General features: G+C 36.8%; 5 protein-coding genes, 1 non-coding gene and 2 pseudogenes across 9 annotated transcripts; 4 read left to right on the top strand and 4 right to left on the bottom strand.

The window, feature by feature from the left end:
- The first annotated feature begins 16,268 nt into the window (after window positions 1-16,268).
- On the top strand, window positions 16,269-32,733 carry LOC121253603 (annotated as a pseudogene).
- Window positions 32,734-32,782: 49 nt separating this feature from the next.
- Window positions 32,783-39,822, top strand: LOC121253604 (annotated as a pseudogene).
- On the bottom strand, window positions 34,936-35,042 carry LOC121253759. Its single transcript, XR_005938478.1, has one exon. It is a non-coding gene; the product is annotated as a small nucleolar RNA R71 (small nucleolar RNA).
- Window positions 39,823-46,173: 6,351 nt separating the features above from the next.
- LOC121251752 (protein NOI4) lies at window positions 46,174-49,299 on the top strand. Of its 2 annotated transcripts, none has more exons than XM_041151094.1 (3): window positions 46,174-46,427; window positions 47,601-47,783; window positions 48,997-49,299. In XM_041151094.1, exons 1-3 carry the CDS (start codon window positions 46,422-46,424, stop codon window positions 49,042-49,044), a joined length of 237 nt encoding a protein of 78 aa, XP_041007028.1. In that variant the 5' UTR covers window positions 46,174-46,421; the 3' UTR covers window positions 49,045-49,299. The 2 variants fall into 2 exon arrangements, with proteins under 2 accessions (XP_041007028.1, XP_041007029.1); XM_041151095.1 differs by having other exon boundaries at window positions 49,000-49,299.
- A 10,399-nt stretch (window positions 49,300-59,698) lies between these two features.
- LOC121253605 lies at window positions 59,699-60,787 on the bottom strand. Its single transcript, XM_041153591.1, has 2 exons — window positions 60,425-60,787; window positions 59,699-60,328 (listed from the first exon to the last, which is right to left on the bottom strand). The coding sequence occupies exons 1-2, from the start codon at window positions 60,785-60,787 to the stop codon at window positions 59,699-59,701; spliced, it is 993 nt and encodes a 330-aa protein (XP_041009525.1).
- Window positions 60,788-78,711: 17,924 nt separating this feature from the next.
- LOC121251754 lies at window positions 78,712-83,179 on the bottom strand. 3 transcript variants are annotated; one of them, XM_041151098.1, is made up of 6 exons: window positions 82,735-83,179; window positions 81,250-81,534; window positions 80,955-80,997; window positions 80,046-80,151; window positions 79,785-79,866; window positions 78,712-79,241 (listed from the first exon to the last, which is right to left on the bottom strand). In XM_041151098.1, exons 1-6 carry the CDS (start codon window positions 83,065-83,067, stop codon window positions 79,053-79,055), a joined length of 1,038 nt encoding a protein of 345 aa, XP_041007032.1. In that variant the 5' UTR covers window positions 83,068-83,179; the 3' UTR covers window positions 78,712-79,052. The 3 variants fall into 3 exon arrangements, with proteins under 3 accessions (XP_041007032.1, XP_041007031.1, XP_041007030.1); XM_041151097.1 differs by having other exon boundaries at window positions 80,046-80,316; XM_041151096.1 differs by having other exon boundaries at window positions 80,046-80,337.
- Window positions 83,180-97,766: 14,587 nt separating this feature from the next.
- LOC121253606 lies at window positions 97,767-98,153 on the bottom strand. The gene has a single exon (XM_041153592.1). It carries the CDS (start codon window positions 98,151-98,153, stop codon window positions 97,767-97,769), a length of 387 nt encoding a protein of 128 aa, XP_041009526.1.
- Window positions 98,154-109,056: 10,903 nt separating this feature from the next.
- On the top strand, window positions 109,057-114,827 carry LOC121253607 (oligopeptide transporter 5-like). The gene is made up of 6 exons (XM_041153593.1): window positions 109,057-109,378; window positions 112,739-113,231; window positions 113,376-113,385; window positions 113,530-113,637; window positions 113,857-114,039; window positions 114,219-114,827. Exons 1-6 carry the CDS (start codon window positions 109,057-109,059, stop codon window positions 114,825-114,827), a joined length of 1,725 nt encoding a protein of 574 aa, XP_041009527.1.
- Window positions 114,828-137,988: the final 23,161 nt, after the last annotated feature.

Raw genomic sequence — 137,988 nt, forward strand, 5'->3', positions numbered from 1 at the left:
ATTGCCCCACAGATCTATCTACATGAGTCTTAATTTTGTATACCTACTTGCATTCTACTGTAAATTTTCCAAGAGGTGAATCAACTAGGTCCCAAGTACGAGTTCTGGATAATGCATCTAATTTATCATACATGGCTTTTTGCTAAAGACTATCATAACTAATTTCATGATAAGTACAAAGTTCATGAAAAGTAGCAAGAGCATAAAAACATTGATAATTTTGTAGATGTATAGGAGGTGCTCTTACTAGACTAGAGTGGTGAGGTTCAAATACTTGGGAGAACACTAGGACATGTGATGAAATTAGAGGATTATTAGTCTAATCAGGCATATCAAGAGGGGCTGTAGAGAGACTATTTGAGTAGTTGGAAGGCTCTGCAATGAAGTCAGGGACTAAATCGATGGGAATATTAGTGAACATAGAAATACTGCGAAGGTGAAGAAGAGAAACGAGAAATATTGGTAAACATTTTTATGTTCCAAGAACGTCACATGACGAGAAACACGAAGATGTCTAGTAATGAGATCATAACAATGATAGCCTTTTTGTGAAATCCCATTACCAAGGAAAAACATAACTGAGAATGATGTTCAAGTTTGGTGCGTTTATTTGGAGTAAAAGTGACAAAACAAGTACATCCAAAAATATGGAATAGAGAGTAATCAAGAATTCTACCGTAAAGAATCTCAAAAAGTGTTTCATTGTGAATAGTTTGTGAGAGAACCCGATTGATAGTGTATACAGTGAGATCATCTTCACCTCACAATCATTCAAGAATAGAGGCAGAATCAAGAAGAGTACGTACAATGTCTAATATGTGTCTATGTTTTCTTTTGACACGTCCATTATGCTGAGAAGTATAAGGACAAGTGGCTTGGGAAATGGTCTCTTGTTGGGATAAATAGTCAAGAAAAGATTTTTCATTATATAACTAGTCAAGTTATTTACATTATCGTTAATCAAATTCAAACGTACATTATAAGTTGGTACGTACTCATTTTCTCGGTATCCACATGATGGCTTTAATTAACGCTTTATTAATCAGCTAGCTAGCTGTGGTTGACCATTCCTACCAAAAGAAAGGTAAACTTTATACCAATTTTAGTGACAGTAAAATTAACGATATATACAATGTTATTTCCAAAACAAAAAAATTAATGAACCAATTCTATGCACGATTAATGCAATTTTGGAATACTGATGAGTGTATGAAACTGCACTCTAAATACCTTATTATTGGACTAAAATTTTAAAATATGCATAGAAATTATAGGAATTAATGTGTATTCTTGAATTGAATTTCTATTTATTTTAGGATACTCTTAAGCAGATTTTTATGTTTAATTTCAAGGTCTATAAAAGAGCAAATCAAAACCTAGTCAAATTCAAAGGACTTTCAAGTGGGTAAGACGTTGGTGCAATTTATGAACTTTCAACGAGTGTATGACTCTTCAAATAAGGATAATGATGGGGTTTGAGAGTAATTCGGATCAAGAGAAAAAGTCGGAGTCCAAAATACGCTAGGAGACAGCCTGGATATACTTTAATATTTTAATCGTAACATTCCAATCATATATCGGATTGATGCGATTATTGATGCGTTGAAAAGCTATCTGAAAGGGCTACAAATTTGTCTCTATTAGGGATTTCTAAATTCAAAATTCTTAAGTACATACATGGCTTTCAAGATGAGTTTTAAAATTTAGGCGATTTTTTATGCAGGAATCATGCAGACATTAGGGTTTCTTTCATACTCTATATAAACATATCATTAGCACGAAATTTGAGTTTTTAAAGGGGAGACAGCTCATTTCTAAAGATAGGAGAAAAATACTATTTTTATTTATTTTTAGTTCTTCCATGGAGAACTAAATCTTGAGTAAAGCTTAAGGCAGAAATTGATCGGTGAAAATGCTTTGACTTTATTTCAATTCATAGATTAAGCTTTATTGTTCAAGATTTTAGGATTCAATTCTCTATTTATTTTGGATATTATAAGTTTGAGACAATTATATTAAATCTTGCTATGGTTTGATTTTGTTGAGCTATAGAATTATGAATATATGGTTGACTTAAACAAACTTTTCATGTCATTGATGTGATCTTTTGCTGATTATTGTTTGTGAACATAGAGTTGTCTCTAGATCTGATATTCATTTTTATATGAAAATCGTGGTTTGTAAAAGGAGAATAGATTTTAGAATTAAATTTGAGAAAGTAGATAAATATAATGTCATATCTTCCAATTAGGAATTTGGCACTATAATTCTTAATTGTGTATATATCGTTTGGATTGAAAAAGTCAAAGTATTGGATCCGGTTGATGGAAGCCTAAAGCTTTACTTGCCTTCTTCTATGTGCCCTAATCTCATTTTAATTATGTGCTTTAGGTAGAATTTTCAGATTCTTATTATATTATAATTTGATATTTTCTTTTCAGCTTGCGTTTTGTTGTGTTTCTTCCGACTCCTTATGGATCGACACATTGAACTATATTATAATACTGCGTACTAATTTGGGCGTAATCAAATTTTACCACCGTTGCCAGAGAGATGGTGGAATAATTTATACAAGGCATAATTTATTTCAATAGTTTGTAAAGGTGGTAGCTTTGTTCATTCATTTAGCTTGCTGCATTATTTTTCTTCTTCTTTCTTTTCATAGTATTTTGTTACCTTGCATGCACAGATTTAGAGACACCTTAGGTAGATTTGCTTGTGGCCTGTGCTAGAGTCAGAATCAAACTTTTCAAATCTTTTATTTGACAATCCATCTAGTCTCAAAGAAATGAGTGAACACAAAGATCAACCTACTAGAACTCTTCAGGATTACCTTAACCCTACACGCATAGCCACACCATAATGCATCATGTTTCTAGCCAACACTCGTCAACTTAATTTTAAAACAGGAATGATACAACTACTTCCGACCTTTCATGATTTAGAGAATGAAAATCGTTGTTTGCACATTAGGGAGTTTGAGGAAGTAGTTGCAACTTTTCATAGTCATAGCGTTACAGATGATGTTGTGAGACTTAAGTTCTTTCTTTTCTCTTTGAATGATAGAGCTAAGAGTTGGCTATACTCGCTGAGATCATGATCTATTGGGTCCTGGAATGAGATGACTTAGATATTCTTTAATAAATACTTTCTCCAACATAAGACCAACACTTTAAGAAGGTAAATCTCCACCTTTGTACAAAAGGACAGTGAGACATTGTATCAGTCTTGTGAGAGATTTAAAGAGTTATTAAGTATATATCCTCACCATGGGTATGAGAATTGGCGCTAGTTAGTTATTTTTATGAGAGACTTACACCTAGAGAGTGTCAATTCATATAGATGATGTGTAATGGTGAATTTTTGCATAAAAATCCAGATGAAGGTATAGAATATCTCAACGAGTTTGCTGAAAAAACTCACTTGGATAGGACCTAGTGCTACTAAGAGTACAAACAGGTCATGCCCTGCTGGAAATCGAAATGTTGGTGGAATTTACCATCTTAGGGAAGATGATAACCTAAAAGCTAAAGTTGAGATGCTTACTAGGGAGTTAGAGGTGTTAAAGACTTAAGGATTTAAAGCCAACACACATGGCCACTCGTGTAGAGTCCTTTGGACCATGTTTTGTGTGTGGTGGGGTAGATCACCTAGCTCAAGAGTTCTTCACATTTGCTGAAATGAAGGGAATGTATGAGGGACAATGTAATGCCTTAGGTTTGTACAAAAAGCCTTTTGCACCATTATCAGATACCTACAATCTGTGATGGTGTAATCATCCAAATTTTACCTGGAAATCTGAAAACCAGCAACCTGCACAGCCACTTAAAGCTTACCATGCACCGTGTCATCGTCTTCTTCTTTTAGCAACCTCTTAAAAGACACTTTACATGCTTTTATTGAGGCACAAGATAAAATTAATCAAAAGTTTGAATATTTGATTATGCAGGTTATTGAAGAAAATAAGGACATAAAAAGCCATGTATCCAAGTTGATGAGCTCTTTGAGCTTGAATGAGCGTGGCAAGTGGTCAACATATGGCTCAAGGAAATCTGAAGGAGGTCACTGCTATTGTTACACAAAGTAGTAAGTCCTTACACATCCCAACAACTGATAACCTAGAGGATGTTGAAGAGGAACAAAGTAATGATAGTGCCGAGTTGTCCAAGAAAGCCGAGGTAATTAAGAGGCCAGTTAAGTTACCATTTCCTCAAATTTTAAAATCTGGTATGCGAACTTTGGATTTAGCAATGAAATCTTAAAAAACCTCAGGCAGGTAAAAATCAATTTTCCTCTTTTGCATGTTATTAAACAAGTTCTTAGTTATGCAAAAGTTCTCAAAGATTTGTGTACAGTTAAAAGGAAGCACCATGTTAAGAAGACAACATTTCTGACAGAGCAAGTTAGTGCTCTAATTGAGTAATGAATTCCTCCTAAATACAAGGATCCTGATTGTCCAACCATTGCATATAATATTGAGAATCATGAATTTGGGTAAGTGTTGCTAGATTTAGGAGCTAGTGTAATTTTGATGCCTTATTCCATTTATTTGCAACTTGGTTTAGGTGAAATTAAGCCAACTTCTGTTGTACTTCAATTGGCTGACTGTTTTGTTAAGAAACCGAAAGGAATAGTTGAGGATATTTTGATCCAAATTGACAAGTTTTACTACCCTGTTGATTTCTTACTCCTTGATACTAGTTTTGTTGTTGACTATAATTCTAAAATTCTCTTAATTTTAGGTAGACATTTCCTCGCTACTGCTAATGCTTTTATTAATTGTAGGAATGGTCTAATGAAGCTCTCTTTTGGGAATATGACTCTTGAGGTGAATATTTTCCATATTGAAAAATGGTTAATAGATGATGACGAGTGCTACCAAACATACATGATTGACACACTCATAAACAAAGGAGTTCACACAACTCATGATTCTGATTCCCTTAAATATTTTCTTGTTAATTCTCTGTTTGATACTATGAATGATTCATCTGATGTTGTTGATGTTTGTACTATTTTTTATGAACATCAGGATTATGCCCACATATTTGACAACCAAAATTTGAGGAGCTGTCTAAGAAAAGTGAAAAACAGATTCCTTCAAGCGTAGATAATCTCAAATTGAAATTGAAGCCACTGCCTTTAAGTCTTAAGCATGCATTTCTCGGCGATGTGACATTTTTCCTATTAGTATTTTGAATGCTGGTAACTTTAGGAAATTTCAATTGACCAAGTTGGAGGAGTTGATAAATGATGCTTATAAGAACTCTAAAATCTATAAAGCTAAAACGAAAGCATTTCATAATAAAAATATTGGTAGGAATACGTTTAAGGCTAATGACCTAGTATACATATATGATTCTAAACATCACAAGCACCTAGGAAAACTTCGCTCTAGGTGGATGGGTGCCTTTGTAGTGAAGGATGTTTTTGAAAACAAGACGGTAGAAATAGAGCATCGTAAGGATGGTTGAATCTTTAAAGTAAATAATCAACGCCTTAAAGTATTAATTGATAGGCAAGTTTCGGAAGGGAAAGACATTCCACTTGTGGATCTGGTCTATTAACCTTGACCACACCACGCATGTATGTTTTTCTTTATTTGTTTTGTTTTATTTTTATTTTCCCTTATTTTCTTTCTTTTCCTTTTTGTTTGCTATTGTTTTCTTTGTTTTTGTTTGTAGGTTAGTTTCATTTTATCATTTCAGGTTACCATCTTTGGTGTTTAGCGAGCTATCCACATCATTCATCAGGTGTATTCTACCATTTTTAGTTACTCCTCATTCAAATTTGATTATTAAACATTGATGACAATATTTCATTTAAGTTAGGGGGTGGTGGAGCAAATTCAGTATTTAAAATATTCGTTGGAACTCTGTGGCATATTTTCATGTGTCAAATTTTTTTAATTTGCATCACACGTGCATCTTTTTCACATGTGTTCTCATTCCCATGCATCGCCATCTTAATGAATTCAACAAACCCATCTTGATGATTATGTTGAGGATTAAGAGCCAATACATGCTGAAAAATGTGATAAGCGTTTATTATTTTTTTGAATTTGGCACTTCTTTTGAGAATATGATTGTATGGTTTGTGGTAAGATGGTAGATATACTTGTGATATGATGAATGTAACCCCCGCTCCTCTCTTTTTACATAAGCTTCTCTCTTTCTTACGTAAGACTTCTCCTTTCCGACGTAAGCAAATTTCGATGACAGAATTATGCAACAGTCTGCCATTCTTTCTGGCGACTGCGAGCATCGCCATGTGTGCCGAACCATGACGACGTGCCTCTCGAGATATTAGGTGACTTCTAAGGCACGCTCAGTGTTTTAAATGTACTGAAAATATTTATATGAGGTATTTTCAGTATCATTGAGTTAAACTTGTTTTTAAATGAGACAATTATAATATTTTGAAGAGCTCCAAAATATTATAATTGTCGGAGATCATTTTAATATTAATTATTAATATGATTCCAGTTATTTGAAATATTAAGGGATTTAAATTATGTTGAAAGTTTTAATTAATTTAATGGTTTTATTCTCTTAAATATATTAAATGAGACTTCATCATTAATAAAATGATGAAGAAATATTATTTTATAAACTAAAGTTAGTTTAAAATAATATTTACCTTAATTCCTCTAAGTACTTTTAATTAAGTTAACGTTTACGCATTTTCAAATCAGTGTTTTAATATCTCAACATTAGATCATTTTGAGGACCTCCAAGACGAAGGGACTGGATTAAATACCCAGACCCCCTCTCTCTTTCCCTCACTTTTCCCTCCCCTCTCTCTCTCCTCCCTCTCCCCTTCGGCATACGCAGCACGCTGCTTCTCCATGCCGAACTGCTCCATGCCTCAGCCCAGCGCCGCCGTGCACCGTTAGCTCTCACAGCTGGCACCATCGCGCTCTTCTCCCTCCGGTGAGTCCATCCACGGCAGCCCCTCCCTCTCACGCTCTCTCTTCCTCTCCGCTGGAAGTGCAAAGCCCGAATGGGCTTGATGCATGTAGCGCCGCCCAATGGCGCCATCAATCCCACGGCAGCTTCTCCTCCTGCCGGCCATCATCCTCCACCGAAGCTAGCCCCTGTTACGCAGCCCTCCCTCTCCTTCCACGGCAAGAACCCGAAATGGGTCTTTAACCCATTTCCTCACCGTGCGCCGCCGTGCGCGGCACCCACGGCCACCAGTCGCCACCATGGACCTCTCCTCCCCTTCCCCTTCCTCCTCCCTTGGACCCGAGGCCCATAGCCTCTCCTCCATGTATGGGTTTCTCCCTCACGCACACACTGGTTGCACTCCCTCCACCGCCGTGCACCACCACCCACAGTGGGTAACCACCCTCTCCGGCACCCTCCGGCCACCATCAAGCTATATCAACCACCCACGGCCCCGATCTGTCACCCATGCACCCACATTCTCTCTCACTCTCCCACGGCCTCTCACCCACTGTGCAGCCAGATTCGCCGCCGTGAGCCACCGTGGCGCCACCTCGACGCCACCACGAGATCCACTGTATTTCCCTTAGCCAAGCCCTAGGTCCAAACCACCACTTTACGTGGTGGGTAATCACTGCACGTGATGGACAGACAGTCACTGCGCGTGACTGACTGCCACTGTACACGGTTAGGTACACTGTATACCGCCCTTCATGGCCACCATCACGAGCCCTTCCAAGACCACACTTAGCTATCCAAATGCCCAAACAGTCAACGTACATGGGTTAGCTGCCACGTACGACCCTTCCAACTTCATCGACCGTGATGGTCAACGGGCAACGCACGGGTTATCCCATCAATGGTATAACTCTCTATCCCTTTTAATTATGTTAGATGTTAATTAGTGGACTAGGTTATAGACTGTGCTGTTAGTATTAGGAGAATGACTGGGTTGTATTGAGATGCGCTATGTAGTGCGCTGCGAAGTGTTGGGCATATCTGTGTAGTGTGGTGATATGATATGCTGTGTATGTGAAGTGTTGGGCATATTGTGTAGTGCTGTGTATGTGAAGTGTTGGGCGTATGTGTGAAGTGTTGTGGACTATGCTGTGTAATGTAGTTGTAGAGTTGTGCTGTAATGATGTCGTGGTTGTTCTGTGCAGTGTCATGGCATGTGGAGTGGGAACAGTACACGCTAAGTGTACTTTGTGTGTGGCATAGTGTGGGATAAGGAGAGTATATGTAGAATATACTTTCCTGGCATATGTGGAGTGGGAATAGTATACGCTAAGTGTACTCTGTGCGTGGTGTAGTGTGAGATAAGGAGAGTATATGTAAAATATACCCTCCTGGCATATTGTGAAACGGGATGAGTACACGTGGAGTGTACTTTATGTAATGGAGTGACGCACTATACGGCGGGTATGCCGTTATGGTGATGTAGAGTAACGTGTGGAAAAAGGAGTACACGCAGGTTGTACTCTATGTGGTGGAGTGATGCATTGTATGACGGGTATGCTATATTGATGATGGGTTGTAGCGGGTATGAAAGGAGTACATGTGGAATGTACTCCATATGGTGGAGTGATGCATCATGTGACGGATATGCCATTATGGCTATGTGGTGTGATGGGTATGAATGGAGTACTTGTGGAATGTACTCAATATGGTGGATTGATGCACCATATGGCGAGTATGTCATAAGGGTGATGTGGTGTAGTGCTTGTAAATGGAGTATGTGAAGGGAGTTGTACTCCATATGGTAGAGTGATGCACCATAAGGCGGGTATGCCATAGTGGTGATATGGCATATGCGAAGGGAGTATACGTGGAGTGTACTCCATGAGGCAGCGACACTCGGTGTGGCGTGTCGCAGAGATAAGGATGGTTGTACAGTTGATGGGCGTAGAACGTGGTAAATAGTATCAGAAATTGTGGAACAATGTTCCGAAGTAGTTATGGCGTAGCCTGTAGTGACAAGTGTCACTGTAATTGACTTACGGCTAGAAGTATGGGTGTAGTAGCAGAATAAGTGTAAGAGTGCGCAGCGGAAGCATGACTGGGCAACGTCACGAAGTGACGTGGTTACTGACAGTCGTGCTTACGATGGATAAGGAGTTAGCTTTGGAATGGCGTAACGGAAACGTGACGAGATGTCACGATGTGATGGGAGTACGTGAGGAACCGTACTCGTGACGAGTTAGAAGTTGGCGTAGAAGTGACGTAACAAGATATCAGGTGACGTGACGAGGTCACAGTGTAGCTTGGGAGTAGTCTTGGGCTATATGACGTGACATAAGACGTAATGGTGAATGGAGCCTTGTCGCGTTAAGTGTTGGGATGAACTGTAAGAAGGGACGGATAGCATTAAGAGTCATGTTAACCGAGTTAAGAGAATGTTGGTATCAGAATATGGCCCTCATCCCTACGAGCAGATGATCAACATGTTATATGTTGACCTTAGGTGATAAAGGGGTAAGGTACATGTGTAATCTGGTGAGACACGTGTACCAGACGAATTCACCATATGCAATGGGTAGTCTGTCTTGAGCATAGTTGCACAGTGCTTAAGCCTCAAAGTTGGCTTGGAGCCGTGTGGCTTGTATGGATGAGAATGAGGATTTAGTATGGGCTAGAATGTATGGAGGTAGTGACGGGTGTACTGTCTAAGGAAGGGATGCGTGATTTAGTTGGTCTGAGTCATGCGTCAGAATGTGGTTAATGAGAAGAATGAGACAGAGGTCTTAGTGTCTTAATCCTAAGGTGAATCATAGGTTCACTTTAGTGAATGAGCACTCGAGACAAGATGTTGAGTTGGAAGATGTGGTGACCGTAAGTGGTCTCCGAAGGTTTTAACGTAGTGAAAGGCACGTAAGTGCACGTGATAGAAGGAGAGTGTTTCAAGTATAGTGTAGTTCTATTTCTAGTTCAGTTGCTTATGCATTAGATAGAGAATGACGTTAAGGTGATGTATGCATGTAGGTTGCCAGCTGACACGCGCATGAATGGACTGCATGGTATGAAAGTAGCATGAAGTCCAGGTAAGTATTACGTTCATGCCCTTCTGGAGTTTTCTAGAAATTACAAAACGAAAAGGAAAAGCTTTTATCTTTAAGAAAATGTTCACGAAAGAAGATGCCATGCTTTCAAACGTATATGTACATACGGCCCCTCCATGAAAGCCCATTTTTACGCACCCAAAGTTATTAATTGTACGCATGCGAATGGATGATTATAACATGTATCTATTGTACGTATTTTCAAAGAAACGAACTGATGTAAATGCACGAAAGACGAGCTTGAGCCGACGCCTTCGTGGATCCCACAGACCGACGATGTCGCGAGCGCTGCGAGGTGATGCTTGCGAATGCCACGAAAGGCGAAGTTTGAGCCCGTGTTTTATGTTTTATGGATGGTGCGAACTAACACTTTTATAAATGCTGCGAGGTGATGCTCGTAGATGTCATGAAAGAGGACGTTCGAGCCCATGCTCACGAAATGATGTTTTCTCACAAAAAGAAATGTTTTCTCATGTTAAATGAAATAAAGAACTGAATGAAAGCTCCAGCTCTTTAGAGCTGGCATGAATGAATGAAGCTCTAGCTCTTCAGAGCTAGCATGAATGCATGAATGAAAGAATGAATGAAAGTATGAAATGTATGAAGATACGTAACGGCCACATGAATGAATGAAAGGGTACCAATGAATGGGCAGATTGCAAAGCTGGGTAAGTAGTACTGGTAGTGCACCCAGTGCTGCCCTCTATGAAATGGGATTCCCAACCTGTGGCCACGGGCAGAATCCAGGTCAAAGGGCCGCTAACCCTAACACATGGAGCGTAACAGTGTGTACCGGCCTATGAAAGTGAAAAGAAAGAATGTATGTATGTACGCATGCATTTAAGAAATGAAGGCACTGACGGGTGAAACATTTTACGGAAAGAAAGGAAAAACCCGTCCAGTGACATTTTCAAACGAACGCACGTATGCATGTAACTATAGTATGTATGAATGATGAATGCATGAATGAAAACTTACGTTGTTATATTTTAACTGCATGAAGTAATGCTTACGAGTCTTCGACTCATTTTAGTTTTTATGCATGTCTCTCCCCCTCACAGGGAAGGAAATGAAGTACGCATCGAGACGAACACGGCCCATGGGGAAGAGCACGGAAGTCTAGGCACGAGCATTTAAATGTAAAAGAGGCATTTTTATTATTAAAAATGATGTTTTCCGCTATAAACCTCTTTTATTGTAAAAGCACATTTTTATTTTATAAACGTAGAGTCTTGCACCCTGGGAAGAAGCAAAAAGTTTTAAATTGGACGGTAATTCCCGTCGTCCTTTCTCAAAATATTTTATAAAAAGACCCACCACAAGGACGGGCGTTACAATGAAGGTCAATTTAGGATTAACGTTTGAGCTTTTCATGCCAACCCTTTGAATTATAGATCCTTAGTAGCCAACTTTGAACCAAGAAACACATATAGTTTTTTTTTTCTTCATATACCTACATTATCCATAGCTCTCAATATTGGAATTTAATCTATGCACTGATTTTCCTACCCTTGTTACTTTCAAGTATGTACTAGATGTGTAATTCTTCTATTTTTGCACGGAATACAAAAAGAGAGAGAGAAGGGAAGAACATGAGTTACAAGGTATTTAAGTGAGTGAGTTTCAAAGGCAAATTACCAAGACTAGGTAGAAATAACAAAATATCAGGGTGACATAATTGTTCACCAAATTATAAAAAAAAAATGAAAAAAAAGAACAAAAAAGAGAGTCATTATTCGATGATTTGAAAGGTTGAAGAGTACATTAAGTGAGAAATGTGGTTTATTAAGATGTTTAATAAGATTCCTTAAATATGTACTTGGACGTTTTTGAATCCTTTTCCTTTTCTTGTCATATAGTCTAACCTCAGACACATTACAACTTTTTGTTTTGACCGTTCTAATCCCAAGTAAGCCTGTGAAAAAAATAATTGAATTTTCATTTGTTAGTATTCCTATTATGAGATCAATATTTGCTTGTTGCTTGTTCATAATTACCCAAATCTCTATGTGATTGTGTGTACACCACTTCTCAACTCTATAGAAAGAGCCCTTACACAAAACACTAATATACCTGTGATTTATGGAGTTGAACAATCTGCTTGAGACGTTCTTGATGCTGCATGTGTTAAGGCTTGTGGTAAGATGGTTATGACTTGAAGAATATACACACTTTTTGAATTGCTATAGGTATATTGATTTTGATGAGTTATAGGATTGCTTAAATTGTTTTAATATGTGAATCTGGAAAATGTGAATTGATGGGCTATTTTAATATTTTCTTTAGTCTCTTTCATCTCTTTTGCATAGAAATTGCTAGGGATTAGCAATAAGCAAGTTGGAGGGGTGTGATGAGTGTACGAAAGTGCATTCTAAATATCCTATTATTGGACTAAAAATTATAGGAATTAATGTATATTCTTGAATTGAGTTTTTATTTACTTTGAAATACTCCTAAGCAGGTTTTTATATTTAATTTTAGGGTCTATAAAAGAGCAAGTCAAAACCCAGTCAAATTCAAAGGACTTTCAAGTGGGCAAGATGTTGGAACAATCTATAAACTTTCAATGAGTGTAGAACTCTTCAAAAAAAGATAATAATGTGTTTGAGAGTAATTCGAATCAAGAGAAAAAGTCTGAGTTCAAAATGCGCAAGGAGACTGCCTGTACATACTTTAGTATTTTAAGCTTAACTTTTCACTCACATATCATATTGATGTGATTCTTAATGCATTAGAAAACTATCTTAAAGGGCTACAAATGTATCTCTAATATAAAATTTTAAGTTCCAACTCCTGAAGCGCATACATAACTGCCAAGATGAGTCCTAAAATTTAGGCGATTTTTTATGCAGGAATCATGAAGACCTTAGGGCTTCTTTCATATACTATATTCTTTCATACACTATATAAGCATATAATTAATATGAAATTTGAGAGTTTTTAAAGGGGAGGTGGCCCAGTTATAAAGAGAGGAGAAAAATACTATTTTTATTTATTTTTAGTTGTTCCATGGATAACTAAATCTTGGATAAAGCCTAGGGTTAAAATTGATCGGTGAAAATATTTTGATTTTATTTCAATTCATAGATTAAACTTTATTGTTTAAGATTTTAGGATTCAATTCTCTATTTATTTTTGATATTATAATTTTGAGACAATTATATTAAGTGTTGCTATGGTTTAATTTTGTTGAGCTATAAGATTATGAATATATGATTGTGACTTAAACAAGCTTTTCATGCCATTGATGTGATCTTTTGTTGCATTATTGTTTGTGAACATTGTGTTGTCTCTAGATCTGATATTCATTTTTATATGAAAACCGTGGTTTGTAAAAGGAGAATAGATTTTAGAATTAAATTTGAGAAAGTAGATAAATATAATGTCATATCTTCAAATTAGAAATTTGGTTCTATAATTTTTAATTGTGTATATCGTTTGGATTGAAAAAGTCAGAGTATTGGATCGGGTTGATAGGAACCCAAAGCTTTATTTGCCTTCGTATCCGTACTCTAATCTCATTTTAATTACGTGTTTTAGGTATAATTTTTAGATTATTGTCATATTATAATTTGATTTTTTTTAAGCTTGGGTGTTGTTGTGTTTCTTCTGACTCCCTGTGGATCAACATCTTGAACTATATTATAGCACTACGTACTAGTTTGAGTGTAATCAGATATCAATGTCGACTTAGAAAGATTCTAGATAGACAACATGCAGTTATAAATAAATCTTCATATTTAATTATTAGACTATAACATAAACTCAACAAAAGAAATCATGTCATGTTTGCAGTCGGTCGGCCACCTTAAGACTTTCATCCATCTTTCTAAACTTGGCTTAACTATATCGATCGGCTCTATATTAATTTCATGCATGCAGTCATTGTTTTGATGACTTTTGAGGAAAATAAGTATAAATGGAATTTGGAAGAGATTTCTATATTTTCAGAATGAATGTTATATATGTACAGTGAGAGGGCTTATTTATACATAAAGAAGTCAAGTAAAATAAGAAAGTAAATAAATACAATATCTCCTAATCTAGGTAGTATTCTAATCAAAGTAATATACATCAACACCCCTGAAATTCTAGATGGTAGAACCAATTTAGGTTTGGAAACAAGATCACGAAGTTGACTGGATGGATGAGATTTCGTAAAAATGTCAGCAAATTGTCTTCAAAGTTGATGGAGCAAAGAAGCAAGATGTCTTACTGAAGATGATGCCTAATGAAGTGACAATCAATCTTGATATGTTTGGTACACTCATGGAAAATATCATTATGAGTATTTTGTATGGCACTTCAATTGTCACAATAAATGGAAAAGCAAGTAGTTTGATTGGCACCCATATCTGCCAAAAGCTAGTGTAACCATAAAAGCTCATGAGATGTAGTGTGAGCAAAAGCGCGATACTCAGATTCTATACTAGAGTGAGCAACAACAAATTGCTTCTTATTACGCCAAGAAAGCAGATGAGTCCTTAGTAAGAAGCAATAACTGGTGGTAGATCGATGATCAGTGCAATCTCTAGTCCAGTTAGCATCAGGATAAGCTCGAAACTCAAGGGATGAGTGTGAGGAAAAATACAATCCAGAACGACAACATAGTGGGTAGATTGAGGAGCACTCATAAACTGGCTAACAAAATGTATCGCATAAGAAATATCTAGTCGTGTGATGGTAAGATAAATAAGACTATCAACCAACTACCTATAGAAAGTAGTATCAGAAAAAGGCTCTCCATCAGTAGCAAGAAGATTGACATTGGTCTCAAAACACATGACTATTGACAGTCTTGCTATCAGTCAAACCAGCCTGAGAAAGCAAAATAGAAGCATATTTAGATTGAGAGAGGTAATAACCATCTGTGCCATAAGTAACCTCAAGTCCAAAAAATTAGTTGAGTTTGTCTAAGTCCATCTTAAAATTTTGACTCGAAAATATTTAAAGATTTTGTATCCCAAAAATGTCATTCCCAGTGATAATCATACTGTCAACATTAAAAGATAGTTCCAATTTTTTTTTCAAGAACATTTAAGGAAACCCAACAATGATGATATTACTAGATTACTCGTAGTTGGTGAGAAACGTGGGTTTTCATATATGTTAGGGAGCATTGATTGTATGCACTAGATGCAAAAAAAAACCATCCAACTTCTTGGTATGGTATGTATTCTAGTCATATCCACGAACCAACAATTATTTTAGAAGTTGTGGTTTCTTATGATATATAGATTTGACACGTATTTTTTGGGTTACTTAGGTCTCATAATGATATAAATGTTACTTCAAGCACGATTTGCTATAGTTCATGGATCTGCACAATTTTTTTACAATGAAACACTAAACAATATTATGGTGGCATACATAATTTTACATAATATAATAATTGAAGATAAACAGATTGACAATGAATTTGAAATGTTTGAATATGAATAGTTCAATGAAAGACCACACGAGCAAATGTCATCCAAAACTACAACTGAATTTAGTGAGTTTATTCAACTCCATCATGATATTAGAGATGAGAAACCCATTGTCAACTCCAAGTAGATCTTGTTGACCAATTATGGAAACTATATAATGAATCATAGGATTTTTTTCATGAATGATTGTATTAATATTTTATTTTTTCTACGCAATATCATTTACTTTTGTCTTTTTTAGAAGAATGTGTAACCATACCTCTTATGCAAAAGAATGTAGTATGACTTTTTTCTTTTTTGCTCAAATCATGCAATGGCCAATGGCTTGTGGCGTAATTGGCATAACCTCCAGCCTCTAAAATAGTGGTCTGGAGTTTGAAATCCCCATCTAACTCAAAAAATAAAAAAATAAAAAAAAATTGTGCAATGACCTTTTAATGAATATTAAAAATGGGTGCTAGTGCCAAATAAGGAAGGAGTCGTATAAGGAAGGAATCGTGCAAGACAATTACGACTAGAGTATATTTATTTTCACTATGCAATATTGTCTTAGTATGGAAGACTATCTTTATCTTTAATTTTAAGTATCTTGCTATTTTGAATAAAGGAAGGGACCTATAAGTATGTATTCTGCTATCAATAAAATCATCTAGAATATTATTTCCAAACTTTGGTTTGAAAGAGGCCGGTTCCTCCTAAACCCACATTTTCGTTCTTCTTCTTTGATCATCATATGGAAGGCACATTAGTACGATCCCTCAGCCTTTCCTATAGATTCCCCTATTATTCACTCAGTTTCTCAGGCTTGTATCAATTTGGCATTAGAGCAAGTCATGGCAGATGCTGAAGTAAAGCGCTTAGAACAACAGATGACAAACTTCAAAAGTATCAATGAACACCTCATGAAAAAGTTTAAGACCAATGCAAAAGTAGATTCTCTTGCCAACAAGAGTTCGGGTGAAGGAGAAGGGTCGAGCTGGAGAAATAGAAACGAAAGAAATCATGGTGGGGTGCATAACTCGAAATTACCCAAACTGGCCAAATTGGATTTCCCTAAATACAACGGTCTGGACGATCCAACAAGTTGGATCTACCGGGTGGAATAGTTATTTGAATACCAAAAAACTAAGGAAGGCGAGCGACTGCCATTGGCATCATATCACTTGGAGGGTGAAGTGTAGATGTGGTACCAACTATTCAAAGACAATGAAGAAATTGCATCTTGGGAAGCTTTAAAAAGAGGTCTTCGAGTGCAATACAGACCAACTATGTTCGATGATCATCTGGGTATGTTGAGCAAGCTACGACAAACTGAATTAGTATGAGAATATGAGTTGTAGTTTGAACAACTTCTAAGTCGATTCGGGGTCTGGCACCCAACCATCAACTGGGATGTGTTATCAGCAGCCTCAAGGAACGTATATGTACAGATGTACAGGCGGCTCGTCCTACATCCATCACGGATGCAATCAGATTGTCCCAATTATATGAAACAAGACAAACGAAGAAGCCAATACCAATGGAGACTAAACGACAAGTGCCGATTGAACCAATGCCATCTTTTCTACCATCAGCCAATCTATCAAGAACAAAAACACTACCCATCTGACGCCTCAACCCTAGTGAATTACAAGAACGACGGAAGAAGGAACTGTGTTTTAATTGTGATGAGAGTTTTGTGCCAGGTCATTGCTGTAAGAAATTATTCATGATTGAAGGAAAATAAACAGGAGGAGGAGAAACTGATGGTGAGAGTGATGAAGGGGAGCAAGCAAACTGATTGAACAAACCTGTGATTTCAATACACATAATAGTTAAGACAACGATGCCATAAACCATGAGGATTCGATGAGTGTTACAAGGCCACGGGATCATTGTTCTGCTTGGATGCTTGAATGCTTCTTTTGTCGATAAGATGGGGCTGGGATCGCAACGAACACATGGAATGAAGGTGATGGTTGCAAACAGGAAGAAGCTTGACTGCAAAGGACGTTGTGAAGGGGTTAGTATATTTTTCCAAGGCACTCGATTCACTATTATTTTTTTCCTATTGGCATTAGAAAGTTGTGATGCTATTCTCGGAACACAATGGTAGCGCACACTAGACTTGATATAGTGGGATTTTTCTAAGTTAATAATGTGCTTTGAGTACAAAGGGGGTCGGAAGGAGTTGAAAGGGATTAAGGTGCCTATACACCGGGTGGTTGAAGACAAGATAGTTACGAGAGAATTATGTAGGAAGAAATCTGATTTCCTTTGTCAGTTGCTACCTATTGCCCCAGAAGGTCTAAAAAACTTGGTCTCAATTTTTTCCATTAATCTGGGCACTGATCTTGTAGGGCCTACGTCAATGCTAGCTCAACTAGAACAATTGTTACAGGATTATTAAAGAAATTTTTCCTGAGCCAGCTGGGCTTCCTCCTAACAGGTCCTATAACCATTAGATTCCCTTGAAATCAGGTTTGAGACCTATTAACATTAGGCCATATCATAATCCACATTATTATAAGGGAGAAATTGAGAAGTTGATATCTAGCTTGTTGCAATCTGAGGTGGTAAGACTAAGTACGAGTCCCTACTCCTCGTCGGTTTTGTTGGTTAAAAAGAGAGATGGCTCTTGGCACCTTTGCGTGGACTACAGGGCCCTCTACCAAATCATAGTAAATGACAAGTTTCCGATATCCATTATTAATGAATTGTTGGACGTGTTAAATAGGGCAAATAGTTTTTCAAAATTGGATCTTCACTCGAGCTACCATCAAATATGGATGCAAGCCAAATATGTGGAAAAAACGACATTTCGAACGCACCATGTGCATTACGAGTTCCTCGTGATTCCGTTCGAGCTTACCAATGCCCCTTTAACGTTTCAGTCCCTTATGAACAATATCTTTAAGTCCATGTTACGAAGGTACATGTTGGTATTTTTTGATGATATATTGATTTATAGCCAATCATGGGAGGATCATTTATCACACCTTGAGGTTGTTCTAGACATGTTACGATCTAACTAGCTGTATACGAAAATAGATAAGTTTCAGTTTGGGCAGCTCTCTTATTTCAAAACATGGAGTCTCAATGGATCCAGAGAAGGTGTCTGCACTGACAACATGGCCCAAGCCAGTCTCCATTAAGGCTTTACGTAGGTTCCTGGGATTGACTAGTTACTGCCGAAAATTCATCCGCAACTGTGGCCAAATTGTGAATCCACTTACACAGTTATTAAAAAAGGATACATTCGGTTGGAATGAGAGAGCTGAAGCCACATTTAATCAACTAAAGCAAGCCGTGACTACTAGGCTTGTTCTAGCAGTACCTGATTTCACCAAATAGTTTGTGGTGGAGTGCAATGCACCTGGCTTCGGCTTGGGCGCATTCTCATGCAAGACGGAAGGCCCATCGCTTATTTTAGCCAAGCACTTCAAGGACTGGCGTTAGTTACTGCCATTCAAAAGTGGTGGTCGTACTTGCTCGGAAATAAGTTTATGATTCGGATTGATCAAAGAAGTTTATGATACTTGTGGGATCAAACCATTGTTATGGAGGCTCAACAAAAATAGCTGGTCAAATTAATGGGCTACGATTTCGTAATTGAGTAAAAAACAGCGGTGCGAGAATTCTACCGCTGACAGCCTCTCTAGGCGCGAGGAGGACCGTCTAGGTGATTCATAATTTTATGCCCTTAGCATGCCACTCCCGCTTTGGACAGAGCCCATAGGTGAAGAAGTGTTGAATGATACTGAATTGAGAACTTTTGCTAAAAATACCCAAACGGGCGAGGCTATTGAACCTTGGAGTTTTAGAGAGGGACTTATCTTCTATAAGGACCAAATTTATTTGTTAGCAAATTCTCCACTGACTCAACCCACGAAGGGTTTCATAAAATGTGGCAGCGACTCAAGGTAGCCTTTTATTGGCGTGGAGTGAGATCTCAAATTAAGGCCTTTATTTGTGATTGTGACGTCTGGCAGCGACACAAAAGCGAGCACACTGAGCCAGAAGGCCTTCTTCAACCGTTGCCCATTCTTATCTCCATATGGACGGACGTCTCCATAGACTTTATCACTAGACTACCTAGCTCGCAAGGAAACGATGTAATTTATGTGGTGATGGAAAGGTTATTGAAGTTTGCTCACTTTGTGCCTCTCAAGCATCCGTTCTTGGTAGCAACAGTGGCTCAAGTTTTTTTTTTTTTTTGACAATGTATTTAAATTGAATGGACTACCAACCTCTATTGTTTGTGGCCAAGACCCCACCTTCACTAGCAATTTTTGGTAGGAGCTCTTCGAACTACAGGGCATCAAATTCAACTTCACCTCCTCTTATCACCATTAAATGGACGGGCAAACCAAAGTGGTAAATTGCACTCTAGAGATGTATTTGCGTTGTTTCACTAGCGACACACCTTCTGCGTGGGTCAAATAGCTTCCTTGAATTGAGTATGTTTACAACTTCGGCATTTATTCAAGCACAGGTCGAACTCCATATGAAGTGGTGTATGGGCGAGGCCCATTGACATTACTCGCCAACGTGCCAGGGACAACAAGAGTTGAAGTTGTAGTTCAAACATTGTCAAATTGTGATCAACTTCTTAAGGAAGTGCGCTTCAAACTACAGCAAGCACAAAATCGTATCAAGCAGTAGTATGATTGCAGACATTAAGAAAAAAAGCTTCCAACTAGGGGACTTGGTATATGTTTGCCCATAACAAGATAGACAACAAACGGTGGAGAGAAGGGCCAATATGAAGCTTGCTGCTCGTTACTATGGTCCATTCTGAGTTCTAGAACGCATTGGATAGGTCAAATACCACCTTGATCTTCCTGCGAGTCCATCCAGTCTTCCATGTGTCTCTCTTAAAAGAAAATTGAGCAATAACGACGCGACAAGAACAAAAATTCCAAAAGCTACGCAAATGCATCCACTAGTTCAACCTCAAGTTGTTTTAGCTTATCGAGGCAAGGAAAACAAGGTTGAAGTTCTCCTCTACTGGAGCAACAATAACCTGGCTGAAGCTACGCGGGAAAGTGTCGCCACCATCAAATTACGCTTTCCATAATCCGCCCTTTAGGACAAGGGACATTTTGATGGGGGGAGGAGTGTTACGAGTGCTAGTGCCAAATAAGAAAGGAGTCGTATAAGGAAGGAATCATGCACGACAACTACAACCAGAGCATATTTATTTTGACTATGCAATATTGTTTTACTATAAAAGTCTATCTCTAGTCTTTGATATTACGTATTTTGCTATTTTGAATAAAGGAGGTGAACTATAAGTATGTATTCTGCTATCAATAAAATCATCCAGAATATTATTTCCAAACTTTGGTTTGACAGAGACGGGTTCCTCCCAAACCCATATTTATGTTCTTCTTCTTTGATCATTATAAGGAGGGCACGTAAGTACGATCTCTCAACCTTTCTTCTAGATCCCCTTATTACTCGCTAAGTCTCTTGGACTCATAACAGCTAGCTTCAGCATGCATCCTTTAGCTAGGATGCTCGATCATCTGCATTATTGTATTTACCTTTAATTTGTTTCATTAAATTTTGAAATATATGCACACTACATTTATAGGATCGATCATATGGTCAACATAATCAAATCATGTACTAGACATACCTTGTGATCGATCACTCTACGTATAAGTAGGACGTAGTTAATTAGGTTGATATTTTGACAATATCGAAACATTAAAAAGGGGGTAAATTAAGAACCTTTATAAATGAATGCATGCATGCATGTGTGTACGAATCAAATATAAGGTACTGAAGGCTAGCTAGTTGCTCGTGCATCTCCACCTCCTATCCTTTCATGTTTTATGCCCTCTTCATTTTTTTCCTATGCCTTTTTTTTCCACAATTTTATCACATGCATTTGATCAATATTCCCAAGCTAGCTGCATGCACAAGTTAATAGAGTATGTTTTGGCTAATTAGGTCCGTTTAGATTAAAAGTTGATTTCAACTCATCTCAACTAATCATTATAATTTTTTTAAATTTTCACACAAAATATAATAAACAATTCAATTTTTTCAAATTTTAAAACAATAATAATATTAAAAAATAATATTCTAATAATATTTTATTCAACTTTCAACTTTCATTTCAATTGACTATTGAAACCTCACTTGACTCTCACACTGGCTAATTAAGAGCAATATGACTTTTGCTCAAGGAAGAACTAGTTAGGGTTATTAATAAGAGTAATGTTAGGTATAAATCTTAAATAAATAAATTTTGGATAATTAGTCATTTGTTAAAAAAGTGAGTCCCACTAAAAAATAAAACAACCTTTTTATAATTTTTTAAAATAGAATCTATTTTTTTACAAAGATGAAATCATTTCTCCAATAATAAGCCAAAACCAAGCAAAAAAACTTTTTCTAAGCAAAAAGTTTTTTTTTCTCTATTTTCTCTCTAGCCAAGACTCCATATCACCTCACCTAGAAAGCTTTTCCATTCACCGGGGGGAGGGGGGTTGGTGCTTCGGCTCCACCCACCTCCCCTCCTCGCCGGCCATGACTTGGTCTATTTCGGTTGGTTTTCTAGTTTTTTTCCATTAGCACCGTCACTTGTTGATCTGCTGCTTTCCGACGATATAGGGTTGACACACGCCCCTTCATCAGCTTCTCCAGGTGCCGATCGTCCAGATGGGGAAAAAATCTGCTCATATGTGCGGCGTGTACGTCTCACGCACGGCTTATGCCACTCGTGAGATTCATGCGCCATCGCACCTCAGAGAGCTCTTTGCCGCCACAGGCAGTAGTTTCAGGATCGGGGGCATCAAATCTTTCAAATCTGACTGTTCTCTTCACTTTAGATGTTGCACGTGGCTTGCATGCGCCGCCACCACCAATAACTGCCCCTTGCTAGTGATTCGTCATAGTTTTCGATTGTTACGCTATGTTCTCGCTTATCCTAACTAAGGACCAAGTGAAAGTGGACGTGAAAGTTTCTTCCAGCCAGTCTTGACCAACAAGTTGCAGTACACAACTCTTTATTGTGGCTTCTAGTAGCAGTTCTATAATCTGTTTATCAAACTATATAAAAACCGTCATCAAACGGTCTCACTTTATGGAAAATGGGTGAGAGCCATATACTTTTGGCTCAATATCTCTCTTTTTCTTTTTTGTGTTATAATATGTTGGTTTTGGAAAGATTGTAGGGGACTCTCACCCCATTACATCTTGTATTTTGTAACCGCTAATTTATCTATGAATGTTTTACTTTGTTGAGAAGAAGAAGAAGAAGAAGAAAAAAGGCCAAAACCAATCAAGCCAACTTTATTTGGGTACTTAAGTTTCAATAAAAGTAAAGAAGTAAGGATAGAATCGCCAATAAATGCAAACTTCGTGGGGTTTTCAGTAAATCCAGCACCCCGCAGCGTATAAAGTTCGACTTTCTTCCATTTCATTTCTAGCTGTACGGAGCTGACCAGCAAACCCTCTCTCTCTCTCTCTCTCTCTCTCAGTTGTGATTCTTACTTCAATTAACAACTCCAAAGAAAATTCAGGTACCCTCCCTATCTCTCTCTGTTTCTCACTACTCCTAATCTATCTGTCTTAAATTTTCTCTTCTTAATAAATACTTCACGATTTTCCTGGCATTTCTCTTCATTTTTTTCTGTCCACTTAAGCCTACCAACGTTTTGCTCATGTTGATGATTCCTACTGTGTTATATTAGATCTGTTTAATCAAGGAAATAACAAAGTGGAATTACCAGACTATTTTGCCGTCTATATGAAACTTTGTTTTGAACTTGGCGGCCGAAAATATAAAAAATCAGGCTTGCTGATTCATTCAATCTTACTGGTTTTATTTTGTGCAGATGCATGCATTGTTGGTGTTGCACGTACACCAATGGGTGGACTTCTTGGATCTCTATCATCTTTATCTGCCACCAAGCTTGGATCTATAGCTATTGAAGGTAAGAGTAGAACCTTTTTTTTCTTCGACTTCAATCTCTGTTTTTTTAATGGTTTCTTGAATTCTTTTTCATGTTCTTTATAGCTGCTCTTAAAAGAGCAAATGTTGACCCATCATTTGTACAAGACGTTTTCTTTGGGAACGTCCTGAGTGCAAATTTAGGGCAGGCTCCGGCCAGACAAGCTGCATTGGGTGTAGGAATACCTAATTCAGTGGTCAGTACCACTGGTAACAAAGTTTGCGCATCAGGGATGAAAGGTAGATGCTGTATCATCTTGAAATGTTTTTATATGTTTTCCATGGACTTTTTTTTTTTTTTTTTTTAACATGAGAATTGATAATTAATTGTTTAATCTATTATCTAATGAGTTTGGTTACTGCAGCAACAATGCTTGCAGCACAAAGTATCCAGTTGGGCATCAACGATGTTGTTGTGGCTGGTGGCATGGAAAGCATGTCCAATGCGCCAAAGTACCTTGCTGAAGCAAGGTTAATATGCAAATTCCATTCAAGTTTCTCTTAGTTTTGAGCTCAATTTCGAATATTCTGATTGTATACTTAAATGCAGGAAGGGATCTCGCTTTGGGCCTGATTCTCTTGTTGATGGAATGCTGAAAGATGGTTTATGGGACGTCTATAATGACTGTGCCATGGGATCATGTGCTGAATTATGTGCAGATAAACATGTGGTAACTAGGCAGGAGCAGGTAGTGTTCAAAAACCACTTTCTTATGACATATAGGTCTATCAAATTTGACAGAATAGAATTTGTTTTTCTTTGTGATTCCTGCAGGACGACTTTGCCATCCATAGCTTTGAGCGTGGTATTGCTGCCAAAGACGCGGGTGCCTTTGCATGGGAAATTGTTCCAGTAGGTCATTTATCAATAACTTGGATGATGTAACCCTAGCACTTTGTAGCGTCCTGTTCTCGCAGGGATCGAAGAGTTACTCTCTATAACTTAAAACTCACAATTCATCAATATATTTATAGACTCTAAAATATAACGTCATCAGAATACTACAAAATCTCTTAATAAAATCTGTCACTTCTCAGAAATCTTCTATGAGTAATCTACTATGCTTAAATAATTATCTCACCGATGATCCATAATCTTGATCCTTAGCCGGACTATTCAAAAATTATCTGAAAAATAATTGGAGATAAGGGGTGAGTTATCAACAACTCAGTAAGCAGAGGACATATACTAGTGTGTAAACATGAGCATTTTCATATAGTTCAGAATGCATAAATAAAACACTTCAGTATCAATATGCAAATCTCAAAAATACATATTATCAGAAAATCAGAATGACTTTTCAAACATTTCATATTCAGAAACCAACTTTTCATATTCAAAGACTCATTTGGCACAACATGACTGAACATTTTCATCTTATCATATCATATCAAAACAGAGATCATGTTTAACCCCCGTGGTAGGGTTGTGCATTCTGCAGAAAACCAAACAGAACATAAATCACCATGTTATCAAAGCGATTGCACTCAGAATAGAAAACCATTATTATATCCTGTGGCGGGCCAGAGGTCACTATTATATCCGTAACAGGGCCAGAGGTCACTATTATATCCCGTGACAGGGCTAGAGGTCACTATTATCTCCCGTGACAGGGCCAGAGGTCACTATTATATTCCGTGACAGGGCCAGAGGTCACTATTGTATCCTGTGACAGGGCCACATATCAGAGCAAAATAGAATCAGAATCACCATATCAGAATCAGAATCAGAGTCAAAATAGAATCAGGAAGTCATGCTAAAGGTTTTTCATAAATCACAACATATCAGAGTACTGAACATCTTTAGAACAGAACAAAATCAGACACAAAATATAATTTATGCACAAAATTTCATATTCGCTCTCTTTTCCAAAGTTCAGAAACAGAATGTAAAAAATAAGCTCATGTATTCACCAGTCATGACAGAAAATACTTTCTTCTTAAACAGAATCTCATGAGTAATGCAGAACAAATATCTGAGGTTGTTTTCAGATTTCTTTTCATAATAAAACATGCACATTTTCCAAAAAGGACCTCAGTTCATTTTATTTTATGCTAAGTCTAGTATAGGAACTCCGCTTATCTGAACTTCTTAGCTTATTCAGAAATTCTCTATAACAGTACTGAACAATTGTCACTCGTCACCTATAAAAATTCATGTAACTTAAATAAATCTCCAGTGAACAAATAAATCTCATATTACACTTGAAGTACCTATTTTTAATTCTTCAATACTTAAAATTCTCTTAACTCTCAATATCATCACTTTCTAATTTCATCAATATCCACTAAAACGAATCCATACCGAAGAGAGTAATCGAATAAATATTATGATAAAAGAATACCGGTGTTTTTTTTTTTAAATACTAAAATACCCATAACGTATTATAGATTAATAGAATACTACGGCTACTTAAAAAAATCCCATAAAATAAGGCCAACTTAAAAATGAGTTCAATTGAAAACTAAATAATTCAAATTAACAATATAATCATTTTTTTTTCTTATGTATAATAAAATCCAAGCCCAATCATTAAATCATAACCAATTAAACCAAGCCCATTAAAACATAAACCCATTAAAACTAAAACCACGAAACCACATATCAGAAAACTGCATCATACTAAGGGGTAAAACTGTAATAAAAACTCAAAATTCTTCTTCTTCCTACGTAATGATTTACGGGTGAAAACTATCCTAGTTTGAAAGCTTACCGTGAGGGAAGGGAGACGTGCGGCGGATCCTTGCTCACCAGAGGGAAGCTCGCGATAGCGGGTTGGGGAGGTACTGGGTGGTCGGCGACGTGAAATAACACTGAGAGAGAGAGAGAGAGAGAGAGAGAGAGAGAGAGAGAGAGAGATGAGACGGAGAGGGACGGAAAGGAGGGCTGAGTTTGAGGGTGGCTTACCGAGAGGAGAGTGACGAACTTAGAATGGAGTGCAGCGCCCAACGATACTCTCTGTGCGGTGGCAATGACGTGGAAGAGGTTGGCGGCGGCGTCGCTCGGCTGGTTTGCGTCGAACAGCGGCAAGCAGAAAAGAAAATTTGCTCTGTTTTCGGGGGCTAAAACAGAGGTTTCTTTAGTGTTTGTCTGACCGTGGATGAGGCAGGGGCTGGGCAATGGGAGTTGTAGCACGATGGCTGAGAAGGGGTGCAACGGTGGTGGTGCAAGGACGACGCTAAGTGGGGTCGTAATGCAGAGGCAGCGACGGGGCTACGTGAGGTTCACAGTTTGCCAACGGTTGGGCGGTGGGGCTATCACACGATGACTTGACTTACGGTTTCTGCAAGGGTGCACCCTCCATGGCTGGGTTGTTGAAAGGAGAGGGTGGCGCACGGTGGTTTTGAGCCTAGGTGGTGGCCGCTTACGGTAGAAGGATGGGCGTCGGTTTTTACGTGGAGAAAGGAGTTTGGCGTCGAACTAGGAGGGCTGGGTGGTTCTGCACAGTGGTTCAACGACGGCACAGGGTAATTCTCAAGGTATAAGATGAAAGTGTATCATTATATGGGTGATAAGAAAACCCTAGAGAAAGAGAAGAGATAGACGTGCATGGGTAGTGCCGTGCATGGGAAAATAAAATTGGAAAAATAAAATAATACTAATTATAGTGCAACCATAAAATTATACCTTAAAGCAAAGAGTAATTTAAATGCAAATACTAATTAATTTCAAGAAAGCCCATCAAAGTAAATTTTAACAACCTAAAAATTATAAAATAAATTTAACGAGAAATCTGATAAATTTTAAATAAAAAAAAATAATATTTAAAATTACTTAAAATAATCTTTTACTAAAAAATAAATATACTATAAATACGAGGTATTACACACTTTGTTTTATATATTATTTACCTCAATGTAGTAACATGCAGGTTGAAGTTTCTGGAGGAAGGGGAAAACCATCAACAATTGTGGACAAGGATGAAGGCCTGGGGAAGGTAAGAGAATTTACCTATAGGAAACTAACTTATTCTCCTTGGCTGCCCTCTGATGAGTAGTTTTCCCTATTTCATATAAGTGCTAAACAGAAAGGAAAGTGGAAGAGGGAATGATTACGAACTTTCTTCAAATTGATTATTCAAATAAGATAAATGCTTTAGCCACAAAGAGATCTCACGTCATAGCTTAATATGCTATGTTAGATTGTAAAGATATTTTTATTGTAAAGTAGATCTAATGTATCATATGAAGTCATATCAATTTATAGATTTACTTTTGTGAAATTTTTTTTGTGATTGTAGCACTTCTCGATTTATGTTTCCCACGGTTCCTAATTCCATTCATCTGAAATTTTTATATCAAAATTTTTTCTATTAAGTAGGAGTTAACATGCATTTCTGATAGCAGAGAGTCACCCAATTTGCATAGGTAATATCTTTAAATGTTTCATTTTTCATTTCGTCAGTTTGATGCTGCCAAATTAAGGAAGCTCCGGCCTAGTTTCAAGGAGAATGGAGGTTCTGTTATGCTGGCAATGCTTCGAGTATAAGGTTTATTGATTTATATTCATTTCTGTTCCTCTTTATACTTTATCTTCTTCATCTACTTATCTTTTAGGCCAGGACCTCTATGTTTCCTCTGAATCGCACTCTGTCCCAGGTCAGTAACTGGTTTTCCATGAGACTCTTACCAATTATACCCAGAAAACGTACGCACTGAATACGGATATGAAGTTGACCATTATTCTGTCCAGAAAAACTTAGGATCGCTCTGCTAGATGTAGACCCACCCCTTGATTGAAATTCTTCTGCAAGAATCTTAATAATTTGGTAAAAAGTAGTCTAACATCTGGTATTTGAAGGATTATTCTTTTTTTAATTTAAAAATTTATTCTCTTATTTTAAAATTATCCAATATTTTAAATGGTTTATTTTATGACTTTTAAATTATAAAAATTAATTTGTTATGCTTTCTTAATATTTATTATTGTGATGCATTTAAATTTCTTTTCATATTAAATTAACTTGTTGTAGGATTTAATTATTTATTTTCATTTTAATTACTACGTTTGAATTATTTTATTTTACTTGTTATTTTTAAATCGTTTCCGTTGGATCATTTTTGTGACTCAAGATATGAAGATTGGACCTCATTTCTTTCCCTTATTTTTTCTTTTCCTCTTTTTCTTTTCTTCCTCTTTTCTTTTCTTCCTCTTTTTCTTTTCCCTCGCTTTCTCGCGCGACGCCAACCTCTCTCTCTCTCTCTCTCTCTCTCTCTCTCTCTCTCTCTCTCCCATGCGTTGCTTCTCCTCCACTCAATCCGCCGTCGTGTGCCACCGTTTGGCGACACCGCCCAGCCCATGACCTTCCACACCCACCGGCGACCTCCCCCTCTGGTTTTCAGCTCCTCACTTGCCACCATCTTCCTCCACGCACGGCTTGAAGCCGCGGCATTCTCTTCGCTCCAGCGTCGCCGTCGCGCCGCCGTGGCCGGCACCACCTAGCCCATCGTCTTCCCCTCCCTCCGGCAACCACTTCCCTTCAGTTGCAGCCTCCCTCGCGCCGCCATTAGCCACCACGAGCTCTTCAAAGCCGCGACATTCCTTGCGCTGTTACGCCGCCGCCGTGCCACCATTTCTTCACCACATCATCCTCAACCTCCTAGCAACCCAAAACACCCATCTTTAGCTCTGATCCACCACCAGTGAAGCACATTCATCAACATTTCCGTTTTAGACTTTTTGGCCTAAAACCGCCTCCTACACTGCCACCCACGGCAAACCACCTTCACCACTAGTTTCAACGACATCCCTAAGTCCTACCCTGTCAATTTTGGGTCTTGGTTTGTCTCCGTTCAAAAGTGAGTTTTTGAGACCCACAGCCACAGTATATTTTGCACTATTACGTTACTGTGCCTCCACTTCTAGCACCTCCGTGATCTTTCAAAAATTATATTATAGCATTGTAACTATTTTCTTAAAGAACTTTTGAGATTTAAATGTATTTTGCGCTAACTCATATTTACTGTGAATTGGTTAGTTGTGCCGGACTGAGTCCGAGGAGTAAGGGGGTCGGTTGGATTGGATTATGGAGTTGTTTGTATGATTGATTTATGATGTGAGATTTATTGGCGGTTTCAGGTTTAAATTTTGGTATTTTGAGTTTGACGTTGGTTACGGTGGATATTGATGATTTTAGAAAGTGGTGATATATTTTGAAATTATGAAGGTTTTAAGTTTTGAGGAATTAAAATAGGTTATTTAGAAGTTTAGGCATAAATATCAAATATGTGATTGATTGGAAACTTACAGAAATTACGTGATTATTTTATAGGTGACGATTTATAGTCGACTCGACTTTTTGAGGAAAATTCTGAAAAAGCTAAGAATTCCAAGTAAGCGGGATTCTTATGCTAGGTTTTATACGAATTATTGAGATTGAGGTTGACCTTCTAAAAACTTGGCATATTTTGTGAAGAAATGAAAATTTGAGAAAAATCAGCCTCAGTCGTTTATTTGCATCACTCATGAAATCTGTACGGAAAAGAGAAAATATTTTTTTGACATGCATTGTCTAGACATGAGCAATATTTGACATGTTTCTGAAATATGCAAAAGAGCAAATATGATATCATTGAGATATTTTTATACATGTGATATGAAATGACTTGGATTTGTTTTTTTATTAAATGGAAATGATATGAATATGTTTCGCACGTGTTTTGATATGATATGAATATGATAAACCTTTGGCATACTTATCTGTTCTGAATTTGATTCTGAATATGGTTATGATATGATGATACTGGTTCACGTGATATAGTTGGTACCAACATGATATGATATGATATGAGTGCACCCACTTTGGAAACAAAGTGGTCTTTTTACGTGTTCTTTCCTGTATGCATACTCGGGACTCCGAGATTGAAAAAGGGGAAGTTCACCATATGATACTGCCTGGTTTGGCCACCGAGGATAGCACAACCCTACCACGGGGGTTAAACATGGTATATGATACGATACGATATGACATGATACGATACGATGAAGAGGTTCAGTTATGTTATGCCAAAGCGATTTTGAAGATAAAAATGATATTTAATATGTACAGTTGGTTTTCGAATATGAAAATAGTTTTTGAATGCCGAAAAGGTCTTTGATTATGAAACGGATCTTTGAATATGAACAGTTGGATGTTGAATATGAAAATGGTCTTTGAATATGAAAATGGTCTTTGAATATGGAAAGTGTCTTTAAATATGAATAGTTAATTTTTGAGTCTAAAAAGTCTGAAAAGTCGCTCTGATTTTCTGATAACATGTTTATGAGATCTGCATACAAAAATATAATATTTTGTTTCTGCATACTGAACTTTCTGAAAAGGCTCATTCTTGCACGCTAGTATATGTTCTCTGCTTACTGAGTTGTTGATAACTCACCCCCTCTTATCTTCAATATTTTCAAATGATTTGAATATTTCCAGTTGAGGATCAAGAATATGGAGCATAGGTAAGAGGAGTTAAGAATAGTGGTTTAAGCATAGGAGGTTTGCATGAGTATTGAGGATTTTGTTATTCAGTAAGTTTGTTGCGTTCTGATGATATGAATTGTTGGGAGGTTGATGTTTTTATTTTTAGCGACATGAGTTAACTCTCTGGACCCTCGGGACGGAGCGTTACAAGTTGTATCTTATTATCACATCACCATGTTCTAGATCAAGATGCTGAGAGTGGGTTAAGTAATATGTTGAAGTGTTGTTCGTTTTTTATTATGAAAGTCTTACAAAGACATGAACTGGAGATTTTACCCATTGGAGGATGAGTTGTCCTTCATTTTTGGTTATGAAAGTCTTAAAAGACTTGAACCAAAAGGTTTTACTGAAAATTGAAATTCTTCTCGTTGACAGTGATGGTGCTGCCGCTTTAGTTTTTAGTCAGTGGAGAGACAGCACTGAATCTTGGGCTGCAGGTGATTGCAAAGATTTCTGGTTATGCTGATGCTGCGCAGGTAATACGCAATTTTGGTAAATTTTAGCTAGCTTTCAGAGCCACTGCTAATATCACAAGTAGAAACTGTTGTCTTGTTAATAATACTTCTCAAAAGTAAGTTTTGGATGTCATACTTGAGCAGGAACCAGAGTTCTTTACAACAGCCCCATCTCTCGCAATTCCAAAAGCTATATCAAATGCTGGCTTGGAGGCCTCTCAAATTGATTTCTATGAAATAAACGAAGCCTTTGCTGTAAGCTGTTATGTCACAATTTTAGCATAATCAGCTTATTAGTCTATGAGGTTACCAATCATATTGTTATCACGTCATCTGTGCAGGTTGTGGCTCTTGCAAATCAGAAACTGCTAGGACTCAATCCAGTGAGTGTCTCTCTCTCTCTCTCTCCCCCCTTCTCCACACACATGCTTGTTAATGCTTTGTGTATGTGCATGTGTCACATCGTTGTCTGTGTGTCCATTTGTGTGTGCCTATGCATATCTGCATCACTGCGAGCATTTGCATCTGTTTGTAAGCCCTCGCATGAACTTTTCTGAATTTGGATGCTATGGCGTGTATGTAGCTTCGATGTGTAAATGCAGCTCTCATTGCCTTAACTCCTTTTTTTTTTTTTGAAAAATAAAATATTTTCTTTCCACTCACAATCTTTCTCTGTCTCTCTTTGTTATATTGCTTTTCCATTATTGATCAAATACCTTTCTTGTTTTATTTGCAGGAAAAAAGTGAATGTACATGGCGGAGCTGTAGCCTTGGGACATCCTCTAGGTTGTAGTGGAGCACGTATCTTGGTCACACTTTTGGGGGTATAACTATGCCAATTGGCTTTTTGCTATTATTTATCTTCCTGAATAGCTACTTTCATGTGAATATATCTCTCTCACTCTCTCTCTCTCTCATCAATGGTTGTTGACCTGTTAGTTTTCTGTGATAAAAGAGTACTCTTTTTTTTTCCGTTCTCACAAGTCATTATGGTGTTGTAGGTACTGAGGCAGAGAAATGGGAAATATGGTGTCGGTGGTGTTTGTAACGGAGGAGGTGATAAAGTGTTAAAAATTACATGATTAAGTTGCTAAAATGAATGATTTGTTTAATCAAAAAATGAATTAAGCACTTAATTATATAGTGAAATTTAATACTTAACTCAATATTAAATTCTGTTTAATGTCCCAAATTTTATTCTGATATTTTACTAATGTTGCAGGGCATTAAGGGAAAGATATTAAAAATATATGGGTATTATTGGAAGTGCCCAATTAGCATGGCAGTAACAGCACAGCAGCTAGGGATTGGAATAAAAAAAAAAATAAAAGAAGAAAAGAAAGAAATTGAGGAAGGCAGCAGCTGGTCTCAAGCCGTGCAACAGCACACTCACGCACGCGGAACTGCAGGGAGTTTCAGGGACTGAAGCTTAGCGCAACAGCAGAGCTCACGCGGGCAAGCAATCGGCTCAAGAGATGCACTGCTTGGGGAGGAAAGCGCAAGACGCGCACTGCAGGACCTGGACGCGAACTGCAGAAACGGGAACAAGCGCACTGCAGAGGCGAGACCCACTCACCGCGAACGCAGGGGCTGGAGACGAGCTCACGCTGAACCGCTCACGCACTCACAGCACGGACTCAAAACGCGAGGCTGCAGACATGGAACGCGGATCTGTGCTGGGCAGACATGGACAGCAGCACGCATGCACGAAGTGGAACGCGGGGGCAGAGACGAAACGCACAGCAACAGAGACGAAACGCACAGCAGCAGGGACGCATTCACGCAGAGATGAAACGCACGAAGAGGAGCTCAAAACGCAAATGCAAACCTGTGCTGGAGAGGCAAAACGCAGAGTATAAAAAGAAAGGAATTTTTGGTGCGCCGTGGGGTGATATTATTTTTGGATTTCATCTGTGTTTTTCGGGGCACAATTTTTTTCTTTCGGTTTCACCTTTTTATTTCCGCAAGTTTTTGTTCTTCTTTTAGTTTCGGATTTCAGCATCTTTAAGGGATACAGTATATTTTCATTCGGTTATTTTCCTTAAAAACAGTAATTAGTGATGTTGGATTTTAATCTTCTTGAACATTTTGTTAATCTAGAGATGATAGGCTAGATTTTCAGCTTGAGATTCAATGAGTAACCCATGACTATTTGGGATTGGATTCTCTTCAACATTTAGTGCTTTTGATGATTAACTTGATGGATTATATTTCAATGTGCATCTAGAAAATATTAGAGTTCTTTGTTCTTGGTTTAGATCAATTGTAGACGTTGGCACAATTGATACTTGAACAAGTAACATGACTTTGATGTTTTTCTTTCATTTTTCTATGATTGTCGTATAATTCGTCAAGTAGTTTTATTAAAATAAAAATTGTGGTTTATTGCTATATTATCCGATCATGATCTCGAGGAATGAGAGAATGGTTGAAAGAAAATGAAAAAAGAAATAAATCCATCACCAAATTAGTGGGTGAAAATTGCATCCCAAGTGTTTGTTAATTGTTTCTTACAAGTTTACGTCAACTTCCGCACATTTTCTTTAAATCTCGATTCTTAGCAATTTTAGAAAAAGAAAAATAGATTCACTTTTATTTTCAGCTTTACATATGTTTGATCATTCCGAAAATCTCACTCATAATCCATTCCACTCTCTCTTAGTAAATAGCCCCATTTAGATGTGAATATAGTTAGCGGTTAAGTTCTAAAATTTATTCTTCTTTTCTTTTTATTATTTTTTGTTCATTGCTAGCTCATTTAGTTTAATCTTTTCTTGTCATTTTAAACTTTCGTGTCACTCCAAACGGTAATATGTTGTCTTGCGAAAATGAAATGTTTGCTAAATTCTCATTGTCCCTGTGAATTCGATGTTGGGATTTACCCTTGTATTACTTTGACAGCTTCTACGCTTGGAAGTCAAAATTAAAAGCTGATCAAGTTTTTGGCACCGTTGCCGGGGACAACTGGTGTTTATCAGAGCATTCTCATATTGTTGAGAAGACGTTTGTAGTGCTGTGAACCTCTTCACAGTTTGGGTGACATTTTTCTTTATTTTATTTTACTTTATTTTTTTTTGTGTTTATTTTGCATTCTCTTTTATTTTCTGTTCTTGTTTGTATGACTGGTTGGACTAGGGACCAAACTTCTCGGTTGGTTAGGACAGAATCACAAGCATCTTTTACCTCAGCATCACTTTCTCTTGAGTCATCTTCTGACACTAATAGTACCATGGCTGAAAATGAGAATCATGATCGGGAAGTAGTGAATCAGAATAAGACACTTAGAGATTATTTACAACCTGTCAGAACTAGCACACCTTCATGTATAATCCAACCTTTGAATGCAAATGCCTTTAACTTCAAACCTGGAATGATTCCATTAATTCCACATTTTCATGGCATAGATTCCGAGAATCCTTACCTTCATATCAAAGAGTTTGAAGAGGTTTGTTTTACATTCATGGACCGGACTTGCACTGAGGAGGTTATTAGACTAAAGTTGTTTCCATTTTCTTTGAAGGATAAGGCTAAAACATGACTAAATTCATTGAGACCTAGAACCATAGGCACATGGCAAGAAATGCAAACTGAATTTTTGAAGAAATTCTTTCCAATACATAGGACGAATGCACTTAAAAGACAAATCATGAACTTTACCCAAAAAGATTCTGAAACTTTTTATCAAAGTTGGGAAAGATTCAAAGATCTTTTAAATGCTTGTCCTCATCATGGCTATGAAAATTGGCATTTGATAAGTTTTTTTTATGAAAGTTTGACACCTAAAATGCGCCAATTTGTACAAACCATGTGCAATGGAGAATTTTTTGACAAAGAGCCTGAGGAAGCATTTAAATATTTTGATTACCTTGCTGAAAATGCTCAATCTTGGGACACAACTGATGTGCATGATAGGTCTAGGCAAGTTGAGTCTGGTCATGGAAAATATACTTTGAAAGAAGGTGATGATTTGCGTGCTAAATTAACTTTGTTGTCTAGAAAAATGGAAGCTATGGAATTAAAAAAGGTAAATGAAGTGCATGCTCTCCATAAAAATTCAGAGAAGTGTAGCATATGTGAGGGTCATGGGCATTTAACTAATGAGTGTCCCACGATCCCCGCATTCAAAGAGGTATTGTTAGACCAATCTAATGCTGTAAATATGATACAAAAACCATATTCTGGTCCTTATTCTAATTCTTATAATCCAGGATGGAGAAACCACCCAAATTTTGGGTGGAGGAATGACCAGCAAGTAGCTCCAGCAGCCTTGGCTCCGGGACCCTCTCAACTCGCAATTCAAAAGAAGGGATTTGAAGAGACAGTACAGCAATTGTCAAACACCTTGCAGCAGTTTATGCAAGGTCAAGCAACAATCAACAATCAAAACTCTCAAGCGATAAATGACATTCGGAGCACACTTACAAAGATGACTACGGCATGGAGCTCTCAAGAGAAAGGAAAACTTCCTGCACAACCTCAACCCAATCCACAAAGTCAGCCACCACAAGGGGCAGTTGAGAGTTCAAATGTGAGGCAAGTGAAGGCGGTCACCACTTTGAGAAATGGTAGGGTGGTGAACATTCCGGCTCAAGGTTCAGACAAGGCTGGTAAGGTCTCTAAACCTGTACAAAATGAGGCTGAAAATGGTGAGTTTGAACAAAATGAAACTGAAACTGAAAAGATTTCATGTCCTGTACCTGCTCCTTTTCCTCAAAGATTGGTTCCTCTGCACAAAGACAAACACCAATCTGAAATTTTAGAAATATTCAAGCATGTGAGGATTAATATCCCTTTGTTGGATGCTATTCAACAAATTCCTGCATATGCTAAGTTTCTAAAAGATTTGTGTACGGTTAAAATAAAATTAAATGTGCAAAAGAAAGCTTTTCTTACTGAGCAGGTCAGTGCCATAATTCAGAGCAATACCCCACCAAAATATAAAGATCCCGGTTCACCAACAATTGCTTGTGTTATAGGAAGTTCAAAAATTGGTCAAGCATTGTTAGATCTTGGTTCAAGTGTGAATTTACTGCCTTATAATGTTTATGAGCAACTTGGTTTGGGGGAATTAAAACCAACTCCTATCATTTTACAACTAGCGGATAGGTCTATTAAAATGCCAAGAGGAGTTGTTGAGGATGTCTTGGTTCAAGTGGATAAATTCTTTTATCCCGTTGATTTTGTTGTGTTGGATGTTCACTTGACACCAAAATCTTCTTTTCAAGCTCCTGTGATTCTTGGGAGACATTTTCTTGCTACTTCAAATGCATTAATAAATTGTAGGAGTGGTGTTTTAAAGCTGAGTTTTGGGAACATGACCCTTGAACTAAACATTTTCAATATTTGTAGGCAACCTCAAGACTTGGAAGATGTACAAGAAGTGAATTTGTTGGAAAGCATCCTTGAGGAGGAGACTTATTTGGCATACCAGCCCATTAACCTGCTGTTTGAGTTAGAAAATTTTTGTGAACTCCTCACTGATGACACCCCCATTGATGTTTCTCATGTTTTTATTGCAGAAAATAAATTGGAGACTAAATGGAGGCCAAAGATTGAGCAACTCCCACCGTTGACAGCACATGAAGTTCCAATACTAGAGCTGAAGCCATTGCCAAGTGACTTGAAATATGCATTTCTGGGACCGGACAGCACCTTCCCAGTGGTGATTTCAGCCCAACTCTCTCATGACCAAGAAGGGAAATTGATGGAAGTCTTAAAGCAACACAAATGTGCCATTGGGTGGAAAATCGCAGATATAAAAGGTATAAATCCTCTTGTGTGCACACATAGGATTTATTTAGAAGAAAATGCTAAAGTCTCTAGGGAGATGCAAAGGAGATTAAATCCTACCATGAAAGAGGTGGTAAAAACAGAAATTTTGAAATTACTTGACGTGGGAATCATATACCCTATTGCGGACAGCAAGTGGGTAAGTCCCATTCATGTAATACCAAAAAAATCTGGGCTTACCATTGTGAGAAATGAGAAAGATGAACTGATTCCTACTAGGATTTCTACTGGTTGGCGAATGTGTATAGATTATAGGAAGTTGAATGCCGCCACTAGGAAAGATCATTTCCCTTTGCCATTTCTCGATCAAGTGCTAGAAAAAGTTGCGGGTCATGATTTCTATTGCTTTCTTGATGGATATTCTGGTTTTTACCAAATAGAAATAGCCCCCGAAGATCAAGAGAAAACAACTTTTACTTGCCCGTTTGGCACTTTTGCATTTAGAAGAATGCCTTTTGGACTATGTAATGCACCAGCTACTTTCCAAAGATGTATGCTTAGTATTTTCAGCGACATGATTGAAAACTGTTTGGAAATATTCATGGATGATTTTTCAGTGTTTGGCAGTTCTTTTGATACATGTTTGACTAACTTACAAGCTGTTTTAGCCAGGTGTGAAGAGAAGCATTTGCTTCTCAATTGAGAAAAGTGTCATTTCATGGTTCAACAAGGCATAGTTCTTGGTCACATAGTCTCATCAAGAGGTACTGAGGTTGATAAAGCTAAGATTGAACTTATTTCCAAGCTTCCTATACCCAAAACAGTGAAAGAAATCAGATCATTTCTTGGGCATGCTGGGTTTTATAGGCCATTCATTCAAAATTTTAGTTCTATCTCTAAACCCTTGTGTGAGTTACTTGTGCATAATGTTGCTTTTGAATGGACCTCTTCTTGTCAAGATGCTTTTGATAAGCTGAAAATTTTGCTCACCACAGCCCCTATCATGTAGCCCCCTGTTTGGTCTATTCCTTTTGAGATAATGTGTGATGCTAGTGATGTAGCCATAGGAGCTGTCCTTGGACAGCGTAAAAATAAGTTCCCACATGTCATTTCTTATGCAAGTAGAACTTTAAATGGAGCCCAAAGAAATTATTCTACCACTGAAAAGGAATTGCTTGCTGTAGTTTTTGCATTAGACAAGTTTCGAACTTATATTTTTGGTTCTCCTGTGGTTGTTTTCACTGACCATGCAGCATTAAAGTACTTATTGTCGAAGAAGGATGCTAAACCACGGTTAATCAGATGGATTTTTCTTCTACAAGAATTTGACCTTATCATCAAAGACAAGAAGGGTGCAGAAAACGTAGTTGCCGACCATTTGTCTCGGCTTACATTTGCTGAAAAGGATCACACTATCCCTATCCTTGACTCTTTTCCTGATGAACAATTAATGTCAGTTGAAAATTTACCTTGGTTTGCTGACATTGTTAATTTTTTGGTGACAGGACAAACTCCACCCCATTGGAGTGCTCAAGACATACGAAAAATCAAGCATGGGGTGAAGTCATTCTTTTATGATGATCCTTACTTGTTTAAATATTGTTCTGACCAGATCATAAGGAAATGTATGCCTGATCATGAGATACAAGCTGTTCTTTCTTTTTGTCATAATGAGGCTTGTGGGGGGCACTTTTCTGCAAATAAAACCGTTGCAAAAATTTTACAAAGTGGGTTTTATTAGCCACGTATGTTTAAAGATGCGTATGATTTTTGCAAAACTTGTGAGCCATGTCAAAAACTAGGCACGATCACTAAGAGAAACATGATGCCTTTACAACCCATTTTGGTCATTGAGATTTTTTATTGTTGGGGGATTGATTTTATGGGGCCATTTCCATCTTCTTTTGGTTATTTGTATATCCTCGTGGCTGTTGATTATGTTTCTAAATGGGTTGAAGCCATTCCATGTAAAACAAATGACCATAAGATTGTGCTTAAGTTTTTGAAAGAAAACATTTTTGCTAGATTTGGCATGCCTAGAGCTATTATTAGTGATAATGGAACTCATTTTTGCAACAAACCATTTGCTGCCCTCATGAAAAAATATGGTATACACCATAAAATTTCCACTCCATATCACTCACAAACGAATGGGCAAGTTGAATTAGCTAATAGGGAACTTAAGCACATCTTAGAAAAAACAGTCAACCCCAACAGGAAAGATTGGTCTTTAAGGCTTACTGATGCACTTTGGGCTTATAGGACAGCCTTTAAAACCTCTCTTAACATGTCTCCTTATCGCTTGGTATATGGAAAGGCATGTCATCTTCCCGTTGAGCTTGAACATAAGGCATATTGGGCTATTAAATAATTTAATTTTTCTATTGACCATGCTGGTTCTGTGAGAAAATTTCAGATTTCAGAATTGGATGAGCTTAGGCGAGATGCATATGACAATTCCAAATTGTCAAAGGAACGCATGAAGGTATTACATGACAAGCACATCCAAAGAAAGGATTTTGAGCCCAATGAGCAAGTCTTACTTTACAATTCCCGCCTCCATCTATTTCTAGGCAAATTAAGATCGAGGTGGAGTGGGCCTTATGTAGTTAAGGCTGTGTTTCCATATGGAGCTGTTGAGATTACTAATCCTCAAAATGGAAACACTTTCAAAGTTAATGGCCAACAACTTAAACATTTTTTGGCAAAACTTTCACATGAGGATACTTCCATTCCTTGGAAGATCCCACTTATTCTCATGGTCCTTAGCTCATTTTTGTTTTGATTTTTTTTTTCCTTTTCTCTTCTTTTCCTTTTTATTTTTCTGTTTTTATTTGTTTCAGTTCTATGTTTTTTTTTTTTCTTTTTCTTTAGTATATCTTTTCAGGTTCAGCACTGTTTATTCTTTTATGGTTTCATTTTTACGTTCACAATCCTTTCAGCCATCTCAGGTATTTTCCTTCGACCCTATTTTCTTTCATCCCTCGTTTTATTCATGATTTGCATTGAGGACACTGCCCATTTTTAGTTGGGGGGTAAGAGAGCCTTCTACCATTAGTCTCTCAGGATTAATAATTGTGGGGTCTGAATTTTTGTTGCCACCAAGCTATTATTTTCACACTTCTCTACTTAAGATCAGATAGTTGCAGTTTTGGGCTACACTAATTCCCATTGGTTGGTTTTAAGTTTGACACTTGACCTTATGATATGTCTTAGCAACTCAAACTTGGGAAAGTTACTTCAAAGCTATTGATTGATGACCTTAATTGACACAAGCAGATACTTTTTGTGGTTTGTTTGATGACAATCAGTAGTTTCTTCTAAGCAACTAGCAAGAACTACAATGAACCATATCTTAATAGCTTAGGAAAAGTGTGATGAAAAAAAAAAAAAAAAAAAAAAAAAAGAAAGGTTGTAAAAGCACATGAGAAAAGGGGCAGGCTAGAGATCATGCACAAAAAAAAAAAAAAAGTTGTGCAAGTATGTTGGAAAAGGCTGCCTATCACCGGGATCTATAAAAAAAAAAAAAAAAGGGTCTTTCAAAGTGTGATAGCGTGAAAGCCGCTAATGTAATGGTTTTGAATTGGAGTGAAGACCTTTTGGTTTTTCTTGAAAAAGTTGTTAGGGTGAAACTATTGTGAGAAATCTTGAAACTAACAAATAGAAATCTGTCACACACTTGGTGCACTCAAAGATCTTCAGCTTAAGTACATTTCCCTTGTTTGAGCTCTTGAGAATTTTATAAGCTTTTGTGTTGAGCTAAAACTAGACTTGACTATATTCTAATGCCCATGATTTCAATATGATTGATCTTTTATAGAGATTTTTGAGTTTAGTATCTCATTCTTGGATCCTACAATATTTTTTTCATCGCATTATTTGCTAGAGACTAGCAAAAAGCTAGTTGGGGGTGTGATAAAGTGTTAAAAATTACATGATTAAGTTGCTAAAATGAATGATTTGTTTAATCAAAAAATGAATTAAGCACTTAATTATATAGTGAAATTTAATACTTAACTCAATGTTAAATTCTGTTTAATGTCCCAAATTTTATTCTGATATTTTACTAATGTTGCAGGGCATTAAGGGAAAGATATTAAAAATATATGGGTATTATTGGAAGTGCCCAATTAGCATGGCAGTAACAGCACAGCAGCTAGGGATTGGAATCAAAAAAAAAATAAAAGAAGAAAAGAAAGAAATTGAGGAAGGCAGCAGCTGGTCTCAAGCCGTGCAACAGCACACTCACGCATGCGGAACTGCAGGGAGTTTCAGGGACTGAAGCTTAGCGCAACAGCAGAGCTCACGCGGGCAAGCAATCGGCTCAAGAGATGCACTGCTTGGGGAGGAAAGCGCAAGACGCGCACTGCAGGACCTGGACGCGAACTGCAGAAACGGGAACAAGCGCACTGCAGAGGCGAGACCCACTCACCGCGAACGCAGGGGCTGGAGACGAGCTCACGCTGAACCGCTCACGCACTCACAGCACGGACTCAAAACGCGAGGCTGCAGACATGGAACGCGGATCTGTGCTGGGCAGACATGGACAGCAGCACGCATGCACGAAGTGGAACGCGGGGGCAGAGACGAAACGCACAGCAACAGAGACGAAACGCACAGCAGCAGGGACGCATTCACGCAGAGATGAAACGCACGAAGAGGAGCTCAAAACGCAAATGCAAACCTGTGCTGGAGAGGCAAAACGCAGAGTATAAAAAGAAAGGAATTTTTGGTGCGCCGTGGGGTGATATTATTTTTGGATTTCATCTGTGTTTTTCGGGGCACAATTTTTTTCTTTCGGTTTCACCTTTTTATTTCCGCAAGTTTTTGTTCTTCTTTAGTTTCGGATTTCAGCATCTTTAAGGGATACAGTATATTTTCATTCGGTTATTTTCCTTAAAAACAGTAATTAGTGATGTTGGATTTTAATCTTCTTGAACATTTTGTTAATCTAGAGATGATAGGCTAGATTTTCAGCTTGAGATTCAATGAGTAACCCATGACTATTTGGGATTGGATTCTCTTCAACATTTAGTGCTTTTGATGATTAACTTGATGGATTATATTTCAATGTGCATCTAGAAAAGATTAGAGTTCTTTGTTCTTGGTTTAGATCAATTGTAGACGTAAGGCACAATTGATACTTGAACAAGTAACATGACTTTGATGTTTTTCTTTCATTTTTCTATGATTGTCGTATAATTCATCAAGTAGTTTTATTAAAATAAAAATTGTGGTTTATTGCTATATTATCCGATCATGATCTCTAGGAATGAGAGAATGGTTGAAAGAAAATGAAAAAAGAAATAAATCCATCACCAAATTAGTGGGTGAAAATTGCATCCCAAGTATTTGTTTAATTGTTTCTTACAAGTTTACGTCAACTTCCGCACATTTTCTTTAAATCTCGATTCTTAGCAATTTTAGAAAAAGAAAAATAGATTCACTTTTATTTTCAGCTTTACTTATGTTTGATCATTCCGAAAATCTCACTCATAATTCATTCCACTCTCTCTTAGTAAATAGCCCCATTTAGATGTGAATATAGTTAGCGGTTAAGTTCTAAAATTTATTCTTCTTTTCTTTTTATTATTTTTTGTTCATTGCTAGCTCATTTAGTTTAATCTTTTCTTGTCATTTTAAACTTTCGTGTCACTCTAAACGGTAATATGTTGTCTTGCGAAAATGAAATGTTTGCTAAATTTTCATTGTCCATGTGAATTCGATCTTGGGATTTACCCTTGTATTACTTTGACAGCTTCTACGCTTGGAAGTCAAAATTAAAAGCTGATCAGGAGGCGGCGCCTCTGCCCTGGTAGTAGAGCTTGTATAAGCCTTTTTCATGTTAGGTAATCCCGCATAGGATTGCCATTTCTTTCCCACTCGCGATGCCTGAATGAGAGCTTTTTAAATAATTGGTTTATCCTCATCGGCCTTAATTACTTCACCTGGTTAATGGTGGCTAGCTTTGCGTGCTTCAGGCAGAATATGAAGTTGGTAGCTTCTCGTGAAAGATGAAACTCTGTTGGCATCAAAGCGCGATGTTTGGAAATTGAAGAACTCTATATACAATTGGTGTGTGCAGTCGAAATGCAATCGTCTGACAGTTGGGTCACACTCTTTTCTTTTCTTCCTCCCACTTCTTTTTTCATCTTCTTGTTTTCTTCCTCTTTCTTTCTCGTCACTGCTTTTTTAATCTGCTCGCTTTCTTCCTCTTTCTTTCTCTCGACTTCTTTTTTCTGGTAGCCTGTTCTCCACGAGATTGGAGACCACCACCATTCTATACAAATTTCAATTATTATTTTTCTTTCTTCTTTTTATGCTTTGGCGGTAAGTTGTTAACCCACAACATACACACTAAATCAACATCCTACAAATAAAAATAAGAATAATGGGAAGAATGAAAATTTTGCTCTCACAAAGATGCTTGAGATAAAATCTATATATGGATAACGGACTAGTGTATGAAGAAAGAAAAAAAAATAACTTATCCAACAAATGGATCTATTTAAAAATCTTAGACAAAAAACATAGAACCAGCCACAAAATAATTGATCCCAGAAAAAAAAAACAAGGAAAAAAAGAGAGACGAGAAAGAAGAAATTGAAGAAAAAGAAAAGATTTTGAAAAAAAAGAAAGAGAAAGAGAGAGGTCTGATTTACTTTTGTCATTTTTATTTTTTTTATTCCTCACGTTTACTTGCCGTTTGAAATTAGAAATTTTATTACTGTTTCTTTCATATGCTTTTTCTAGAATAAACCCGAAGTGTGATCATAACAGGAATATAATTAATATTTCTAATCTCTCTCTATGAATCTTTAATTTTTTTTAATGCTGAGGTGATCTTAGATAATTTAAATTGATATGTGAATAGTAATATTTTATGAATCCTATTAAGACGTGTTTCAATATAAATAAATTGAAATATGTGTTTGAATGTATAAAATAGATTGATCTGAGTTTAACTTTTTATAAAAAATTAAAAAAGTAGTGATTTTTTCAATAATTAATTTGAGATAGATTGAGATGATATTGAGATCTAAACATATCCTTAATTGTGTGGTTTGGCGTGCAATGTGCATTAATTGGAGAGCCTATTTTGGTGTTCGATGCTGATTGCTTCGATAAATCAATAAATAAAGGTGGGTTAAGTTAATTCTGATGGATAGAGTTGCGGTTTAGATAATGAATTAAGATGAGATGAAAGTTAAAAGTTGAATAAAATATTATTAGAATATTATTTTTTAATATTATTATTATTAATTTGATATTTGAAAAAGTTGAATTGTTTATTATATTTTATGTGAAAATTTAGAAAAGTTGTGATGATAAAATGAGATGAAACGAGATGAAACACTTCTAATATCCAAACGGGGCATGATGGGACAACCACTTCAAGCTGGATGTTTTCTAAACTATCATCTAAGATAGCATTTGGATGTTGAAATAATCTTATATGATCTATGAATAGTAATATTTTGTGGGTCCTGTTGAGATGTGTTTGAATTTAAATATATTGAGATTTGTGTTTGAATGTATAAAGTAGGTTGAGATGAGTTTCATTTTTTATAAGAAGTTAAAAAAGTAGTAGGTTTTATCAATGATTGATTTGAGATGAGTTGAAATGTGCTTGCCAATTAAACATAGTTGGCCTTGTTTGTTTTTTGAGATGAGATGAGATGAGTTGAGATGAAAGTTGAATAAAATATTGTTAGAAGATATTTTTTTAATATTATTTTTGTTTTGAAATTTAAAAAAGTTGAATTGTTTATTTAATGTGTAGAAATTTGTGAAACTTGTAATAATTAGAAGGGCTGCAGCACCTCCCCTGAACAAAATATGCACTCATGTTTACAGTTTATTTGTCTGGAAACAATTTCCATCTTATCACATTTCATCTCATCTCATTTCATTTTATCTCATTCCCAAACATCATTCAAATATAAACACTTTCAAACTAATTATTACAACTTTTTAAAACTAATCATTACAACTTTTTCAAATTTAAAAAAAAAACAATTAAACTTTTTCAAATCCCAAAACAAAAATAATATTAATAAATTCTACTTTAACAATATTTTGATTTTATAATAGTTTTTATTCAAATGTTTCTCTCTCATTTTTCAAAACTCAATAAATATTTAATTCTAGAAGTGGGGCCAGGCAACCCCGCCAGCACATGTGGAGGCAGGGGGTGGTACGGCCCCACCCCCTCCCCATCCCCCGTCTTTACTATATATAAATATAGTAATAGTAATATGTTTTAAGTATAATTGTTACTTATTACGTTGTGTAAGTTGTAGTGTAATAGGGTGACTCTTTTATAGATTGCTTTGAAAATATAAATCTCACACTTGAGTAATATGTGACTCTTGTATTGCCTTGGTAAATCCTAAAATATGTACTAGAAAATTTTAAAACTATATAGTTTTTAAATTATAGTCATATTTATAAATTTAAATTTATAATTTGAGTCCAAAATGTGTTTTTGATCACTTTTGGATCCATGAATAATTTTTGAATCTAGTGGGTTGTAGGTAATAATTGAAGTGGGCGGGGGGTGGGGTAAGAGGTCTTGCCTTGCCCCTGGCACCGGGGTGGGGTATCCCGCTCCTGAAATTGCGGGGGCGGGATCTAGGGGTGAAAACTCCACTCCTGCCTATGCGGGGCGAGGGGCGAGTAGAGGACTACCCTGCCCCGTAAGGTGCAGGTAGCACACCTACTTAACTCAAACTATATTATTATTATTCACAAATTATCTTACTATTATTTATAAAATTTTAATCTCATCTCATTTTTCGAGCATTCCCTTATAACATAATCATTTATAGAACAAAGTTATTTTTATGCCAAATGCTTTCAACAACACCTTAATGCTACAAAGTAAGTCTGGTTAAATTTCCAAACAAGGTACAATGGTGAAATTAAAATTGCTCAAGCTTTGGTAAGACTAAGATTAAAGCCTCTGGAGGATAGTGGTTTGTACAAAAATATCCCTTGGAACCAAATGTTTATCGGGCTGTTTTCATTTCTCTCACTTTCTTAAATTTATGACTATTAAAAGAAAAAAAAGGAAACTATTTATGGATCCAACTAACTTTTGAGCTTTTTAATCCTCTTAAAAAGGAATGAATGTATTTTGGCGGTTGGTGTGCTTCGCTGGAAGTACTAAACGGGTGGTCCCAACCAACAGTGTCAATGCCCCTCTTGGCTCTTTGTCCTCCATCTATAGCAAAACATAACACCCCATCATGTCAGCTCCGATCGCTTTGGCCCCACACCAAATCTCTCTCTCTCTTTCTGTGGGAAGGCAAACGGATCACCCATTGAGCAGAAGGCCAAGAGGTTAGAGGAGGAGGCGAGAAAATTCGCTCCATCGCAGTCATGGCGGTACCAAATTTCTACAAAATTATCTACTTTTAAGAATCTCTCTTTCTTTAATAACCTTTTTTCAATTACCGATCCGTATGTCTGTTTCGTTATGTTTGATCTGCGTCCAGTGCTTGCAATTAACTTTATTGTCTCTTTATGTTGATTGGGGATAGAAAATTAATGTATGCACAATGTTACCTGTGATTTTTGTTGTTAGAATGTGTGGCGATCTATTTGTCAAGTTGTTTTCTATACGTCTTAATATGTTAGTGGGTTTGTGTTCTCTCGTAGTTCTTTCAATCGCGGAATTGCATCCTTAATACTAGGTTTTGGATCTAGACCTTGGAGTTGATTTTTACATGTCAATGTGCAAATATTTCATCATCTTTGCGCTTTTGCTTGTGGTTTTATCTCTCCGGGACAACTTCCTTATTGTTCTCACTTTGTCCTTTGCGTGATTAGTATAATTTTACCGGTTCCCCAAACCTTTGTGATACTATCTTTAGTATTTCCGGCACTTTTTCTTTTATGTAAGCGAACCAACTCATATCAATATAGAAAATGCTATTTGTATTTAAGAAAAACTTACAAAAAACTTATTTCTCCGTGTTAGTTATTGATATGCTGTAAATTATGAAATTTGAAATTCAATTTGAATTTGAAAACAAATGAGTCTCGTAAGTAAAATTGTAAGTAAAAACTGTAAGTATATGTAGCACTACTCATCAATATATATATATATATATGTTGCAATTACCATATTATACTGTCTATCAAAAAAAAATTTCCATCTTATGCAATATCGAGATCCTACATCAGGGATTGGACAGATTATAATGGTCAATTTCCGCCTCTTTCCTTTCCCTTTGACAATGATCTCTTGATTTTATGTGTTTATGTTATATATCATGTTCCGTTATAAATATTTTTGGAAGCATCTCTGATATTGTCTTGTACGTGTTTTAAAAAATACGGTTAGCTTAATTAGGATCCCTGTGTTAATGCATGTGATGAAGTACAGCACCCACTTTCTACCTAGCTAGATCTCAATGACTTTGTTGGTTATAGTAGGTTTTCCTCTGTTTAATATGGAAGCGGCAAGAGTCAAGCGTGTGTAAGACTATTGCATTTTTTTTATTGCATTACTCGTACGTCCTAGCTATCATATGGTCAAATTTTGAATCTCCACAGAGAAGGGGTGGACCTCTGCCAAAGTTTGGTGAATGGGATGTCAACAACCCAGCCTCAGCCGAGGGATTCACTGTAATCTTCAACAAGGCTCGAAATGAGAAAAAGACAGGTGGCAAGGTTGACTCACCACCAAAGGATGAATCAAAATATAAGCACGGATCTGTTCTTGGGAAACCTCATCCTGTACGTTGCAATCTTTCATATTTCTTGTATTGGGTTAACAGTCTGATTTCTCCCTCCATCCATTCTATGCTTTGAGCCTGTTCATTTTGTACAGTCATGCCATGCCTTAATTCCCAATAAAAGCTGGAGGATTGCGTACTTAGGCTGACAATTTAAGATGTTCCTTTGAACTTTCATTATCATAAAAATATTCCATTGCTTTAGAACGTTCTTTTGTTATAATTTAAATATCACATCCTGCATAAAGCTGTAAAATTTACATCGTGCATTTCACTATTTCCTGATTTGTGGCCAAGATATTGTCAATTTCTCAAAATAGATGTTGAATTTGTTGAAGACTGCTACTTATTATTCAAACTCACACATTACGTGTCTAGGGATTACCTTTTTCACTCCCAAATTTTCTTTAGAATTATTTACGATTTGCTTACTTATCAAAGAAGAAATACTTTCAGTATGCGCAATATTTAGCATCAGTTTTAAATGAACCTAAAGTATAATTACATTGATCATATCAAACCTGTGGTTTTAAAGTTTCTTGCATCTGTCGACTAAAGGCAATGGAAATCTACAATATTTACACTTGGGACCTATTTATGTGACCAACGTGAATCCTTGATCTGAATTAATATGCATAAAATGACTTATTTATGTGTAAAAAGTCAAACGTATATGATATATACATGATTTTATGGAAATAACGTTGTTTTGTGGGTTTCTGTTGCTTTTAGTTAATGGGTCCGATTTCCAAAGTGCACTATAAGGATCCAACAAATTCTTAACTTCTATGTTGTTTTTGACACACAGTCCTCAACAATATTCTTTTTGATGCACTATAAGCTTTCTTTTTGCTATTTCGTACATAAAATCCAAATCCACAAGTCCGTGGAACAGCTGTGCTCACATTTTAGTTAGCTTCAATTGATTCAACATCTTGCTTCACACGGCTGCTGTCATGTTACTGATACTGATCTTACTTTTTGCCTAAAGTCCACTATTCCACCTAATATCTTTCTTTTGTTATGGTACCATATATCATGTTGCCTACTGACTGATAGCCCTGCTAATTGATTTTTATGGCTTTCTCCCGAGGCTGGTTATGGATGACAATGATACGTTCATGCTTGAGGAAAGATGTCTTGGAATTTCTTTGATGGTACCATCATTTTGAAGTTTATGGGTTAATGTATTGCTTTCAATTTGATTTTTACAGCAGAAAAAATGGTTTTGTTGCATACAATCTGCTTATGCAGAATCATGAGGCTTCTTTTACCTCATAATAACTTGAACAGGAAGACATCGACTTTTTGTACTGAGCCCATAATACATTCTAGAAGACTGGAGCTGTATCAGGAGCTATGATGGATCCTAACTGGAATCTTTCAGTGAAGAACGGTGTTGTATTATGTTGAGTATGCTGGCCAATTGTTATCGGTGTGATGCTTCACTCCTTTATTGAAATTCAATGACTCGATACTATTACAATTTTATTTTATTTGAGTGGATTTGGTTTTATTCTAACTACTTCCGGACTTATACCTAATGAGGCTCAATCATACTTCTCTTTTAGTAATGTTTTTCATAACCTTTTCAATCATCTGCTATCAAAATTCAAGGTTAGAAAGTTAATTATTAGCTAGTTTTTTTTTTTTTCTCTTTTTATCGCCTATCAATTATTTGATGTTGCATTACGGATTATAAAACAATAAGGGTTAAAATGCTTGTGAATATCATTTTTCTAATGTCTTTGGACTTTACAACATTTAGGTAACATTAATTATATATTGTAGAACATACAGGTCGTGTCCCTCTCAGTGAATTGCAAAGCATGCAGGCGGTTTCCACAACTGAAAGAACAGTGATCTAACAGAAACCATTTACGAAGTTACTTGATTCCTATCTCGACCATAAAAGCCCTGTCTGTTGTGAAAACGATGCAAAAAAATAAAGTAAAATAAGAAATTAATAACACGACTTAAAAATTTATATGGTTCGGCAACATGTCTATTTCATAGAGCTACAAAATATTTTATTATCTTGAGGACTATAAAAATATATTGTGAGACGAAATTACACTATTCTAGACAGTCATACTGTTCATAATAAACATATTTATAGGGTTATATGATGGAAATCCTAATTTTTCAATTATTGCGTTATTTGCTTGAGCGAGGTGTCGGGCAAACCTCAAGCGAACTCTCTGTCTGATGTTCGATCAAGCAACATGTCAAGCAAGTAAGAGTGTAACCAGACCGGTCCGGTCTGGATTTGGACAAAATTTAGGACTGAATCGGTATGCACCGGTTTTGCATTTTCGAAAACTGATTACACACCGATTACCCTCCTAAACCGGTATATCTGGTTTTACCGGTTCGGTCCGTTTTTCGGTTTTAATAATATTAGTATTAGGGCATAAAATGTAATTAACATACTAATGTATACTAATTGATTAAAGTGAAATGTAATTAATATACTAATGTATATTAGGTCATAAAATGTTATTAATATATATATTTTATGTTTAAAGCATATGATCAAATAAATTTTCATTTTTAAGATTAAAATTATATATTATAAATTATAATAACATTATTTTATATATAATTATAATTTATATAATTACATATTATATATAAAAATTATATATAATATAAAAAATATTATATATAATATTAAAAAAATTAATTTAAAATATATAATATAGTAAACCAGTTTGGTCCGGTCCTAAAAAGCATAGAATCGGAACCGAATTGGTACCGGCCGGTTTTGGAACTAAGGGAACCGGTCCTAGATCAGATCGGTCCAAAACCGAACCGGTTCCACTGGTTCGGGCTGATCTGGTCCAGTTTTTCGGTTTGCCAGTTAATTTTCACATCCCTTAAAGCAAGTGTTGAGTAAACTCTCTATTTAAGCTTCTCTCTAGCGACCTATTGTGAGAGTGTCGAGCGAACGTTCTGTCTGGCATTTCTTGAGTCACAAAATGGGCCGAAAGGTTTCTCGGGGCCCCCAACGAGTATCGGCCCAAGCCTTATTAAAAGTCACTAAAAAATCGTAACGAATCCTTGTCAAATCGGGTCATCAAATCAGACCACCACAAGAATAAACCAGACTCCAAAAATCCAAAAATCCAAAAATCTCCCACTTGAAGACTGGTACAACCAACACATCATCATCTGCCCCCAAAACTGAAATCCTCCACCTCTGCAACTCATAACCCTTATCTTCAAGCTAGAGGACCAACTGAAGTTGTGCTCAACTTCAGTTCCTCACGTGCAGTGCCCTCAGTCAACACATCTGCAAGATAACTCTTAACTCTCATTGTACTGAGAATATCTAGTCTTGTACAAACCCTAGTATACATTAGAGAACCAATAGTTGAGGCCTTATTCTCTGACTTAGGCGACTGATCCCTCATTTTACTGCCATCTTGATGAGAGAGACGAGATTTGTGATTTAGGAGATAGCTGTAAATTTGAGGGATGGAAATAGGATCGGGTCTGTAGTGAGATTCGTGACTAGAGATTCGTAGTTTGTACCTAGACCGGTAAAAAGATAAATGACAAATTCAGAGTCGGGGAGAGGGTGGCCTGTAGCGCCAAGGGAAGATGCAAGATTTTTGGCCTTGTTAAAGTACTCAGGCATGGAGTTAGAACCTTTCTTTAATGTGGCCAGTTGGTATTTCGTATGCATGATATGAGCAGAATATTGGGAAGAAAACAGGTTTTGAAGAGTGGACCATATGTTGCGGGAAGTAGAACAATCAAGAACTTGAGTAAGAAGTGACTCAAAGATAGAGAAAGTGAGAGACGAGATGATGAGTTGATCTTGAATGAGCCATTGGGAGTGAGCAGGATTGGGTTTGTTATCAATAATGAGTGGGGGAGCAAGAATACTACCATCTACATATCCAGAAACTTGGTGGCCTTTTAGCAATGGAACTATCTGAAATTTCCAGAGTAGGTAGTTTTCGAGAGTGAGTTTAAGAGTAACAGAATGGGAGACAACGGTGGTGATGGAGGAAGGAACGGTGGGAAGGGAGGTCGACATGGTTAAGTAGGCGTGAGTCTTTAGGCTTTGATACCATGTTGAATCTTTGAAAAAAAGATGTGCATGCTAACTGTGTGTGAAAATGCCACACAAGGAAAAACAGAGACATGTGATGCCGTGAGTATTCCTCTTTCTTCATTGAATTCATTACATAGTGTGTGTGCCTTTTTATAGACACAAACCAGCCAATACATAATATAACTTCTAATGGAAATGTGACACCTGTACTAAAATGGTTACAAAAATATTCTAGAATTTCTATGGAATCATTATTTCGAGTCATGCTTATTTCCTTCTTGTCTTGCAGACTCTATAGCCTCAATATTGAGGAATGTCAAAGTACATTATGGGGCGAAATTATATTGTTCCAAACGGCCATACTGTTCATAATAAATATATTTATAGGATTACACGGAAACTCTAATTCTTTAATGAGAAAAAATTCTAGCCGGTCGTGTTGTTTTTCCTAAAAAAAAATCCTCCAATGGGTAGGTTCCACATAGGCCTTCTATTTGGCTAACCATAGGACCACACACCACAAGATCGAGGACTTATGCATGGCGCTCAAGGTTTGATTTTTATAGCAACTCTCTCGGTATCTTTTCTAGGTCATTTCTGGCATAAATCCTTACAACTTTATAATTTGTTTGGACATTGTGGGCTTCTTGTTTAAGCTTCTCACAAAGTGGAAAGATTTTTATGCAACTAATCCAAAAAACTTGCACCAGAATAAAATGAAAATGATTTGTGCCAACAAATCCTTCATTAATGGGGAAAAAGGACTAACTTCACGTACAAAACTCTTCAAACATTATGCACTCTTGAATCCCTTATATCTCTCTCTCTCTCTCTCTCTACATTAGGAAAAACAATGAGGAGAAATGGGATAACAAACAATTAAGGATACGACAAGTAAAAACTGGAATTTCTGAAGATTACTGTTCTGCGAATTACAAAGTACCCAAAGCCATTTCCAAAGAAGAAGATGAGTACTAAAATACTCAACTGCCACCTCACACCTTCTCATTACTATATTAGAAAAATGAAAACCTTATAACGCTTCTTGCCACAAACAAGTTGTATTCTTCCATCATACTCTCTTTCTTATTTGAAGAACGATCACTCTCGACATAATCTATTGGATATTCTTTAGAGAAATTCCCAATAATCCCTTCTTTCCGAGCAATCTGATCTGGTTTACACTCATTTGAAAGAGCAACAGGCCCACCAAAATGGAACAAGGAAAATCTAGAGCTACCTGTATACAATTTGGGAGGATTATTATTTTGCCCCCTTTCATTTAATGGTGCTTCTTTTGGATGCGGTTCGGCTCTGACTACCTTCTCTAAATTAGCTTTATTAAAAGATTCTTGTCCTGCACCTGGGTTTTGATGGTAAAAACCCAACGTTGAAAGAGCTTGAAACACTGGAAAGTGTATGACCTTCCCACCATTTTAGTTCTCATTTTTGTCCACTACAACTTCCTAACACTTGGAGATGGCCTCGCATACTATGGGAGGCGTGGGGAAGGACGAGAAAGTATTGTTTTCTCGCAGAAGTTCCAATTGGAGCAATGGAATTTGGGAGTGTTGTTTATTTATTTTAGGCAATGGGATGTGATGAGTCTCATTGTATGTAGCATAGGATAGATGACGTAGTCGGATTTTATTGGAGGCTAACTATTTTGAAGTGGAACTTTTCTTCAATTATCACGTTATTTGCTTCAGTAAGGTATCAAGTGAACTCTCTGATATTTGCTCGGGCAAGCGTTGAGCGAACTCTCTACCTAAACTTCGCTCGAGCTGTAACGCCCCAAATCCGGGTGACTTGGAGAATTTCTACTTGTCACTCATAAACATATCTCCCAACACATCCAAAGAATAAACTCCAAAAAAAACTTCATAAATGAAAACAATCTCAAATCTTCTCAATAATCTCATTACAAACTCCACACAATTTTTAATGCAATAATAATAAATCAAAGGGGTCCATAACCTCCCGATAGTCATAACAAACCAACTAAATCTTTCATAAATCTTACTAAACTCAAGACATAAATAAAACTCAAAGATATTAAAACTAAGAACACCAGAAGTCCTTCTTCTACCAACATCTCCTCAGCTTAGACACAAACAGCATTCTAATCCAGGTCCTCATTTGGACTCACCACATCATCTGAAAAAATATTATAATGATAGGGGTGAGTTATCAATAACTCAGTAAGCAAAAATCATATGCTAGTGTGCAAACATGAGCATTTATCAAGGAGAGTATGCAGAACAAAATATTTTTCCAGAGTTATCATGCAGAACAGAACATATTTTCAAAATAACAGAGCGATGGTTTTAAAACAAGTAAAACCCATGGTACTTTGGCATAACATAAAATGAGTATCATCATCAAATCAAAACAGAGCATCAAACAGAGCAGAGACCATGTTTCACCCCCGTGGTAGGGTTGTGCTAACCCCGGTGGCCAAACCAGGCAGAGACAGAGGTGAAATCTTTCCTTTATTCTTCTCGGAGCCCCGAGTGTGCACACAGGAAAGACCACAATAAAACCACTTTGTTTCCAAAGTGGGTGCACTCAGAGACAGAGAAGTTGGTACCAACCCAAACAGAGCAGAGCATAACAGAGCAGAGCAGAGCAAAGCAGAGACAGAATCAGATACGAAAACCAGTACACCATGCCAAAGGTTTTCAGGTGTTATAACAAAATAATACAGAGTACCAAAACAGAATCAGACGGTTACACACGCTGAACACAAAAGCCAGAACCTCTTTCTAAAAAAAATGCACAACTTTTCATATCCTCAATATCGCTCTTTTCCAGATTTCAGAAACCACATGACAGAATTTAGCTCATGTCTACACAATGCATGCCAAAACATATTTTTTTTCCTTTTTCACACAGATTTCATGAATAATGCAGATGAGTGACCGAGGTTGATCTTTATTTTCACAAGTTCCCAACATAACACAAAATATGCAAGTTTTTCATAAAATCAGCATCAGTCTTATTAACTTGTATAAAACCTAGCATAGGAACCCCACTTACCTGACTCCTGCAGTGTATTATCTATGACTTGGATACGGTCTCTATCCGTCTCGCCACCTATTCATAAGATAATATAAACTAAATATTAAAGTCCAACAATACACAATTGGTCTTAAACAACTCAAGACTCAAACTCCAGACCATAATTCAACGAGTTTAATCAAACTTAACTAGCCAAATAACAATCCGGACAACCCACCCTTCGACCCAAAATATTCTATACTAAACTCAGTATGTTGGTTATAAGTGGAGACTGATTTGGAACTAAAAAAAATGTTTGCTGAAAGTTGGCTTGACAGTTGGCTCGAGCCAAGTTCGCTCGAGCGAAGGCAAGTCAGAGAGGTTCGCTCGAGTCTCGCTCGACACTCCGCTCGAGCTAATGCAAGACAGAGAGGTTCGCTCGAGTCTCGCTCGACACTCCGCTCGAGCGAATGCAAGTCAGAGAGGTTCCCTCGAGTCTCGCTCGACACTCCGCTCAAGCCAATGCTCATTTGGCTATTCGCTCGAATCGCGCTCGACAGTCTGCTCGAGCGAAGTACGCAGATTTTGCCAACATAACCAGTTTACACTACACAAAGCACTCTTCTTTCCATTCCCAACTCCATAACATAAAGTATAAACTAACACTTCCAAATATTTTCTCAACCACCAGTCCAACAATTCCACTACAATGAAACGTCAAATAATCCAAACCTAGGACAAAACACCAACCCGAAATACTCACCACGCAACAACCAGAAAAACTCACAAAAACTACTCAAACTCACAGCCAAAACAGATACTGCATCAAAAAGAAGATAAACCAAACCCAAAACTAAGAAGCAGAAATCGCACGGTTACAGAAGGAGAAACCGATACTTGGATGAGAAAGAAACCCTTACCAGTCGAAAATGGAGGGGATGCGAATTGATGCCCGTGAGTTGCAGACGGAAACCAAAATGCAAAAATGGAGGAAAAACAGAGTGTAGCAGACGGCAACACTCGGGAAACCAGAAGCAACGCAGCAACAGAAATCCACGTGAGGAGGTCTAGGGCATGGGATTCGGAAACTCAAACTAATGCCAACAACAAGAAATAAAGATGAAACCGAAAAGAAAAGAGAGACGTGCGCGAGAGAGATGCGGGAGAAACTGAAACTGAAACAGAAAAATGCGGAAAGAAACGGAAGTTGAAGAAGAAAACACTCACCTCAAAAACGACGTCGTTCAGGATTCTCACTAAACACGAAAATGGCTGGGCCATTTTCACGCACTGATCCGGGCCACTTTGATGAAGAGGCAGGGCCTTACATCCTCCTCCCCTTACAAGAATTCCGTCCTCGGAATTCGTTACAAGCTATAATAATTTATTTCGAACAAGTGAGGATACTTTACTCGCATCTCTTCCTCGAATTCCCAAGATGCTTCATTGATAGCATGATTATTCCACAATACTTTAACCAAAGAAATAGTTCGATTCTGCAACACTTGCTCTTTCCTGTCCAGAATCCGCAATGGTTCCTCGGTGTAGGTCATGTCCTCTTGAATCTGCAAGAGTTCATGATCTATGATGTGAGTGGGGTCATGGATATACTTTCTCAACATGGACACATGGAACACATTATGCACTCCCGAGAACGCCGGTGGTAGAGCCACCCTGTACGCCACCGGTCCAAACCGATCAAGAATCTCAAACGGCCCAATGTATCTAGGACTCAACTTACCTTTCTTTCCGAATCTCATAACTCCTTTCATTGGTGAAATTCTCAAGAAAACCTTATCTCCCATCGCAAATTCTAACTGACGGCGGCGTTTATCTGCATAGCTCTTCTGTCGACTTTGAGCTGCTTTCATTCTAGCCCGTATGATATCTATCTTTTCGGTGGTCTGCTGAATAATCTCTGGCCCTAGAAGTTTCCTTTCACCTACTTCATCCCAATACAATGGAGACCTACATCTCCTGCCATACAAAACCTCATAAGGTGCCATCCCAATGCTAGCCTGGAAGCCATTATTATATGCAAACTCAACCAATGGTAAATGTTGCATCCAAGATCCCTTGAAATCCATCAAGCATGCCCTCAACATGTCTTCTAAAATCTGAATAGTTCTTTCTGACTGTCCATCTGTCTGAGGATGAAAAGCGGTACTGAAACTTAGCTGAGTACCCATTGCCTCCTGTAAGCTTTGCCAGAACTTCGAGGTAAAGCGAGGATCTCTATCCGACACAATGGATACCGGTACTCCATGCAACCTCACTATCTCCCGCACATACAGTTCAACTAGTTTCTCTAGTTTATAAGAAACTTTAATGGGCACAAAACGGGCGGTCTTCGATAAGCGATCCACGATCACCCATATAGCATCTTGCCCGCTTACGGTCCTTGGTAGACCTGTCACAAAATCCATGGAGATATGTTCCCATTTCCACTCTGGAATCTGAAGTGGCTGTAATAATCCTGCAGGTCTCTGATGTTCCGCCTTCACTTGTTGGCAAGTCAGGCATTGTTCTACGAATTTAGCAATTTCCCTTTTCATGCCATTCCACCAAAAGGACTCTGTCAAATCCCGATACATCTTGGTACTCCCTGGGTGAACAGTATACAAAGAACGGTGTGCCTCTTCAAGAATCAACCTTTTTAGTTCATCATCAGCAGGTATGCATACTCTACTCCTAAACCTCAAAACTCCATCTTTGGAAATACAAAATTCAGGTTTGTCCCCGTTTCCGATCTCTTCCCTTAGCTTCACCAACTCTGAGTCCACTTTCTGAGCATCTTTGATTCTATCTATCAAAGCAGGTTGAACTACTAAACTGGCCATGACAGCACTTGTATCACTAGAAAAGACTTCAATACCGGCTCTTTCTAAATCCATCAGCAACCTATGCTGAGTGGTAATAGCTGCAATTGTCGGTCCCACTGACTTCCTACTTAAAGCGTCTGCTACAACATTAGCTTTGCCTGGGTGATAATTAATGGTGCAATCATAATCCTTGATCAACTCAAGCCACCTCCTTTGTCTCATGTTTAATTCTTTTTGGGTAAAGAAATACTTCAAACTCTTGTGATCCGTAAAAATTTCGCACTTTTCTCCATACAAGTAATGTCTCCAAAGCTTAAGTGCAAAAATGACTGCCGCGAGTTCCAGATCATGGGTGGGATAATTCTGCTCATACACTTTCAGTTGGCGTGAGGCATAAGCTATAACCTTCCCATGTTGCATCAGTACACACCCCAAACCAAGCCTAGAAGCATCGCTATAGACAACAAATCCGCCTCTAGCTGTGGGAACTGTTAACACCGGGGCTGACACTAATCTCTGTTTCAACTCTTGGAAGCTTTCTTCACACTTTGCTGTCCATTCAAACCTATTATTTTTCCTGGTGAGTGCAGTGAGAGGAATTGCTATCTTGGAAAACCCATCAATGAATCGACGCTAATACCCCGCCAATCCCAAAAAGCTTCTAACCTCATGAACATTCCTCGGTGCCGACCAATTAACCACGGCTTCCACTTTTCCTGGGTCCACTGAAATACCATCCTTCGAAACTACATGCCCCAGAAACGTGATTGAATCAAGCCAAAATTCACACTTCTTCAACCTAGCAAACAGCTGCTTGTCTCTGAGTGTCCCAAGTACCAACTTCAAATGTTCTTCATGCTCGGTCTCGCTTTTGGAGTATATCAGTATATCATCAATAAAGACAACCACAAACTTATCCAAAAACTCATGGAACACTCTGTTCATCAAGTCCATAAATACGGCTGGGGCGTTAGTCAGGCCAAAAGGCATGACCAAAAACTCATAATGGCCATAACGGGTTCTGAACGCCGTCTTAGCCACGTCTTCAGCTCTGATCTTCAACTGGTGGTAACCTGATCGAAGATCAATCTTTGAAAATACTTGAGCACCCTGAAGCTGATCAAACAAATCCTCTATACGGGGTAGCGGGTACTTATTCTTTATGGTCACCCGATTAAGTTCCCTATAATCGATACACATTCTCATCGATCCATCCTTCTTCTTCACAAAAAGAACTGGAGCTCCCCAAGGTGAAACACTGGGCCTGATGAAACCCTTATCTAACAAATCTTGCAACTGCTCTTTGAGTTCCGCTAATTCAGATGGCGCCATGCGATAAGGTGCTTTCGAAAGGGGTGCCGTGCCTGGAACTAACTCAATAGCAAACTCTACCTCCCGCTCGGGTGGAAGTCCCGATAAATCTTCAGGGAAGACCTCTGGATAATCTCTCACAACAGGTATTTGTTCCAACATCACTTCCCCCTTTGGCGCTTCTACCACACAGGCTAGGAATCCCTGACAACCTTTATGCAACAGTTTTCCAACCTGAATGGTAGAAATGATGGGTGGAGTCAACCTCACTTTTGACCCTGTGAACCGAAATTCACCTTCATTAGGGGGTCTGAATACCACTTCCTTTTTAGCACAATCAATACTGGCGTGATAGGAAGCCAGCCAATCCATACCCAAAATTACATCAAACCCAACCATGTGGAAAACTATTAAATCTGCTGGCGTCAGTCTTCCCTCTATAGAAAGAGGGCATCCAGGTAAAATCTCACTACAGACTACAGAATTTCCTGTTGGGGTCGCAACCACTAACTTGTTCCTCAACCTTTCAGTATCTAAAGTGCAAAATCTAGAGTACGCCGTGGAAACAAAAGAATGTGTCGCTCCCGAGTCAAATAACACAAAAGCATTATTAGAAAACAGAGAAAGAGTACCTGTGATCACATTCAAACTCATCCATGAACCAAGAATATTCAAAGTCTTAACCAGAATCAATCAAAGAAAAGAAAATAATAGAAACTATAAATCCTTGAAGTAAAACCAAAGAGTCATACCAGTGATCACGTCATTCCTACCCTCAACTTCTCCAGGTGTTAGTGCAAAGACTCGAGCAGGCGCAGTAGGACGTTGATTGCTGCCCTGGGCCGATACTTCATTCCTCTGAGGTGGCGGTATGAATGTCTGGTTGCTCCTATTTTGCATTGGGCAATCCCTGATGTAGTGACCTGTTTTGCCATAACGAAAACACAATCCCGCCCCTTTTCTGCACTCTCCGGAGTGCACTTGATTGCATGTCCTACACTGGTAGGGCTGTTGATTACTCTGAACCAGCCTTTTTCCTGAACTACTACCCTCATTCCTCTTTTTCCATGGTCCCTGATCCATGCCAGACTGGTACCCAGTAGGAGTAGTCCTTTTTCTCTGTTCATGCATTGCAGCGCTTCTTTGAAGGGTTCTTTCAAAAACTGTTGCTTTATCCACCAATTCTGAGAAGTTCCGAATCTGGAAACCCACCACACGCACGTACAGTTTCTCATTCAGTCCTTGCTCAAATTTGCGTGCTTTCTTTTCCTCATCGGGAATCAAATAAGTAGCAAAACGGGATAACTCAGTAAACCTAGCAGCATACTGATGTACCGTCATGGTTCCCTGAACCAAGGTGGCAAATTCCATAGCCTTGTCCTCACGGAAAGAGCTAGGGAAGAAGCGCTCAAGAAAGATCTGCTTGAAGTGTAGCCAACTAACTATCTCTGTCCCCTCAGCTTCCCTGATAGATCTTTCAGAGATCCACCACCTCTTCGCTTCCCCAGTAAGCTTGAATGTGGCGTACGCCACTTTTTGCTCCTCAGTACAAGTTAGGACTCGCAAAATCTCCTCAATGTCCTGAACCCAATCCTCCGCCAAAGTTGGATCGCCTCTCCCATCAAATAAAGGAGGGTGCATACGATTGAATTGCTCAACAGTACAACCCCCTTCATTGAAATTACGCTGGCGACCCGTGGGATTTTGCACAAGGTCATCAATTAACTGATGTGCAGCTGCTCGTAACACGTCGGAAGCACTCGGGTTTGCTTCCCTTTCGTTCTCGATCGCATTCAGATCCGACATGCTTCGTTCTCTACGACGAGGTGGCATCCTGACAAAATAACTAGAATTTTTAAAAAATCGCTTCGAAAATAGAATTTATAAGAACATAGAAAATTAGTGGTATTTGTAAAAACAAAACGTATATATATATTAGAATTCAAAAATATAAGAATATCTATAACAGAGACAAAAGAGGAACGCACAACGGTAGTAATAGTCAATCTCTCCAAAATTTAACATCTTACTCCATCTGAGTATTTAAGAAGGCTCCGCCACTAAACTAAACCTTAATCAACATGAATTTAGTTCATAGACCTATGAAATACCACACTTCATAGTTATTCGCAAAGCCTGCGAATTCTAAGACTTCCCACTTCAACAATATTCAATCCTATGCACCCACAGAAATCTAAACCTCCTAGGTTTATAGTATGCAGAATTCTAACCTGTCTCTGATACCAAATGTAACGCCCCAAATCCGGGTGACTTGGAGAATTTCTACTTGTCACTCATAAACATATCTCCCAACACATCCAAAGAATAAACTCCAAAAAAAACTTCATAAATGAAAACAATCTCAAATCTTCTCAATAATCTCATTACAAACTCCACACAATCTTTAATGCAATAATAATAAATCAAAGGGGTCCATAACCTCCCGATAGTCATAACAAACCAACTAAATCTTTCATAAATCTTACTAAACTCAAGACATAAATAAAACTCAAAGATATTAAAACTAAGAACACCAGAAGTCCTTCTTCTACCAACATCTCCTCAGCTTAGACACAAACAGCATTCTAATCCAGGTCCTCATTTGGACTCACCACATCATCTGAAAAAATATTATAATGATAGGGGTGAGTTATCAATAACTCAGTAAGCAAAAATCATATGCTAGTGTGCAAACATGAGCATTTATCAAGGAGAGTATGCAGAACAAAATATTTTTCCAGAGTTATCATGCAGAACAGAACATATTTTCAAAATAACAGAGCGATGGTTTTAAAACAAGTAAAACCCATGGTACTTTGGCATAATATAAAATGAGTATCATCATCAAATCAAAACAGAGCATCAAACAGAGCAGAGACTATGTTTCATCCCCGTGGTAGGGTTGTGCTAACCCCGGTGGCCAAACCAGGCAGAGACAGAGGTGAAATCTTTCCTTTATTCTTCTCGGAGCCACGAGTGTGCACACAGGAAAGACCACAATAAAACCACTTTGTTTCCAAAGTGGGTGCACTCAGAGACAGAGAAGTTGGTACCAACCCAAATAGAGCAGAGCATAACAGAGCAGAGCAGAGCAAAGCAGAGACAGAATCAGATACGAAAACCAGTACACCATGCCAAAGGTTTTCAGGTGTTATAACAAAATAATACAGAGTACCAAAACAGAATCAGACGGTTACACACGCTGAACACAAAAGCCAGAACCTCTTTCTAAAAAAAATGCACAACTTTTCATATCCTCAATATCGCTCTTTTCCAGATTTCAGAAACCACATGACAGAATTTAGCTCATGTCTACACAATGCATGCCAAAACATATTTTTTTTCCTTTTTCACACAGATTTCATGAATAATGCAGATGAGTGACCGAGGTTGATCTTTATTTTCACAAGTTCCCAACATAACACAAAATATGCAAGTTTTTCATAAAATCAGCATCAGTCTTATTAACTTGTATAAAACCTAGCATAGGAACCCCACTTACCTGACTCCTGCAGTGTATTATCTATGACTTGGATACGGTTTCTATCCGTCTCGCCACCTAGTCATAAGATAATATAAACTAAATATTAAAGTCCAACAATACACAATTGGTCTTAAACAACTCAAGACTCAAACTCTAGACCATAATTCAACGAGTTTAATCAAACTTAACTAGCCAAATAACAATCCGGACAGCCCACCCTTCGACCCAAAATATTCTATACTAAACTCAGTATGTTGGTTATAAGTGGAGACTGATTTAGAACTAAAAAAAATGTTTGCTGAAAGTTGGCTTGACAGTTGGCTCGAGCCAAGTTCGCTCGACAGACCGCTCGAGCGAAGGCAAGTCAGAGAGGTTCGCTCGAGTCTCGCTCGACACTCCGCTCGAGCTAATGCAAGACAGAGAGGTTCGCTCGAGTCTCGCTCGACACTCCGCTCGAGCGAATGCAAGTCAGAGAGGTTCGCTCGAGTCTCGCTCGACACTCCGCTCAAGCCAATGCTCATTTGGCTGTTCGCTCGAATCGCGCTCGACAGTCTGCTCGAGCGAAGTACGCAGATTTTGCCAACATAACCAGTTTACACTACACAAAGCACTCTTCTTTCCATTCCCAACTCCATAACATAAAGTATAAACTAACACTTCCAAATATTTTCTCAACCACCAGTCCAACAATTCCACTACAATGAAACGTCAAATAATCCAAACCTAGGACGAAACACCAACCCGAAATACTCACCACGCAACAACCAGAAAAACTCACAAAAACTACTCAAACTCACAGCCAAAACAGATACTGCATCAAAAAGAAGATAAACCAAACCCAAAACTAAGAAGCAGAAATCACACGGTTACAGAAGGAGAAACCGATACTTGGATGAGAAAGAAACCCTTACCAGTCGAAAATGGAGGGGATGCGAATTGATGCCCGTGAGTTGCAGACGGAAACCAAAATGCAAAAATGGAGGAAAAACAGAGTGTAGCAGACGGCAACACTCGGGAAACCAGAAGCAACGCAGCAACAGAAATCCACGTGAGGAGGTCTAGGGCATGGGATTCGGAAACTCAAACTAATGCCAACAACAAGAAATAAAGATGAAACCGAAAAGAAAAGAGAGATGTGGGCGAGAGAGATGCGGGAGAAACTGAAACTGAAACGGAAAAATGCGGAAAGAAACGGAAGTTGAAGAAGAAAACACTCACCTCGAAAACGACGTCGTTCAGGATTCTCACTAAACACGAAAATGGCTGGGCCATTTTCACGCACTGATCCGGGCCACTTTGATGAAGAGGCAGGGCCTTACACGAGCAACCTGTCAAACAAATGCCGAGTGAACTTTCTGTTTGATGTTTTTTGAGTCACATAATGGGTCAAAATTTTTTTTCAGAAACGAAGCACCTGGACCCCCAAGAGTATTGGCTCAAGCCTCATTCAAATTTCACCAAAAAACCATAACAAATCCTTGTCTGATCTGGACACCACAAGTAGGGGTGGGCAGTGAGGCCCCGCCCCCATTTGCTCCACCCCCACATGAGCAGGGTGGGGCTCTATACCTCCAGATGCGTGGGGCGGGTGGCCCCGCAGGCATTTTGGGTCTCCAGCAGAGGCGGGGGACGAAGGGGGCCTAGCCCCGCCCCGATTTTCCCCCGCCCTGAATTTATAAGTCAATGTCATTTTGTATCTGACAAAACGACATCGTTTTATGGCTGGGGGGTTTTTATAAAACAACACCCAATACCAAAACATAAACAAAACAATGTCATTCTGGTATGGGGTGTTAAGAGCCCCCCTTGCGACTCCCCCTGCCCCCTTCTTTGTTCCCTCAGAGTCTCTGAAAACTCTCTCTCTCTCTCTCTCTCTCTCTCTCTCTCTCTCGCACCTTCGTCATAGTCCATTCATCGTACGCACTGCTGAATTTTATTGCAATGAAATGGTGACTTACCTTTGAGCCCCCTGCGACTCCCCCAACCGTCATCCTCCGTCTATATCTTTGTTGCCAAAGATAAGTTAATCGAATCTGAACTTTGAAGTGTTTATTCTTTATTTTGTTGAGTTATGGAGATTGGAGGAAGGATGAGATTAAATGTAGGAGTTGGAGGATGAGATTGTGTCTTTGTGAATTGTGTGCTGTAGAGCTTCGATTTGTGCACGTGTTTTGTGATGTTTGTGTTAATTGTTTTGTGTGTTTTGGTGACTTTAAAGTTTACGTAAACCCTAAATTAATTTAAGGGTTTTAATTAAGTTAGGGTTTACGTAAACCCTAAATTAATTTAGGGATTTCAAAATTGAAAGTGGAATAAAAAAAATAATTAAATTCATTTGTTTTAGATTATTGACATGATCTAGCTAGCTTGCAACATTCATCATATGCAACAAGACATTCTAAAACGTTATTGATTACAATGGCAACAACTAGAAGATGGTAAAAACAGAAAAGGAATGTTGAGGATTAAGCTGCTTTTTCTTATTATTCCACTTTAGTTTTTCTTTTTCTTTTTTGTTTCTGTTAGCTTGGGTCGTGGGGTATCCTAAAAGTTTTTCCCTTTCAAAAGCTATAGGGTTTTGCATAGGATAATCCAACTAGAACACTTCCTTTGTAAATTAATTTAGGGGTTTCAAGATTGAAAGTTGAAACCCCTAAATTAATTTATGGAATGAGTTATATAATGAGTTATAAAAAGTTCCAATGTTCAAAAATATAAAGAACTATGATCATTATGAGAATTGGATATCTTTTCATGAAATGATGACTTTTATTACAATTTTTTTTTTAATATAATTTTTGGAAAAAAAAATTATTGCAATGGTGACTTTTATTGCAATTTTTTTTTTTTTTATCTAAAAGTTGGTAATCTTTTTTATTTCAATCAATTGATAGATCATGATCTTTTTCACTTCAATTCTAAAGCTTTCACCTCTAGTTTAAAATTAGAATGAGGCATGAGAGGTTGGGACGGATGGAATGCGTTTTTAATTGCTGAAAATTGCTAAGTATACAATTGAATCATTGATGTTAGCGGTTGTGAATCTGTGGTGTTATTGTGAATCCTTCGTGTTGTAGTGAATCATTGATGTTATGTCATTATGTGAATCCTTGGTGTTGCTGTGAATCTATTTGTTGATTGTTGATGTTAGTGGTATGTTTTCATTTCTAATTTTTGACTGTTGATAGCTCTCCTACATATACCCCAACACCTAACCCTACACCTGACACTAACCCCATAGACCCTAGTCCTAACCCCATGGAGATGGAACCTTGCCCTGCCTCCAACTCCACACAAATCAAGAAACTTGTTTCCATAGTTTAGTCTCATTTTATCAAACTAGAGGGTTGTAACCCCAATAACTCCCAAGCAAAGTGTAACTACTGTGGTAAACTCTATACATGTCACTATAGGAAACATGGTAAATCACAATTAAAAAGTCTACTTAGAATAACAATGCAAGAAGAGTCCAATATTAAAATCATTACAAAAAAAGAGTCAATCTAGACTAGAGATTGGACTAAAAAAAATTTTGGATGGGAGTAGTGGAGGTTCAACGTTGAAGTGGTATACTGCGTATGATTCCGATGAGTGTAGAATAAAGTTAGCTCGTATAGTTATCATAAATGAGCTACATTTTCAGTTTGTGGAAGAGAGAGGGTTTCAAGAATATTCTAATTGCTTGGAACCTAGATTTAATCTTCCTTCTCTCCACACATTGACAAATGATATTAAAAAACATTACAAGAAAGAGAAAGATTTGTTAAGGAGCCAATTGGCAGGTCAAGTAGTTTGCCTCACTACCGATACTTGGACATCCATCCAAAATTATAATTACATGTCTTTGACTATGCATTTCATTGTTGTGAGTCGATACTACACAAAAAAATTGTGAAGTTTTATTAAATTTTTTATCACAAGAGTGAGACAGTTGGGAAGGCATTGGAGGCCGCAATAAAGGAGTGGGAGTTGGCATGGGTTTTGATAGTTACAGCTGATAATACCTTGTCTAACTATGTCACATTGAGATTTCTTAAGACCTATCTTAGAGAGCTAAATAAGACAATATTAGGTGGTGACTGTTTGCATGTCAGATGTACTGCACATATTTTGAATTTAATTGTGACTGATGGGTTGAAAGATGTTGATGACTCGGTTGCACGAGTCAAAACGGCTGTGAGATTTGTGAGATCTTCTCCTCTAGATTGAAGAATTTCAAGGTTGCTACGATGAATGCGGACATAACATCCAAGAATGGACTTTGTACTAATATTCCTACAAGATGGAATTCAACCATCTTGATGTTAGAACCGGCCTAAGAATATAAGGCGGCTTTTGAATTATTGAGTGATGAAGACATTCAATAAGTCAAATATTATGATGAGTACGGGGGATTAGGAAAGCCTATTGATTATGATTGGGAGGTTGTTGCTACTTTTGTAGATTTCTTGAGGCTTTTCTACGAGGTCACATTGTGACTATCTGTTTCTTTGTACCCTACATCCAATGATTTCTATCAACAAATATGTAGGGTAAAAGAAGAATTTGATGAAATGTGTAGGGGTGAACATATTAGGATGCAGGAGATACATTGATGTGAGGGTCAAATACGACAAGAATTGGAGAGATTTGAGTAGGCTAAATATTTTGTTATATGTGGTTGTTGCTCTTGACCCTTAGATCAAGATTGATGGCATGATATATGGTTTGTGACTTGCGCACGGGAATGCATGGGCGGATTTTATTTGGACAATGGTTAGAGAAACCCTTAATAAATTGTTTGATGAGCTTACCGTGATCAAGGGTAGTAATGCACCTATATCTACACCTACACCTGCCCCACCGCCTCCTCTAGAATCCGGGACGAGGAAAAAGTGTAGGTTGGCGTGGGGTGAGAGCCTTTCACATAACCCTCTACTAGTTTAGAGATAGACAGATGCTTGGCAGGGGATCTTCTCCCATATACACTAGAATTTGTTATATTAGCATAGTGGAAGACCAATGCCGTGAAATATCCCGTCATTGGAGAGATAACTCACAGTATTTTGGTCATCTTTATTAGCACCGTTGCCTCAGAGTCGGCTTTTAGTACCGAAGGGCGCATATTGGATCCATTCTGGAGTTTGTTGTACACTACCACTGTGGAGGCATTGCTTTGCACATAGAATTGGATCAACAGGACGGAAATTCATGTTCCGTATGTTCTTGACTTTAAGAAGACCAACAAGGAGGAGAATGGTGATCAATCTAGATCTGGCAAACTTTGATTTCATTTTATTTTTTTGATTTATTTATATTCATTTTTTCGGTATTAGTTTCAAATTTAATTGTTGTAGAATATGAGAGCCAACATCTACCTACGCTGCAATGTAATTTTGTGGTATTGGACCCACCATTGCCATTTGTCATAGGTTTGTTGTAACACCCCGATCTCGAAGGTCCAGGAAGTTAACTCCTGTTACCTAATAATTAACTTCAACATTTCTAATATATTCTCCATATCCAATATATATTTCCAAAGACTTTAAATCAAACATACAATATTATAATATGATTAACTACACATAATAATCAATCAGATCATCGATACAGTAACTCAAATAAAATAGATCGACTTCTCCACATGTCTCAATTAATGTAATAAAATGAAATAGAATTTATCTTCATAATCATCTAAACATATTGAAATTCATCTACTGAATAAATAAATCCATTAATAGCACTAGTACCTCGAGGCACTCAACTACTATCCTCAGCTAATTTAACCCATGTACTTTATTACTGATCTTCAACTGAATCATCAAAGTCATCTGAAATATTGTGAAGATAAATGGGTGAGTTATCATTATCAACAACTTAGTAAGTAGAGAAAATATACTAGTATATAAACATGAGCATTTACAAAATTCAAAATGCAGAACAAAATATTTACTTTCAAAATACAGAATCAAAACATGTTACTAAATATTATAGCGAAACTTTTAGAAAAACATTCTTATTTCAAGAAAATCGTTAAGCATATCATAAACTGAGACATTATCTTCATATCATATCGGAGCATCACATCGAGACAGAGACCATGTTTAATTTCTATAGTAGGGTTATAAACCACCATTATACCCGTGGTGGGGCCGTATGCCACTATTATACCCGTGGCTGGACCGTATATCATGTTTAATCTCCGCGGTAGGGTTATAAACCACTATTATAACTGTGGTGGGGCCTTATGCCACTATTATACCATGGCGGAGCCATATACTACTATTATACTCTTGGCAGGGCAATATACCACTAATATACCCGTGGCAGAGTCGTATACAATTATTATATCCATGATAGCGTCGTATACCACTATTATACCCGTGGCAAGGCCTTAACGGAAACAAAATAGAAATAACATCGAAAGCAGATTATAATCAAATACAGAATTAGAAATTCATGCCAAAATTTTTCATATGACACATTATATCAAAATAGAGTACTAAATAGCTTTAGATCATTTCACATATTCAAAATAACCGAATCAAAGCATCTTCATTTAATCAAAGCAAAATTTTTTAGATTTCATATTCGTTATTTTTCATAGTTAAAAAACATAATGCTAAAATAAGCTAATGTCTACATCAATCATGACATAAAATACTTCATTCTTATATAGATTTCATGAGTATGCAAAAATACATATTTGAGGTTGTTTTCAGATTTCTTTTCAAAGCAAGCATGCATATTTTCAAATCAAGCTCATTTCATTTCTTTTATGTAAAGTTTAGTGTAGTAACCCTGTTTACTTGACTTTCATGTATTATCTACATCTTGAGTCTGCACTCTAGTCATATCATAGTAACCTACTCTCTCGTAAGTAAACATCAATACCCACACAAAACTTATCAATAAAACTTTCACAAGCTTACACTAACAAAACAAAAACTTCTAACCAGTTAGTTTATAACCAATCCCAACCTACCATACCTCTCCATAACTAGCTTCCACTCACCTCCAAAACTGTTTTTTAAACACTTACATCACACCTTCACAATGTGTCCAATATAGACAACACATACATCATTTTTCCATAACCAACATCAACCCAAAAGCATCAATGTAAAACTCAAGTCAATCTCTTATCAACTCTAACGGTCGCATATGAACAATCAAGTCAACTCCTATCCATCATATATAAATCCCAATGCCACCAGCATACAACTCAATATGGGCATGTAACTCCACCCTCAAACAGCCATAAGAAAACCCAAACAATCACCGTAGTTCAGCCAACGCATCACAAGTATAATATGTCCACACTTCAGCTCATCCAAGAAAACCCCAATTCTTAACACGCCAAAAAAAAGCAACATAACTTCCAATATATATACCAATATATGAAATACGTAGTTAACAAAAAAATTACATTGCTAATGTAATAACTCAACCCACCAAAAGCTCAGCCCATCCCCTTTGCTTTTGTTTTTTTCGTATCTTTCCCCCTAAACCCACAGCCACTGCTCGCTGTTTCATCACCATCAACGATAATATTAGGTAAATTCTCATCCCTCATAAATAGTATATTTAATGAATTTTGAGTATAAGATTTGTTAATATTTGGTATTGTGAATTGTTGAGAATATACCGAGTTGATTAGGCTGTTAGGATGTATTGAAGATGAATTTAATATTCAACTGTTGGTGGTGGGTATTAGCTAGAATTAATCTATTTTTTTATGGCACTCTTATATGGTTGAATGTAGACATTATTTACGTTGAATTAATAAAGGGATAGAGGTTGGTGTAGTGCAGTCTGACATCAATATTTGCAATTTAGAAATTTAGAGTTTATCAATTTTGGAGAATAATCTTTTAGAACATGTCTAAATTCATGTTATTAATGATTGTGTGAAATTTTAGAGTTAAGTGAAATCATTTTTAGAGTAGAAGTTGACTGATTATAATGGCTTTGAAATATGTTCCGAGTGATCATTGGCAATGGAATATCATGACATTTTGACTAGAAATCGAGATAAGTGGCTCTTTAATGGGGTTTTAATGAAATAACTGTTGGTTTTGTTTGGAATGATGCACTTGGGTATTATATTTCAAACTTGTATAAATTTTGGATTTGTACACATTCTTATGCTATTTTGGCCCTGCTTGTGGGATTTGTGCAAATTTTGTAATTGTTGAAATGTTTGAAAAATGATATGTAGCTTATTAAATTTGAAAATTAAATGTGAGCATGCTATTTATTCTTGAGCCCATGATATGAATGTCTTTGTGACATGTTTGACATCCTTCATGGCGTGATGTCTTTGTGGCATGATATCTTAATGGTATATTGATGCCCTAGCAGCATGATGTCTTTGTGACATGATATTTTGTGGTATATTTGTGATTTCCTTATTATCATGTGGCCTTGAATATGATATTTGGCTGAATATGTTGGTTAAAATAAAATTGTATTGCTCACATTATTTTATTAAAAATTTATTCTCTCTTATATTCAAGATAATTGCCAACTCCCACACCCCCATTAAATTGCTACTTACTGAGCATGTGGCAGCTTATCACTTCATTTCATATATTTTTCAGAGTTGTAGAAAGTTTCTTCCTTTGAAGTGATAGCATTTGAGCCAAAGATTCCAGAGTGAACTTGGTTTAGTCGCTTGAGGTTGGAAGTTTTGGGGCTTGATGATTTTGTTACTTAAAGATAGTTTTGGTTGTACAGAGAGTTTTCTTATGGTCATATTTTAGTTATTTTACAGTTTTTGTTAGAGTATATGTATTTGCAATTATTTAGAATTTAATGGCTCTAGCCGAACTTGTGAATGGGTTTTTGAGGATCATTGTATTATAGTTGTGAATACTTTGGAGGTTGTGTATATGATACATGTTGTAAACAAGAAGAAAGTTTTGAAAATATAGACAGAACTCTATCTGTTTATAGTTTTGGGTTTGAGCGTTATAGCTAGTGCTTGAATACCTTACTAAATTCTTGCGTAATTGATACAGCTAAGATGATGGCGAGAAGGTACCATTTATGACTGATCTTAATACCCCTGGTGGTGAGTTTGCTCTATGGTAGTTACTGGTCCGTTATGGTACTAACAAAAGTATGTGCTGCATGAGTGAGAAATCCAAGAGTCGGTGAGGGAATATTGTGTGATGGTGAAAAATTAAATCAAAGAGGGCCACAAACTACAACCAGAGTCAGCAAGGGCCTTACCAATGTTTGAGTTCGTGTACAGCGGAAAGAAAAGAATATAGAGGCGTTGGCAGCAAGTGAATTACACTCGGATAGAAGGGTGTCGCATGACCAATTCAATTGGCAAGGAAAAAATAAAATAAAATAAAATAAAAATGAATATAAGTAAAATCGAATACAAATATTTTTGGTGGAAAGATGAACACAGAGGGAGAGAAAAACGTGACCCGCTGTGATGGCACAACGCAATTTTGGAAAAGTGTGTTATGAGCTTAAATCTAAAAGGATATGTAAGGGCTACATAGGAAGGGGTATTATTTGTTTAGTCAAGGGTATTTTCGCACTTTTCGTTTCTTTATTTCAGTTGAGTCAAGACCCAGTCAATGGGCTATTTAGAGTTAAGGGCCACGATGTTTATTGGGTAGTTATCTGTAACGCACTAGTTCGTGCACATAGGGAAGTTGTTTTCAGTTTTTGTAATGTTCTATTTAAGCCATTTTCTCATATGAATGCAGTTTACGAATTTGAGTCCAATTATTGTCGTGTGCATTGGGAGGTCACTAGCTCCTTGAATTGTCAGTATTCTTATTTGATTTAATTACTTAGGCCATAACAACTTGGTTTCAGAGTCGCGTTCCTGCGACATGGTTGAAGGGACACGTTTGTCACAACTTGCTGAGGTCGTTACTATTATACATGGAGAAACCGTTTCTTTGAAGGAAGTACAGGATAGACAGGGGCACTTGTAGAGAGAGTTTTACAACTTAATAATTTGGCATCAAGCTATCACAAGCTATGATAGCTTGGTACAAATAACAGCTAAGTTTAGGAGAAGGGAGTTCGAATAATGTGAGGATAAATGCTAATCCCTTATTTGATGGGCACGGTGGGATCCAGGCGAGGACTTTCCAGTTGGATTTCCCACGCTTTGATGGTGGTGATCCTAGTGAGTGGATTCTGAAGGTACAACAGTTCTTCACATACTGTCAAACGCTAGAGGACCACAAGCTGCAAATTGCTTCTTTCCAAATGGAGGGGAAGACGCTAACATGGTATTACTGGTTAATGGAGTCTACTCAGGCAGCCAACTGGGAGGACTTTTTGGTGGCTCTCCACACCAAATTTGGACCTTTGACATATGAAGATCCAGTTGGTGCATTCACCAAATTGAGACAAACATGGAGTGTAGAAGAGTACCAAACAACTTTTGAGATCCTATCAAACAAAATCACATGGGTAAGTGAAGAATTTCGTATAAGCATTTTTTTAAGTGGATTAAGAGATGAATTGAAGATTATTGTTACTATGTTCAAATCAAATACTCTCTCTACTGCTTTTGGTTTGGCTTGGTTGCAAGAAGAGGAGGTTGGTAGGAAACAATACCCTTTCCGAAACACACACATCCAAAACAGTCCACATCCAAACACCCACAAACCAGCCCCACTCAGATTACCAGGACCAAATCCAATACCAAGACTTCCAGCACCACCACCAAACCAACAACCTAACCCAGATCCCCTTAAGAGATACCCTTTTCCCATAAAAAGACAGAGTCCTAGCCAAATGCAAGAAATGGGGGTTATGCTATAATTGTGATGAAAAATACCAAATAGGACATAGGTGTAACAAGCCTAAATTATACATGTTAGAGGGGCTAGAGTTGGGAGTGGAAGCTTATGCGGTAGAGGAAGAGGAGGAAACTTATAACCAAGGTGACATGGTGGCTGTCCCAACAGCACAACAAGCTGAACTGCTGGTCATCTCTTTACATGCCATAGTAGGAGTTCCCTCACCAAAGACTATGAGGTTAGTGGGAAAAATTGGAAAAAATTCAGTTATAGTCCTTATTGATACTGACAATACACATAGCTTCATAGATGTGAATGTAACAAGAAAAATAAGGCTACCAGTGGAAGAGAGCCGCTTGGCAGTCCAAGTTGCTAATGGAGCAACCTTTCCTTGCCAGGGTTGCTGTAAGGCAGTATTACTTAGGCTACAAAGTTGTGATATTTTGGGTAATCTTTATTTGTTAGCCTTGGGAGGGTGTGATGTTGTATTGGGGATAGATTGGTTAAGGAGTTTGGGAACAATCTAGTGGAATTTTACATATTTTAGCATGAGGTTTCACATTGAAGGGCAACAACTATTGCTGCAAGGCTTAAAGCCACCGGAGAACTCATTGGAGGAGGAACCAAGATTGAGCAAGACTACCATGGTCAAAAGGAAGAGGCATTTGGTTGCAATTAATGGAGGCAGACAACACTATGGGAAGGGCACCAGTAGATCCTGCCATACAAGTTGTTCTGGATAATCTCCAAGCAGTGTTTGCTGAACTAAGTGGACTCGCTCCCCCCAAGAGTCATGATCATCAGATCCAGCTCCACGAGGCAGCCAAACCCACTTGTGTAAAGCCCTATCATTACCCCTACAACCAGAAAGAAGAGATTGAGAAGCTGGTCATGGAGATGCTGAAGGCTGGAATTATTCAACCTAGTCAATGTTCCTATTCTTCACTAGTCCTCTTGGTGAGGAAGGCAGATGGGAGTTGGCACATGTACATAGACTATCGAGTTCTAAACAAAGACACTATCAAAGATAAGTTCCCCATCCCTAATATAGATGAATTGCTAGATGAGTTACATGGTGCTGAACTATTTTCCAAGCTTGACTTAAGGTCAGGCTACCATCAAATCAGGATGAAACCTGAAGATGTGCCTAAAACTGTCTTTCGTACACATGAGGGGCACTATGAGTTTTTGGTGATACCCTTTGGTCTCACTAATGCGCCATCAACCTTTCACGGGTTAATGAATAAGATATTCAGATCTTATCTTTGAAAAATTATATTGGTATTTTTTGATGATATACTTGTGTATAGTAAGTCTGTTGATGATCATGTGGTTCACTTAAAAACCGTTTTGGAAGTTTTGAGGCACCACCAGTTGTATGCAAAGGTTTTCAAGTGTGTTTTTGGGTGTCGAGAAGTGGAGTATTTGGGCCATGTCATTTCACAAGAAGGGGTTAAGGTAGATCCCTTAAAGATTGTAGCCATGGTAGAATGGCCTGTACCTAAAAACCCTAAGGCTCTAAGGGGATTTTTAAGCTTGACAGGTTATTACATAAAGTTTGTGAAGGGCTATGGAAGCATTGCAGCCCCCTTAACTGCAGTATTGAAGAAGAACTCTTTTAGTTGGAATGAAGAGGCCACCCAAGCTTTTACAGCTCTTAAAGTAGCTATGGTGACTACTCATGTTCTTGGATTACCAGATTTTTCAAAACCCTTTGTGGTGGAGTGTGATGCTTCGGGAAGTGGGCTCGGAGCTGTTTAATGCAGGAAGGGAGATCTTTAGCTTATTTAAGCCAAGCATTAAAAGGGAAGAACTTATTTTTATCAACTTATGAGAATGAATTCTTGGCTCTAGTTCTAGCCATTAGGAAGTGGAGACATTATTTATTGGGGCACAGTTTTAAGGTAAGGACAGACTAACAAGCATTAAAACACATGTTGGAGCAAAGAGTTGGAACTCCATTTCAGCAAAAGTGGGTTGCCAAGCTATTGGGCTTTGATTTTAGTGTGGAATATCGAAGTGGGAAGGAAAACAGGGCAACCGATGTACTATCAAGGCTACCTGCTGAAAATGAACGTTCAAACCCACATGAGAATTTGGCCACCTATGGGGAAGCCAAAGCAATCAATGTGGTTAAAACTAATTGCTGGGAATGGCTCCAACAAGCATGCAACCAGGACCCCCAGTTGCAATAGCTTATCAGCCGTTGCTATCAGGGTGACCTAGACCCTTAAAAGTACCAGATTTGTGGAAGTTTGTTATTTTATAAAGGCAGATTGCACTTGGGAACCCTAAGGCCCTACCAAGCATTCATGCTACAATAGTATCATAGCAGCCCCATGAGAAGGCATACAGGAACTCGAAAAACACATGCAAGAATCAAACAAGAGTTCTTTTGGTATGGAATGCGCAAAGATATCAGGAAATTCATAAGGGAGTGTGAGATATGCCAAAGAAACAAAACAGAGAACCTCAAACTAGCAGGACTTCTACAACCACTGTCAGTACCAAATAGAGCATGGGTGGACATCAGTATGGACTTTATAGAAGGATTGCCCTCGTCTAAGGGATACAATGTTATCATGGTGGTAATCGATAGATTCAGCAAGTACAGTCATTTCATTCCTTTAGCACATCCATACACAACAATAGCAGTAGCAAAACAGTTCATGGATAATATATTCAAACTACAAGGCATACCACAGAGCATAGTTAGTGACAGAGATGCAGTATTTACTAGCCAATTCTGGAAAGAAATTTTCAGTAGGAGTGGGACAAGGCTATTGATGAGTTCAGCATACCATCCTCAAACAGATGGTCAGACTGAAGCAATGAATAAATGGTTAGAGGGATATCTTCGTTGCTTTACCAGTGACAGACCTAAAGATTGAGCCAAATGGCTAGCCTTAGCCAAATGGTCACACAATACTTCAATGCATTCATCCACCAAGCTTAGCCCCTTTGAAGTTGTCTACAGCCAAGCCCCACCACGCCTCTTGCCATATGAGCCAGGGTCAACAACAATATAGGCTGTCGAAGAGGAGATGAAAAGCTAAGACTTTATCCAAGCCCTAGTGCGTGAGAACCTGCAAGAAGCTCAAACCAGGATGAAACATTATGCTAATAAAAACAGAACGGAAAGGGCGTAAAATGTAGGAGATTGGGTCTATTTGAGGCTAAGACCCTATCGGCAAATGACAGTAGCAGTAAGAAGGAACTTAAAGCTTTCGGCAAAGTATTTTGGCCCCTTTCAGATTATTCAAAGAATCGGGGAAAGTTGCATACAAGCTAGATCTGCCCCAAGAATCCAAGATCTACCCGGTATTCCACATATCCTACCTAAAAAAGAAGCTTGAAACCCAGGTAAACCCTAGCCCTAGATTACCATTGATGATGGAAGATGGGACATTAGCACCCACACTAGAGAAAGTGATTGCAAGGAGATTAAAGAAGAAAGGGAACCAAGCTGAATGAGTTTGCTCTATGGTAGTTACTGGTCCGTTATGGTACTAACAAAAGTATGTGCTGCATGAGTGAGAAATCCAAGAGTCGGTGAGGGAATATTGTGTGACGGTGAAAAATTAAATCAAAGAGGGCCACAAACTACAACCAGAGTCAGCAAGGGCCTTACCAATGTTTGAGTTCGTGTACAGCGAAAAGAAAAGAATATAGAGGCGTTGGCAGCAAGTGAATTACACTCGGATAGAAGGGTGTCGCATGACCAATTCAATTGGCAAGGAAAAAATAAAATAAAATAAAATAAAAATGAATATAAGTAAAATCGAATACAAATATTTTTGGTGGAAAGATGAACACAGAGGGAGAGAAAAACGTGGGCTTACCGGCGAGAGGAGAGCCCACCTGTGACGACATGACCCGCTGTGATGGCACAACGCAATTTTGGAAAAGTGTGTTATGAGCTTAAATCTAAAAGGATATGTAAGGGCTACGTAGGAAGGGGTATTATTTGTTTAGTCAAGGTTATTTTCGCACTTTCCTTTTCTTTATTTCAGTTGGGTCGAGACCCAGTCAATGGGCTGTTTAGAGTTAAAGGCCATGATGTTTATTGGGTAGTTATCTGTAACGCACTAGTCCGTGCACATAGGGAAGTTGTTTTCAGTTTCTGTAATGTTCTATTTAAGCCATTTTCTCATATGAATGCAGCATACGAATTTAAGTCCAATTATTGCCGTGTGCATTGGGAGGTCACTAGCTCCTTGAATTGTTAGTATTCTTATTTGATTTAATTACTTAGGCCATAACAAAGTGATCTGGAGTTTGTTAGTGAAAAATCGTCGTGGGTGTGTGTGCGTGAGTAAGAACAGAGAGTGAGTGAGAGAGGTCTAAAACTTAAATAGACGGAGTGAACGAAGAGTGGGCTTACTGGCATCAATAAGAGGCCACATGCGGCGGCGCCTTGATTGTGGTGACGCATGACGGGGAGAAGGGGTGGGATGCTCTGCAAGTGCAAGATTTGTGAGGATGGGGTACAAAATTGAAAAGAGAAGGAGAATAGGTAATAGAGAGAGATCTGAGTGGTGGGAGAAAAGAAGAGAGAAGGAAAATCAAAACCGAATAGACGTGTGGAAGATGAAAATCGGGGTGGATAGATTTTCGGGATGAAGAAAGCTGAAGGGGGAGAAAAGAAACAAAATTGTCGGAGGCAGAAGAATCTGAGATGGGGGAAGAAGCTTACCTAAACGGCGTCGTTTTATCCTGAGGGGCTGGACTTCCATCTGGTCCTTAAGCCTCAATCATAATTCCAAGCCCAAGAACCAAAATTCAAATGATCTATTCTCATTTATTCTCATCTTGATCTCCATCTCATCTTGGTTAGTCAGATTTTAATTTTTAACTTTTTCATTTCTCATCTATTCCACCCTTGGCCACTCACCCCAAATGTCAAACAGCTCACTTAGTTCTTTCGTATTCAGTGATTCAGTTATTTGTAATGCTGATACTATGTTTTATGTTTGTAATATTTTATCTTAATTTGTATTATTGTAATAGCTTAGTTATTATTTTTAATTTATTAGGTAGTAGTACTTTATTTTCTCTTAATTTGTATATTATTTTTATTATTGTAATTTTTTTTTTGTTAATTTCTGGTTCTGAGCCATTTTGGGCCTAGAATCATGTTTTGGGCCGAAGGCACATTTCAGGGGGAGGGGGGCAGATGAATGGGGTGCCTGCCCCACCACACCGGGAGGCAGGTTCCGGGGGAGGGGAGGTGGCTACCCCGTCCCATAGGGTGCGGGTAGCACCCCTAACCACAAGAATAGACCAAGCTTCACAAACCCAACACTAACAACTAATGCTATCACAGATTTGTGAATGCCTGCAGTGCTTTGTAAACTCTTAAGCTTCTTTCCCTTCCAAGAAGCCCAGAATCATGGCATCTGGGTTCAGAAAATGCCGCTCATCGATCAGTACACAAGCGCTTAAGAAATCTCCTCTTTTACGGACATCGCATTCAAAAGAGCTGAAGTGAGAATTTGCTTCTGACTATATTTACATATTAGCACTACAGAACTGAAAATGTACAAAATACAAAACATAACTTTACTAACATTTAGTTGAGTACATTCGTCTATGTAAATGTATGTACCGAAACATATTTGGGAACCAGAATACATTATCTCTATGTTTTTCATTTGTTTGTGATCAGATGGTTTCTGGAAAGGTACATCGGACAGGATTCCCTCCGAAAGCAACTACGTCTTAATAATGGATTCTGTATGACAAACTATGCGAGTTGTCACATTGACAAAAGCCTGATCAGCAAATATAAAGAGTAAACTGAGCACTAATACCATCTCAGCAGTTATACTGAATCGTGTCGCTGCAAGATCTTTCCAACATCATAAGCTAGTCTCTTGCCAAGTTGCTTTTGATGATTAAAAAATTCCACAAATAAATCCTTTAGCAGCTTAGCCATCTGGTATTCTTCAGTTCCTAAATACACAACCTTTAACTCATTGGTACTCCCAATGCACCCGTTCTGAAATATTATCTACAATTTTTTTAAATGCTATATCAATATCTAATATTCTTTCATTCGAAAAGAATTCCAATATAAAGAAACTAGAAAGTGGACAATTAAACTTTTCATAGTTGCTATTAAGACTCCTTTGTTTTTGCAGATAAAATAAGATGAATTGAGATGAAAGTTGAAAATTGAATAAAATATTGTTAGAATATATTTTTTTAATATTATTTTTGTTTTGAAATTTAAAAAAGTTGAATTGTTTATTTTAATTTGTGTGAAAATTTAAAAAAGTTGTAATGATTAGATGAGATAAGTTGAGAATGATTGTGAAAACAAACGATGCTTAAATCTTCTCATTCTTTTGTGTATGCCAGCTTACCGAGTGTTCATTCTGGTAAAAGGGTGAGAGTACTAGCAACAATGGAGCAATACATAGACATGCTCAACCCTCTGGTGCTTGAGAGTGCAGCAGCATTTTTTCTCCAAAATATACAGAATGCGTTCTATTCCTATAATATATTCATCCCATTGGCCCAAAAGCTAAAACATAATGAAATGAAGGCTTGCCTGAGATTTAACCATCTGGATCTCAGCTGATATTACTCCTAGTATATTATTCCCCGACAGTTTCTCAATTATCACCCATGGCCTGCAGATAATTAATCAAGTAATGAACGCAAATTCCCTACTGACTAAAGCTAAAGCTAAGCCCAAAAGGCACAAACAGGATTGAACCAAGCCATTGAATCAGTCACTTGATTCAAAATAATTCCTGTGGAAAGAGAATATAAGGAAGAAAAAAAGGGAATAACAACTGACATTACATACCTTCCATTTGAGGACAAGATGATGTGATTGGGATTATCCAGAAAATCACTAAGCTCTTGAAATTTCTTTTCACAATCCAACATAAGGGCTCCCTTTGTCGTCGGATCTGAATTCAAATTCAGGAAAAGATAGACTTGAGGTGATATGGATGTTTCTCTATGAATGAACTCCGAAACAATTGAGGGAGATGAGCCTTTATCAAGATTCTCAACTAGTATCACATGCTGGTTTTCTACACCCCCAAAATCCGTATCTTCATCTATAGTCCTTTCTGGATGATTGCCAATCCCTCCTGCTTCAGATACACATGCACAAAAGATAGATGAAGAAAGAACAAAATTGGGGAACCAGTTTTTCAAACACTAGTGACAAAATCAGTGCATTTGATGAAAGACAACTGGTATAAAGGGACATTTATCTCTGATAGTTTGCTTGGATACAAACAAAAAGCATGCTAGAAAAAAAAATACTGGAATTGAACTCCTTTCCAAAGTGATAGTATGACATTAGGAAGGCCAAAGATACAAGTTGTTAGAGTGTGTCCACAATACTGCTCCTTGTGATGCTCCAAAAGGCCCGATGGTGTGATATCAAATGCCAAAAAACTTTTGAGTGTCTCTTCCCCAACACCAATTAGTTTTACGTGGATTGGCAGCTCGTGGTCTGACACAGATGATACAAGGCAGTGACATAAGTTTTTCTTTCCTTCTTTCCTTTTTTTTTTTTTTTTTTTTGATAAGGCAGTGAAAAGTGACAAAATAGTCTGTAACATATGCTTTTTAAAGAGGATGTTACCCTAGACGAAGCTAAATAACAGGAAAATGGCAAGACTAATGGACTCCAAGTACTTTGGCTTCAGAGCTTTCTGAGTTGACTCTAATTGAATCTCCATACTGTATGAGGACAAACCTTCAGATATTGTACTCGCAAACAGCTGGGCATGGCCTGCTTCCTACAAACAAGCACTGATAATATCAATACTAAAAGATTATGCAAACAACCTAAACCATGATGCTGTCCAGTAGATTCATTATTTTCTCTTTTTAATGGGTGGCATTTGTCAACAGTTCATCTATCTAAAAATTATGTAAGTAGAAATCTGGCACAATGAGTATGCAGAACCAGATATCAGGTTATGTGCCTATTTCTTATTTTCCATGTGCTTAGACACAAAATTCAAGAACTTCGTAAACAAAGTAAGTACCTGCTTGAGACATTGAAAAAAACTCAGCTTGTGGTTGATATTTGGGCTCTCATCATTTTTCGAAGTCAAAACAGGGGCTCCATTACCTAGAAATCTCTCCCTGGCTATATTAAGAAAAGAAGCCACTTTGGGATCTATTTGTGCACTTGACTGGACTTGACAAATGTTCTCAACAGATGTAGCAGTCAAGTTTCCAGCATTTGGACCATGTATCCATAAAACGACAAAAGTGCATAAGCACTCTTCTTCTTCTCCTTGCTTGCTAGCATGTTCACGATGTTCAACCTACCAAAACAAGCCCAACAGACAACTCAGCAAATGACAACCCCACCAGCCAGAGTGAGGTCCCCAAGGGCACCATTAAATGAGAAATGAACTACTAATGTTCACTGATCAATAGAAAACTCCCAAGAAAACTCTTCTTGAAAAATCTGTTAGAAGCACATATAAGCGAGACGACCATTAACAAGAAGTTAAGGAAAACACTAGGGACACAAAGGATCAACAAACTGACTGTGCGTAGTTAAGTTTTTCTTTTTTCTCTCTCTTCCCCCTCGCCCCAGTCCCCCTTTCCACTTCCTAGAGCCCCCAGACAAAGTGATTTTAACTCATCTCATCTAATCATTACAACTTTATCAAATTTTCATGCAAAATATAATAAACAATTCGATTTTTTCAAATCTCAAAATAATAATAATATTAAAAAATAATCTTCTAACAATATTTTATTCAATTTTTAATTTTGTCTTAATTCATATCATCTCAACTCAGTAACCCGTTCCCCATCCCAGTCCGTATCCCAGTCCCGTCGCCGACACTTTGTGAGGTCCCTTTGTGTCCATGCGACTCTTTTTAGAAATACATCTTAAAAATGGGGACAAGACTAACCTTCCTACATAAAAACTTGTAGCAGCTAACAAACGAACCAAAATAAAATAAAACAACACAAGAAAAAACTATTTCATAACCTACCCCATTTTAAAAATCATATAACAATCAGTTTCTCGTCCCCGGCATTAATCTTTTTAATTATAATTTTAAAATAGAGAACAGAGAGAGAAGAAAATATTAGAAAATGTTTCTGTCAAGATATTGGCCGAAAAGAGTACTAGAAAGGGGCTGTAGTTAGAAGCGTGCACAAAACAAAATCAAAAACTTGTTTGAAGCTACGCTTTACACTACCAGTGTAATATGAGACGATTTCGATTTGTTGACAAGTTGTAAAACGCTTGCATGTTACCCATCTGATATCGACCTGTTGACGTTAATTTTTAACATCAGACCATGCGTGTGCAAATCACCTACTTGAAGTTTGAAAAGAACATGACACCTTCAATCTATTTTGCATTGACCCATTTGCGGCCCTATATAATAATTGTTTGTCTCAAACGAGGTTCGGAATAAAAAGGGTAATGTATCCGTCGTTCTGTTGGATATTAAAAAAAAAACAGAAAAACTCAACATTGTTGAGAGAGAGACGCTCACCCCCTCGACGAGGGCATCGTAGAAGCGGACGTCTTCGTGTTGGAACGAAAAGGCAGTGCAGACGACGTCGCCTTGGAGGACTTTGTGGCACTCGGAGTCCTGGACCTGAACGGACATGGGTCTGAACCGGGCCTCGAAGTCGTCGACCTCGCTCAAGCTCTTAAAATCGCTGGCTTTGAAAGCTTGGTCGTGCTCCTCCGAGAAACCGCAGTACTGGAGCCTCATAAAGTCGCCGTCTAACTCCACCATAACACTATACCACGCATCGTCGCTGGTCGCCCGAAAGTCCAACTTCGCCAGAGGATTCCCCGGTACAGCATTCTCCGACGACATGTCGCGAAAAACACAAACTCAGCAAAAAAACTTGGAGGGAGACCGAGAGTCCTTTGATTGGTTGAGGAAATGTTTAGGAAAAGAAATGGGGTTCCGATGTTATGTAGGCTGTAGTGGAAGAGAATGGTAATGTACTGTATATTTGTACACGTGGCGAACTATCATTTAAGGCATGGAAAAAGCTGTTTTGCCGGCTCCGAGTATTGGTATAGTCAAATGTTAATGCAAGGTGTTACCTCTCTACTTCATCGTTTAGAAAATAAAAAAATTATTTTTATTTTTTATTTTTATTTAATAATTAATAAAGTAATTTTAAATGTATTAATATATTTTTTTATTTTTTAAAAATATTAAAATATATTAAAAAAATTGAATAGAAAAATAGAAAAATAAAATTATAAAAACAACTATGGGTAATAATTAACGATGTTGCTCAAACTGTAAAATAGCACCGCTCTTTAAAGCATGAAGTGTCTAGTCAACAGACTGTTTAAACTATTGGGTAATTGCATTGAGGATGATCCCTGGTGGCAGAATCATTTGCTTTATAAACTCATCAAGGATTTGTTTTTACAAAGTCAAATTTAAAAAAAAAAAAAAAAATACCAAATTTACAATGATGTCTAAGAAAACAAAACACCACAAGGCCTGTCAAATGACTGACTAGTGTCGAGTTTTTATTTGTAGTGATTAACTAACGGAAATCGAGAGGAGAACCTCGAATGCTTCTGCACAAAGGAAAAAATTGAAATTGTTCTCATTCATGTTGTCAACAATGCTTAAAATAGTTATGCAAGTTGCTTTGATTCTTCCAACATATCTCCAAAATATACACTCAAGTTTGTCGATAAACTATTGCATACAAGACAGTAACAGCTAGCAATGTTACAAAGGCTGTCAATAGCAAAGGAAACAACTGGGACTGGCATGGACATGAGTTAGTAGAATATATTAAAAGGGATTCTTCATAATAAATCAGACTTGGTGGTTCAAATACATATAGGGATAATGTTCATAATCTTGCAAAATTTGCTCTTAATGTACATGAGGAAAAGGTAGATGGGATTTTTTGCTTTGTATTAAAGGAAAAACTTTGTATTATTTGATTCTTGTTGAATATAGAAAGCATGGTTATATTCGGGGCAAAAAAAAAAAAAAAAAAAGGAAAGTAACAACAATAACAAAGAGAATGACAACAACCATAAGTGACAAAATAAGAAAAAAACCAACAGCTATGCAAAAGTTCAGCAAATCTGGTTCAGATGAAAACTTGCATCTCTTATAATATATATGTATTAAAAAATATAATTAAAATCTTTTATATGATATAGAAACTCAATGTTAAGTTAAATGTTCAAGATTAGTCAGGTATCTAACTCTTATAAATAAATATGTTCTGCCACTTGAAAGCAGAAGCATACCTTAAAAGAAAAATTCATCTTGAAGAATATTTTGAGGAATATAACAAGGAAGAAAGAAGACCCATCCGTACCTCGACAAGTACTGCCAAACCAAGCATCTTGCAGATCCTAGTCACGCGTTTGATGTCAAGATCTGCCAAAACAGCAGCAATTAAAAGAATGGCATCTGCACCTTTTATTCGAGCAGTGTAGTTCTGCCATGCATCTACGACAAATTCTTTGCACAACAGGAGGCACTGCATATTTTCCTTGTATTAGATGCATAACTCACATCAATCACTATATTAGGCCCGGTTTGGATACACTATTATTTACATCTCATCTCATCTCATTTCAATATCTAATCAGTACAGATACAAACAATTTAAAATTTAAAATTTTTAACTTTTTCATCTGATCATTATCTAATTATTACAACTTTCTCAAACTTAGAAAAAACCACAAAAAAGAATTCAATTTTTTTAAAATCTCAAAACAAAATTATATTAAAAAGTTATATTCTAATAATATTTTAACTTTATAATATTTTTATTAAAAAAAAAATTCTCTCATTTTTCAAAACCTCATAAAATATTTTAACTCAAACTATTTCTAAGTCATCTTATTTCAACTCAAATATCTCACTACTATTCACAAACCATCTCAACTCACTATCCAAATTAACCAACTTTCACCCAACACCATAGACTAAGCAACAACACAATTGGACCTTTAATCCAGAATTCCTAACTGCAGAGTTTCAAAGCATCCCTACAGTGGAAATATGAAAGCAAGCATGAGTTTATTTTTTTCCTTTTCTCACCTTCAACAACACAAACTAACTCCAAATGAAATTAAATCCTTCAGTTTTCGGGTCATAATGCCTAAAAAGATTAAACCTGATTTTTTACCTTAAAATACTTCTCATCTGTTAAAACACTGAGACATGCTGCTCCAGCTCGCTCATAAGTTTGGGCAATTTCAATCTATCGTGTGATTCTTTCAGAAAAATGAAATGAATACACAATATGAAGGAAACATATAAATATATACAGCCTCAAATTTCGAATATTCAGAAAAGGCCCCAAGTCTTGGAGGTCATTCTCTCCTGGAATTAACACCATTTTACGTTTATGCAGATAAGAGTTATCTATGCAGGGACTGCTGTCACAAATAAGCACTATTTAATGCATTAAGATAATCTATTCAAATTCCTAAATAATTAAGTTGCTTTGAGTACTTGTTCAAAGGAAGGACTTTTCATTAGTTGTAGCAAGCTACCTGGCTTCATGATTTTAAATAGGCTTGCAATTACATTAAAAAGGTTGAGGGATGAGGCTCGATAATGATAACCAATGCATGCAACAAGATTCCTTGAAATTTCATCATGTCTCGAAAGATCCAGGCACAAATCCCATGGCCTTTAAAAGTACTTGCGTCATCTCAAAGAACTTGGGTTGAAGCAGATGAGGGTGAAATTCAAAAGAATATGTACGGACAATAGATAAGGACTATTAGTTTTGGATTGTAAGTTAAGATAAGATGATTTGTGATGAAAGTTGAATAAAATATTATTTTTTAATAATATTTTCATTTTGACATTTGAAAAAGTTGAGTTATTTATTATAATTTATGTAAAAATTTAAAAAAATTATAATAATTAGATTAGATGAGTTGGGAGACTTATAAGCATGATAAAACAATAATTAAAGATAAGATATTTTTGGATGAATGCTTTGCTCTCCCGTTATCGTATGGAGAAGTCTTGCCTTATATTTATAAACAATATAGTTGATTACAAGATAACAACTGAATGATCCTCACTTAGTTTGAATTACATTTATCCATATCTCTCTCAATATTTGAATTTACATATTGTATATCTCTAGGAGTGATCTTCACGGTTTTATGTTTATCTTTGTGTTTAACTTGGTCCGGAACATTATCACTTACACATGACATATTATCAAATAAGGTTGTAACAGATACATCCTAAAATATCAAATGTAAACCAATAGTAGGCTAGTAGTGTAGTATAGCTCTCTCTCTCTCTCTGTGCAAACTCTTCAAAGCCCAAACTTGATTTTTTTGCGAGAGGAGGGGAAGCCTCTTTCTCCATTAACCTATTTTGTCTATAAACTTAGTTTCACTTTCTTAATTGTTTTGTTTCCTCCAAGGTCAAAAAGGAAATATCCGAGAGACACGTGCAGTACGAGAAGGTTCCCAGGCCGCCGACACACAGCCTCGGTTGGGTCTCATGTGCCTCCTCTTCCGGAAGATTTTCTTTCCACAAGCATCAGACTAACAAATTCGCCACAATCAGATCCTCTAGACCTTACTACACGTAGACAAGTGCGTGAGTCCCACACGCCACCACATATTTTGATATTTACTGGAGTTGGTCTAAATTGTAATTCATTCATCTTTGCTTTATCTTACTGTTTTCCTTACTATTTTTCCAAGATTTTGTTGAGATACTCTTATATCCAAAGAGTTTTGTTGAGAATTGTATGTATTCTTTTGGGAGAGTGTGGAGTCTTGTGATGACGTATAACGTAATGAAATTATGATTTTTTATTTGACTTTTTATTATAAGAATTGTCCTATTTAGCCATAGGATCATGAAGACGGGGCAATAGACTTCCCCAACAATCACTTCAAGATAAAATGTAGTCACTATAATCACCATGGCCTTTGGTTATGGGATTACAATCACACTATTAGAATGTATGAAAATCGTCACTTTGTATTGTATTAATTTGAAAATGGTATTTGTTGGGTCCCATTCAGGATTTTAATTCCACGACTCTACATCCTTTTTCACTTTAGCAATCAATTAAATATCAATCCAGGAAGTCCAATTTGTAGATATCTTGAGAGATCCAAGAAGTATCTGGTGGCAGGAGCTTTGTCCAAGTTTTTCTTCAGTTTTGAGAGAGGCATGCTCACTTTATCCTGACAAATGATAATAACTGGCATTAAAGAAAAGAAACCAACGTACTAAAAACAAGGGGGGAAAGAGAAACCGCTTATTTTATAAACCAAGTTGAAGATATTACTTGCGAGACTGACTTGTCTTTGTCCCAAATAATTTCCTCCAAAATATTAATAGGGGTATTGCCCTCATTCTGGAATTGAAACTCAAAGGGTAGTGCAAAGTGGGTCCAGTCGGCTGCCTCCTCCTAATTCTTACACCCTTGCTGGCAGCTATTTCATCTCGAAACATTCCCACTTCCCACTCCTTGATTTTAAAGTGTGTTTACTCCTCATACAGTTACTGGTTCAACTGTAGCTTAACCATCCTTGGACTCTGGCTAAACAACATTCAGAGCATAATTTAGATCCAAAGCAATCAACCCATCTGACCTTGTACTAATTTCATTTCGAAACCAAAAAGGAATGTACTTTTTACTAATTGCATCCTTGCCGGCTTAAAGAAATTCTACGTTGCTTAAATCATCCAATAAAAACTTCCTAAAACACTTTAGCTACTTATTCCACATATGGGGTGCTACCCGCATCCCTTGAGATGAGGGAGCCCGCTTCTTGCACCCCCCTCGTCATGGTAGGGAGTGGGATTCCCTCCCGAATGCTGCCCCACACCTCGAGGGAGGCCCCCATCCGGGTGAAGGGGATGGATTTAGACCTTTGGTCTGTCCACCCCCTATTCGGCCTAATGGGCCCAGGGCTCACTAGGCCCAAAATCTGATTTTGGACCCAAAAATGGCCTAAAATATTTTTCTGGGCCATTTTGGGCTAAATTCTTTTTTAAAAAAATTGTCTAAAAATAAAAAAGAAAAAATATATTTTACATTTAACATAAAACGAAACAAAGATTTTTAAAACATAAAAATCTAAATATTCTAAACTATTAAAATAATACAAATTAATATAAAACTATTACAAATTAATATAAAAATATTACAAATTTTCAAATAATTGAAATGAATAATATTACAACTTGTAGCTAGCAAGATAACTTTGAGTCCTGAGCTTGGAATTTGGGTGGTGGGTAAGGGAGACTGTAAGATTATAAAGCCTGAAACATTAATAGGAAAACAAATTAAAATTACAAACAATATATACATATGTAAAAATGTTAAAAACATGAAACTATAAGAACAAACCAAGTAAGACTATCAAAGACTATAGATTAGATCATTGAAAATTTGGGATTAGATTTGAAACTTGGGCAAGTGAGGATGTGAGACTATAAAACCTAAAAAACAAAATAAGAAAAAAAAATCATAAATACAAACATTATATAGATATGTGAAAAAGGTTAAAAAATTAAAATTACAATCCAAGATTAGATTGAGATCTAGATGAGATCATTAGAATTGGGCATGTGACAATGACACTATAAAAACTGAAGAAATATAAGAAAATCAATTAGAATTACAAACATTATATATATACTATGACTAAATAAGAAAATCATCATACAAAATAATGGTAATAGTGGATCAAACTACGAAATCATATTGTGGCCAATATGGATGTAGTGGCATTTTTCAAAGTTGTCCCTACAACAATTAAGTTTAAATATAAGTAAAAACACCCTATATTATAAGCAAAAGCAATATTATCGCAATATCAAAAGTAAAAGCAATTATCGGATGCAGGCTGATCACCATCCATCTCATCCTCAGTCTTCACAAAGTCTACCACATCCGGAATATGAATTGGCTTACCTTTGATCTAATTTTGAGCGTCAATCGATGTCTCCATAATGGTAGGAGACAATGAATTCCAGAATGAATCCAATATGCACCCCCCGATATTAAAGGTCGACTATGAGGCTACGGTGGTAATAGGAATGATCAAAATACTATGACTATGTCTCCAAGGATATAATACTTGATGATATTGACCTTTCACCAAGATAAGATATCAAATCTCTGCGTAAATGGGTGCATCTCTATTGCCAAGTAGTTATCCAACTCCGACAGTGTGTCTGCAGGCCGACGGAACTCGACAACTTCCTGCCCCAACCTCTCACCCATCCTAACCTACTCTTTTTCTCCATTCTGACGTCAAGAGGAGGCGATGCGATGAGTGTAAGTGCATGAATATTATCACCCCTGAGTGTGGCAACTCATCAAACAATCTTTTAAGGATTTTCCTAACCCTTACTGCAATATGATTTGCTCATGCCTTCCTGTTCACCAATGTCATTTCATACACCATGTCATCAAATTTGTATTGTGGATCAAGAATAATAGTCACATATAGAAAAATGTTTAAACTATTCAAATCTCCTTAATACTTTTCATACTTAGCTCACATGCTCATTGTCATTTTCCGCAGCCTAGTTTGGTCACTCCCACACATTTCATTTAGTTGTTCTTTCACTTGATATACTTGCTTACAAGGTTCATTAGATATAATGTATAAAAAACCAGAAATAGTGGTTGTAAACTCGTAGAAAAGCCTCAAAAATTCTACAAAAATCCTAACAATCATTCAATCATCATCATTAAGCTTATCCAATTCCTCCCTCATCATTATATGGTTGACATATTGTATGTCCTCCTCACCAATAATTTAAATGTCTTTTTAAACTCATAGGTCGTCTCCAACATCAATATGGTGAGTTCCATCTTATAAGAACATCAATACACAATCGCTTTTTGCATTCAATACCTGCAACCCTTACAACAACCTTGAATTTATCAAGTCGTGCCGTGAGGATCTCACAAACCTCACTACCGTTCTAACCCTTGCAGCTAAATCATGCACATTTTTCAAATCATCGATCACACTAAGATTTTAAATATGTGCAGCACATCTCACAAGTAAACACTCATCACCCATAATTGTATTATTGTCATCTCTACGATTATTCCTAAGACACTCCAAAACGGTATCGTTAGAAGAGGTATTGTCAGTCGTTACTATCACAACCCGCTCCAATCCCCACTCATCTATTGTAGCCTCCAAGACATTCCCAATGATCTCACCTTTGTGATTGACAGTTTGACAAAACTTGAGAATTTTTTTGTTTAATTACCAATCAGAATACACAAAATGTGCCGTCAAAGACATATAATTAAAATTTTGGACCGATATCCATTTATCATTTGTGTCTCAACAGTTCTTTATGTACACCATATAGTTTCCTAATATCCTTCCCTACCATGTAGCAAGAAGGAATGCCAAACTTAGGTTCCAAGTACTTAGGGTATGCTTTGAACCCTCCACATTCTACAAACAGAAAGTGTAGCTCGTCTATAATCACCATATGAGCTAGGTATCTCCTACACTCCTCTGAATCATTCGTCGTATATCCCTTCAACGTTACCCCCCACTACTCCCATCTACCACTTTTTTAAATCCAATCTTAAGTCTAGATTGACTCATTTCTTGTAAAGAATGTCTAATTGGACTATTTTTACATCGTTCTTCTAAGTGAAACTTCAATTGGGATGTACCATATCTCCTGTAGTGACATACATACACTTTACCACAATAGCTAAATTTAGCTTAAGGGTTATTGGGATCACCACCCTCTATTGTAGTAAAGTGAGACCAATAAATTAAAACTAGTTTCTTACTTGGTGGGCTCATGGGTATAGGGGTAGGGGTAGGGGTAGGGGTAGTGGTAAAGGGTCAGTAGTAGGGCTGAGCACCGACTGTTTCAGAGTCGGAGGGCCTAACCTCTGAATCCGACTCTGACTTTGTCGGAGGTCGAATCCGACCTCTGACTCCGATACATATAGAATCCGCTCCGACTCCGACTCTGACTTGTCAAAGAGGAGTCGGATTTTTTGATTTTTTTTTTTTTTTTTTGTCTTTTTTAACTTCATATTTGATCCACTTTTAAAAAAAAAATTTTTGTGGGCTTTCAAATTTCAATTTTCTCAACATTACAATCTAAACTAATTAAACTTTTGATTATAACAAAAAATACAACTAAATAAAACAAGTAACATACTAACTTTTGATTAAACTTTTGCTATAGTGATTTTAATTTAGTATAACTATATAATAGTATTAGTATAAATATTATACTGACTATATCACTAATAGTATTAGTATACTAATACTAGTATACCACTATAGTTAATAGTACCCTATAGTAATATAACTATATTAGTATTAGTTATAGTGATTTAAATTTTAGTATAACTATATTAGTATAAGTTAAGTTATAACTATAGTCTATATTAGTATTAGTATTAGTATTAGTTATAGTGATTAGCATAATTATATATTAGTATTTGCTATAATGATTTTAATTTAGTATAACTATATTATAGTATTAGTATAAATATTATACTAACTATATCACTGATTGTATTAGTACACTAATGTCTAATACTAGTATATCACTATAGTTAATAGTATCATATAGTAATATAGTATTAGTAATTAATACTATAGTGATTTATATAGTAATTTATATATAGGCTTAAAGTGGTTTACTAATTTATATATAGTAATTAATACTATTAGTAATTTATATGAATAATACTTTAGTTATTATACATTAGTATTATATGTTATTATAAATTTATAGAGTAGTGTTTACCATTAGTATTACAATATTACATGTTGATGTTATTATGCATCTTAATGTTTATAGTATATTATATATACATTAGTATTACATGCTATTATATTTATACATTAGTAATTTAGTGTTACATGGTAGTAATATTGTAAATTTGTAATAGTATGATATTTACATATAGTCATATACTAAACTATTATTAGTCAATTTGGTCTATATATTATAGTATAAATATATTATTTAACTAGTATACTATTGAGTTTAACTAGCTATATAAGATATAGTTGTATAAAATTTAATAATTAATATATAGAAAAACACATCTTTTTATAAAATATGTGTAAAATCGAAGGCGGAGGCGGAGTCAGAGGGCACGTCAGAGGCAGAGTTGGAGGGTCGGAGTCGGATCGGAGCGGAGCCGGAGTCGGTTCATCAATGACTCTGACTCCGACTCCGACTTCCAAGAGGAAAAAACCTCCGACTTCGACTCCGACAAGTCGAAGTCAGAGCAGAGCCGATGCGGAGTCGGATTCGGAATCAGATTGTCAGATTTTTGCTCAGCCCTAGTCGATAGGGTCAGGAGATCTAGCACTGATGCTAGTGTAACACCCCTTCTCATAGGTTAGGAATATTAAGAACATTCATAACATAATGTCTGGTGAAGAGATTCGAAGTCATGAAAATACCTCATTTATTGAATAATCAAATTAACTTAACAAAACAGACTTTGATAACATAAAGCAGAAAAGATAATAAAAAGGCATAAACTAGTTCTATGTGGTGATCACTTATTCAAATATCATAATCATAGACTAAATCCTTGTGGAAGTAACACTTATTCCAATCTAAGTCTTTGAACTAATCTACCCCTGGCTCTCCAGCTCTGCATCTTCACATTCAACATCTGAGACATTAAAACATAAAGACATAACACAAATGAGTCGAAGACTTAGTACTAGCACATCATAATACAAACTTAACTTAACATTAGGTTTGATTTATAAAACTTTAATGTATCATAACATATGCAGAATTAACAAAATCATTGAATTTCATGTAACATGATGCATGAGTGACTAACTCTCTACATTTCCTAACAATCATACATGACTTGTACATCTTGTCTTTCACTTATTTAATGGCCATCAATACATGTGTACATCGGTCCAATTGTCGTTGACCGTATATAACATATCATAACATATAGAGAAATACGCTTGGGTCCATGTTATCACTTAACCATCTGGTGAACCAAGCTTGAGTCTGTGGCATAGCATAACGTATCATAACACATAGTGAAACATGCTTGAGTCTGTGTTATCACATATTATATGGTGAACCACGCTTGAATTCGTGGCACCCCATATTGTATTATAACATGTAGTGAAACATGCTTGGATTTATGTTATCACATATCATATGGTGAACCAAGGCTGAGCCCGTGGCACCGCATAATATAACATAACTTGCGGTAAAGCACGCTTGAGTCCGTATCACCTCATATCGAATGGTGAACCATACTTGAGTCCGTAGCACCACTTAACATATCATAACTTGTGTTGAAACACGCTTGAGTCCGTGTCACCTCATATCATATTAGCTTACATTTGGTGGACTGTGCTTTAGTCCATGGCTTGTACATACACCCATATATTAAGCTCAATCTTAAAGCTTACCTGTCATTCATGTGTTTTCTTATTAACTTTTTTTTTTTTTAAAAAAGAGGACGATACTCAAAGTTTATTGATAGCCTTCACTTGTGGCGAAGAAAAATCGTGGTTACAAGGAGACACCTGGGGGTTATAGATAATCATAAATGACCAAAACCCAGGCATCCAAAATACCTAAAATAACACAACAATAGACAATTATCCAAATGTTACATGTCAATCAACAACAAAGCACACCTTAGAAAACTAAAAGGAAATCATGCAGATAAAAGTTAGCTAACACTGATAAGGATAAAAAGAAAGAGGAAAACAGGAGCAATATAACAAAAAACTCACTAAGAAATTCACAAATAAGGAATATCCATTTTGTCCATGCGAAGAAGACTCCTCAACTTATTGGGCAAAGGATCTCTGTCTTCAATCCAATCCATGTTAACACCCTCAGCTCCCTACTTAACTAAGAAGTCAGCCACAATATTTCCTTCACAAAACACATGACTCACTCTATAAAACATGCCTTCCAGGCAAGTCTGAAGCTCTTCCCAAAAATCCTCAAGATACCAAATGTTACATTCTCCCCTAGTAAGTCATCTAACAAGAATTTGAGTCTGTCTCAATGTGAACTTGATGAAACCTAAGTTGACAGCACTTTCTAACTCCTTCTAGCAAACTTTTTATTTTAGCAAAATTATTAGAACCATGGCCTAAGCATACCAGAAAAGCTGCTCGAAATTTTCCACCATCATCATGAATAACACCCCCAGCTCTTGCCGACCCTGGGTTACCCAAACTACTACCATCCATATTAAGCTTTACCCAATTCTGCTGTGGCCGAAGCCATTTCACCACTGATACCTTCTTGGGTTTAGGTAAAAGAATCAAGATATCCAGCCTTTCTAAAATAACCATATCGGTGGTACAAAGTTCCCAGTTTTCTTGGTCAACTGCATACTTCTACGGATCTATAATTTAATAGCATGCCAAACCGAGTTCATTGTATCATATTTTCCTTCATACTTGGCTTTACAGCACCAGTCCCAAAGTTTCCATGAGATAATGGAAGGAAGGAGACCAATGATAGTCCAAACTTGAGTAGAATTGCCAGCACGACAAAACCAAAAGTTCACTTGCTCCTACCAAGTACGAAGCAAATCCCATATGCACACCTAACTGAACCGAAGCTAGGCACCAAATATTTCTAGCAACATCATCTGTACAAAGCACATGATTAGGATCCTCAATATGTCCCGAAGAGCAACAATTACATTTGGACACCATAGGGATACCAGCTCTTTTAATCTTGGCATCCACACTCAAACAATTATTAGTAGCTTTCCACATCATAATAGAAATTTTCTTGGGAAGGTTATTATGCCAGATCCAATGGGTCCAAGGTAAAGGAGGTGCCTGGACCCTAATACAATCCCAAGCACTTTTAGTAGTGAACTTTCCATCACATTCCTTATTCCAAATAAGAATATCCTGGCCATCCTTACTCTTAGCCCAAAAAGTATACAACCCCTTAGCTTTTTAAGGGCCCACTAACTTTTCCAATCGCGATGTATCCCATCCATTCTCAAGTCGACACTCTTTAATCTTAATCAAATGATACTCTGCCATCGGGTACTGATCTTTTAGGGGTCCACCCTCATCCCAAGTGTCATACCAGAATAAAATATTACCCTCACGCACTAACCACTTTGAATTAGCTAAGACTTCTCGAGTACATTTGACAATAGACTTCTGAAACCTAGTACCCTTATTAGGCTCCAATAGAGATAAATGATTACCCCTAACATACTTGCTTCTAAATAATCCACCCACAAAGAGTTACCTGAGATCAAGCACCAAGCAAGTTTCATATGTAAGGCCCGTTGGATATCCCCAAAATCTCAAGTGCCCAAGCTGCCTTCTCCCGTAGGTCTACAAATGTTAGTCCAGGCCACCCATTTCCTTTTACCTTTTTCCTTCAAATTCTCTCCAAGAGAAAGAACTCAAGAGCCTATTCAGTGACTTAATTACGACATTAGGAATGTGTAAAATAGCTAAAAGGTGAGTGGTTATACTAGACAAAACATGACGCAACAAGATAATTCTACCACCAACAAAAAGCAACTTCAACTTCTAACCTGCAATTTTATTTTTAAATTTACCAATTAAATCACCAAAATCACATGCCTTTAATCTACCAATCACAATAGGTACTCCCAAGTATTTGAAAGGAAATGGCTCTTCAGAGAACCCAGTAAAACAAAGAATAGAGCATTTCCTAGAGACAGTGATATGTTTAGAAAAATAAATAGCACTTTTTTCCTTATTGAGAATTTGTCCTGTCCATTCTTTGTGACAGTTCAAATCAGCATCAAAGCACTGATAGACCTCTGACCACCATTTGTAAAAATCAAAATATCAGCATACATAAGATGAGAAACAAGAGGAGTAACTCGGGCTTGAGTGAACTGCCCAATCTTTTTAATCTCTAAGGATTCCTTTAGCAGGCGATAGAGGATCTCTTGCATAACAATAAACATATAGGATGAGAGGAGGTCACCTTGCCGCAGGCCACGTTCACCTTTGAAAAAGCCCAGAGTAGTGCCACTCATCACGACAGAAAACCATGGCGAAGCTTTGACTTTCAGTCTTCACCCGGGGTACTCCTCTGGACTTTTATTAACTTCCATAATGCATGAGAACATGTTTGACTTCATGAAATTACATGGCATGACATACTCTTGTGCATGACATAACATTATACATGGCATATTAATATAAGTTTTACACCACATAGTATAACATAGGCATGGCGTAATATGATCTAAATATTACACGAATATGACATGGCATATATGATCTAAATATTACGTGAACACCACATGATATACATGTGATTTTTATAACATCTCATCCATCTAACAATCCATACCAGCATAGCACCATAAGCATATCATCGAGATTCATTGAGATTCGTGAAAAGAGGCCTAACCTTGACTTGGCTCGTAGCATAGGGTAGGTACACATTACATTTTTCATGCATAATCAGAATAATTACAGCACACATATAATTATGATCATGCTACTTATCTCTTAGCATTGCTTCTTGGTTGTTGCTTTGTAACTCGTTACCTATACGAGGTACTAGACGTTACTAACTATCTAGAAAACATGTCATAACATTCTACCCACTAGAACACATATCATAAATTTTAATCTAATAAAAATTTAAATGACATATTGAATTCAATAAATACTAATATCATATAGTTATTGAAACAATAATATCATATCTAGTCCTTTAAATATAATTTCGTAATGAACATAGAGAGAGAATTTAGAGTGAGAAAAAATGTCAAACACAAAAACATCAGAGAGAAAGGAGGGTGGAGGACAGTCGTGGGCTTATCGGAATAGTGGGGATCCGACGGGACTTGGCTGGCCAATAGTTTCTGGGTTACTCACAAGTCGTCCAACGTCCTTTAAGGTGGCCTGCGACAACAACATGAAATACATAGGCTAATGAGTCACTATCGATAGAGAGAGAGAGAGAGAGAGATAGGGAAAATGAAGGGGGGAAAGAAGAGAGCTTACCGTTGGTGTGCCCTGTGGTGGTTTCTGACGAGGTGGTTGTTTGGTTGTTGAGAGGAGGGCTACAGTGGCACTGTGAGGAAGAGAATGTTTGATTTTCTGTGGGAAGGTTTTGGCCGTAAGGGGTATTGTGGGTTTACTAAAGGGAATATTGTGAGCAAAATGAGAGGATTTATGGTAGGGTTTTTTATGTGAGAGTTGGTTTCCAATTAGGAAACTATTCAAACTAGGAAATAAAACACTAAGAGGCATGTGGGCGTGAAGGGTGGAAGAGTCCCACCAAAAAAAAAAAAAAATACAACAAACACTATCTAAGAATAGATCTAAAAATAATAATAACATTAACAATAATAATAATAATAACATTAACAATAATAATAATAATAATAATAATAATAATAATAATAATAATAATAATAATAAAAAATAATAGTAAAAATAATAAAAATCCTAAATTCTAAATCTTAGTTTAGGACCCGTATGTTACAATCTCCCCACTTAAAAGAAATCTCATCCTCGAGATAACGTACCTCAATCGAACAAGTATGGGTACTTGATCCTCATGTCTTCCTCTCTCTCCCAAGTGGCCCCTTTTTCTGTGTAGTTGCTCCAAAGCACTTTGACCATCAGAATGGTCTTTTGGCGGAGAACTTGAGCATTTTGTACAAGAATCCTTATTGGAAACTCTTTGTAAGTGAGATCTTTGCGAACTTGGAGGGGCTTGTAGTCTAATATATGTGTAGGGTCTGGTACATACTCCCGACGCATGGAGATGTAGAAAACATCATGAATGACTGATATTTGTGGTGGGAGAGCCAATCGGTATGCTGCAGCTCCAATTCTTTCTAGTATGTCGAAAGGGCCTAAATATCTCAGACTCAGCTTGCCTTTCTTTCCGAATCTCATGATTCCCTTCATTGGTGTAACCTTCAGGAACACTTTGTTTCCTACCTCAAATTGCAACTCTCGATGTCTCTGATTCCCATACTTTTTCTATCGCTCTTGAGCAATGGTGAGCTTCTTCCGGATGACTGCTACCTTCTCACACATATCCTAAATAATTTCCAGCCCAAGGATCCTATGTTCTCCCATTTTGTCCCAATAGAAGGGTGACTGGCACTTGCGACCATTAAAAACCTCATATGGTGTTGCCTGAATGCTCTCTTTGTAACTATTATTGTACGCAAACTAGACCAGGGGTAAGTATTTAATCCAGTTGCCCTTGAAGTCCATCACGCAGGCTCAAAGCATATCCTCCAATATATGCACTATTCTCTCTGACTGTCTATCTATCTGTGGGTGAAAGGTTATGCTGTAAGTCAACTATGTCCCTAACTCTTTCTGCACGCTCCTCCAGAATGCTAATGTGAAATGAGTATCCCTATTTGATACAATCTTAAAGGGGATTCCATGCAACCTGAAAATCTCGCATACATACAGCTCTGCCAATCTGTCTGTAAAGTGAGCTGACTTTGACAATCTATTGATGGATTCCATGGGTTTTCATGGTCGCTGAGTTGACTTAACCACGGATGAGCTCAATTAAGTTTATGTTCAAACACTACTGGTTAGCGTTCAAACGTATTAACCAAAACCCTAAAAATCGTTCGAACACTATTTATCCGTTCGAATAGTCTGAACCAAACACGATGATGTTTGTTCAACCACTATAGTATCCATTCGAACACTGTATTATCAGTTCGATCACATTTAAACAGTCTAAACCAATTAATTTATATTAACTTATTAATTTATTTTCATCACATTTTGTTGTTCTATCAATTAATTTATTAAATTGTTATTAGTATATAATTTTGTGAATATTTAAAAATATTACATTTTATCACTAATGTTGAATATATATTTTATTTTTTAAATTTCAGGTTTGATAATAATGTCTTATAGGGGCCATAAACGTAGCAGATCAAGCGAACCTTCCATCCAAACAGTTCAAGAGCGGACTGTTTTACTAGAGCGACAAGTAAAATTGTCTGATTTCATGACTCTTATATGGGAGGGTCATTCCCTCCAATTAGTATTCAGCAATCGTGGTTAAGCACCAATCCTATATCAGAGATAAGAAGCATGGGAGCTCGTATCTTATATTGACATCGTCGCTGAGTTCTATAAAGAGTTCGGTGGCGCCAGCCCAAATGAAAGTGGGGCATACAAGATCTCTGTCCGAGGAGCTCTAGTTATATTTTTAGCGAAAGAACTCATTGAATATCTCGATATTCCTAGATTGCACGATGCCTATCCAAATGTGCTACCTGGAGTGTCTGATCATTTGGGTGATGTAGAGACAATTCAGGACAAGGGAGTAGTTTACACAGATAAGGTCGATACCCTTGTTGATCATGAGGTGAGAGACTTGATTGTTGGTCCATATGCTCCTGTGTATGATGGGAAGATGAGCATCAGACATGCATATTTATCTTCTTTTTTCAAGATCATGAATTTGATAATCACCAATAATATTGACCCTTGGCAGCACAAGACCGAGGTTGGCGTGGATCGAGCGAAATTTATGATACGCGTGGCATTCCTATCGACCTCGTGGGGTATATATTCGAGAGGATTCGATCAGAAGCTCAATACATTACGACATATATACTGTCATTCAGGAGCCTGATCACCCAATTTTTGCTATATTTCGGGGTCGTGCCAGATGTTATTGAGCGTGCACGAGAGTCGATGAGACCGATTAACAGCACCACCCTTTCACGGGGCACGTGACACTCAAGACTTCATTTTTGTGGACTTGTTCCTGACCAAGTTGATATTCAGAGAGATGCACAACCGAAAGATCCTGGAGTATCTGCTAGTGAGGCATCACGCACATCTACTCGCGAGGAGATGGCTGACATACTGCATGTAGAGATCAGTGGACACTCATCAGCAGTGATTGATGTAGTGCATGCGGAGGTCCATACTACCATGTCTAAGTTGCCTACAGAGATTAATGCTAGCATCTCTAAGTTACGTACATAGATTATGTCATTACTGCAACTCAGATCATGCTGTTTGGGGCCTCGGTCAAGTCCATAAACATTAAGGATCTACTAGCTTGCTTTGCCTTATGATGACCAAATGTCTCTTGCCAACTTGCTTGGCCTTGAATGACTTATGGCAATGGAGGGTCTCTAGGTTGATGGAGGTATGGTGTTTAGTGGTAGAATTGACGATCATGATGAGTTGGGGTGATCTAAGTAATGAATTTGTGTGTTTGATGCCATGTGGCATGGCTTTATGATGATCCTTGGTCTTGGCACCACTTGGGTGATGATTAGGGTTGGTATGGTGAAATGAGGCTAGGGTTTGGATGGTGGCTAAGGGGAATTTCAAATTAGAGGGGATGGATTAGGGCTAGTGTTTCAACTAGGGCAAGAAAGAGATGGGAATTAGGGTTTGAATTGGTCTAGGTTAATTCTTAAAATTTAGGGATTTGGAGATGGAAGATAGGGTTTGGATTAGACCCAAATTATAATATAATTTAAATAATAAATTAAAATTTATAAATATAAAAAAAACCTTAAACTCATTAGAGTTACATTTTGGATTGATTTGGCCTAGTCCCACATTGCTTAAGAATAACTATTGTATTGCCTTGGTCTCCTATATAAAGGTTGGCCTAGGAGGCCAAATCAATCCAATGGCTTGAATATAATTTTAAGTCTTTAATAAATTGTATATATCTATATACAATATATTTATTTATATATAAATATATATATAAATAATATATATATATATATGGAGCGGGGGCGGGGGCGGGGGCGGGGGCGGGGCCCTGCTGGGGTCATCCAGCCCCCCGCCCCGCTAGGCCCTCTCCATGCTGGGCAGCGGGGGCGGGGGCCCGCTGCCCACCCCTAGTTTGGATGATGGATAAGGTGGCTATGGTTTGATCCTAAATGATAAGATTGATGGGAGTTGTAAGGATTTGAATTTTGAATAAGGGTAAGAGGTGTATTTTGAATTTTGAATAAGGGTAAGAGGTGTATTTTGAATTTTGAGGGATGGGAAGATGGATTAAGGTTTTGACTAGGTCAAGAAATGATCCTAAAATATAGGAATTGTAAAAGGAGGCTAGGGTTAGGATTCCTAAAATTTAGAAAATCCTTATCGAAAGCTAGGGTTTCGGCAAAGGCACTTTGGATGAATGGAGACTATGTTTTAGGAATGGTTTTAACGTAAGGAATCAAAGGATATGCAATATGAAGCTTGGGTATGTTTGGAGTATGAGAAAATGCAGGAAAATATAAGAACAAACTTAAAATATATGAACCAACAATGGATAATTGGATAGTTGGGTAGTGAATGGAAATACTCATAAGATTGATAAAAGGAATCAATACATATTCATGAATTGTAAGGTGATGAAAAATAATCAAAAGATAGATAAATGGAACAACACATATTCACTAATTGCAAGGTAATGTTCATTTCCTTAGGATTCACGAATTGCACCCAAGTAGCCTAAGTGCAAATGCACCAAAAGTGATCTCAAGAATAAACAAACTGTCTACAAAGGAATTCACCAAAAGATGTAACTGAAATGTCTAAGAGCCCTATTTAAAGCAATAACATAAGTGGGAAACCCTAAAATGCCCCCTTGTAGTAAGTCTTGGATAGGCCCCATGATGGCCAGTGGCATATGTTGGCCCTTCGTGGCCTAGGCTATCCCGTGGCATGGGCCATGAACATGGCTGGCATGGCTACTAGCATAGGGCTAGCATGGGCCAGGGCGTTGGCCTATCTGCTGGGCTGCACGCAGTCCTAGCTGGCATGGCCCAGGCAAGGGGCCTGGGCGCTGGGGCTGTGCTGTTGCTGGTGGACTGGCATGGCTTGTCAGCGGCAAGGTCAAGGCATGGGTCGTGGGGCTGTCCAATCTTGTCAGTGACAGTGTCAAGGCATCAGCCATGGGCCCGTCAAGGCTTGTCATGGCATGGGTTGGCAACTTGGCCGTGGGCCACAAAACTTAGGGTTTTGACCTTCTCCCTCCCTTCAAGTACATCCTTGCCCTCAAGAATCAAATATAGAAATCTCCATGCCATCTCATCATAATCCTCCCAAGAAGCCTCTTCCCTTGGCACTCATTGTCATTGTATCAACACTTGCCACATCTTCCTCCTACTTCTCCCCCTTTTTACCAACATATACTCAGGTGCTTCTCTTGGTTGTACAAGCATTCTTCCTTCTTTATCAAGGCTAGGAAACTCCTCAATGATGAGTCTAGGGTCTCCAATCCGCTTCTTTTCCATCTCACAAACAAAGTCTTCCTTGGCCACCTCAATGGCAAAGCAATGTGCCCTACCTTTGCCCAACTTTTCGAACATTAAGACCTCACTAGACTTGGCTTCCTTGGATGCCAAAGTTTTCCAAACGTTCTTCTTGGACCCGAGTTTGAACTCTATGGTCATCTTGTTGTAATCAAGCACTATCCTTCCAAGGCCTTTAAGCCATGGATTGCCCAAGACCACATCAAGCTCTACTAATGGAAGAACATGTAGATCGACCACTATTCTTACCCCTTGGACATTCATTTTCACTTCATTTACTAACCCCTCACACTTTAACTTGTCACTATTAGTAACCTTGACTTCAAACGGCTCAATAGAAATAGGTTTCAACCCAACTTTAATGATAATGTTGGAGTTGATGAAGTTATGTGTAGAGCTACTATCCACCAACAAGGTGACCTCAAATATCCCAATCCAAGCCATCACCCTCATAGAAATATGCTTTTGGATCTCCGTCATGGCATTAAGGGATAACTCGGCCTCTTCTTATTTTTCACTAGATTTGGCCTCTTCTTGATCGGACTCTTGACTTGATGACTCAACATGGCAACTATCATCATCTTCACTATTTCTCTCATCAATCAACATATGTACTTGACCCGATCTACACTTGTGTCCTATACCCCATTTTTCACCAGACTTGAAACAAATGCCTTTTTTAATCTTTCTTGGACTTTTTCTCTTGAGAGTTTCTTTACTTCAAACAGCTTGGACTTAGAAACACTCTTCATGTCCTCCTTGCATTTCCAATGAACATTGGTTTGCAAGGGAGTAGTGAAATTGCTCCACATATCCTTAAATTAGCGTCTCTCCATGTGTGTGCTCTCTTCTAGGATCTCTGCTGTAACGCTCCAGTCTCGGAGGTTCGGAGAGTTAGCTCCTAATACTGACTATCAACTCCAATATCACAACTATAAATATCTCAAATAGCTTCATAAAATATTAATTCATTTGCTCAAACTATATATTCATGTTCCTTCATAGAAACAACAAAGAAATTCTCAATAAAATAAATTAAAAACTCCCCAAAGATTCAAAAATATCCTTAACTCAACACATTAAAATACCTGAAAATAATCAATTTACTAACTATGACTGCCAAATAAGTACTTGTACCCTTGGACACTTATTCCTCTACGATCATCACACCTTACTAACACTTCCTACTCTTGTTTTCTAGCTGGACCATCAAAATTATCTGAAAAATATTTGGAGATAAGGAATGAGTTATCAACAACTTAGTAAGCAGAGAATATATACTTGTGTATAAACATGAGCATTTACAGAGTTCAGAATGCAGAACAAAATACTTTTTTTCAAAATGCAGAACAAAACATTTTCTTTCAAAATGCAGAATTAGGATATTTGCTTTTATAATACAGAGTCAGAATATGTTATCACAATATCAGAGCGAAAGTTCAAAATATTCATAATCAAAATCCCTTTGGCATAGTATAAACTGAAACATCACATATTATCTTATCATATCAGAACAGAGACTGTGTTTAACCCCCATGGTAGGGTTGTACAAAACCCGACGGCCAACAGAATAGAAACAAAATATGAATCTTTCCCTTATTATTCTCGGAACCGCGAGTGCGCACAAAGGAAAGACCATGCAGAAAATCACTTTGATTCCAAAGTGGGTGCACCGAAAATAGAAAAGTTAGTACCAACCCGAACAGAGGCCACAGTTTTACACCTGTGGTAAGGTCAAAAGGGAACAGAAATAGAAACAGAATGTTATGCCAAAGGTTTTCATAAATCATATCATATCATATCAGAGTACAGAACATCTTCAAAACAGAATAGAATCAGATCACAAAAATATAATTTATGCACAAAATTTCATATTCGCTCTTTTTTGCACAGTTCAGAAACAAAATACCAAAATAGCTCATGTCTACACCAGTCATGCCAGAAAATACTTTATACTTAAACAAAATCTTATGAGTAATGCAGAATAAATAACTGAGGTAGTTCAAATTTCTTTTCGTAACAAAACATGCATATTTTTAAAAATCAATTTCAGCCCATTTTATTTTTATGCAAAATCTAGTATAGGAACCCCGCTTACCTGGACTTTTTAGCTTTTTAGAATTTTTCCACAATATGGCCTAATGATTATCACTCGTCACCTATAAAATAGTCACGTAACTTCTGTAAACTTTCAATCGAATACGTATTTCAATACTTAAACCTGAAATACTAAAATAACCTATTTTTAAAAAATTCTAAAATTATCATAACCCTAAAATATCGCCACTTCCCAAATTCATTAGTATCCACTTAATAATCACTTAACCTAATTCCAAATAACAATAAGCCCGATACGTAAACAAAGCCCACCATTAAATCAAGACCAACCGAAACTACACGTTCAGAACACAATTTGCTTTGGATGGCTCACAACTAAAAGGGAAAAACTGTAATATCCTCTCAAAATTTATTCTACTTTCTACGTAAGAGCTTTACATGTGAAATACCTTCCTATTTTGAAAGCTTACTGAGACGGAAGGGAGACGTGCGGTGGAGGCCTTGCCCACCAGAGGAAAGCTCACGATAGCGGATTGGGGCGGTACAAGGTGGTCGGCAACATGGAATAACATTGAGAGAGATATATATGAGAGAGAGACACGTGAAAGAGATAGAGTAAGCCGAGGGAGAGAGAGAGAGAGAGAGAGAGAGAGAGAGAGAGAGAGTTGTACGCATCATGCAGTGAGCATGGGAGCTTCGGACGGTGGCACTGGACATCACTGGGTGGTGGAGGCTTAATCTCCGATGTCATGTATTGTTGTTGACGTTGCGGCTCAATTGTGGCATGGCATGGCTCTTGGTTTGGACAAGGATGCTTTGTCTCCATGGCTTCAAAATAGAGCAACTGCAATTTCTGCTTCCCATGGAAGTTGGTGATGGTGGCTACTGTTTGGGCTATTTCTGAGGGTGGAGAGGAAGGCTACGACTGCTTTAGGTGCTACGGCAAGGTTATTTCTGGTATAGACTTGCAGTGGTACGGGTCTGGGTAGAAGTTTACATGGGGTGGAGGTTGTGGCGTAGGCTTACCATGGCGTGGAGGGTTGACCTGGAGGTGGGACTGGCTGAGCTACCGTGCATGGGATTCCATGAGGGTTGCGGCTTGCTGAAGTTAAAGCAAGGGCTGCTGTAACCCTAGGACTTGAAGGACGCGACCATGCATGAAGGTGTATATGGTATATTTATATAGGTGATTGAGGACCAAACGAAAACAAAAAAGAGATGCATAGGAGTAAAGTCCTGCGGGGTGGGGAAAACTGATCATAAATTGATAGTTGGTTTTCATGGTTTAAAACAAACGGGTGTAGGCCTTGGGTCCTTGGGTGTACAAGATTTGGACTCTTTTAGTGAATTATAGGCCTCGAATCAATATCTAAAAATAATACAACTTGTCTTATAAATTTTTTGAGCCAATACCCACTTGGCCCATAAAAATATTTTAACCTAATTATCACACCCCATAAAACATTTCACCTAGTCAAAAATATTTTCTCGGCCCTCAAAAAGATTTTTCCCTCCAAACCAAAAATATTTAAGAAAGTTACTAAAGTAGCAAACCTATTTAAAAATTCGTTATCCACCAAAATATAATTTGGACCTACAACTAGTATAAAAAATTAATACTTAAAAAATTAACTGGGCTCTTCCTACATATAAATCCAAAAACAAAAATTTTAGAAAAATGGCTTGTTGTTGGACCTGGGTGTTACATCTACCATCCTCATTACCTATTGAAGCCATTTGGGTTGCTTCAAATTGATCTCCTTGGCTAAGCAAGGTTTCAAGCCATCAATAAAAGTGTCCACAAGGGCCTCCTTGAACCAACCCCTTATAATGGTTTGGAGTTACAAAAATCCTCAATGTAATTATGCACCTTTCATTCTTGTCTCAACTTAGCAAGTTGACCGTGGTGATTAATAATAGGTGATGGGCCAAATTGCACAAGGAATTCTTTTTCAAAGGTCGTCCACCCCAATCATCTTCCCTCTTTCTCATATTGGTCTCGGATCCACCTCCACCATTTACTAGCTTTCCCTTCTAAATAGAAGCATGTCGTCGTCACCCTCTCTTGTCTAGGAACCTCATATGCACGGATGTAGTGGTCAACGTTGTCTAACCACTCATATGGATCTCCCCCACTATACTTGGAAAAATCCATTTTAAGCCTCTTAGGTCTCCAATCATAAGTCCGGTTTCCTCTTCTCTCCTCATGATAATTATCATCATACCTTCTCCCAAGATGGTCTCTATCCCTCTCATGATGATGTTGTCTTCTCTCAAAGTAGTCACCTTGGCCATAAGGCCTCTCATTCTCATGGTCATATTCGGCCTCATACTTTTTTTTTTCTTGTTGATGCTTAAGTCTCACATCTTGAGGCCCTCCTCTCAAACTAGGGCTCTTGGTACAGTTGTCTTCATTACGTATCCATCTTTTTACCACCACACGATCATTTTCAACTCTACATCATCTTCTAAATTCGGTTCTTGGTGGCTCTTGCATGGATCCCGTCACACTAGTCTCGACACCATCAACAAAAGCATCATGCCTTTGTCCATTCAGATTAGGAATTGGCCCATGGCCATTCCCCTCAATAATTCTTCTTTCAAGCCTCTCGATCCTTGCATTCGTCTCTCTTCGCATGGCTTTCATGGCTCTTCTATTCTCTTCATTGTCACGGCAAGTGGCATTCAAGGCCATCCTTAATTCGGCTATAGTAGTGGTGACCTCATCAAGGATGTTGGTGAGCCTTGTGGTATGCCCCTCTAATATCTCAATATGTTCCCGGTTGGAACCTAGTTGCCCTTCAGCTTCTAGAGTGCGCCCATGCATAGTGCTTCAACTCTTGAATCAAAACAACTTGCAAACTGCCTCGTATGTTTTCGCAGATGAGATGAATTGAGATTAAAGTTAAAAAGTTAAATAAAGTATTGTTAGAATATATTTTTTAATATTATTTTTGTTTTGAGATTTGAAAAAGTTGAATTGTTTATTTTATTTTGTATTGGAAGTTCGGAAAGTTGTAATGATTAGATGAGATGTTTTCTGAAAACAAACGAGGCCTAAAAATTTTGCTCAAATCAACTTGCAAACTAGGCTTGCAAACTGAAATTTCTTATCAGGACAACTTGGACAGCAACTTGGCGCTCTTGGACGCTTGCTCAAGGCTTCAAAAGTCCAACCTTGGATCCCCCACCTTCTAGGGTGGTCGACCCCTCTTGCAACAAGTTTAATGTCCAACCTCGGATCCTCCACCTTCTTGGGTGGTAGATCCCTACAACTTATCTACTCAGTCCTCTACTTCACCCCCCCCCCCCAAACTTTGAGTTTCACAATCACAAAAAATAAAATGGAATACAAGAGGGATTCACCAATCCAATCACAAGATCAAGTTATTTCATTGTTTACCTCGAAGAGAAGTGAGTACTTCTCTATATCACCACGCAAGATAGCTCTCAATGAAAGTACCAATTAATGTTAGGGGCTTCGATCAAGTCCTTAAACATTAAGGATCCGCTAGTTGCTTTGCTTTGTGATGACTGAATGTCTCTTGCCAACTTGCTTGGCCTTGAAAGAATTATGGCAATGGAGGGTCCCTAGGTTGATGGAGATATGGTGTTTAGTGGTGGAATTGATGACGACGATGAGTTGGGGTGAAGGGTAATTCCTAAAATTTAGGGATTTGGAGATGGAGGATAGGATTTGGATGATGGATAAGGTGGCTAGGGTTTGATCCTAAATGATAAGATTGATGGGAGTTGTTATGGTTTGAAGTTTGAATAAGGGTAAGGGGTGTATTTTGATTTTGAGGGATTGGAAGATGAATTAGGGTTTTGACTAGGTCAAGAGATGATCCTAAAATATAGGAATTGTAAAGGGAGGCTAGGGTTAGGATTCCTGAAATTTAGGCAATCCTTATGAAATGCTAGGGTTTCGGCAAAGGCACTTTGGATGGATGGAGGCTATGTTTTAGGAATGGTTAAATGTAGGGAATCAAAGAATATGCAATATGAAGCTAGGGTATGTTTGGTGTATGAAAAAATGCAGGAACATATAAAAACAAACTAGAAAATATATGAATAAATAATGGATAATTGGATAGTTGGGTAGTGAATGAAAAATATTTATAAGATTGATAAAAGGAATCCACACCTATTTACGAATTACAAGGTGAAGAAACATAAGAAAGATAAATGGATAGATAAAGGAAGCAACACCTATTCACGAATTGCAAGGTGATGTTCCTCTCCTTGGGATTCACAAATTACACCCAAGTAGCTCAAGTGCAAAGGGATCGAAAGTGATCTCAAGAACAAACAAACAGACTACAAACGAATTTGCCAAAAGATGTAAATGAAATGTCTAAGGGTCCTATTTAAAGCAATAGAATAAGTGGGAAATTCTAAAAGTCCCCCTTGTAAAGTAAGTCTTGGATGGGCCCCATGATGGCCCGTGGCATATGTTGGCCCTTGGTGGCCTAGGCTGGCCCATGGGCATGGCTGCTGGCGTGGGACTGGCATGGCCCAGGCATGGGCCTGGGCGCTGGCTTGTCTGCTGGGCTGCATGCATGGCCCAGGTAGGCATGGCCCAGGCAAGGGCCTGGGTGCTGGGGTTGTGCGGCTACTGGTGGCTGGCATGGCTTGTTAGCGGCAGGGTCGAGGCATGGGTCGTGGGGCTGTCTAATCTTGTTAGTGATAGGGTCAAGGCATTAGTTATAGGCCTGTCAAGGCTTGTCATGGCATGGTTGGCAGCTTGGCTGTGGGTCACTAAACTTGAGATTTTGGCACACACTCAGTACTCGACTAACACAGGTAAAGAGACAATTAGCTACAGTCGAGGATGTGTGCAGAAAGCTCGAATCATGTTAGTTTCTATCTTTTATTTATGTTTTTTTTTTTTTTTTAGTATGGAAGTATCTGATGTTTTGTAAATTGGATTTATTTATGAATTAAATCTTTTTTGTCTTTTCTAGATTAATTATTGATTTATATTATATGGTATATGGATGATAATATTTATTTAACTAAAAATTTTATTTAACATAAAAGAAATCACTAAAATAATTTTAAATTAATTACATAAAATTAATTTATGAATTCGTAAATATTTTAATTTACAGTAAATCATAATATATAATATATACACATTTTTTATATTTATAAAATGATAACAATCGAAAAAAATATTTATTACTTTAATATTTTCGAACATGTTCGAACGAAATATGTGTCGTTCGAACGGTCTTGCAACCTTCCCACCAGATTTTCCCACCAAATCTCTCCCGTTCGAACAAACAAATTGCAGTTTGAACGGTTTTGAACTTTCTCCGGCTAAATAAATTACTTCTCCGGTAAGACTATTATTTGAACAGATTATACACCATTCAAACATACATTAATTCCTGTTCAAACATATTTTTTGCCGTTCGAATGATTTTGACTTTTTGAGACAATCTAATTCATCACAGAAGATCTAATTCGAATAGATATTTAGCCGTTTGAATAGGTATATAAAGCCATCCATGTTTTGAGACCAAATTTTTGTCTCTAATAATTACTTTAAGGGATGAAATTTAGTTTGTCTCTAAAATTAAAATTTGTTGCAGTGTATATATATATATATATGCAAGAACAGATAAATGATATTATTCCAGCCACTGTCGAGATCGATCCAGCCTAGCTAGACCGACCCGGGTCAGGGTGGTTTTTAATTAGCTTGTTAAAGTAGTTGAAACAAACAAAACAGAAAGGCCTGCCAAGAAGGATCAGATCAGTAGAAGGCAACCAACCTCTCACTGCTCTCAGACGCCCAGAATATAGGCATGCACTGCCACCTAAATATAACTGTCTCCCGGCTCACCCCCAAGGCCTCTAAGAATGTACTGTTAGCTGTACTTCTGTTTTCTGAACTACTGGCTATCTGGCAGAAAAACAAAAACAAAACAAAACAGTTTAACTGTCTCTATATACGCATGCATGGCAGACTTACTACATGATTTTGCCCATAAATTAACAGGACGACATAAACATACCTGTTAGAGAAAGAAACGAACGCCAAATTCTGGCGCGCTCTCATCTCTAGCTTGCAAAGATGCATGCATGCAAATTAATGCCAAACTAAAAGTACCCAAATTAAGCCTCAGTCTTTCTTAATTTACCCATGCGCGCAGCATACCTCATCTCCAACTTCGTTGGATAATTTGATCTTTCACAGTATATTAGTTTCGTATAAAACTGAGGAGAGACAATTTTTGGCTCTAGACCAAGACCGATCGAGGCAAAGGGATTAACACATTCATATCCCGGGGCTCCCATTAAAGCAAAAGAAACACCAAGCCAAATGGAACCCGATCATGAGAAGCCAGGTATCCTGTCTGTCTTTCCCAGCTTTACGTCCCGTTTTGCTTTTGTAGCTAGCAGCCCTAGGCATATATATATATATATATATATATATAGATCATACATGAGTTGCCAAAATCATTTCAAAAAGTGAGGACTGCGAAAAAAAATTATAATTTTAAGAAAGCTAGCTTATAGATTAATATTGATCATGTAATTTCATTTTATAAACCAAACAAACATTTCTCAATGCATTAAAAAAGTTGTGCAAGCTTGCTAGCTAGTATAGATGAATGGCGCTGTATTATATAGAGTATTTAGATTACTAGAGATCAAGGGTGAATTAGGGGATTACATGAAATTATGGAACATGTATATACGTATAGCATTTAATTCGTTGCGCCAACATAATGGCAGTCTGTACGTATAAGTACTTACTATATATATGTGTGTGTGTCTTATATGTACATGACAGTTTGACAGAAATCTTTTGAAATGGCATTTTGACAGTGTCAGGTAAAATCAACGACTCTCCAATTGAGCAAGTGAGGGATACGATTCCCACCACCGATGATCCAACTATGCCAGCGCTAACTTTTCGAACATGGGTTTTGGGTCCTATCATAAATGTTTTCATGTCCGCTATGTTTCAGATATTTTCCTATCGACAAGTTGGCATCAATGTGACAAGCTCTCTAATCCAAATATTCATTCTTTTAATTGGAAAGCTAATGGCAAACAAAATTCCAAACAAGATAGTGAATATTCCTGGGACCAAATTTAAGTTCTCCACGAATCCGGGACCATTCAACATAAAAGAGCATGTTTTGGTCACCATACTTGCCACTACTGGATTCGAAGCTTCTCAATCCATTATCATTATGGACGTTTCGAGAGCCTACTTCCACAAGAAAATAAGTCTTATACCATTATTTTTGCTGGTCCAAACAACTCAAGTGAGATGTTTTCTCTATCGATCTGCATTAATAATTAACGTGGTAGAATCATGCATGCATTTGAAACAAGTATGCGCGCGCGCGCGCGCACATATTATTTGATTGGCATGCATTTTCATTCAATTCATCATCAAACACCTTCATTTGCTTTACTTGATATTGAATTGTTTTATGAAATTGCATGCATTCATGAGTACGAAGGCCGAACATACAGATTCATCTTCTATTTTTCAGACATAACATTTATAGTTAACTGGGTTAGCCCACTAGATCTCCATAACCAAGCTCAGACACCTCCGCCGTACGTACATGTCTCTTATAAGTAAAAACAAAATATACTGATCAGCGCCCATTTGTATAATTTACTGCATAATTCAAGCATGCATGCATTGAATCAGCATCAACGGTAGAACGTACATTCAGTAAAATTCTTCCTCTATACCGCGTACACAGATGATTGGATACGGGTTTGCTGGAATGTTATTCAAGTTCCTTGTTGAATCTCCTTATATGTGGTTTCCTTTTCTCTTACTGGACGTATCGTTTTACAGGTTAATTACTCTCCTCATTTCCTAATTACTTGGTTATTTTATTTGTTCTCGTTCAGTACTCCTCCTAGCTAGCTAGCTAGCAGGCCAGCCATCTGGCAGTAGCTAGCTAGTACCCTCTCAAACTCAAATATATTTATATATATATATATATATATATATCACACACACATTTTTCCATGCACAAAATTGGTTGAGCAATTGAGCTAGCTAGCTAATAACTAATTGTTTTGTATATATGTTCTGTAGATCTCTGCACGATACAAAAGGATCAAGGCCCAAAGGAGGCATTAGCAAATTACAGTTCCTACTCATTGTTTCTGTCTCAGTGTTTGCCTACTCTATTGTGTCCAACTATTATATGGCATCGCTTATTACCGTCTCATTTGTGTGTTGGATATGGAAAGGCTCGGTCAAAGCACAGATAATTGGTTCAGGTTCTCATGGTCTTGGAATTGGCTCTTTTAGCCTTGACTGGATGTCCATAACTGGCTATATAGGATCCCCCATGGCCTATCCCAGATTTGCTATAGTTAATAAGTTGGTGGGATTTGTGGCCATGATGTATTTAATTGCTCCAATTGCATATTGGACTAATTTATTCAATGCCAAGAGATTCCCCTTTTTCAGTCTTAACATGTATGATTACGATGGAAAGTTCTACAAGGCCGCTAGTGTCTTTGGCGACGATTTGGTACTTGATCCTCAGGCATACCATAATTATTCTGACATCTATTTAAGTATCTTCAGCGCCATGGGAACGGGGTTTGGATTTGCAGGATTAACAGCCACACTCACTCACTTTTTTCTATTCTACGGAAGGTACGTACGTACGTGGATAATTTTAATATTGCCCAATTCTTAAAATCAATATATATATACACACATTAATATTATGTTGTAGTCATCATGATGATGGACGAAAGAGCTCATGATATCATGTACTTGCGTACGTGTGACTTTCAGGGATGCATGGGTAAGTATAAAACAAGTAGTACAAAACCAAAATAGATGCCAAGACATTCACAATGAACTCATGAAGAAGTATCAATCCATACCTCAGTGGTGGTTCAACACAATAATAGCTTTGTCCGTGGGGCTTTCCATTCTCAATTGCCAGGTATATGGGGACCAAATTCAACTTCCTACCTGGGGTTTTCTGGTTGCAGTGCTTGTGGCCGCCATTTTACTTCTTCCCGTGGGTGCAATTAAAGCTACAACTGGAATCGTAAGCGGCATTTTTTTTCCTAATTTGGTCTATTAATCAGTGTTTAATCAGACTAATTTTGAGAACGTACAGAAACTGATCTGCTCAAAAAAGTATGATTATAATATTTCTACCAGTAAAACTCCCCTCTATAAGTGAAAGTGATTATAAAGAACGAGAAGCTTTTTTCATTAATTAATTAATTACCTGGATCGGTACCGATTCTTCATGTGGGTGCAGAATCTTTCAATGTTCCTCATTGGTGAGATGATCATGGGTTATGCATCACCGGGAAAACCCATAGCCAACATGGCTTTTGTAGCATATAGCCAAAGCACCAAATTACATGCCTTGAACTTTATAGCTGAATTCAAATTGGGACATTACATGAAGATTTCTCCAAGATCCATGTTCCTCGTTCAGGTAGGCATGCAGTACTGATCGATGAGAGAATTGCATGAAGAAACTCGATCGCTATATATTTGTTTTTTTTAATATATATATATATATATATATATGTGTGTGTGTGTGTGTGTATATGTGTGTGTGTATTTTTTGCGAGATCATGTGCTATAATATATATGTACGTATATTTATGACAGATTGTTGGAGCATTGCTAGCATCCACAACACGCATTTTCACAGCATGGTGGGCGCTCACTTCAATCAAAAACATCTGCGTGCCGGAGGAGGGGAATATCTGGACATGCCCTGCTGTTACCAATTCCTACAATAGAGCATTGATATGGGGAGGAATTGGTCCAAGCCGAGTGTTTGCACCGCATGGTCAGTATGCATGGCTATACATCTTTTTCCTGATAGGAGTGGTGGGACCAGTGATGGTTTGGATTCTAAGTCGCAAATATCCTCAAAAGAAGTGGATTAGACTGATCAATTTCCCAATAATATTTGCGGGCACAGCAATGATGCCCCCAATGGGTGCAGCCCATATATGGAGTTTCTTTATCGTGGCCTTTATCTTCAACTTCTTGGTTTACAGCAGGCACAAGGGGTGGTGGTCTAAGCATGCTTATGATCTGTCTAATGGCCTCGATTTAGGGACTGCCATTTTCGGTGTACTCTATATGACTCTTGCTCTTCAAGATATCTACGAGGTCCAATGGATTGGGGGCGCTGATGAACAGTGCCCTTTATCTCTCTGCCCTACTGCTCCTGGCGTTATTAAAAAGAACTGCCCCGTCTTCAACTGAAACCAATCTTTCCTGCATATGTTATGTATACAATGACACTCCCTTTTCGTGCCACTTTTGTTTTTGTTTTTGTTTTCTTCTTAACACTATTCCCCCATCACATTCCCTTGGAACCGATGCCGAGGACTCTCTACAAGAATGGCATTGAATGGGCAGGAGATCAAGAGTTTTGATAAGAGGTTTTCAATTTTTTTTTTTTTTTTTTTTTGGTGAGAATATACGTTTTGTTATAAAACTAAAAAAAAATAGCAAGAGAATTAAAAGACCATAATATCTAGAATTAGTATTATTTCTCTCAACTTCCTTTTTTTTTTTTAGTCTACTACAAATGCTCCTCAAGATACCATTTTATAGGTACGGAGGATATATGACATTAAATGTGTATATGAACTTAGGGATGACAATACATGAATCAAAGGGATACACGAACATGAGAAATAGGGATACATGAATATGAAAGAATTTTAATGGTCATCTATCAAATACATTTCATGGTTTTAAAATACTTCCTCTTGGATGACCATACACAAAGAATATGTCTCATTAAAACTTTGACAAAGAAAACCCAGTGGGAAAAACTTGTGGCAAAGGAAAAAGAATACAACATTCTAATATGTCTTTGAATGCTTTAGGATTAAAACCTTGCAAAAGAAAACTCTATGAGAAAAACCCTAGCAAAGGAAAGACAGTACAATCCAGATAATAATTGACTTCCCCTCATAGGTATGCAAATCTTCAATTGTTCATGATGAAATATCCTTGAGCCGTCGCATTTCAATATTGTGTACCAACTTTTTGAATGTTGTAGTTGGTAAAGTTTTAATAAATAAGTCTATCAAATTATCACTTGACTGTATTTTCTTGACATCAATGTCACCACCCTTTTGAAACTCGTGTATATAAAAGAATTTTGATAAAATATGCTTAGTCCTATCGCCTTTGATGTAGCCGCTTCTTATTTGCATAATACATGCCATATTATTTTCGTATAATATTGTTAGGCCCCTTTGATTGTCGGTAAACCACACTTTTCTTAAATATGCTGAATTACTGATCTTAACCAAATGCATTCATGGTTTGTTTCATGTATTACAATAATTTCTGAGTGATTGGAAGAAGTAGCTAATATTATTTATTTACTTCCATAAAATAGTTGTACCTCCATATGTAAATAGGTATCTTGTTTAAGAACGCCCTTTATGCGGATCAGATAGATAATCTGCATCTGCATATCCAATTAATTGTGTGCTTAATTCTTTTGGATAAAATAATCTCATATCGATCTTACCACGAAGGTAACGTAGAACATGTTTGACTCAATTCCAATATCTTCGAGTTGGTGCAGAATTATATCTTGCTAATAAGTTAATTGAAAATGCAATATCAGGTATTGTAGAATTTGCAAGATATAAAGGCACCAACTGCACTAAGATATGGTACTTTAGGACCAAGAATTTCTTCATCTTCCTCTCAAGGATGAAAATGGTCATTCTCAACATCAAGTGATCGAACAACCTCTGGAGTGCTCAAAGGGTGAGCTTTATCCATATAAAAGTGCTTCAGGACTTTTTCTGTATACGTAGACTGATGAATTAAAATTATATTTGAAAGATGTTCAATTTATAAACCAAGATAAAATCTGATCTTTTCAAAATCTTTCATTTCAAATTCATTTTTCAAATAAATTGCAGTGTTTGTGAGCTCTTCTGGAGGTCCCAACGAGATTTAAATCATCCACATATACTACAATAATTGTGAATCCAGACTTTGACTTCTTAATAAAAACACATGGACAAATTGGATTATTCTCAAATCCTTTTTTCAATAAATATTCGCTAAGACGATTGTACCACATGTGTTTGGATTGCTTTAAATCATATAATGATTTTTGTAACTTGATAGATGACTCAATCAAAAATGAGTAGCACAAAGGCTATCCCAAGTGCAGGAGAGTGTCGCGTAATAATTACAAATAAACTCCTAGATCGTCTCCTCATGGAAAGTTAATTAAAATCAAACTTGTTTAAAATGGTGAAAATATTCACAAAGAGAAAATAAAAGTAGTGGTATGTGCAATGAATGGAAGAGTGCAACGAGAATAAAAAGGGCACTAGTCATGGACTAGATTCATATTTTTGAATTTTTGAGCGTCGAAATGAAATGTAAAAGATTAACAAATTGAAATTAACAATCAAGGAATCAACTAAGCTAAAAAATCTTAATTAATCTGAAAATTAAATAATAAAACTGAAATTATTTAAGTCCTAATTAAGTTTTAATCAATTTAATATGCAATAGAACTAAGAGATTAATAAAACTAAACTAAAAATTAAACTAGATTAGAAAGTAAGTGACAAAATACGAACTGAGAATTGAAAAGCTCAAAATCAAGATTCTAGAGTTCATCCTTATATTCAAATCATAAATTCTCAAAATCAATCCATAGCAATTGTAATCACTGTTAAATGAAAGCTTAAATAAGTGAGAAAAATAAATAACATGAAGTAAATAAACAGCAAATAAAATGCCCAAAAGTCTAAGCCAAATATCTCAAAAATACATCACAAACTTTAAACTAAAATTAAATAAATAGTAAAGCGTGAAAAGAACAAGCCAAATGAATGGAGATAAAGATGAAAAATAGTGGAGGAGGCTGGGCAACGGCAGTGAACCCTTCCAGGTTCTTCAACGGAGCTGTGTGTGTCTCTAAAAAGTATGTTATTCCCTTTAAGCCGAAAAGAAACCTATTTTTATTTGTGCATGTTGCATCTGTCCAAAAACCTTTTTTTTTTTCGTGTGGCCCTTTTTTCCTTTTGGCGTGCGTGAGTTTTGTTTCTTTCTTTTTCTTTTTCTTTTTTCCGTGTGTTGCCCAGCTACGTTTTGAGAAAGAACCCAAAATTGCTTGCCTTTTTGACTTTTCCCTTTTGTGCCTTTTTTACTTTTTTTCTTTTGTATTTCTTGACCTATAAAAATAATAGGAATTAGAAATAAAATAAAATAACAAAATATCAAAAATATGTTGTGCATGTGAATGAACATTGTCCAATTAAATCACAGGTTATAAAATTAAGTATAAATCATGCTATTAACCAATTTAAAACACAACTCGGATTTATTCATTTTAACCATTTTTTCATCTAAAACCAATAATAATGTAATGAAATAAATAAAATATATTAGTTTTAAATGTATAAAATATGCAATAACTCAGCTCAATCACACCCCTATCTAGCGTTTTGCTAATCTTAGAGCAAAATAATGAAAATTAATTGAGATGAATATTGCATAAAGGTCGAAATCCAAACGGAAACAATCAAACATAATTCTGAATTCTCACAAAAGTGACAAGTTACTACTCAACCCCAGGGGTTATACCCACCAAGACTATCTCAACAATTTTTCATATAGAATTGAGGCAAATATCTCAAAACTCAAATGTGTGTGTGGAACTAAACTGGTTATATGTTCCTCATTACTAGCCATGATTTGTCATAGAATTTTTCATCCTTAAAATTAATCATTGTTGATTCTAACTACCTCAAAGCCCAGGGGACAAGCAGTTTTCACGCCAGCTCTATTTTTAAAGGTTGAACACTCAACCCCCAAAATCTTGGATAACTGTTTCTAGCCCTTTACTTAAGAAAGCTCACTAAGCCGCCTTTATCCCTTTTTTTATATATTCTTTTCAAATCTCTTTTTTTTTTCCATTTTCTTTTCTTCTTTTTGTTTTTCTTTCTTTTTTTTTTTTAAGCATGACTCGGTAGTCCTGCAGTTTACTTCTCCTGTGTTAAATTAGTAAACAGTAAATAAGGAACACTACAAGTGTAAGCATGTGCAAAATATCCTTCAAAATTTACCCTTTGTTCTACAAAATCTCACCAAGTCTCATCTCAATAAGTATAGCATTCCGGTATTTCAAGCTACACATCAACAAAATATAATGCATAAAAAATCAAGCTCTATACTTAAACTTGAAAATAAATCTTCACAAAATAATTCCGCTCAAATACTCCAACAAGATACTCAGATTTCACAAAATACTAGAAATAGAGTGTGTGTCAATCATATGTGTATCAATGCACATCACATTAATGCAAAATTTTTTTTTAATATGTGCATGCACGCTACCCCCAACTAGTGAGAGACATGGTCCTCAATGAATCGAACAAAAGAAAATAAAGTGCACAGGAATAAGCAAGCAAAACAAAAACCAAATCAACATGAAATATAAAATCAAAGTAAAACAACAAATAAAAAAAAACAAAATGCAAGTAAAGAAAGCTGTAAAGGGTGAAAAAATCAAAACACTTCCCTGGAACCTTGCACAAGTAGGATCTTTTCGTGTGGATCAAAGACCTTCAGAAACGGCTTTAGACGTTATCCATTGACAGTGAAGCAATTGACATTCTTCGGATTGACAATGTCTATCACACCGTGAGGATGAACCTGCTTTACAATGTAAGGCCCCTTCCATCGAGATTTCAGCTTCCTGGAAAAAAGATGCAATCTTGAATTGTAGAGGAGCACTTTCTAATCAAGGACAAGATATTTGTCATAGATCTTCTTGTCATGCAAGGCCTTCATTCGCTCCTTTGCCAAGCGGGAATTGTCATAGGCCTCTCTCTTTATTTCTTCAAGCTCTGAAATCACTTCAATAGCATGCACCTCTGACTCGTCTCAATCACCAGACATCTTGCAAGTATTGAACACATTCATTTCCAATGTCATATTCCCAAATGTGAGTTTCAGTACTCCACTTCAACAGTTTATCAGTGCATTGGAGGTAGCAAGGAATGGGCACCCAAGGATGACAGGCGGGTAAATAGTAGTGGCTGGCTGTTGCATATCAAGAACTACAAAATCCACTGGGCAGTAAAATTTATCCACTGGACCAACACATTCTCAACAATACCCCTCAGTACCTTGACTGATCTGTCAAGGTACTCCCCAAATCAAGTGGACCTCTCCCAATGCGTGACTCACCAATCATAATGGAAATGTGGGAAGAGCTGGGATCTCCGAACTTCTAAGGAGTCTCACTCAATATCAATGCACCGACTTGCTCTGTTAGGAATGCTTTCTTCTTTACATTCAGCTTCCTCTTAACTGTGCACAAGGCCTTCAAAAATTTTGCATACGAAGGCACTTATTGTATGGCATCCAAGAGTGGAATATTAACTTTTACTTGCTTGAAGATCTCCTAAATCTCAATGTGGTATTTATTATTTTGGCTAGCTACCAATCTCTGAGGATAAGGAACCACAGGTTGGTACCCCCTACTAGTTTAAGCATCTGCACTCACAGGCTTCTTTAGCTCTGGTCTCACTACCTCTAGTTCTTTTTCAGCTTCATCAGTCTCTGTTGCATCTTCAGGTGTAGGAGCAACTACCTGTGTGCCCATAGTCATCTCTAGTTGGGGAACTTCCTTTCCACTTCTCAAAGTAAGAACGATATTCGTTTTCTCAAAAATCTCCCCTGAGACATTATGCAGCTGCTGTTGTTATTGCCGGTATATTTGAGGATTAGGCTGAGGCTGTGCTGGAAATTTTCCTTTCTCTTAAGTGCTCAATGTTGTGTTTATTTTATTGATGGTGCCCCACAAGTCATTTATAGCCTGAGTGTTTTGATTGTTTGTGGTAGCCTGAATCTGCATGAATTGCTGAAGTGTATTGGCCATCTGTGTCATACTGTCATCTAGAGACTTCTTCACAGATGATTGAGGCTGAGAACTCTATGCAGCTACATGAGGCTGAAATCTTGGAGGTTCTACAAAAGGATAGCTCTGAGAACTCTGATATGGGTGATATTGGTACTGTAGAGCAACCTGATGAAATGGTTGCTGAGAAGGTGGCGAAAACTGGCCAGGCTGATCATTCCTCCATGAGAAATTTGAGTGATTCCTCCACCCCGGATTATATGTATTGGAGAAAGGCTAATTTTGTATTATGTTAACCCCGTTTGCTGATTACATCTGCTCAAAGCCACTCTCCTGAAATACTGGCATAATTGGGCAATATTGAGTCTTGTGGTTTGAATCAGCACATAAAGAACATACCTCTACTGTTTTCACAGCCTTCACATATTCCATCTCCATAACCTCCAATCTTCTAGTTAATGCAGCTATTCGGACTTGAACGTCAATGTCCTCCTTAAGCTCATATCTGTCCCCACCAGAAATAGCCCTCAGTGGCTGTGCTGTCAAAGAAACTCGATCAGTCTGAGTGTTCTATTGTTGTGCGCTTTTAGCAAGATAGTCAAAAAATGGCAATGCTTCATCAGGTTCCTTGCTAAAGAATTCTCCATTACACATAGTCTACACAAAATGCTTGCATTCTGGAGTAAGACCAGTGTAAAAGTAATTCACCAACGTCCAAGATTCAAAACCTTGATGTGGACAGATGTTCACCAAATCCTTAAACCTTTCCCAGCTGGCCTGGAAAGTCTCATCTGATTTCTAATTGAACTGGTTGGTCTACTCTTGTAAATATTGAGTTCTCTGAAAAGGAAAATTTTTTTGTAAGAACTCACGCTGCATATCAGATCAACTAGAGATAGAATTAGGCCTTAAAGAATTAAACCAAATCTTTGCTTTATCCTTCAAAGAGAAAGGAAATAAATGAAGTCTAATAAATTCATCAGTAGTGGCTCTATTGATAAAAGTAGTACATGCTAACTCAAAATCTATCAAGTGTTGATAAGGACTCTCAGAATCCATCCCGTGGAACTGAGGTATCACTGACATCATGTCATACTTAATAGAAAAATTAGGTGCATCATCAGGTAAAATAATGCATGATGGGGTAGTGGTGCGAGTGGGCTGCAAATAATCCCTAAGAGTGCATGGTGCAAGTGCAGCCATGGTTTGTTCAATTTCAATGTCCTCGTCTGTGGAAAAAACAGAAGAACTATCCATCTCTAAGCTGTGTATACTACTTTCAGTGCTCAATGTAACTCTAACCAACCTATTTGAATTGTCTCTCACCCATGACATTAAACATCAGTCCAAATAGCATAAGTAAGGTTCAAGTGACTGAGCAGTAGGTGACAAGTGAAATGTGTAATCAGAAATCAGATAGTGAAAGAAACATTTGATATGAAATAAATAAATAAATAAAATAACGAGTCTAAATTTACGTCAAGCAACTATTCCCGACAACGGTGTCAAAAACTTAACTAAATCAAAAATGAGTAGCACAAAGGCTATCCCAAGTGCAGGAGGGTGTCGCGTAATAATTAGGAATAAATTCCTAAATCGTCTCATCGGAGAAAATTACTTAAAATCAAACTCGTTTAAAATGGTGAAAATATTCACAAAGAGAAAATAAAAGTAGTAGTATGTGCAATGAATAGAAGAGTGCAACGGGAATGAAAATGGCACTAGTCATGGACTAGATTCATATTTTTAAATTTTTGAGTGTCAAAATGAAATGTAAAAGACTAATGAATTGAAATTAACAATTAGGGAATCAACTAAACTAAACAATCTTAATTAATCTAAAAATTAAATAACAAAACTGAAATTATTTAAGTCATAATTAAGTTTTAATCAATCTAATATGCAATAGAACTAAGAGATTAATAAAACTAAGCTAAGAATTAAACTAGATTAGAAAGTAACTGACAAAATACGAACTGAGAATTGAAAAGCCCAAAATCAATATTCTAGAGTTCATCCTTCTATTTAAATCATAAATTCTCAAAATCAATCCATAGTAATTGTAATCATTGTTAAATAAAAACTTAAAGAAGCGAGAAAAATAAATAACACGAAGTAAATAAACAGCAAATAAAATGTCCAAAAGTCTAAACCAAATATCTCAAAAATACATCACAAACTTTAAACTAAAATTAAATAAATAGTAGAGAGTGAAAAAAAAAACCAAATGAATGGAGATGAAGATGAAAAGTGGTGGAGGAGGCTGGGCAGTGGCAGTGGACCCCTCTAGGTACTTCAACAGCGCTGTGTGCGTCTCAAAAAAGTATGTTACTCCCTTTAAGCCGAAAAGAAACCTATTTTTATTTGTGCGTGTTGTGTTCGTCCAAAAACCTTCTTTTTTTTTTCGTGTGGCCTTTTTTTTCTTTTGGTGTGCGTGCATTTTGTTTCTTTCTTTTTTTTTTCTTTTTCTATGTGATACCCAGCTACGTTTTGAGAAAGAACCCAAAATTACTTGCCTTTTTTTCCTTTCCCTTTTGTGCCTTATTGAATTTTTTTCTTTTGTATTTCTTGACCTATAAAAATAATAGAAATTAGAAATAAAATAAAATAATAAAATATCAAAAATATGTTGTGCATGTGAATAAAAATTGTCCAATTAAATCACAAGTTATAAAATTAAGCATAAATTATGCTATTAACCAATTTAAAACAAAATTCGGATTTATTCATCTTAACCATTTATTCATCTAAAACCAATAATAATGTAACGAAATAAATAAAATATATTGATTTTAAATGTATAAAATATGCAATAACTCAGCTCAATCAATAAAATAAATACTTCTGGATTTTGAATTATATGTTTCGGTCTGTTTATATCCTTTAGAGATTTTCATGTATATATCATTATTTAGTGATCCATAGAAATATGCAGTAACTACATCCATTAAACGCATATCCAAACTTTCTATTACTACCATGCTAATAAAAAATTTGAATGTAATTGAATCCATTACAGGAGAATATGTTTTTTGAAAATCAATACCATGTTTTTGCGAGAAACCTTGAGCAACAAGTCATGCTTTATATCTCATGATTTCATTTTTCTCATTACGTTTTCTTACAAATACTCACGTATATCCAGCAGGTGTAACACTTTTAGGTGTTTGGATTACAGGTTCAAATAGTTCACATTTTGTAGGTGAATTCAATTCTGTATTAATTGCATTTTTTCCATCTTGACCAATCATTTCTATGTCGATATTCTGTGATGGTTTATGATTCAATTTCATTATTACTTCTAGTAATGTCAAGTGCAAGTTTAAATGAAAATATATTGTCAACAAAAATTTTATTTATATCCCATAATTCTTCTGTACTTACATAATTTATTGATATCTCGTTATTTTTATGTACATACTTGTTACTCTTAAGAAGATATCTCTTCAGGTGATTCCTCTTCAGGGGATTCTTTTTCAAGAAAATTTGGTGTTGAAAGTTCGGATGAATTAATTGATTTTGTTGCTTGTTTTGTGGGTTGCTTGTTTTGTGGCTATGATTTCTTTAAGAATACAAATTTCTTTTACTTTTCTCTTTTGAAAAATCTTATCATTTGTACTAATAGGTCTTCCATGCTTTAGGCATGTCTTAGATTCATTTGCAGCTTGACTTCTTGATTGTCCTATAGGGACTTCAATCTGCGCAAGGATATTAGCAACTAGAATATAAGATTTTATTATTTTCTTACTATCAGTAAATGCATCATGTAATTGATTTGCAATATCTTGTAAATGAATAATCCTCTGAACTTCCAGTTCATATTGATTTGTATGAGAATCAATATAAAATAATTTCGATGCATTTGTTATTTCTTTTTGTGCTCAAGGCACATTTTTTTCCCTAATGGTAGAAAAATTGTTTCATTAAAATGACAATTTTCAAAGCGTGCCTTAAAAATATCACCAGTTAAAGGTTCAAGATATCTAATAATAGAAGGATAATCAAAACCAACATAAATACAAAGTCTTCGTTGAGGGCCCCATCTTAGTGCATTTGGGAGGTACAATCGGAACATAGACATCACAACCAAAAATAAGAAGATAAAAAATATTTTGTGGTTGACCAAAAGTAAGTTTTAACGGAGAGTATTTATTATGGGTAGTTGGTATAATCCGAACTAACGATGCAGCATATAAAATTGCATGTCCTTAAGCAGAAACATGTAGTTTTGTTCTCATAAGCAAAGATCTAGCAATTAATTGAAATCGTTTAATAAACGATTCGGCTAAACCTTTCTGAGTATGTACATGGGCAACTGAATATTCAACATGAATTTCTATTGACATGCAATAATCATCAAAGACTTGAGATGTAAATTCTGCTACATTATCCAATCTAATAGATTTGATTGGATAATCAGAAAATTGAGCTCGTAATCTAATAATTTGTGTAAGAAGTCTAGGAAATGCAACATTACGAGTTGAGAGTAAATAAACATGAGACCATCTAGTTGATGCATCTATTAAAACCATAAAATATCTAAATGGTCCACATGGCGAATGTATTGGCTCACATATGTCCCCATGAATTCTTTCTAAAAATGATGGATAATCAATTACTACCTTAGAAGATGATGGTTTGATAATAAGTTTTTCTTAAGAACATGATGCACATGGATAATCACTTGATAAAAGAATCTTCTAGTTCTTTAGTGAATGTTTATGTAAGTTCTCAATTATTCATCACATCATAATTGATCCCGAATGTCCAAGGTGATCATGCCAAAGCATAAAACTTTTTGGATCAGAGCACTTTAGGTACATTACAATATTTTATTCAATTGTACTCATAGTTGTATAATATAAGCCCGAAGAGAAAGCTGATAGTTTTTCCAATATGAGCTTTTGGCCTAAAATCATAGAAGTAATATAAAAATATTCATTACTACCTTCATTGATGGTTTCAACATGATAATCATTACAACAAATATCTTTAAAACTTAGTAAATTTCTTCTAGAATTTGAAGAATACAAAACATCGTCAATACAAAATTTTATTCCTTTTGGTAACAATATATTTGCTCTTCCAGAGCCTTCAATTAGGTTTGAGGAACTGGATATAGTATTAACATTAGCTTTATTTAATGTTAAACATTGAAAATATTTCTTATGTTTAAAAATTGTATGTGTGGTACAACTGTCTATGAGACATACATCTCCATCAATTTCTTCAAAATGATCAATTCATCAATAAAATTCATGCTTCCTTAATAAAAGTAAAACACATATAAAACTTTATTAATTTAAAAGAAAATTACAATGTATTCGAAGATAATAACTTAAATATAATATGATTACAAGGTAAAAAATAAAATTAATTATTGTATCCAAAATCATCACTAATAAAAAAAATCTGTATTTTCGTTGGGATTCATAAAGAAATCAGAAACATTCAGATGTGTGAGATCCATTCCATTTTGGGTATAAGTTGAATCTACCATATTCTTGTGATCAGTAAAATTCATTTCGACCCATTTTTCATTTTCTTTAATAGAGGCCACATATAGGTCTACCAAATATTTTGGTATACAACAGGTACGTGACTAATGTTCATTCATACCACATCTAAAATATTTATCAATATAGTTCTTCACAGGCTTATTCTGTGAGCCTTTATTTTCATCATTTTTTTGTCTCAATGTTATTCTACTTCCGGTGGTATACTGAATTATTTTTTTTTAGTAATTTTGAGTACAGTTTCCTTATTTTTATAGTTTTTCTTACCACGACCACGTCCCCGACCAAGTCCACAATTTCCTTTATGATTATGAAATGAAATTTCATTCACTTCAAGGAATGGAGTAGAACCAGTTGGACAAGATTGATGATTTTTCATTAAAAACTCATTGCTCTGTTCAGCCACTAATAGATAGGATATTAGTTCAAAATATTTTGTGAACTTGTGCTCTCGATATTGTTGATGCAGGAGCACATTTGAGGCATGGAATGTGGTAGATATTTTTTTTTCTAACATATCTTCATCAGTGACTTTCTCACAACATAATTGCAACTGTGAGCTTATTTTGAAGAGTGCAGAGTTGTACTCAGATACTGTTTAAAAACTTACAATCTCAGGTGCAACCAATCATAGCGAGCTTTTGGAAGAATAACGGTCTTCTGGTGCTCGTATCTCTCTCTTAGACTATTCTATAAAGTCAATGGATCTTTTATAGTGAGGTATTCGATTTTTAATTCTTCATGCAAATGATAGCAAAAAACAATCATTGCTTTAGCACCATTCTTTTATTAGATAGTATTTCCAAGGTTCATTTCATTAAGATGAATTTCAACATTCAAAATCCAAGATAAGTAATTGTTGCCAAAAACATCGAGAGCAACAAATTCTAATTTTGTAAGATTCGACATTATCTATAAAAAAATATATTAAAAATTGAATAAGTAAATATTATAAGATTTAGAATATGCAAGAATTATAAATTTTATGAAGTCATATGAATTGCATTGACAATATAATAATTTAGTTCAAAGAGTATTGCATAAAATATATGTTATAGCATCATGCAAAAATATGAACATACCATGATGATTATAAAATGATATTATAAAATTGTGGGATGACTTATAGTGATCAGAACAATCTTATAGATAGTTTTCAATATCAAATAACACGACAATTGGCTAGAGGATTGTGCGGATAACATGTTGTAAAACTAAAGAAAAGTAGCAAGAGAGTTGAAAGACAATAATATCTAGAATTAGTTCTTCAGGAATTAAATATTATTTATCTCAACTTCCTTTGTTTAGTCTACTACAAATGCTCCTCAAGACATCCTTTTATAGACATGAAGGATACATGATATTAAATGAGTACATGAATTTAGGAAATGACAATATTTGAATCAAATAGATACATGAACATGAGAAATATGGATACATGAATATGGAATCATTCTAATAGTCATCCATCAAATACATTCCATGTATTTACAACACGTTTTATTTATTCTCATGTATTGAGAATAGGTCATTAGCCCTTATCTCTCCCCCTCTCTTAACATCTGTGCGATATATATTCAAAATCCTACAACATTACCGTCCAATATTCCTTGCATGAGAGACTTTAATTCATTCTTATAAATCATTGATTGAAAGGAACTTCCCCTTAATGTCTTGAGATTATGAAGCCGTGTAAGTTAATTTGTTGCATGCTTACTAGTGCTTAATTAGAACACTAGTATTTTTCGATCGAGACTTAGAACAACTAGAACGCTAGAAATCTCAAGTTTAGTCCCAATTGATAAACTTTGTAGTTCTGTTTTCAGTTGATTTGCAATGAATTTATTTTATTTTACTCATCCTATGAAAATTTAAATAAATAAATGAAAGGGAATAAACATATATTAGTTACATTATCATCAAGCCAAATCTCATATAGGAGATTACGTATGTGAAGCAGATATCAAGCAAACATTCTGTGCAGATATTGCTTTCTTCATTTATATTGAAATTATGAAGCGAAACAATTAGTACTGTTCCTGTTCTCAACTTCAAAATGTTCCTCATACTGTTCCTCGTTATTTTTATATAGGAATAAGAGGACAGGAGACCATTAAAATGTCAACTCTGGTTATAAATGCAGGTAAGGAAAATGTTGTATTTTTCATCTTTCAAAACTCCCTTATCCGCCCCCCTCCCACAAATTAATGCATGTAGTTAATATAGAGTAGGTACACTAATCAGGGGAGCCATATATCTATATATATATATATGTATGTATGTATGTATATGTATCAAGTTGAACCACCCCCCCCCCCAAGTTAACCCGATAAAAAGATTCTTATAGTTACTTAAGAGTTATACTACATCCAATCATTTTTATATATTCCTTGCGCACTCCATTGATATCATTGGCGAAAATAATTATTTTATGAGAGCTGCTAGGTACAGTCTGTATACCCAAGCCCCGTGTACTCCACTTTTTTGTCTTTTGTCCATATTAGTGTAGGTAGAATGACCCAATTGTTGTAAAGCCCCGACCTTAAAGGTGCAAAGAGTTAACTCATGTTACCTGATAATCAACTCCAATACTGCTAATATACTTCAAAAAGTTCTAAATCAAACGTAAACACTTCAAATTTAATTAACTACACAAACTCATATATCAAATCCTCAATACAGTAACCCCAAAAATATCAACTTCTCTACATGTCACTTAAACTCACATTTCAACAATATAATTAACAAAAAATACCAATACTCTTCGTAAACTTTCTGTTCTTAATCCACTATTCTTAAGTCATTTCACCCAATGCTTCATAATCTTGATCCTCAGCTGAAAAATTCAAAATCATCTGAAAATATTGTGAAGATAAAGGGGGTGAGTTATCAACAACTCAGTAAGCAGAGAAGATATACTGGTATACAAACATGAGCATTTACAGAGTTCAAAATGCAAAACAAAACACTTTTTATTTTCAAAATGCAGAGTTAGAACATGTTATAAAAAATATCAAAGCGAAAGTTCAAAAATATTCTTATTCAAAATTCTCTTGGTACAACATAACTGAAACATCATATCATAACAGAATTTCGTGTTTAACTCTCATGGTAGGGTTTTGCAAACCCCAATGGCCAACCAAGCAGAAACAGAATGTGAATCTTCCCCTTATCATTCTCGGAGCCCCGAGTATGCACATAGGAAAGACCACGCAGAAATCACTTTGTTTCTAAAGTGAGTGCACCAGAAACAGAAAAGTTGGTACCAACCCAAACAGAGGCCACAATTTTACACCTGTGGTAAGGTCAGAACAGAACCGAAACAGAATGTTATGTCAGATGTTTCAAAAATCACATCATCTCACATCAGAGTACAGAACATTTTCAGAACAGAACAGAATCAAATCACAAAAATATAATTTATGCACAATTTTTCATATTCGCTCTCTTTTGCATAGTTCAGAAACAGAATGCCAAAACTTTGCTCATGTCTACACCAGTCATGACAAAAAATATTTTACTCTTATACAGAATTTCATAAGTCATGCAGAACAAATAACTGAGGTCATTTCAAATTTCTTTTCATATTAAAATATGCATATTTTTTCAAAAATCAACTTCAGCCCATTTTATTTATTTTTATGCAAAGTTTAGCATCGGAACCCCGCTTACCTAGACTCATTAGTCTTTCAAAAAAATTCATCAACAATGCCGAACAAATATTAATCGTCACCTATAAAAATCAAGTAATTCCCTTAAATTTTCAATCAACCACGTATTTCGATATTTAAACCTAAAATGCTAAAAAAAACCTATTTTAAATCCTCAAAACCTAAAATTCTCATAATTTCTAAAATACCCTCATTATAAAACCATCAATATCCACTTAATCGAATTCGTACCGAATAAGAAATTTAATCGAACAAGTATTAAAATAATTACAGAATTCAATAAAAAATAATATTTAAAATATCTAAAACACCAACATATTATAAATTAATAGAATACTTTGACTACTTTAAAAATCTTATAAAATAAGTCATGAAAAACTCCTCTCTTAAAAATAGATTTACTTCATTTAGTTAACTATATTATTAAAATATTATTTATACAAAAATAATATTTTATGAGTCTTAAGACAAAATCCATTTAAACATAAACCCAAAAAGACCACTCATCTGAAAACATACATCTGGAACATATACAGGTAATAGTACTCAAATATTAGGTTAACAATTTACATAAATATATATATATATATATATATATATACACTTATCAAAAACAAAACAATTTACATATATATATATATACACTTATCAAAAATAAAACAATTTACATATATATATATATATATCTATACACTCCTTAAGAGAAAAACTAGCAGTGAACGGAAACAAAAATACAGAAATAACCAAAGTAGAGACGACAGGGACTTACACCAAGAGAAGTTAGGGGCCGCATGCGACGGCTGGGTAGGAAGTACCGTGGTGGCGCTGCTGTCGAGCTGCAGAGGGCGTAAGGCGGCAAAGCTGCCTACTGGGCGGCAAATGCGAGAGAGTTGAGCGGAAGGGAGAGCAAGAGTAAGCCGTGAGAGGGAGAGAGAGACCGCTCGGGATACTCAACGAGAGAACAACAATGTAGCGGCGCCAAGGTGTTTGGGCAGCGGCAGATCACGGGGTGGCTAGGGTGGTGGCTTACGAGCTGGTTGAGTGAAACATGCTTTGTTTTTGGAGAGCAAAAACAGGGGTGTTTTCGCTACAGCTTTTTGATGAGATAGGGATGGTGGTGCATGGTAGAAATGGGTTGTGCTGCGGAGGAGAAAGTGCTCGAATTTTCTTGGTGGACGTGTTTGGCAGCAATGCATCCGAGGCTGTAATGTGGCGTGAAACGGTGGTGGAAATTTTTGCTTCGCAACCCGCTTGTGAAAGCTGGATGTGGAGGCTTGCGAATGTAGGCAAGTAGCAGAGAAGAGAAAGGTAAAAACAAAGAAGGGAGAATTAGGGGTTAACAGGTCCAGTCCGGTCCGGTCCGGTTTTGGACAAAATCTAGGACCGAACCGGTATGTGCCGGTTTTGTATTTTCTAAAACCGATTACGCACCGGTTACCCTCCTAAACTGGTACTTCCGGTTTTATTGGTTTCCGGTCCGATTTTTCAATTTTTTTTAAATGTAAATTTCACTATTTGTCATTAAAAATTTGTTTATTAAAAAAAAAAATTGATTTAGAAAAATATGTTTTATACTTTTATTAATATATTAGACTATATAATATTATTAATATTAGACTATTGGTATAGTCATAAATTATATATTAGTATTAGTTATAAACTATATATTTAATATTAGTATTATTTATAAACCTTTAGTGATTTAGTATTAACATTTTATGTAATAATTTATAAATTATAATAAGAAATTATTTCATATATGAATATATATAATTATATATATTATATATAAAAATTTCACATAACAATTTATAATTATACATAATATATAAAACTTATATATATTAATATATATATACTATTTTGTATAAAACTAATATATACAATAATACAAATATTATTTTATATATATATTTTTTTATCAACCGGTCTGGTTCGGTTTGAAAAATCCTAAAATCAGAACCGGATCGGAACCGGCCGGTTTTCACATTCTAAGAATCGGTCCCGGACAGGACCGGTTCAAAACCTGTAAAATGGGTCTGGTCTGGTCCTATCTGGACCGGTTTTTCAGTTTGAATTTACACCCCTAGGGAGAATCACAGGCGAAGAGGGAAGAAAAAGCAAAAGAAAAAAAGGAGAAAAAAATAAAAATAAAAAGGGTGGTGCAGCGCAACAAAGGAAGGAAGGAAAGAATAATAGGGTTTCATACTCGATGCCCCAAAACGACGTGGTTTTGGGTGTGGGTTTTCAGAGGCTGGGCTCAAAAGAAAAAAAAAATCATACTCAAATAGGCCACTCCCAAAAATAAAGATTCCTACAAAAGAAAAAAGGTACAATAAAAATAAATAAGAGCCAAATAAAAATACTACAACTCAATATTACTAAAATGAAATAATTAAAGTCCAACAATAAAATAAATTAAAGTAAAGAGCAATTTACATGTAAACAATAATTAATATCAAGAAAGCATGTCAAAATAAATTTCACAACTTAAAAATAAAAAATTAAACCAACGAGAGACATGATAAATTTAAAACAAGAGAACTAATATTTAAATTAATTAAAATAATCCTTCAATTAAAATATACACTAAAATACGAGGTATCACAATTGTCCTACTCCCAACATGTCCAAAAATCGTATAGAAACAATTTAAGTTTGATTTTTCAACTGCCCATTCGTGTTCTCGTTTCTCTCTGTGTTATTTGAAATCCAGCATTGTGGTCAGCTCCTCCACCATTGGCGTTGTCCTCAGTTCTCCACTTCCACCATCGATAACGTAAACCCAACCCAACGCAGCCCATGCGAGGTTCCTCTCATTTTTTGAGTTCGAGTTTCGGCGTCGTGGTCAGCTCTTCCACCATCGGCATCATGGTCTGCTCTTCCACCACCATCGGAGGTAAATTAGACCTAAAACTTTGTTTGGTTATTTTTTTCGCCCAACCCATTCCCATTTACCTTATTTGGGGAATTGTATTTTTTCTCACACAGCAGCCACGTCTTGGCCAAACCACCCATGTGGCATAATCCCTCGGTTAGCATATAGCTATATGCATGGTTACCATGGGATTATGCCACATGTAAGGGATTTTCCCCCCTCAGTCCCAGTAGGCCTGAGAATGGTAACCGAGGAAACAAGAACCAAAGGCCCAACCCAAAACAAGTAAAGTCTCTAACCCGGCCCATGGGTAGGCTCATCTGGACGTAACATGCATGAGGGAACGTGTTGTAGGGATGAGACTCGCTGAACTAGAGATCCATCGAATAGTATCCAACTTTTAAGTGCTTGTCTGTGTAGTGGGCGTAATATACAGGAGACCCTCGATCCTCTAATAGGAAGGGTATCAACAGACCACCAAGGACCCTAGCGGGGTGAGTGAAATCAAAAAACCACACCACATTAATGGCACAACTACTCGAGCTACATGTCACATCAATGACATCGTTGTAGAGCCACGCCTCATTAAAGGATTCTGACAAAAGGAACAGTGCAAAGGATACGGACTCCATGGGGGCAGACACGATCTGTCCTCCCAGACTTATGATATAAACAGCAAGTCTCAAGTACAAGAAAATTCTCTCTGATCCCTAGACTCTCTTACTTATTGACAAACTTTCAAGAGAATTTACTAATTTTGGCATTGGAGGCTCCCCGACCCCAAGACCACCCTCTCCTAGCTGTCTCCATTCATATCTTTTGCAGGCCCAAGTTCTGAAGGCGTGCAAAACACGACGTTAACACCACCTACATTTTTCCCACAGTTTGCACATTGTCTAAATGCCGATCCTTATCCATGGACAAACGAGGTGATAAAATTTATATTCGGAAGTTTCTATGTTTAAAACCACTTTGTGAAAGCTATATTTATGATTTTTTATTGTAAATTGCAACAACCAACGGGAGTACCATTTAGACCACCAATTCTCTATCCTTTTGCTCCTCCAATTCCCTATCTAGGATGTTCAAGTAATCCTAAGGAGATCACAGAACCTCGACGACTAGGCGGTCGTTGTTTTCTTCTGAAAACAATACTTATCAGGATAGCTCAAATGTAGGAGACGAGTTCATTGAAAAACAACAGGTATACCATAAATTTTTGCATTGGGTTTGCACTTTCCTTGCCCTTATCTATGTTATGATATATTGCAGGAGGCTGATAATACACTAATTGAGGAAGTAACATCGATAATGGAGGAAGTAATATTGATGGTTGAGGAAGTAGCACTGAGTAATCATGGAAATAATGATGATGATATTATGGAGCCAAGGTCGGGGATGTCACTTAAAACTGAGGAAGAGTTGTTGGACTTCTGCAAGCAATATGGAAAACAAACTAGGTTTGACATAATGACCCAAAGAAGTAAAAGAGAAGATGATGTGAGTGTTAGATATTTAAAACTTGGTTATGCTCATGGTGGTAAGGCAAGGAACCATACTACTAATGTTTCTAAACCACGTCCGACTACGAAGATGGACTACAAGACAAAGATTAATACTATTTTCCTTGATGGGATATTGTGTATAACAACGGTTGAGAATGCACACAACCATGGACTAAGTCCACAAAAGGCAAGATTCTTTAGATGTAATTGACAAATTGATGAGTCTGTAAAAAGACAGTTAGATACTAACGACAAAGCATGCATAAGTATGGCTAAAAATTCAGCGCATTGGTTGTCGAGGCAGGTGGATTTGATAAGCTTCCATTTGTAAAGAAAGATGCATAGAATTATATTGATAAGGCCCAATACCTTAGGCTTGGTAAAGTAGGTTCTGATGCACTTCATCAATATTTTGAGAAAATACAGTATAAGAATGATGGGTTCTATTTTTTGATGGATTTAGATGACGATAAGAGATTAAAGAATATTTTCTGGGCCGATGCACGTAGTAGAGCAACATATGGATATTTTGGAGATGTTGTGACATTTGATACAACATACCTAATAAATAAACACGGCATGTCATTCGCCCCTTTTGTAGGAGTAAACTACCATGGTCAATCTATACTATTTGTTTGGCTATTTGAGACTTGGTTGAAATATATGGATGAGAGAGCTTCAAAAGTTATCATCACTGATTAGGACAAGGCCATGAAAAATGCGATAGTAATAGTTTTCTGAATACTCGACACAGATTTTGTTTATGGCACATCATGCGAAAACTACCAGAGAAGTTAGGTTCTCATTCATAGTATAGTTGTGGTTTGAAAAATGTATTGCAAAAACGTGTTTATAATTATTAGATTTCTAAAGAGTTTGAGAAATGTTGAGAGGTGTTTATTGGTACGTATAATTTGTATGACAATGCATGGCTTCAAAGTCTATATAGTGAGAGAGAGCATTGGGTTCCTGTATATTTGAAAGATACATTCTAGGCTGGAATGAGCACAACTCAGAGGAGTGAGAGCATAAATGCATTTTTTGATAGTTTATGCATTCAGGAACGACGTTAAAAGAGTTTGTCGATGAGTTTGACAATGCATTGAGAAAGAAAGTAGAGAATGAGATTGCAGCAGACTTTCACTTATTACAATTCCATGTATGACCCATTTACCCGTGGAGAAGCAATTTCAGGAATTATATACTAATTATAAGTTTAAGGAAGTACAGTCCAAAGTAATGAGGATTATTTATTCTCATTGTATTCTTATCAAGACAGAATGATCAATTTCAACATATCAAGTTAATGATCAGTTGCAAGTTGAAGAATGCATTAAATGAGTCACAGATCAGGCATACTTTAATGAAGATGAGTGTGAGGTGAAGTACATGTGTGGACTATTTGAGATGAGATACATTTTATGTAGACACATATTTGCTATTTTCTCAGTAAAATATGTCCGATAAGTGCCTTTGAAGTACATTATGGACATGTGGAGGAAGGACATTAAACATATGTATGCTCTAATTTGAAGCAGTTATGATGATTTAAGTAGTAAATCAATTGCTAGTAGGTACTCTACTCTGATTAAACTATGCTATGAAGTTGTCACAAATGCAGCAGAAGATGAAGATAATTAAATGGATATTGCGCAAAAAGTTACGGGCAATAAATTTGCTTTACACAAAAACTAAGCCTACACTAGTGAATACTAGCACTTTGGTCAATGAAGTTGAAGTTAGAAGTTCCAAAAAAGTATTAAATCCTTGTGTTATGAGGGGTAAAAGAAGGCCTCCATTGAAGAGGATGACACCTGCAATAGAGAAGGTTACAAGGAAGTCATAAACTAAAAATAAACAGTCGAGACCAGTGCCAAGAGAAAAAGAAAAAATGTATTTGATTTGTTTCTCATACAATTTTTTTAGTTTGTTTTCCAATTATATTTAATTTAATTTTGTGTGGTTGAAATGTAGGCAAACAAACTTCCAGAAGATGTATTGAACAAAAGTGGCACTGTAGCAACTATAGACTAGGTCTTGAATACAAGTGTCGCTACAACAACGATGAACGAGGTCTTGAACGCAAGTGGTACTGCAACAACAATAGAAGAGGTCTTGAACACAAGTGGTGTAGCAACAACAATAGATTGAAGTCTTATTTACTGGCACACAACAAAGTGTTATTATCTAGGTACGTAGTACTTCATTTGAACTTTTAGTTGTGATTTGGATGACACAACTTAGGGGATTTTTTTTAACCTTTTTACCCTAATGTTACAGGTGGATCCTCAACATCATGCCTCTCTCGAGAACAAATGAGGATTCAAACTCTGGTTGTTTAAGCTCATTGTTGGCATTATGGTCATGCTTTGATTTGGACTCTAGTTGTTTATGCTTTAGAAGCTGGATGTAACTTGATGTATTATTTTACATCTTGATGTACTAGGTTGAACTCTGGTTGGTTATTCCTTGATGGAATTTGGTTGTTGATGTAAGTTCTTGATGGAATATGGTTGTTGTTCTTTGATAGAATCTAGCTGTAACTCTTATTATTAATTTAGTAAGAATGCTTTATGTTCACATTCTCCAGATATTAGGAATTCAGCTTGCTTATTTGATGTAGAATATATTATATTGAAGGGATGATAAGCTTGTGGCAGTTGGAAACATAAACTTTATGATTACAAATTGAGAACACTACATATTAATGAAAAAAGGTTTTACAAGTTACCAGTCTAGCTACAAGGAAGCACTAACAAATTTAACAAACTCGATAAACCTATTAACAATATTCAAAAAATTCCTTAAAACAAACTTAATCTTCCATTAATTTTGCTCCTATCAAATAATATGAGATTAGAATTGAAAGTTCCCAATATATGAAGAGTGGCATGCGTGCATGACTAATATCTTTAACTTGACTTTGAGGCTCTTCTCGATCATTAAGAAGAACTAATGCTATCTTTTGGATGTCCTATTCTATTTTATGAATCTCTTCCCTTACATGCTGGAGTTCTTCCTCTCTCTTTTGGACTTTAACCTCTCTCTTTTGTAGTTCTTCCTCTCTCTGCTGGAGTTATCTTTCCCTCACAATTGGATTTTCACTTCCTTCTTCAAAATTTGCCCATAAAAAATAGTTGCAATATACCTTTCCCTATAGCAAACAAATTATTAAAATCATTGTAGGAAACTAAGATGTTACTTCAATAATATAGGAAAATAAAAGTATACAGACTAGAGTTGTTAGTAATGACTTTCTTATTGTAATTTGGACAACTAGAAAAAGGTTTTCTTGGATTTCTTGAGGTGTTCGAGACTTTGAGATGTGCTATTGACCCACATAAATATATTGAGACCTTTTTGAAGCAGTGATCAACCAAAGAAGATTCATAATGCGATTGCGATGAAGACATTGCAAGTCGGCAACACAAGCGCCATTGAAACAAGTAATGGAGTGCATGAAAAAACTGTCTTAAAATAACTTAAAACAACAAAAGATCACTATAAATTATTCTTGGTTTCATGCAAGATAGTGCACATATAGTCAAACAACCAAAGCAAAACATTCATGGACTAAGGTAAACATCAAGTGGTTTTTTAGACACATTTTGGGTCCTTTTTACAGCTAAAAAGTTAAGGTGTTAAGTTCATTGAAATTGAGTTACTGAGATAATTGAATCCAACCATGTTTTCTTTTGAGATGTGAAATCAAATATCGAGTTCTTAACAGTTCCTTTGAATTCTAAAGTCATATTGGTAAACTCAGATGGATTAATGGGAACCCATCTTGAAAAATAAATCAATGAGATTGTTTGTTTTCCTTTGACTTGCTTTTTAATCTTTTGTTTATAAGGATGATCACAAATGGAGTTATATCATTGAGATATTTGTTCTAAAAAGATTAAAACGCATGTGCAGGACGATGTTTACTATGA

This window comes from Juglans microcarpa x Juglans regia, chromosome 2S, assembly GCF_004785595.1.
Source record: "Juglans microcarpa x Juglans regia isolate MS1-56 chromosome 2S, Jm3101_v1.0, whole genome shotgun sequence".
NCBI lineage: Eukaryota > Viridiplantae > Streptophyta > Magnoliopsida > Fagales > Juglandaceae > Juglans > Juglans microcarpa x Juglans regia.

Bases quoted from the DNA above. Each gene is read 5' to 3' on its own strand.
- LOC121251752 (XM_041151094.1), top strand. The intron at 47,784-48,996 runs GTACGTTGCAAT...TGATTTTTACAG, and splicing joins TTCTTGGGAAACCTCATCCT to CAGAAAAAATGGTTTTGTTG.
- LOC121253605 (XM_041153591.1), bottom strand. From the start codon at position 60,787: ATGTCGGATCTGAATGCGATCGAGAACGAAAGGGAAGCAAACCCGAGT. The intron at 60,329-60,424 runs GTTAGTTGGCTA...ACCTTGGTTCAG, and splicing joins AAGCTGAGGGGACAGAGATA to GGAACCATGACGGTACATCA.
- LOC121251754 (XM_041151096.1), bottom strand. From the start codon at position 83,067: ATGTCGTCGGAGAATGCTGTACCGGGGAATCCTCTGGCGAAGTTGGAC. The intron at 81,535-82,734 runs GTGAGCGTCTCT...TTGTTTTGGTAG, and splicing joins ACGATGCCCTCGTCGAGGGG to GTTGAACATCGTGAACATGC. The intron at 80,998-81,249 runs GTACTTACTTTG...GCTTGTTTGTAG, and splicing joins TTTTTCAATGTCTCAAGCAG to GAAGCAGGCCATGCCCAGCT.
- LOC121253606 (XM_041153592.1), bottom strand. From the start codon at position 98,153: ATGAAGGGAATCATGAGATTCGGAAAGAAAGGCAAGCTGAGTCTGAGA.
- LOC121253607 (XM_041153593.1), top strand. From the start codon at position 109,057: ATGGGCATGGCTGCTGGCGTGGGACTGGCATGGCCCAGGCATGGGCCT. The intron at 113,638-113,856 runs GTAAGCGGCATT...ATGTGGGTGCAG, and splicing joins TTAAAGCTACAACTGGAATC to AATCTTTCAATGTTCCTCAT. The intron at 114,040-114,218 runs GTAGGCATGCAG...TATTTATGACAG, and splicing joins GATCCATGTTCCTCGTTCAG to ATTGTTGGAGCATTGCTAGC.